The 132,305-nt window shown below is 37.9% G+C and overlaps 1 protein-coding gene across 5 annotated transcripts; it reads left to right on the top strand.

Moving 5' to 3' along the window:
- The first annotated feature begins 42,258 nt into the window (after positions 1-42,258).
- Positions 42,259-126,098, top strand: MBOAT2 (membrane bound O-acyltransferase domain containing 2). 5 transcript variants are annotated; one of them, XM_053974489.1, is made up of 13 exons: positions 42,259-42,387; positions 59,707-59,852; positions 63,298-63,375; positions 95,605-95,700; positions 99,612-99,667; positions 106,678-106,732; positions 107,535-107,718; positions 113,525-113,717; positions 116,016-116,119; positions 116,464-116,528; positions 121,239-121,371; positions 123,835-123,986; positions 124,490-126,098. In XM_053974489.1, exons 1-13 carry the CDS (start codon positions 42,316-42,318, stop codon positions 124,710-124,712), a joined length of 1,557 nt encoding a protein of 518 aa, XP_053830464.1. In that variant the 5' UTR covers positions 42,259-42,315; the 3' UTR covers positions 124,713-126,098. The 5 variants fall into 5 exon arrangements, with proteins under 5 accessions (XP_053830464.1, XP_053830467.1, XP_053830468.1 ...); XM_053974492.1 differs by lacking the exon at positions 124,490-126,098 and adding an exon at positions 123,532-123,598 and having other exon boundaries at positions 123,835-123,897; XM_053974491.1 differs by lacking the exon at positions 42,259-42,387 and adding an exon at positions 55,173-55,253.
- Positions 126,099-132,305: the final 6,207 nt, after the last annotated feature.

The raw sequence follows: 132,305 nt of genomic DNA, 5'->3' as shown, positions 1-132,305 counted from the left end.
GCATGGGAATGACAGATGGTGTCAGTCAGGTAGAACTGCCACTTTATGAACAGACAGTCCAAGAGACAAGAAGATTTACTTTGAAAACACAGAAGAGAAAAACAGCCAAAATGTCCCTTTTCATAACTGCTTGGGCAAGAATTTTCTCCTTCCTTCCCCATCTTCTCCTAAGCCCAGGACAGTGGTTGGGAGTTATTTCAAATGTATTCATATCCATCTTTAAATTTGAAACAGGAGTTTGGAACAAGTACCAGGCTGAGCGTCTTGCAGGAGGGGCTTGAATTCTCAAAACTTGAGCAAAATGGGCTATCACAAAATAGATAAACTTTGCTTTTCTGTTTAAAGGCTTGTGATGGATGAGTAGTCAGAAAAGCAGACATAAAGTCTTTCAGTCTCTAAAATCTAAGAATATGTTCAAGTGCTGGCTTGTAAAAACACTTTTCTGTGCTGCAGCAGAAACTTCTGATTGTAGAGCCTTGGTAGTTTTGTGTGGTATTTGCAGTCTACCAGAGATGTTCCTGTAGGGGGTTTGGGTCAGTGAGAAGCTGCTCATTAAGCCAGTCTGCATTTCCCATGATGTGTGTAAGAAGTAGTGGCTTAGGGTCCCATACTGAGGAAGAACAATTCTGAAAAACTTAAAAAAGGTGGAATTGACTGGACTTGAGGCAGCATCCTACAGCCCTTGGGGGTTTATCACATTTAGATTTTCTTCATCAGAGAGTTCTTTACTGAAGAAGTTACATGAAAAATGGTCTGTTTTCCAAGGCACTGGTTCATAGAAAAGCATAAAAAATTGGAATACACAAATCATCTGCATAGCTTTTCCCATTACAAGAGATTTGATGAATCTCCACTCATAGAGCATTTTGTGTGAGAGCGTGAGGCTGCCAAAACAAGTCTGGCAAGGCCCTTTCAGCTTTTGGTCATTGCTCTGCCCATTTCATATCTCCATGATCCATTCTTGATCAGCTGAAAGGGTGTGATTTCCCATCATGGAAACCCAACCCGGGACACGTCTATTTGTGCAGGTGTAGAACACAAGATGCCTGATCAGACCCCATCTTGGTGGCTGCATGGTGATGATGTTTGAAACAGATTGCTTTGTTTCAATACCCTCTCTCTAAAACGGCCTAATGTCAGGTTAAAAAGAATATTTATAAGTAGAAAAATTTTTAAAAATCAAGTGAATAGTGGGGTTTTTTCTGCCTCTTTGAAAGGTTAATATGTTAAGGAAGGAAGCATTTCACTTCTATGTAAAATGCCTGTTTATAATTCTTCTATTTATAATTCAAACATTTGAGAATTTCTCATTTTTACAAACACTTGTAGTGACAGCACAAAGGGGAATGGACTCAAAGTAAAACAAAGTAGGTTTAGATTAGATATTAGAAGGAAGTTCTTCACTGTGATGGTGATGAGGCACTGGAACAGGTTGCCCAGGGAGGTTGCAGATATCCCATCCCTGGAAGTGTTCAAGGCCAAGCTGGAGGGAGCTCTGAGCAACCTGATCTATGGGAGGTGTCCCTGCCCATGGCAAAGGGATTGGAACTATGTGGTCTTTAGAGTCACTTCCAACCCAAACCATTCTATGATTTTGTGATCCTGGGATTTAAGAAATGTCCTGATTTAGAGTAAAATATTAAAAGGTCTCAGTGATTTTGTTTCTGATCAGCTATAATTATTTATGTAATTTTCTGCACCAACCTATGGGCAAAACTTCTTTATTTTCAAGCAATTTTGTCAGATCTTTGAGGAAATTGCAAAATTAATGAGGTGTGCATAAATTCCAAGCCTGTGACAGCAGTGCATGGGACAGCCTGGCCCTGAACTGCAGGACAGCTGGGTTGCTGTCCATCTGCACCACCCTGTTCTGACACTTGAGATCATGGGACATCAGAAGTTCAATGGTTATGGTTTCACATAAGCCTCCCCACAGCAGTGCTCCTCTTCACACAGCTCCTGGGCTTGAAATTCCTGCCTCCCCCTAAAGTCCCTCTTCCCCTGAAAAAGAAAGTGCACTTAGTCCCCATTTCACAGCCTGGGTAACTGCCAGGATGATGGGAAGAGATGGAACTTCGGGCAGAAATTCCGGTAATAAGTGGCCTTTGTGGCAGATTCATCAGAGGAGTTTGTCAGACACTGTTTGCTACAGGGATTCTGGGGGGATTTAGACTGAGATTAACCAAGACTGCTGACTGTAGCCTGGCTCTGTGCTGGGCTGGCTGCTGTTCTTGCTGGTTGCTGCAGGAAGGATGTAGCTCTTTCCACACCACTGCTCCAAAACCCCTTGCAGCTGTTCCCAGAGACCAGAGTATCCTGTTTGTTATTACAATAAATTATATCCTAAAGTACATAGGCACATGTGTAGAAGTGGAACTACTTTTCAAGTAAATGTGAGAAAGACAGACCTTTGTGAGCAGGAACTTTTCTTCCATTGACAGCTGTCCTTCACCTTGGAGATTTAATCTGTTCCAGTTTACCCAGAATATTTATTCAAACTCCTGACCCATTAAAAAAATCGAACAACAAAACCCAACCAAAACAAAACCCCACTCGTACAAAACTCACAAGGGATGCAAACTTCCAAAATTCCACTTCCAAAAATCACCTAGTGCTTTGGCACTAAGCAGTGGTGTGTGGGAAGCAGGAGCTGAGGACCTTTTGTGAAGTTGCACACATACCTTGTCTCTGTTTCTGTTGCTTCCTGAGGACTCCAGCACTCATGGAGCCACAACAAACCCTGAAAAGCACTGATACTTCAGGGTTTAAATTAAATCCTGCTGTCTTAGGAATATAACGAGTTTTTTTTTAGATCCTACCCTTTACTGTCATGAGGATTTTTAGCTCTGTCAGTAGCATTAGTCACAATATTTTGGATTTTTTTTTCATTAACTGATAAGAATTCTGCTTTCAGATCTGAAGTGGCACTGAAAACCACACTAATGCAAAGAGTGGTTTTAGTGATGGGTGGGAAAAACAGGGATTACCCAGGCTACTGGAAAAACTTACTCCATCCTGCAGTCAAATTCCTCATGAAGTCAAAGGGGAAAGCCGAGGCTTTCAGTGATTATAAATTAGCCTGGCAACAATAACTTTAATTATGGTACAGCCACAAGAAAGTTCCCAGTCCACTTCATCCTTCCTTTCCAAAAGTTGGTTTAGATTTCTTCTGACAGACACATATCAAAGATCTTAAGAACAATTGAGTGTCCCGTTTCCTGAGTGAGATTTTAATCTTGTAAAAAATATTCATTGCACTCACAGGTTATTTCTGTCTTGTTTTGACGCTACAGATTTAAAGACTGAGATCATTTCTGTTGAATGTCCAGCTGTTTAGAATCTGCATCTCTATTTTAGAAGCACAAGAGGAAAACACAGTGTCTTTGCCAGAAAAACGATCAGATAATAGGATTACATTCTGTTTAATTGGGAAAAAAGAATTGGACATAACACGTTGTGTGGATGAATCCGTACTGACAAGAATTCCCAGGACCCAAAAATTGTTTAGTCTTGAAGTGACTGCCATCCTGTGTGTCAATTTACTTTTGCCTCTTGTACTATATTTTCCATCTTCATGCATAGATATTCCTAATATGCTACGTTTCCATGCTGAGCTAATTTTACTGATTTTATCACAAGACTTAGGGCCATTGTTTATCTTCATCATGCCCAGTTCTGGAAGTGATAGAGGAAGAATCTTATATATTGTTTTAGTTAAAGGCTAGTTTCTGATCACAATTGCTACAGGAAAAAATTATAAGCATAATGAACATCAGCCTAGAGTTTCCACAATATTTCTGTGCTACTCATCACTTGATGAGTTTTTTTAAAGCTGGGGAAAAGCAGAAGAGTTGATGTGTTTTAGATCCTTACAGAATTAAAAAAAAAAAAAAAAACAGTGGAAGTTAAGTAGAAGTTGCAACATGCAGCAAGATGATTATTCCAAATTTTTCACCATGGGAAGGTGAAGGAGAAATGCTGTGGGGTTTGCTCAGTGGTTGACATACAGAAACTGCCTTGTTGTGGGATGTTTTGGATGGAATACAACATGGACACTATATTATCACAGAAATTATATTTTTCCTCCCTTTACTATTCATTTAGATTATTTCTTATTTAACATTGTTTATGGGCTTTGAAATTAAAGAACTATTTTAAGAGTTTGAGGTACAATAATTTTAGTAATTTGAAAGATTTTAGCATGTTGATTGATTTATTATGATGTATGCAGCACAGAGAGAGTGTTTAGTTATGGCAGAAGGCACTTTTCCTTTACATGGAGTTGTTCAATTATGAATTCTGTGGTGGCTCTGGAGAAGGGAAGAATGGTTGAGCTTAAACAAAAAAGCAAGACAGACGCTGCTAATGCTGTACTAGGATGTGGTAAAGACAGACCTCATGGGAAAGCAAAGTACTTACACAAATACAATCACCACATAATCCATTAATTATTATTAAGAATATTTTCCACCAAAATCTTAATGCTAATAAATGAAAACAAGTTCTGATGCCATCCCTGCTGTTATGCCCTTACCCTTCTAAAGCAATATGTAGCTTTATTATGATAGCTGAAGACAGAAATATAAGTCTTACATTCGGTCTGCTTTGATGATGTGTCAATGATTTGCTTCAGTGAGAAACATTTACACAAAGATATACTGGAAATTAGGCAGAATTTCCTTCACACACCTTTAGTATTTTTTTAACTAAAGTGCAGTTGAAATTTTAAAAAGGTTAAGTTCCACTGAATATTTTTGCTATGTTCCTATTCTATATATTGATAATTATAAATACCCCTCTACTTGAAGAGGCTGACCCATTTTCCTGTTTTGCTGTTGTCTGCATGAGCTGAATTTTGCATCTTGAATCTGCCACTGTCTCCTACTTACAAATTGTCACAGTGAAACAATCACTTTTAAATTCAAAAAGACTTTTTTCTTTTGCACAACATTCAATAACATTAGTAATTTTCAGGCATCTGATGCCAAAATAATAGCATAATTTTCTCTTCTCACAGGGATAATTGGAGGCATGGGATGTGCATGCTAAGAGGATACAAACCACCTTTCACACTACCTTCCTGTCCTGACACCTACAGAGAATGCAACATGCTGAAGTACTTTTCAAAAAGCTCCTTGTTATCACACACTGCTGTATCACTACCATGTTAGAGTCATATCTTATGCTTTCTTGACCTCTGGTATAACACCCTTTGCCTCCTTCATAACTTGTCCTTTTGGAAAGCAGAGTTTGCCAGAGGACAGTGAGCCTTTGGTGAGGACCTGGCCATGGCCTGCTGGTTCAGGCAACACCTGAACCAAGCAACACCATTGCCAGCAGTGGCAGGGGGAGAAGGAGCAAGCACCTTGCCAGCACATTTTTGTAATCTGCTTTACAGGTCTGAAGAGCAGCTGGAGAGAGTAACTTGGCAAAATAAATAGGAAGAATATATATAAATTCTCTAAGTTCTTGATTGGAACAGATTTTTTTTTTTTTTTCCTAAAAGTTAACTAGCAGAAATTGCATTGGAAACAACATTGGTCTTCCAATTGAAGACAAAAAGATATTATAATAGTTTATGTCTGAAGAGGATCTTGGGTTGTTTAACCTGGAAAAGAGGAGGCTCAGGGGTGACATTACCACTCTCTACAGCTGCCTGAAAGGAGGGTGCCAGGTGGGGGTTGGTCTCTTCTCCCAAGCAACAGGGATAGGACAAGAGGACACAGCCTGAAGCTGTGCCAGGATAGTGTGTTTAGGCTGGACATCAGGAAGAATTTCTTAACTGAAAGGTGGGTTAAGCATTGGGATGGGCTGCCCTGGGTAGTGGTTGAGTCACCATCCCTGGAAGTGTGCAAGAAATGCCTGGACATGGCACTTGGTGCTGTGGTTTAATTGATATTGTGGTGTTTGCTCAAAGGTTGGACTCAAGGTTCTTTTCCAGCCTTAATGATTTTATGATTTTATGATTCTACTCTATGATCAATCATAGTGACAAAACTTAAAAGACGCTTCAGCCACAAGAGGAAGGCTATCCAAAAACCACATGGGATTTCACACATGCAAAAGAGAAGTCCAAAATGGATAAGTTTCAATTTGATGATCCACACAAGCTGAGGCAGCAACTGCTGCCCAAATGGACACTTGATCTCATCCCCATGCTGCCTCTTCCCTTGCTGCCCCTTGCACTGGAGCTTGTCTGACTACCTGGTGCTTAAGCTAAGGGAGCTGAACTGGCAAAAATTCATCGACTTGTATTTTTCCAGTTGGTAGTGTTTTCTGTCTGTTTAGACTTTTTAACTGGCCTGTGATTTGATCAGGCAAGTACCAGCTCAAGGGCTAAAGCCAAGGGTGGGTAAGGGGAGGTAGGCTGTATTTTGGCAACTTTGCTGTGTTTGAAACCATACCATTATACTAATATCTTTGAAAATTATTTTGGTTTATAGTTCTACCATTACCAATCACAGTAGAAGAACATTCCTCTTCTAATTTAATTGTTAAATAATCTTCAAGGAGTGGGAAGCAGTAAACATTGCTGTGGTTGTAACTACTATTTTCTTCTGTGTTAATTTGTTTATTTTTTCCTAACACAAAAAATGTGAGAGCCTATAGCTGCAAGAGCCTTTACCAATGTATTTTATCTCCCTTTTCTTTTTAGTGTTTTGTGTCTTCTTTCGAATAAAAGCTCTTAAGTTAGCTTTTAAGAGGAGAATGGTTCACAGAGCAATTGTGACAAATGTAAATTAATTTAATTCAAATTGTCATATTTTTATATGTCAAACACTCTTTTGAGGTGATAGCTTCTTTCTTAATCAGTACTGATATTCTTCTCTGCATTTCTTCAAAGAGTGGAGTACTGTTTGTGTTTCTCTTCCTTTTCCTAAAAGCCATCTTGGAAGTTCATATGGACTACTAATCATCCTGTAATATATTATTTTGATCTCTAGGATTTCCAGTGTCCACAGCATGGATGTAAAGAACAAACCCAAGACAAGCTGCTAAGCCCAACCTTTACTATCTAAGCCTGCTGCATGCTGGAGCTGTGATCATTGTCATCTTATACAAATTTTGTTTTATTGTGTATTCACCCTCATTAACTGCAATTCCTTTCTGAGATTCCTACCCTTTTCCATCCCAGTCCAAATCCAGCTTGCTGTGAACTCTACTGAAAAAACTCCTTTCCAAATTAGAACAAGTTAAACCAGTTGGTAGCAGCCACCTTAGCTGCATGAACAATTTTAACAATATTTGTGTGTATTTCTGGCTTAGCTATGCCCCCTCCTGAAACTCCACCTTTGCAAATGATGGAGTAAAATATTGCTTAACATGCTCTGTGTATCACAGTAAGAAGTATCACAGTAAGCCTGTTCTTAGATCCTCTCATGAACGGAGAGTTGACTGTATAGATCTAAAATTCCTTTTTAATGTTCATTACCAGCTTGAGGACTTACACAGCCTCAGGCACCAAGAATTTGCTGCCTGCATCATCATAACTTTCAGAACAGCTTCCAGTATCACAAGTGCAGCACAAAATCTTTCACAGCTTAATGAAAATACAGGATATTTCTGATGAAAGACAGAGCAGCCATTCAGTAAAGTGTATTTTTTAAGCTGATAGATTTCTTTTAATTGAAAGAAGAATATTAGTTCAGAGATCGATAAAGATAGATAGATAGATAGATAGATAGATAGATAGATAGATAGATAGATAGATAGATACATACATACATACATACATATATAGACGTTCCAGCATTAAAAAAGCCCTCTAAATCTATGTGCGCGGGTATTTATTTACTCTTGGCTCCACCTCACCGTGCGACGAGCAAGCGTCGCCCGTGGGCCTGATGCAGCAGCGCCTCTTAGTGATGGAAGTCAATTCTGCATTTAGCTACTATGGGAAAAGGAATATTTTTGCTTACCTTGCAGTTTTCTTGATTCCCAAGTCACTAACACAGAAGACAAATATTTTCACTTCCAACAACTTATACCTGAGGGTTATTGTTATTATTCAAAATACAGTTCTTGTTGCTTTTGTGGATAGGCATGGATTTGCACACAATCTCCCCTTCAGATCATGGGTTGACAGGTTTGGTTTTTTTTTTTGGGTTTTTTGTTTTGTTTTGTTTGTTTTTTTTTTTTTTTTTTTTTTTTTTTTAGCTCAGATATAGTTTTAAAATCTGAAACACATCTTTTAACTGTTTCTGAAACAAATTCACATCTTACATCTACTAAGGATGCTTTTCGGTTACAAGGTATTTGATTTGCTACCCAGTAGAATTTCCAAAGAGTTTGCAGTCTGAGTTCTTCTTTAGTCAGGAATTTTTTACCAGCTTAGCTGACTGAAATTCAATGGAAACCTTTTATTGATACACAGGTATTGATATTGAAATACAACTTTTCAAACAACCTTTGCCTCTTGCTGGCTTTCAGTCTGATAGCATCCTTTACAAATGTGGTGGAGAACAGTTTATTACTGGGAGACCTGATCAATATGAGTTCAAAAGACTCATGAAAGTGAAAAAAAAAAGTACAAGAAGAATGGAAGGTACTAAGTGAAGCTCATTTAATTCAACTGGTCTCTACAATAAAAGTTGATTCTGAGTTCTTGATACAAATTACTCCAGTTAATGAAAAAATGGTGCATTTGCTATTTTTAGAATCACAATTGTAAACCTTTTATAAAATCCAGAATATTTTATTGGGAAAAACTGGTAGCCTGCATATCTTCCCTCCTTTGCCCAGAAATACTTCATTTTATGCCAAGTATGTTTCAGAAAAAGTGACTCAACTGCTCGGATGGGGGACTACGACACTGAAGTCCCACACATGTGGGACTAAACCAAACATGCCTAAAGCCCTGAGTAGTTCATGCTGGCCTTCTTGCATGCTTTTCAAACCTTAGCATTAGAAGCTTCATTATGGGCTGATTTAGTGTTTCCTCTGGTTCCTTATAATCGTTCTGAGACTCGTTCCTACCAGACTGCTTTAGTGCCCCCTCACGCCGGTGCTCCTGTGGGATAAGCTGGGTCGGGGCGCTCCGAGCAGCGCCGAGGCAGCCCCGGCTCGGCGGGCGCTGTGCCCGGCAGGCGGTGGAAACACCTCAGCCCGGCTCACCCCTTTTCGGCTTGGGACGGAGCGCGGAGAGGTGTCAGTCCAAGAGCTTTTGAAGCTGCTGGTAAATCGCAGCCACATTCGCCAGAAGGATTGGTGTTGTAAGGCAAATCAGAAAGCAAGTGCCTCCTGTCCTCCAGGCGTGACTGATTTTCAGCAGCATTTTGGTTCTGCCAAAGCGCTTCTCCCCCGTGTCTCTGAACCAAGGGGAGAAGCTGTTGCTGCTGGAGACCTCCAGAGGGAGATCCTGCTCATCTCAACCCGAATGCCCATCTGCTATCTTAATTCCACACGGAATTCCTGAATGAAAGAAGATGATCAGGGCGTGGAGGGGGAAACTAGAAACCCTGTGGCTGAAGAAACAGCTGCAGCACGAGTTCACTTTAAATCGAGAGAGACTCTTACCTGGAAAAAACATCCCAATCCCTCCAGTCAGGGGAAAAGCTGAAACCAGAGTTCACAGAACCCATAGTCCATTATCTGGAGAAGCCACCATTAGGTCTGTAATCGTTCATCATGAGAGAAAGTGGTATTGAATTATCAGTCTGGATATGCGGACCATACTGAGTGTTAGCAATTCTTTACATAGCTCAAAAAAGCACACAAAGACATGGAGGAACAGCTGTGGTCACTAAAAATGGTTCAATCCAGAAACAAATCCCCAGAAAAGCCAGAAATGGATGTGTTTTGAATTCAGGGAGTTAAATTCACTGAAGTGTGGTTATTTCTATTTAAATGAAAATATATTAAAACAGTGTTTTCGAGATGCCATTCTTCTGGGATGAGCACTAGTAAACAACCACATCTTTTCCAGAATGTTACTTGTACTGAACTGGCCTAGCAAGTGCTTAAATTGCAGCAGTTTGAAGATCACAACTGGGAGGGGATGCCAAGGAGAGTTGGCTGTCCATGGCAGATGTGATGAAGCCCCTGACTGGGCAGAACCACAGTTCTGCATAACACCTTAGCCATGATGGCAGTCAAAAAACATCAGAAAAGATGGTCCTTACCAAAAATCCTCAAATGGGGCAATAAACATGACTAAAACTACTGTTCTATACCAAAGAGTAGTACCAGAACCGAAGAGTCTCAGACTTCCTTAGGGATGGGTAAGAGCTGATCAAATCACACTCAACATAAGCTGTACTAGACAAAGAGTTAGTTTAATCTGTCTGGTAGTTGTTTACTATTGCCACCAGTAAGGTGTTTGTATCACTTTATCTGTATCTGGAATGTAATATTTGGACCTGGTCCTTTGGATCTAGAATAACTACTGGTCCTGACTGAGGGTCCCTTTCCCAGCCTTGCCACCAGGAACAGCTGGTGAGTGCGTGGTGAGAAGCATTGCCTGGATCACCTGCCCTGACTGCAGCAGTGCTCAGCTGGTGCAGTGTTCATACCAGCTCATTAAAGGTGCACTCATAGAAGTTTATTAGCTAAAAACATTGAAGAAAATGAACATGATGGAGAAAGCCTTTGCTACACGTGCCCCGAAGGGCTCTGCCCTGAAGCTGTGCTCCAGTTTGGGTGAGGGTGATTGCACACCCTGCTACACTTTCGTTAGAGATTTCTAAAGACTCTTCACTCCTAAGTGAAAATGTCCAGGTCTGTCAGGTTTATACTGCATGGCTTCACATTCTCTGTCCCATTGCCTTGTTCTCTGCTCAGTCTTGGGGAGGTTCCATCTGAAACACATCTTTCAGGAGGGGTTTTTGGTCCAGTTAGGATGGATGCAGAGAAAATGGAGGGGAGGATGTCAGAATTGTAAAGGGCCTACACTTACAAGGAAAGGTTAAAGGAGTATTGCTTCATCTGTTGAGAGGAGGATGAGGTGAGAGGAGGATGAGGAGAGTGATGAAAGGGTAAATTCTGTAGGAAAAAGACAATAAATATCAGGTGAAATCCCATCCATAGCCATAGGCAAATAAGTGTATTACTAAGCACAAGGCCTTATTGATAACATATTGCTCAGTCATAAGGAGCTTGTGATATCATATGGTTACTCTGATTGAATTAAAAATATGTTCTAGTTGTCTAGTACATCAACACATAAGGCAGTCTATGACACTTCAGAGAGAAAAAAAATTAAGTTATCAAGTAAATATAATGTAGAAAACCTGCTACATTCACGAAAAAAAAATACAGAATGCAAAGTTTGGTAAATAATTCTAAAGTTGGGATTGAAAGTAGAAATATAAACTATAACTAACTATAAACTATAAATAAAACTATTATAAATAAAAATAAATAATCTATAAACTATAAATAAATTATTAACTATAATCTTTTAAATGTTTTAACAAAGCCCTGCTTTGTGAAAATATTTAATTGTCAGTAACTTTTACCATGAAAAATATTTGATACTGATAACATAAATCACAGCTGAACTTTTGGGGTAGAAACACCAAACCTCAAAATCAGGCTGGTGAAAGCCAAAGACGAGTTATGTAAACTCTTTAACTAGCCATCGGTCTAACAGTCATCATCATCTTCATTTTTCCTTTTAATTGGCAATCACCATGTTCAGGTCAGCCAGCTGGCAGCTGAGTTTTGCCAGGCAGTACCTAAGAATAGTTATGCTGCTTTGGCTTCTTGCTCAAAACTTCTTTTTTCTGCACATTTGATCCCTTAAGTGTGCTGACAGTCAAGACCAGTTTGAGTCACACTCTTGTGAGACTATTTCTTGAAGATTTGAGTATTACTACAAGATCTGTCACATTGTGAAATGTAGTGTGTCATGTTCCTGTTTAGAAATGGCTTGCCTGAAAGCTGTGACCCTGATCTTGCACACATGAACACACACCAGGATGTTGACACTGGAATAACCCCCAAAACCACTGGAAGTATCTCAGGCATAAAGCTATCCATATAACCATATGTTTGTGAGTTGCTGACTACTGCAGACACATGTACTAAGATGATTATAATGCAAATTAAATACATAATACAATATAGCATTGATTTAATACGGTGAAAACAGATAGATGAACAAGGCTCTTTTTTATTCATGTGCTCTTGAAACCTGTCCTCAGCAGGTTTAAATCAATTCAGAGCAGAGTACCTGGCCCAAATATTTTATAACCTGGAAAGGAAAGTGAATTACAGGAAAAAAAAAAAAAAAAAAAAAGAGTGAAATGCATCAGGGCAGTGAAACTGATAGGAACAGAGCACGGAACTGATAGAGGCAATATTTTTCTTGCTTCTACAAATAAGAAAACTATGCTGAACTGAATGGAAAAACACAGATGTTTGTCACCATCTTAGCCCAGGTTAAGCAATCACAGAATACAAGAAAACAGTAATTGGCCTATAAATCCTTCTTTCTTTTTGTTGATAGATAGCTAAATAAATACAATAATAATTATAATTAATTTAAGATAAAAATTAACTCAAATAATGAAACCAGTAAACTCCAATAATTTAATAGCTATTTGGGCTATGGTTATCAGGTCTGTTTATGGACAAGAATAGTCAGAGACTACAGCTGACTGGCAGGACTGTAGGCTGCAATGCCTTGCTTGTGGCAGAGGTCTGTTTTGCAGGGTAGTAATGAATCATGCTGAAGGTTGACTGGTTCAGACAATTCCTCTCCCAGTAGCAAGTGCTATATATCAAGTGTTTGGGCTTAGTATTTCTAAATAAATCACAGCTTATTTAGGCTTACAGACAAGTGTTATTTATTTTTGAAACTTCAGTACTCTGATTTCTTTAATTACTGAGAAAAATTTAAAAATATGAATGCCAGTATTACATTTAATTTCCTTGGACTAAATGAATGTAGTTTTCTTTGAAGCGATAAGGAAACAGAGATCTGAAACCCATTCTGGTTTGTGTCCATGAGTCTCTATCAACTGTTTTACCTTCTTCTGATCCAAGTACCAGCACTAAGATCTGGCCACTTACCCTCAATTACATTGTGCTGAGCGTGTTAGAAGCCAACCATTGCTGTTGATTGAGCCAGAAGGTGAAGGGAGGAAAGAGGAATCTGTGCATAAGAAAGTACAGTCGTGAGGCTGTAATGGCCTGAAAGTGTAAGTGTTAGTTAGTGAAGACTTAGCCGGTGTCCTGGAAACCCTCCTGATGAACTTCACACAGGGAAGACATGACTCTTCTGCAGCTTAAAGCGCTGTTGCACTGCAGGGTGCTGATGTTTTGCTCGAAAGGAACACCACCCTGGGCTTCGGTAAGCGGGGCACCCTGCCAGCACAGGCACTGAGGCAGCTGAGCTGCCCCTCTGCTCCCAGCTCCGGGCCAGCGCCGCCCGCAGCCCCTCGGCGCCGCTGGAGCTCGCTCGGGTCCCCATCAGCGCAGTGCTGGGCATCTCCTCATCCAGCAGCTTCTCACTGAGTCTGTCCTCTGCCACGGGAGGTGAGTGAGGAGCAAAACCCGAGCGGCACTCATGCTGTTGTGCATTTACCCACTCTAACTCTTCCCCACACAACCACACACCTTAAGCATCTCTCTCTGAAACCCTTTCCCAGGCTGTCAGGCTGTGCCTTCATCAGCCCAGAAGTGCTGCTCTGCACGGCTGACCTCTGTCCCAGCAACATTATGATGAATATAGCAATTTGTTTTCTTGGCAGAGTTTCTGTGTGATACAGTAGATAAGTTACATCAATCAAACAAGCAATCCACCCATCCTAAAGGGATAATAAAAAACTGTAAGGACTGATGTATTGAACCAGGCCAGAAGTCCACCTAGTTCATTAGTCTTCCCTGAAAGTGGCTCACACAAGGTGCTTGGGAAGCATGTGGTGATTCTTCCCCAGCTCACCACCGATTCCTCAGTGATCTGCAGCTGACTGACTTGCTGAGAGGTGACATCTTTCTTTTCACTGCACTTGAGGTGTTTTTCTTCTATGAATCTAATTGCTTAATGAACACGCATAAAATTTTTAAATCCGTGACACCCTCTGAAGTGTTCTGCAGCTTTTTGCTTTGGAGGCTTGCTTAATTTCCATTTCTGTTTTAACCTTGCTCACCTTGTTTTATTAAATGAAAGCCTGATGTTTTTATTGCTTTCTGGGTAGTGAGTTGTGGTGGATAATTTAAGGAAGGTAAATAAGGTACTGGGGGATTTAACAGGCAAATAAGTACTAAAAAAGGTATTAACACCCATGATTCAAAATTTTGTGTGGTACTAAGAAAAAAATGAAGGGAAGAAAATGAGAACTCTGTTTAGGCTGGGAAGAAAAATGCTGTCCAACAGTGCAATATATTCCTATCTGAACTATCTAGTAAGAGATTGTCTATGTCTAAAAATGGACTAGACTGGAACCCTTAGGAAAGACTGGATAAGGATACTTCTCCATTGGCATTAAATAGCTACTAGATGATTTCTCTCTTTGCAGAGTTCCTTTATGTTCTCCCATACATGAGAACCACACGTCTCATGTTTGTGTCCCTGCTCTTTGTGCTTTGGCATTTGATCTAGTTTGGGTTTTGTTCCATCAGTTTCAGATAAGGGTTATAAATGGATCATATAATGTTTTTTATCTAATCATCTTTATATATTAGAGGAGGAAGTTCTAAATCCATTTATTTTTTGTCCATTTTATCTCCCAATATCTAATAAATATATGTCTAGTTTAGGAAACAGTTGCAGAACAATCATCTGGTCAATACCTGCAGAGCATTAGGTCAATTGGCTCCAGGTGCCTCTCATCACAGTCAGGCAATTGTCCTTCCTTGTGTCCCCTGGTCCTTCTGCACCTGTACACACACATGGCAGTGGTATGGAAGCAACTTCTGCAGGGCTTTCTGTGCTGTAGGGTTTTGCATCTCCTCTATGCCCTCTAAGGACACACAAAAAAATGCAAGAGGAAATAGTCAGGCTTTGCATCTGTGTGGATTTACTGCTTATTAAAACACCAGTATTTCTGGACATCAGATGCCCAGACTGGAAATCTAAATAAGTTGGTAAAAATAAACAGGGCAGACAGAACTCAGTGCATTAGGTCTAATCCTGATGATAGCGTGGCGTGGCCTCATTTCACACTGGGAACTGGCAGAGGTAGCAGATAAGGAGAGAGTGGTGACAGATGCCAGTTGGCACCAGATGAAGAAGCCTGGGTTTATAGCCCACACTGTGAGTTAATAATGGCCACAAAAGAGGACACACAGACCAAATTGTATGCACTGGTGAGAAAGCTTCTTAAAAGTCAGTCCCAACAAATGAAAACTGGGGTTTTGTGTGTTCCAGTGTAATGATTGTGCTGAACAGAATACATGCACTGCTGTGGTTGCAATTGCCAAAAGCCTTTTCAAAATTCCTTTAATTTTTCCCTTCCTTAAAAAAAATCACATAAAATAGAGCTGAAAAAAAATTTAACTTTCTGAATGACTCTGGCTTATGAGTGCAACTTTTCAGTCCATTATAGCAGAGAATGGTAGCTGAACAGAAAACTGTATTAGGATTCATCAGCTAAAGAGTGTCTTTTTTTAAAATTACTGAACCTCTACACACAATAACTTTATACTTCCTTTAAGAAGTGGTGTGCTTACAAATAGCTGACTAGGAGAAATTAAATGTCAACATACATCTGTTCTGTGTTTTTAGAGTAAACAGAGAAATCTTCAAAGTTTTCATTCCTTACCTTGGGGAGAATGAGGTGCCCTGCAAGGCAGCTTCCTTCACTGCTGCTGCTGTGTGAGGCTGTGCCTCTCACCCACATCACAGTGTAAAGTGTGTGGAAGTCTAGTATGGAGTTTGCTTGGAAGTGAGATGTGGGACACAGGCTGTGGAACTAAGTGAGATAAGCAATACAATGAGGAATTTTCACAGATATAAAAGAATATATCGAAATGATTTGAGGTAAGATGTTGAGCAAATTGTTTCATCTTCATACAATGGTTCAAAATGAGGATAATTATACTTACCCTATTGAATAAACTAATTAGAGATCTAAACATAGAAGCACAGTATGTTCCTAATGTGATTATCCTCAGCTCAAGGAAGAAAGCATATCAGAGAGATAACAGGAAAGGGAAACAAAAGGAATGTCAGCCCTCGGTCTGATGCCAAAGTGGCAGAAATGCCTCTATGGCATTTAGATAAAGACTGCCATGAGAAGTTCATCAGGCACCTTCACAGCTCTCTTCCTCCATCAGCATTGACTCCTGTACCAGTGGATGTTCAGGCGCCAGCAAACTAAATAGAAATGGCATCTTCTTCTTTTCAATATGTGCTAACTCAAGCATAGGTCAAACACATCCATTGTTTCATCTTCTGATCCTCAATGGGCAGCAGGTGCTCTTGTGAAGACAGCCTGTCACTGACATCAGATATAAGATGGGAGGGGGATATTTGATATATTTGGTAAGTCCAAGGGGGATGTGGGAAGAAAGCAGAAGATGAAGTCAATAGTTTGTTTTTTTTAATAACCTTCAAAATGCAATACAATGTTGACACAGTAGGGAATCCATACTAAGGCAGTATGTTGGTACCTAACTATTGTCTACACTTGACACTGATCAGGCATGCAACAGGAACAAACAGTGCCCTTCAGGTACTGAAGACTGAACATAGACCAGGAAGACCTCACAGAGCTCAAACAGAAAAAACAGGGATCAAAACAAAGCCAAATCTTTTTGCAACACAATACCCTCCATGTTACTCTTCGTTTTATTGCTCCAGATTGAAAGAGGTTTAAGCAAAGTCTTTATTACTTCTCCATATAGAATGCAGCATACTAACCTCAAAAGCTTGAAAAAGGAGAATAATTCCTGGTTTGACTTTGACTGACTTAATCTTCTCATTCCTTTTCTGACACATTACATTTAGGTATCAAATACTGAAAGGTAAAGTTTTGGAAAGCATTACAGTACACCTGTGCTGGTAGACCCTGTCAGTAGAGTGGTTATGATAAGTATCTAGGTTTTTGTTAGCATGGCAGAATTTCAGCTCTCCTCACTGTTTTAGTGAAATAAATGATTTGGGCATTTCTGTATCACATAACTGGCTCTAGATCCAAATTTTTAGTCAATAAGAATTAATCTACTGCAAACCATATTTTCAGCTGGCAAAGCTCTGACAGCAATGCAGGGCTTGGCTCAAGTAAACTGGGCTCTATCCCACCAACTTTTAGCTGCTAATACTATGTCTTTGCATTGTCTTTTCAGCTGTCTCCACCAAAGCAGACAAATCTAATGAGAGGAGATCGTCTCCATCTCTGCTCACTCCTCAAAAGAACACCTCAAGGCTGGCTCCCTAATTCTTCTTGCTTTTTGTCAGAATACATGGAAAAGAATCTTAACATGAAATCATTGTTTGAATCTTGGTTCCAGGGTAAAAGTCATTCTGCAATGGGTGATGAGAAATAAATACAGTATTCTGGGCAGATGTTAAATAGCGGTGATAAATATCCTTAGACTGCTAAATGCACGACTGACCTATTTTCTTTTTGGCTTTCCTAAAATTCCATTAGTTTCTCTTTTTTTTACAAGGTGGACAGAAGATTTGTTTTTGGAGGTTTCTTGGTAGCTGAAATTCCTTGCTTTTTATTTTATGTTTTATTAAAGGCATGCAATAATCCCTCTACAATGCACTGCCTGTTAGGTTCAATTGCTTAATTAAGTTATTGTGGTGAAGTCATTAGAGCAATAACAGTTTATATCAATTACCCATAGCCAGTCCACCATTCGTAATACAATCTTCGTATCTTATTTTGAAGTCTGGATGCTACCTTTCTGCTAGGGGGCAGAAATAATAACCTGACCATGTAATTGAAAACGTTGTCTCCTTTTTATGACTCAGAGTCAGTTTCCTCTCATTTTCCATGTATGTATGTCCTTTCTTAACTACAACAGTAAACTGATCAAAAATAAACTAAGAAACAGGAAACTGTTTAGCAATAAACACCATAATGTGGTGTATAACTGAATGTAGGTGAATTTCAAATAGTGCATCCATATGATTGCCAAACTAGGCATGATTCGAAAGGAATGACACAAATCACAATATTTGCTAAATATTGTTCCAACCTTGCTTATGGCTATATGGCTTTTTCTCCAGGATTGAAGCTAAGTTTGAAATGAGCAAAGAAAGAATGGAAAAGGTTCACATGAACATTCTTAGTAGGCACATCATAAATTAGATACTATAACAAGAATGATACAGGTCATGTACTCTTAAGAGCTCAAGGAAACAAAATCTGAGCATTGAAACTAACAGTGCCATTCACCTGTGGCAGAGGTGGCCAAATCCAGAAAAAAACCCCAGGACTTAATATCTTCCATAATGGTCACATCTGATTCTCTGTCCATTGCAGTCATAGCACAGGATATTCTCTCAACAAGTCGGAGCTGTTGTTCAGTAGCAAGTGGCACTTTGGGATCAGAAAAAGAATATTCAGCATTTGGGCTGAATTTACATGTATTTAAGATCCTTATTAAAATTAAAATGGGTAAGTCTGTACAGGTAGCCACTGTCAATAATAAATCAGCTCTAACATGTTAAATAGCTGGCATACAATGTTTCTGACAGCTTTTTGTGTCTCTTGTTTTACCACAAGCTTCATGTGCTTGCCACAAGAATTTTCACTGCTACAATATTGAGTCGATATAAATTAGAGCCTCTTTGAATTAAGAGGGTACGAGTACCAAATACAACAAACTATTTCCTGAATGTTCTGTGAAAGCATGAAACAGCTGTCCATATTGTGCAATCAGTGGCTGGTTTTGTCTCTGTGCTGGTCTGTATTCTACTTCTTTTTCTTCAGTTCATGAATATAATTATTGAAAGAAAAAATGAAGTTGCTGAAAATGATGTCCATGTAGGTTTTCAAGCATGAAGTCATTGTTCTATGGTGCACACCACTACAAAGTCAAGAGCTGTCCACTCTTGTGAAGCACTGTACAGGAAAAGGGGCTACATAACTGAAAATGTCTTTTTAAAAAAAAACTATAATGGAAAAATACATTAGGTGTAAGATCCAGACATGGTTGCATAGCTATTTTAAAGGGTAGATTACATTTAGCAGAGGCCAACTCCATCTGTTTCTGTGGAGCTGCACAAGGGATGACTGACTGCTAGCTTCTAGGCAGGACTGGGCCTGCCTGAATAAATGGCCAGGAGAAATACCCTCTGCCTTCCATGCAAATGACACTGATGCTAGATATAGTTTCACTATAAACGTGAAACAATTGTAACACTTATACCTTTTTGCAGGTTCCTTGTTAATTTCTGTTAATTTTAACATCAAGACATTATATTTGTGTTCTAGTTTAGTCAACACAGGGCAACCCCGTGGCACTTTTTGCAGGAGGTGATACTGCAATGACAGCGTGACTCTCTCCTGTGAGCAAAGACTCCATATGTCTATAAATGATGGATGCTGGAGGTGAATAGGAAGAAGAGAGCGAGCTCTCCCTACATATTCAGACCTGAGGGAAATTATTTTTTGCCTTCTCCCTGCAACATGGAAGCCCAGTTTGAAGGAGCTTCAGGTTCCATGCATTATAGTCAGGCACTGCCAATCACTGACGTTATCACTTAATCAATACACACTCAGGGGAGGTCGAGGCTGAGTATTAGGTAAAGATTATTCACCCAGAGGGTAGCTGGGCACTGGAATAGGCTTCCCATGGAAGTGGTCACAACACCAAGGCTGACAGAGTTCAAGAAGTGTTTGGATGATGCTTTCAGGCACATGGTGTGATCTGGGCTTGTCCAGCAGGGCCATGAAATGGACTAGTAATCCTTGCAAGTTTCTTCCAACTGAGGATATTCTAGTGATTCTTTGAACAGGAACATATATTCAACATTTCTCTTCAAATGTCAGTGTAAATCTTTTTCAGGCATGAAATACTGAGTTGGCTGAATTTGAATAGACGTAAGGCAAGAAAATACCCATCCTTATACCCAGTTTGATGATTTAACACACTTCAGCATTTAAATTATTTAAGCAGCTATATGTTAATTTTTGAATCTGTCATCCTGAAGACTGCATAAAATAACTACTCTCAAGAATTAGAGAAGAAAGTTTTTGTCCACATAGTGCAGTGAAGTTTTGTAAGAAGCTTCCCCCCTCTGACTAACTCAGAGAGCAGCATTAACATTCCACTTCTGGGTTATCACCGGCAAATTGCAGACTAATTCCAAAGCTCTATCCATTCTACTCATCAGTCATCAAACTGGCTGAGAAATTGTTTGAGCTTTGCAGTTGGTACATGGCTAAAGGGAACTGGTGAAGCTTGAAAACAGCTGGGTTTGTTCAGCAACACAAGCCTGTAGTGAGCTCCTTCTGAGCTGGCTTTAATATCCCTGCGTAGCACAAAGACTGATGGAGCGGAAATTGAAAATGCAAACCTAGCTTTTATAGGCATCACTTGCTGAACAGAGTGCAAAGAAGTATTCTACATTTTAATATTGACAAAGTAAGAGAATGAAAAGTCATATTTGTACAGAAGAGAACAGCAGCTTTGAAAACACTAAAAGCCTTAAAAGTGGCTGCAAAGCAGCAGTTAGAGTGAATAACAATTATAGTGAATAACATCCTCTACTGTAGAAAGGCTGTGTCTCAAAGTATTCAAATACCAAATGTATCAATGATGCATGAACTGGCATTATGATTGCCAGGCCATGACTGGAATAATGGGCTAAAGACTTCTTCCCGTCACACTCCAAGTATCTCACATTCTGAGAAATGAAAAGCACAGCTCAGGTGCACTGCTTGCAAATATTTGCCTAAACTATACTATATGGACCTCAGGTTCTCCATCACTTAAGGACTGCTAAACCAGCTGTCTACATCAAGAATTGCTTTATGTGCTGGACATGAAAAAATGTGGGAATACGAATGCTGATGGTTTGATTTGATAAAGTGCTTTATAGCTGCCCTTTCAAATACCCAGTAGGTTTCCTCTTGACTCATTATATTTTTAGTTTTGTAATTGAATAACGTTCATTTTTACAAGAATGCTTCATTCTTTAAGTATATTATCCACAGATGATCTGCATATTTCTTTGTTAATTACCTCAAATGATTAAACTAGAATCTGAAATGGTAGATACACGGCCATATTATTCATTTACATGCCATTGGTTTTGTTAAGACTAACCAAACTGACTAATACTTGCAGCACATGACAATAAAGTGCTTTCAATACAGAAAAGGAACTACTATAAAATATTAATTTTAGGCTCTCAGTAACAAAAAAGCATACATAATGCTAATGGAGAATTGCAGAGGTGTGATACAAAAGGGGAATTTTACATCATATAAGAAAACCTACCAAAAGACTTGATGCCAGATTTTATCTTGTGGATTGAATTTTTAGGAAAAAAGACAATGGTTCATGGAACATAATTAAATCAATCAGTTAGTACATATTATATTTCTCATAATGCATGATGGCTCTGCTCATACAACATAAAACCTGTGTAAGAATGTGGGTTGTCTACACAGGACAGGGATTTGTGCTTGTTACTGCTTTTCAGCATTGGATTTCACTGTTTAACCCATTGCCATTACTGGTGCGAGGAGCTGAGACTCATCCGAAATCTACCTCCTTCTACCAGCCCTCTGCCAAGGATCCTTCCAGGGGAGCATATCCACCTTTCCCTGTCAGCACTGGCTGCCATTCCATGTCAGTAGGTGATTTCTAGGCATTGTATTCATTGGACTCTCTTTCCAAGCCTCTAACTTCTTTTCCAAAACTCTGGCTGTAGTGGCCCCAAGATGATAGAATCAAGCAATACTGCCCAAAGTTAATTTGAATGTTAACTCACAGAACCACTAAGAAATGCCCACAGATTTTGAAATGTTGTTGTGAATTCTGTAAAATGATAGATAAATTACTTTGCTGTCATGGAATGTTAAAGGAACAAATGGCACCAAAGTACTTAGGTAACCCAAACAACTCATCAGTGTTAGTGGACTTCTCTGTGTCACTGGAAAATAAAGCTAATTTTGATAATTAACTGGCAAAAGTTAACATGAACAGTTGAATTGTTAGTATTAAATAGCATTCACCTTCTGTATCTATTGTTATATTGCCATTCCCAGGGCATCTGTAATGATTCAAACACACAACACCTCAACAAGCAGCTATGTTTTATAATTGTACCAGAAATAAGAGCTAGTGTTAATATATACTTTTAAAAGGGTTTCCACACAAACAAGAGATTTCCTTATTTAGACAAAGGTAGAAGCTTTACTTATGTAGATGAATAGTTGCATTGAATTTGGAAAGATTATTTATCTGCATTTTAATAACGCCTAATCCTCAGCCACATGGTTCTGAGTGTGAATGGAGATCCTGCTGACCAAGGTGCAGCACAGCCTTGCAGTATTGACAGCCAAGTTACAATATTAATCACATTTATGTAACATCTCTTGTCTAAGTACCTCCAAGCACTTTACGAATGTTAACTAACGAGAAGCCTGCCCATGCTCTTTTTGAAGTCAGTGGCAGCTTTCCAGTTGTCCTCAAAGGGAGCAGCACAGGCTCTGAGCCTCATAATAATGTAAAAGTAGGTTAAGGATCTCTGTGTTCACTGGAGAAGAGAGGGATAGTGGAGCTGAGGAACAGAACCCAAAGGGCTTTTCTCTAACTGTAGAGCTGCCTTTCTCTGGAAGAAACTGTAAAATAGTTTATTGGTGAGACCACAAAATGAACCATAAAGAGGGAGCTGCTTATAAAGGCTTAAGCCATTGTTGCTTCAGAATGTGATCTTTTTCTTATTCCAGTACCAACAACTGGAGACAAAGGTGGGCTTCCAGGGATATTCCTCTACAATTGCTGCAATGGCCCTACAAAAAGCTGCTCCTTAGAAAGGCGCTTTTTATTTTTCTCCCTGAGGCATTCTCTGCAGAAGTTTACAGCATTTCTAGAAGTCTAGTTGCTTTACTACATTTTCTGCGCCCATGACTGACCTCTTTGCACACCAATGCTCTTGATTTCTTGAGCCACAGTAAGTAATTTTAGAAGGAAGTCAGTAAGTATCTGCACTTGCACCTTAAGCATTTTCCTGGTAGCTGTCCTCACCACTGATTCCCATTTTAGCCAAGTGCTCTGGCATCTCATCTTCATTCAGACTCTCACAGGCAGCCAGTGGTGCCTCTTTTGTATCATATGCAGAGGCCCTTGTGCAGGCATGACAGTCATGGCTCTGCCAGAAGCTGCAGGCTTAACCATCCCTTTTGCAAAGATAAATAGCATTTAGTGAAATGGCACCATTTCAGCAGAAACTGGAATACACTCATAAAGAGGATGTTATCAGAGACAATAAATGAAAGGGGAGGATTTCGCAGCCTAATTCAATGTTTTTCAAAAGGGCCCCAACAATGCATCCAAAAGGAAAGAACTGGAAAATAGCCTGTAGCAATTTTCTTCTAGTCTGCCTGTATTTTAGAAGATTGAATTAATTTTTTTCTGAATGATTCTGCCAGGGAGCCTACAGCCTATTTCCAGGCAGCTCTCCATCAAACACCCATGTGACATAGAAAATGTATGTGAAGGCACTGGAAGTTCCTGTGATGCCATGTGTGTTATGCTGTCTGTGTGGCTCAGCAAGGAGAACTGCTGTAGCAGGTTTCACCAATACAAATTAGATTATTTGGACCTTATAGAAGACATCTTCACAGAAATTGTCTCTGCTTAGCAGTGTGAAGAGGGAAGAAAGGCTCATAAGTGTTAAGTGTTATGTTCTGATTCATCCACAAAGGAGATTGAAACGGGCACTTTTTATGGGTACAAACAGGACCATCTTCCTGTTATCCATACCCATACCCATCTTCCTTACCCATCACATCATTCTTTTTCTTTTAATATATGCTAAATGGCGTCAGCTCTAGAGATATAAAAGTTACTTATCTCTGCAACATGATCCACCCCACTCTGATTTCTGACCAAATTTGCTGCCTGCCTCCCAGTTTGCAGTCTGCTCACCATCCATCTTCATTGACTTTTCCCCTACACCACTGTGAGATTAGAACACCATGGGAAATTAAAGGCAGCGCATATAAATCATGTTTATTGTTGCCTCAGATACAGAAAGATAACAAGAATCAATAAAAAAGGAACGATGACTCATGGTTTTATTAGTATACTCAGTTTTTCATGAGCTGAGTCTTCAACGGTTTAATTGGGCCACTGAGATCTTGATGAATTCATATATTCCTGGCTATTTATCTTCTGAAACCTCAGTTTCTGTTTTTCCATAGCACTTAAAATCATGAGGGAAAGAACTTTACTGCTCTCAGAGAAGCTGACAAATTTCTGAAAGCTAAGGAGATTTGTGAAGGCAGAATTCATCTTAGCCACAGTACCTGAAGCAAAGAGGTGGTGCTCAGGTCTGTGAGCAGCCTTAAGTGGGGAGGAAGTGAACTGCCAAAGCAACAAACATAACTGGTGGTCCAGATGACTGAAGTGTTGTCCTTCCATCTTCTACCCTTACAAGGCATAAAACCCCACATTGCTAATGGAATTACAATTTCTCTCTGTCTAATTAAAGGATCAGTGTATCAGGAGAACCTTATTTTGACCATTCCTTGTGATTTTTGGTCTTTTATCACAACTTTTTGTAATAAATCTATTGCTATAAAAATTCTTTACCATATTTAAACTTGTTGCTACTATTTTTTTCTGGAAAATGTTATTCAAATGCAGTTTGAATACCTATGGACATCAGAATATAAAGTTCATACAATCATCCCTAATAAAATCAGATGCAAATGTGTTTCCCTGCTTATAGCATAGTCCTTCACCAAAGTCCTTCTTTTTCCAGCAAATGGGAGGGTTTTTTTCCTTTACTGCTTCATACAATTCCTGCATCCTTTTTAGTTGTTGAATCTTGCTTTTATCCCCCTCCAAGAAGTAATCATTTACTCTCCCCAATGTTGTACAATAGCGAACATTATTTGACATAACAAACCTCTTTTGCTTGAAATCATTCATCTCTAGCTGCACTTGTGAAAAAAGTCTTGATAAAATAACAATTGACTAACAGTTCTTTATTTTCAGTGTTTATCAAGTACAAATTATTGAATATTTTTGCCAATTCTTTCCATCAACTTTTCTTATTTTTCCACAACAAAGTTTAGGGACTGCAGCTAAAAAGCAGTTTGCTACTAGATTAAGTATTGAGTTATGGTGCATGTCATTCAGAACAATTTTTCATAACTATATCAACAGCCTAAGAAGGGGCCACCAACTCTCTGTGGAGCAACATGCACTCTTGCTTAATCCTAGATTAAAAATGGCTATTTGAGTTACATGCAAAGATGTTAATAGTGGAAAATTTTAAAGCCCATCTGAATTGCATGAGGCATGCACTGGACTTTATGCTTAGGACTCACCTGTCTCTTAGTGACAGGTTGTGGTTTATGTCAGGTAACACTGGAAACTCATAGCCTGTTTTTCAATCACATTTTACTTCTGATTTTTAGCTGTACATAGAAGAAAACTTAATAAGTTTTTCTAAATGCAAAAGCAATCTTTTCTTATTAAGTGTAGGAGAGCTCAGTAGATTCTTCTGACTGTCTGACAGTGGTTTGAAAATTACTTAAAGTGCATTGAACAGCTGAAATTACTCCAAACATACAGCATTTATTTAATGCCAGCAAAGGAAGTGTACAGCTTTGTCAACTTGATCTCCATTCTTTCTGCTAAGGATCCATGAACATTGCCAATGGAAAAGAAAAAAAATCTTGCTATGCCAGGCAGCACAAGTGAACACTGAATTCTGGGCTGTCAATCCAATCCAGCATGCTGAGTGGCTAATTCAAAATAACACAGAAAGGTATGAATGGAATAGTTAAAGAAAACCTTTAAAACACACATAGCAAAGTAATAGCAAATGCAGTTCACTGTAGTTAAATTGTTGTACTTAAAACAAATGACTTGTACTGACTACTTTAGGGCACTGGCAACAACTGAAAGAAACAACACACAGGTAACTTAAAATACTGGAAACAGTAACACTGCCAGGTGCCCCGTAAGGGAAGGTTCCAGGGCCAGCAGTGGGAATGGGACTTTAAAGCAAATTTTGAGTTAAAGAAGCAGATGAAAAGTGCTCTTCAAATTAAAGCACACAGTAGGTATCAAGGTACCCAAGTTGAGTTTTACTGACACTAGGATAAACTACTGAGTTCCTGAAAAAACTTTCCAATGGGAGTTACAAGGACAAATAATAAAACAGAGCTTATAAACTGATTTAATTAATTTATAGAAGGAAATATGTGAGGTGGTTGTCAAATAAAGCAAGAGATTGGCTATGCAGAGGTGACATTACTCTGGTGTTTCTCTTATACTTTCTTCTCCAAATGCCCCATCTCAGAGCAGATGCAATTCTTATATGAAGAGATGTGCCCAGCCTTCTCAGTGACACAACCAGTGTAACTTGTCCCTTTCTGGAATTTGACAACCATAAAAAAGAAACAAAATGAGGAAATAAAAAGCTTTCTGCGTTGTGATTACAACCCTTCCTGCCTGTACAGTTCTTGTCCTACACAGCCACTCCCTAGTTCCTTTAACTGGATTTTGGTTACATAGTGAGTCAACAGGCTTAGTAAATCAGCATAAAGGATTACTCTTTTATTAGTCACATCCATTACCAGAGTTGTTTCATGTTGAGTGCCCAAATTTATGCTTATTTACATTATCTTGGTACTATCAGACTAACTCCATCAATATTTGTAAAGTGCTATGCACTTGTATAATAAGAACTGTACACGTATAATTAGTAGTAAATACTACTTTTTATCATTAAACAAAAATTTGCATTTTAGTCTAAATTCCTGAGTAATCTTGAGCTCAATCTAGACTTCTACTTCAGAGCACTGCAAAGAAGAGAAAAAAATAATACTAAAGACAATAGTTTTATGGTAGTGTCAAAAGTGCATAATTAGATCTTTTATGGCAAATCAAGAAATCTCAAGCTTATTGTTGCTGGGAAACAAGGATGTAGTCACATAATGAAAACATGTGCTGGGTGAATCAGGATGATGTGGCTACTTGGTTCCCTCCTGCTACTTGCCCTCTCAGCCATTCCTTGGGAAAGATTCAGACTGCTCCACAAACTCAGGAGAGTGCCTACCTTCCTGGGATGATGCAACAGCTATACAAATAAAGAAAATGGGTGTTCAATTTTGCTATGTTTAAAATCTTTTTTATGGGCAAACCCCCCACATTCCTTATGAGGAAAGACGAGAATTTATTTTTTGTATAATCCAGTCTCTGAGCACACACCAGGAACTGATGCCCAGCTGGGCTGGGAGTGAGTTCCTGCTCATGCCTCTGCCCAGAGCACCCGGGAAGCAACTCCATGCTCCTATATTCGCTCTGTGGCCTAAGGGCAGCCTGACTCGAGGGGCTCAGATTTCACTCCTACACCTGCTTCAGCTGCTGGCCCCCCTTCATGCTGTGCATTTGCACTGTGGCTGCAGCAGAACCACAAGCTGCTGGGAGTTAAGCCAGTACATCCTTCACTCACCATACCCAAATCTCCTGCTCTTTGGACAAACTTTCCTCTTTTTCTGCTTTACTGAGGCAGTATTGTAAAACTCTGGTTGGCCTACAGCCTCTCATTACCGGGGGCTGCTCCAGGCTGTCAGGCCAAGTCACGCACGTTCCTGACACGCAGGCATCTGTAGGAAGAGTACAGTCAAATCCTGGTCAGATCCCGGCAGGGACACGTGGGCCCCATGACTTCAGCTGATATATTAAGCACATTGCAGCAGTGCCATTTTGAGCGAGGGTGCACACAGCCATTTGAAGGGAGCATCAGGCATATGTCTCTAACCTCCTGAAAGGCAATGGATCTGAACTGTGCCTGGACATGCTCTGACCTCCAGGCTTTGCTAATTAAAGCCAAATAAAGTGCTCATATTGCCTTAAGTACTGAGATTTCTGAATTTTTTTTTTTTAAGAAATCACTGTTTCAAAGGACAAAAATTACAGGAGAGTAGAAAGGCATTCCATTAAGTGTTCCTATGGCACAAGCATGCCCATTTATCCTAACACCTTGTCTAGAACAACTTACTTAATAAAGAGTTCCCTCACAAGCTAGAAGAATAATTGGGGGACCTGATGCACTGGGAGAAATCTTTCCATGCTCTGAGTGACGTGGTCAAAATATCAAGCACTGACTTTGTTATGGTTTGACAAACATCTCTGTAAACAGGGCAGACATTTCTGGACAGACAGTTACAATCTACAGTCAGAAATGGAAAAAAACAAGTAAGAAGTTTATAGCTGCTGCTTGAATGGATGACTGCCAGTAGGAGGGGGTTTTATATATATAAACTGAGCAATTGTATCAGTTTGAATTTGCATAGTGTTGGGTGTTTTAAATTATGTAATAAAGCATGTCTTAGTAATTGCCACAAAAGGTCAACATACTTTAAATATGCAATTATGTATATAAATATTAAAATGGCAAAAAGTCTGGTTTTGTCATGGTTGCAGCACTTGAAGACAAGTACAGTCAACTCACATGGGAAATAGTTTTCAGAAGCAGCTGACAGCTTGTGCTGCATTTCTTGGTTTGAAGGCTGTCTCCAGCCAGGTATGGGATAGTGATCTGCAAAGGAAACCATCTCATCCAGTTTTTTCCCCTAAAAAAACTGCCTTGTATATTTGGCCAATTTCTTCACAGTGAGACATAACTGATGGATGTGCTGTTTTGAAACCCACGATAATGGGGCAGCACCTTCCCCAACACTGTTTCAGTAAGAGCCACAGAACTGTTAAGTCAACTGTCTCCTTAAACCTCTTTCTCCAAGGTTAATTTAAACTAGCAATATATCTTTTTATGGAGGATTGTCCCCTAAGTGAAGATGGTTTAATGTGTGTGGTAAATTTTGCAACCTGTACTTCACTAATAATCATTGTTATCATTGTCTGTGTAAAGACAGTGCTTATGAATTAGTCTAAGGAAAAGTTTAAGCAAAGTTAAGTTTTGATTAACTTTTAAATTGTGAGGCCGCTTTAGTGGGTGACATCTGTTAACGTGAAAAGTCACCAGAGGTCTGTTCTACCGGTCTGTTTCAGGTGGACGCTGTCCCAGGCAGCGCAGCAGCCGGTGCTTTTTGGCAAGGGATCCTTTGAACAGTTACAGAGGCAGACCTCTATCATGGGAGGTCCTGGTGATAAACTACATACAACTCACTTCTGCCCCCTCTGCTGTGGCAGATAAGCCATTTTTGTGGCAATGCTGGTTGGCAGGTATAACTGAAAAAGGAGCTACTTCAGATCAGCACTCCTCCAGTTCTATATAAAAAATAATAATTGACAAATTTAAGGGAAAAATCATTTCAGGCAATGGATTTGGTCAAATAATAGTGCAATTTGTGTTTGAGCTTTTGTAGTTCAGAAAATTTCTCATTTTACTTACATATTATGTTTTCAGAAGGCTATTCTAAAACTTTGCAGAGCCTGAAGAGAATGTTCAGGCCATGCTGGGCTTAGACATTCCCTCTCTTCTCCATTCAGGGATCTCTAAGTATAAATATCACCAGTGAGTTGCCCAAGCTCAAAGAATGTCAAACAGGCCCAAGACTAAGATGCTAATTATCTGTTTAGACACATTAATACCAAAAGGCAAACCACTTCCATAGGAAGTTAGTAAGCTATAAAAGGTGATTTAAACAAAGCAAGAAATAATAAAAGCCACTTTCTCACAACATGATCTGTTGTCACTCTGATATGATTTCCCAGAAACCTCTGAGGTCTGCTGAGCTCATAGGGGAAATAAGAAAAAAATAAAATTAAATCTGCAAACTATAATTCTGTAATGTAAAAGCAATTAATTCTCGCATTGAAAATCCAGGTCTTGATATCTGAAAAAGAATATTGAAGAGACTGGTTTTTCCCACTGCAAATACTGTGAAAACAGAGGAGCATGAGTACATGGTCACCACAGTGTGAGGCCAGGAGAAAATGCACCCCTTACACATATTAAGAGGCAAAATATCACAAAAATTATTGCAGGCATGGGGGAATTGCAAACTCTGTCAGGGTTCTTGAAAAATAAACTCTTTTGTGGATAGAGACCAGAAATACTTTAAGTATTGTCTCAGTGATGAAGCCATCACTGGCACTTTTACCAGGCTCTGAGAAAAAAGTCTCCCACAGACACAGGGACACATGATCCCCATCCCATAAGTTCCCCTCCAGTTTCAGAGGCAAGCATCCCAAACTCCTCTAAACTTTGCTCTGTTGCTTTTCAGAGAATGAAAAAGTTAAAGATGAGCACTTTATGAAATGCTTGTGTGACCTCCCATAGTGGCCACAGTCCACGTCAAATAAGGAAGAGATGTGTGAGAAAAGAAAACCCTCAAATGCAGAAGAAATTACAACTCCTGTCCCAGTCCAAGCATTTCACAGGTTGAATTGTGGCTTGCTTTCATACAATACCACCATTTAAAAGTACATTTACTTTTTCTTAGCAATCTGATGGGGCTACTTAAATATTTTCTTGTACATTTTGTGAATTAATCTATGACAAAATACCCCATGAAGAAGAACAGCCACAAAAAACCATAACATGAAGCAAATATAGACCACACAGCACAAAAGAAATGAGGACAGTGTATTGTGAGGTATTTTGCAACTTAACACTGTAAATGGTTGCAGGCAATTACTTATTAAAGTATCTGTAAAAGGCAGGGAATTAAACAAGTTCAGCCTCTTGGCTTAAGTCAACATTGTTTAGGTGACTGTTTTATGACTGTGGAACTCTGTTACCTATAAACAAATAAGAACAAAGTGTTCTGCACATCTCATATTGTGTCAGATTGCTTTCAGGCCACATCAGAAGATGACAGACTCAGTTCTCCCTAAACTGTGAGAGAGAAGTGTACGTGTGGCCATAGGTTTTGGCTGTCCAAAGTGGTGTGGGCTCACTTGTTTCAGAACCTGTTGAAACAGGCTTCATCCAAATGGGTGCTTATGAATATTCCCCAACAGTCTACTAATCCTACAGGACAGAGGAACACTACTATTTGAGGTTAACTTGGCTCTTTCATATAGTGCAATTAAGGGAATATTTGTATCCTATAAGTAGAACACTCTAAAAACTAAAAAATATTTCAGGTGTATTCAGAGTATTTCATATTCCTGATAACATGGCTTGGCAATTTAGTCTAATAGTTTACTTCCAATACCAGTCCAGGGTAGCCAATTTCTACCATTTCTTGACTATGACACTAGAAATTTCAGGTAGATTTTCCTGCTCAAAAAGCCCACAAAGTATCAAGTCTTCAACACCTGTACTGCTTCTTTCCTTCCAGCTTTATCCTCTCAGTGCTGCATTGCCTCTGTGCAGTAAGTCTGCACATTGTTCCCCAGAAAGAAAACATGACTTACAGACATAAAGAAGATCCATGCTTTTATTGCTTTGGGGCTTTTTTTTGTTTTGTTTTGTTTTGTTTTTAATTCACATTAGTAAGCAGGGAAGTCAGAATCTAGTACAGTAAAGTGCAGACTTTGGAGGATTAAAACAGCCTCTAGCTTTGGACTAATAAAAAGCACAAATCACTTTCCCAAGGGGAGAAGGTTGTTTTATTGGGTCCTGTAGGAAACCAGAAATGCTCCTCCCGGTATAATACACACCAAAGTTCCAAGCAGCACAGCATGCACATGGCTATTACAACCTTACAAAGCTTTCAGGAAGCAGACAGGGATAACAAAAAAAGCTTTGGATTTTCCAATTTGCAGGAGAAACCCAAGTATCTACATGAGCAAGGGAAAGAATAATGCAATTAAACAGCATAAATTTTCAGTGCCTTCAACACAAGCCTATCTGTCAACAGGCTTTTTCATGTCAGGTATAAAACTCATTTATAGTTTTCTGTAGTGCTCCAAAATTTAAAAACAAAATTCTGCCCTTTTTTTTAGGATCTATAGTGGAATTGTATACATGAGATATTTACTTCAAATATTGAATTGATTAATATTTTTTATGGTACATGATGCAACTTACATACCTGTATGAAGCCTCAGTGATTATTTTCTTGGCATTTCTCTCTTTTTACTGTAATTTTTTTGAGCAGGAACCACGCTTTTTTATTTATTTGTGCAGAACCATCATGCCAGAGACCCTGCTACTCCTCTTCCATATCACAGTTTAAAGAAAGAGGCTGACAAGGAAGCAGATGGCTGAGAAATAGATGTCCAGTCTTTGTCTTCTTTCCCAAACACACAAGCAGTAACACCCATCTGTTACTGAAAAACAAGGAGGGAAGCCTTTGCAGTTGTTCTGGACAGACTAATTGTATGTTGGCCAAAAAGAGATTTTTGGAGCCTATGATGAAAGGAAAGGGAAGTTGTTGAATATTTGCTGAAGTCCTCACAGCTGAAAATGTGGATCCACGAGAAATGTCTGAATTTTGAAGAATGGCTGTAGACTCTCCTATCCAAGGGAGAACCTGAAGCTTAAGTGTGGTGTGTCTCCAGGTGTGTGACATGCCATTCTCCACAAGAAGATGGGAGGGGAAATAAGGAACACAGGGGAAAAAAAGAATTAAAAGAAAAGAGAAAAAAGGGAAGAGAACTTAATCCAATGTACATAAAACAGCAGCTAAAAATAACGTGCAGGAAAAGGAGTGATTTACCTGAGTGCCATACCTGGCACTCTCCAAAACCTCCCATCAGCCCAGACAACTCCAAGATCCATGAAGTATATGGGAGTTACTAAACATAGATACAATAAAATGGTGGAGAGAAGCATCTTTATGCTGCTTCTCCTTTATTTAGTGACATTGTTGCTCACATACATAAAAGTCACAACTTGCAATTTCTTGGACTTGAAAATTGAATTGAGTCCTTCAAAAACACATTAAAAATGCAAATCTCTGCATGGTTAAATAATAGGGTTTCCCAGCCAGCTTCTTGAATTAACAGATTTCAACAGAAATTGAGGTCTTTAAATGATTTTTTCATTCAAAGGTCCCTCTACAATTAAAAATCCCAATTTGCATGATATCCATTAGCAAATTAGTACAGAATGCCAAAAGGAACAGTTTAGGGCTGCTCTGCAGCATTTGTGTTTATATGTATTTATATATAATTTATAAATACAAACAAATTTATATAATTTGTTTATATTTATAAGAATTTGTGTTTAAATGTATTGCTCTCCTGATATGCACAAATCCTGTACTCTTGAATAGAAACTCCTAGTCAACAATTTATCTTGAGGCTTTACCTTGCTCCTTATGCTCTTATGCTCCATTTGTATATAGCAGTATTTATCTCAAACCTTTCTGACTATCCTACTTTGATAGATTCACAGAAGAGTAATAGTTGAATCATGAACGGACCTCACCAGAATGTTGAGTTCAGGCCCTACCCTGCTCAAACTTCAGTCAGCTACAGCGGGTTGTGTAGGACCTTATCCAGCTGGATTTCAAGGGTCTCCAACTCTGAAGACTCCACAACTGCTCTGGGATACCTGTTTCAGTGTCTGACCACCCTCACTATAAAGAAGTTTTTCATATATTTAAGTGGAATTTCCTGTCTTTCTATCTGTGCCTATTGCCAATTTTCCTTTCTGGGCAGCAGTGAAAACATACTAGTTCTGAGGTCTTTTAACTACCTTAATCCCTTCTGGTATTTATACACATTGATAAGATCCTACTGAGCTTTCTTTTCCTCCAGGTTAACAATTCCAAATCTCTCAGCCTTTCCTTGTATGACACATTCTCCATTCTCCTAATTATCTTTGCAGCCTTTCACTTAACTTTCTCCACTATGGGCACGTATTTCTTATGCTGGGGAGCCCAGAACTGGACACAGGTCTCAAGGTGTGGTCTCACCAGGAAGAATTATTTCCCTTGACCTACTGGCAGTGCCTGGATGTTGTTGGCTGCCTTTTCTGCAACTGCACATTGCTGGTTCACAGTCAACATTTTGCCCAGCAGGAGCCCTGGATCCTTTTCTGTAAAGCTGCTTCCCAGGCTCCAAAGTGTACCAGCTGCTACAGGACTTGGCATTTCCCTTTGTTGAATTATATGGGGTTCAAGAACAAGAGTTGGCCCATTTCTTGAGCCTGTTGATGTCCCTCTGAATGTCAGCACACACCTGGTCTCAACCACTCCTCTCAACCTTCTGTTGTCTGGATAATTGCTGTGGGTGCGCTCTGACAGCATCACTCAGTGTAAGTCCTGGTATCAATCCCTGTGGTACTTTATGAGTGACTGATCTCCAGCTGGACTTTGTGCCCAGCACAGCCCTTTGAGGCCAGCAGTTTGTCCAGTTTTCAGTGCATCTCACTGTCCATTTATCTAGTCTGCACTTTGTCAGTTTGTCTGTATGGAGGTTACAGGACACAGCATTGAAAACCTTGCTAAAGCCAAGATAAACAACATGCCCTAGCCTCCTGTTATCCACAAAGCCAGCTCTTCTATCACAGAAGGGCAACAGATTGTTCAGGCAAAGTTTCCTCCATTTATATCCATGTTGACAACTCCTAATCATACTGTCCATTATATATTTGAAAATAATTTTCTTGAGGATTTGCTGTATTATGCCCTCCCAGGAATTTGGCGAGGCTGACAGGCTTGTAGTTCCCTGCATTCTCCTTCTTGCCCTTCTGGAATATAGCAGAGACATTTGCTTTCTCATAGGCCCCAGGAACCTCCTCTGATTTCCATGACCTTCCAGATACAATTGAGAGCAGCCCAGCATGCATGGTTGAATCCCATCAAATCCTACTGACTTGCATGTGCTCTATCTGTTTAAACATTTCCTAACTCAATCCTCGTCTACTATAGTTAAGTCTTCAGAGCTCCAGACTTTTCCACTGATGTCCATGGCCTAGGATCCCTGAAAGCAAATCTTACAGGTAAAAATCAGGCAAATAATTTAGTTCTGTGGTATGAATAATTCAATTTTATTTAGCTGTAATATTTCTGTATCTGTATTAGAAGTAGCAAATGAATGTAGGCAATGACTGAGGGATGCTTCTTGAGCATCCTGCACCTGAATAATACCTGTGTAAGTCTATTCTTAGTGGTGAACATGGACCTTGAAAGATGAAAAACTGTTGTAAGTAGCCAGGGCATTTTCCTGCGGAATCATATTGTGATATTGGCAACATAAATCTAATCTAGGGAAAGAAAGAAGAATGATAAATCTCTCACAAAACTGGAACAATATTTTAATTATCATAAAAATGCCAAATTCTTCCTTGTGAAAAGAATACAAGGAAAGTATTCTTTTTTCAAATAATATCCATAACTTTTATACCTAAATACTGCAGATAATGCAAGAATGAAAGCAATCATTGTCATGCCTTTGAGAACTGAATTTTGAAGTTTCTGATTGAATTCCTGTTATTGTATTGTTAAGGAAGTGGCCTTGTTCACTGAGCTGAAGCAACACTGGAAGAGCTTCCTGTTTAAAGCAGCAGGGAGTGCAGCCCTGAGAACATCAATCACACAGTTCATGATATTAACTTGACTGGAGCATTGCAGGAACAGGGCTCCAGTCAGCTTCAAGGGTCCCCTGCAGTGTTATATATGGCAAGATCCTGCAGTTAGTATTTCTTCACTGTGACACAATAACTCTCTAACAGAAAAGGGAAGACAAGGAACACTAGGGAATTGATCAGTGGTTTAGCATCCTCTCTCTCCCCAGTACCTTTCAAAAAGGTGTAAAAATTTTAGAAGTCAATTACATAATAACCTACACATGAGTTTCTTTGACAGAACAGTAATTTCTTAGCTCAGTAACTAAAAGTCCAAGGCTTAAAGATTTATATCCTTTGTGATTTTAAATTATCTCTGTTGCTGCTCTTATTTTTAAAAATACATTTAAGAAGGCTTTTATGTTCTGGTAATGATTTCCAAAGAATAAATACATACTTTTAAATTTGTTATTTGTTCTACATTCTTTCTCAAAATTTCTAGACAAGGAGATGCAGTGGTCCTATGAAATCTTTAATAGTTAATCCTTTATTAAAAGTAAACATAATCATAGTTGGTCAATAAAAATGCCAAAACTAGGAGTAGAATCATCAAAAAAGCAGCAATGTCAGACAGGTTTGCTGTCTACAATATCATCGTGTCCCTCAGCCTGGTTCTGCCACACACCACCAGTTCTGATCACTAAAAAGTCCATCATGACCTGTGAAAGTGGAGGCACCTCAAGCTGTGCTGACTGATGGCGTTGGAGTCAGAAGCAGCAAGGGAGGAATTTTAAGAGTAGGAGTACCAATAGCATGTAGAGAAGAAAATAATAGGAATGATGGGACAAGTGGGAATGAAGTGTTGTATGTCCAATCTTATCCTCTCTAGTGCAGATATATGTAATTGAAATAAAGGATTTAAAATGAAAAGCAGACAATGAAACTAATAAGGTGCATGAACACTAAGATGTCTTATGACAAAAACTTCAAAAATGTTTCAAAAATAGGAGAATAATTTAAACTCAAATGAACACACAAGACTAACCCCAAAAACTCCCGAAGGAAAATATCCTCCTTCTTACTGAACAGAAATATGATCAGATTGAACATGATAATGCATAAGAACAGGGAGAACCATCCCAAACTAAGTAGCAATGACCATATGGACTGAGAAAGCTATTTAGTGCAAGCCAGTCCTGGGATAAAGGAAAAGAAAATGCCCTTTCACTCCTTTAAGTTAACTGTGAACTTGAAGTAACTGAAAGGAAAACTTACTTGGTAAGCCTAATTTTAAATTGCATTTTTGTTATTTACTTTGCATCCCCTCCTACAGTTCAACCTTTGCTCTTACAGTAAACTAATTTTATTCTGAAAGCTTATCTTGGCATTAAAAGCAACTCTAAAGCAACTTTGGGATGAATAAGGCATATTATTATTTGAAAAACAATTAATCCAGATAAAGAAGACTCTTAGTCCTATCTTGTTGCACTCAACCTACGGCAAGTGGAAGGAACCTTGGGAAGTGAGCTCTCTGAGCAGCAAGGATCAGTTTGAGAACTTGTAATACGTGGTATCGAGGAAAGTCAGGTCTCCCCTTTCAGCCAAGGAGACATGATACACAGACATCCCAGAAACCTGAGAAACTTGTAAAAGCTCTTATTTCTACGCCCTGCTGTTACAGTATGACAGGAAATAAAACTTAAATATATATTCACTGCACACCTATTCATATACATTTCATCTGAATATGGTTTTTTTTACTAGTTAAATCAATGAAAAAGGTAGACTTGGCATCTCTTTACTAGTGTTTTATAGTAGTAGGTTCCTTGCAAGGTTATCACCAGCCTCTCCCATCCGCCGTATCTCCCAGAGTCTGTAATAAATACTTAATTAAGCTCAAAACAGCTGTTCTTAAACCCATAATCTAGCTTTGAAGTCCTTTGCTTTTATTTCAGTTCTGAAAAAAGAGCTTCTGTTCCCTAACTTTTCAATTATCAGAGTGACAACAAAACCCCAACTGCCTGTGGCACTGGTTATTACATTTTGAAATGCTGTACACGATCAGTTTGGCCTGTTTCTCCATAAATTTTTTTTGGTAGAACTTGCTTTAGAAGGTAATCCATTTATCAGAGTAAATTCTTGTTGAAGTCAGTTGGCTTGACCTTGTCAGCAAAGCAGGAAGTTCCTTTAGCAAAGAAATTACAACTTCTAAGATCTGTACATAAGAGTTGATATTTACAGCTGAACAGTAAGCTTTAGTCAGCTTTCACTCATCCTTCTTTAGAAGCTCTGCCTGATTTTGTTAACAGACTTTGTGCTATAATTAAAAACCAAAATGGTCTGAGCTGAACATGACTCTATGTTTTCAAGAGACACTGATGCATTTCCCCATAAGAGAATTTCCAAGATGTAAGCACTTAGAAGAAAAAAAGTTGATCTAAATCAATTATATGATTGAAACTGATTGCTGCCTTAACAAAAGAGAAGGTTGTTCACTCTCAAAGCAGCTTTAAGACTAAAATAAATCAAAAATCAGAAACTAAAGCATTCTGCTAAAAGAGCCAAAGGGAGACTTTATCTGTCTTGTATCTAAACTGTGGAAAGGAATTTATATTTTTCCTCATAAGTAGAGAGAGAGAGAAACAAATGTTACTTGAACTAGCAATTAACAGTATCATCATGAAGAATTCCAACAAATATTATGGAATCACACAGAGCACTACATTTTTAAAATAGCTGAAATGGCTAATTAAAGATTATAGCATTTCAGAAAACAGCTGATGCATGTGAGGTTTACTGTGTTGTGCAGAATATTTAAAGATATAGCAAAAGACTGCTTTGCAGGAAGGATGAGACAACAATAGAAATACCTAAATTTTAAGAGTAGATTTTTAAATTAAAAGTATTTCCATTTGACTGGCATCAGCTTTTGCAGAGACATTCTTCTCTTTGGAATGAAGTCTCAAATATTTCAGGCTAAGCAAGCCAGATAGGAAAGTCTAAAATAAGACTTTACTGTGCAAAAGTGGTCGACTCTAACACTGAAACTCATTTTCCTTTTCATTTATTTTGTTAGGAGTTTCAGTAATTGTTCCTATTTTCTGACTGTGAATGTGTTCCTAGAATGGCCTTCTCAAACAAAGAGGAACAAGAACTGTACACAATGGTGCATCTAGAAACTTTATCCCTTCCTGTCCTCTGCCATAGTGCTTCTCATTTTGTTATTCTATTGTAGAGTGTCACATGGGAAGACCGATATTGTTAACACCTGAGTATCTTACAGTGTCATTCAAATAAACAAAGTTTACAGGAAAGCTCTAGTGGTTGTTACTTCATTCTGACAGATCGAGGAATCTCTGCAGGGCTGAGAAGCCTTTGTGATTATTTTTGTGCCCAAGAACTATAAGCATTTATGGGACCACAAAAACTTAATCAGAAGTAGAAAATCAGAAGTTGTTCATGATATACCAAGCCACTCTCCTGGAATTACTTAAATCACCACACCCTCCTGTGTTCTGTCTGACAGCCTTTGGTGGAAAGAATTTCCTTGTGGAAGTATCACTTCTTGTTCTCTGACATGAAAATATTTTAAACAGTAGGAATGTAAGTCATGTTTATTGAAAACTGTCCAATTCACATGAAATTTTACAGAGTCACTACTCTCAGTACATCAGCTTCTGTGCATCACTCACCAGCCTTCTATTTCACAGCATCATTTACCGCTCAGGACCAACCACATTGTCATTGTGTCGATGTGATGCACACAACGCTACCTGTTGCCAGACAATGCTTCACCTTCCCACACTCTGTATTCTCACACAGGCAGGAAGTTCTCTGAAAACATCTGTAATAAAACCACCTTTCAAAGAAAAAAAAAAAAGAGGAAAAGCAGAAGACCTAGTTTTACTGCAGTGCCAGTCCTTACAATACATTTATACAGCAGACATTAAAGACAAGCTACATTTTCTCTTTCAGAAATCCCTTAATTTCCTGTTACTTTCTTCTTGAGCAACATTTGTACACTTCACTTTTAATTGCAAACTTTGATTTTCAGATCTGTGGGGCAGGACATCTTTTGTTCTTCCATGTAACCAATCTCTCCCACCAAGGGAGGGTTTAAACAAAGGGATGATTATTTTATAACTGTTTTCAAGATGTATTTCTGTGATGTTGTGTTCCCCAGCACACACCTTCCTAAATAAGAGCACAAGTAAGTCTTCCCAAGACACCACATTTCTCCACTGAAAACTTGTGAAAGACATAACTATGTAACTTAATGCCATAGGTGCAAGCTATTTATAATAGTACTGTGATACATAGTAAAGATGTATCTTTGACAGATGAACTCCTAGGAGTCATACAGGAAAGAATATTTTTGCTATTTTCTGAGCATTGCAAGAATACATGCACTCACAAAAGAATAAAACTTACCAGAAAAATAAAACATTGTGTTTTAAATCTAACCAACATTTATGCTGTGATATCATGAGTTTGTTCTCAGGCATTTTGTTCATTGGAAATAAGGAGTTCGTTCAGTAGGTCAATTCTTTGCTGCCAGTATTCCATCAAAGTGTCAGTAATGGCACCTCCACAGATTTATACAGATGCACCAGAATAATTTCTTATGATTAGACTACTGATTCAGAATTAGGTATCTGCCTTTTCTAAAGCAGCTCTTTTGTGGCTTCATTTGAGAATGTTTAGGTTATGATTTCCAAAGATTTCTGTGTGTAGATATGTATCATATATAAAAGAAAATCAGATAAAGTGAGTTGAGTCTCCATATACATATATACAGAGTACTGCAGACTGTACTGAGCCTAGTGACATTGCACTCCAATGAAGTTATCCACACACATACATAATTTGCAGGTTTAGATTTAAGAGACTGATTGAGAATTAATTGGGAAAAGTTTGGGTTTTTTTTTTCCCTTTCTGAAAGCAACTCTTTTTTTGCTTTACCACAAGAACATTATGCTATTGCCTCTGCAGATGCTACCACAATTGTAATTGCTTGTCATGCAGTGAAGAAATCTAATTAAAACCACTTATTTGCACCTATTAACCAGTCTCTTTAAATTCAGACAAAAGACCTTACTACAAGCTAAAACGTAAGTACAGAGTGTGGTCTGCAATCCAGTAAGAAAAACAATGTGTGTTTTCAGATAATTACACTTACCTCCATTTTCCTGCTATTACCAATTAGCATTAACCATGAACTTCAATGGTTAATCACTACACCTGGCCACTAATCCAGACACACTCAGACTGCTAGCAGGGCATTGGATAATGCATTTCATCTTTTACATGCTTAAAATGGTGACTTTTTTTTTTGTTGTTGTTGAGAGCAAATTTCTTATTGTATCATGGTTTAGAGGTGCAACATACAACAATTATAAAAAATGTTTGATAAACTGCAAGAAATAACTTGCAGTTTTATTTCAAGAAACACAGGGATCTTGAGCAGTTTTATAGATAAGACCAGAATAATCCTTTGCAACCTCTTTCATGACGACAAAATTAATTGTCTTTAGAACAATTAATATTTCAGCTATTTCACAGGGGAAAAAATCTATAGAAAGCTCTAATGTAAATAGCAGGCAGGGCACTAAACCAGAATGGCTTAATAAGTAGCCTACTGCATAAGCTCATCTGGTAGAGTTTCCTGCACTTCCCTAAGGCAAAGCCTTCACTGAAGTGCTTTGTTTCACACTGGGACAGGACTGGACAGGTGGAAGAGTTGTGCTGTGCACCAATTCAGTACTATTGCCATCACATCACTTCTTTCTTTAAGGAAACAGCGCTGCTAGATTGAACCCACTGAAGAACTGGTGCTTTTATCATTTCGCATTTCTGTATTTAAGAAATAGGCCAATAATAAACTAAAAACTGTATCTTACAGCATGATAGACAGACTTCCTTAAGTTCATGGGTGGCTTTAAGAACAGGATCTCTTTACCCATTTTTCGTGCCACTTCAGGGTTCCAGGCCACTCTCCTGCCCAGTGTGCATCCATCACTCCTCCAGCTCTGTGTACGCCGCTGCTGAGCGCCCGTGTGCCCGTCTGGGCGAAGAGGCGATGTTCGGAGCTGGCCGCGGGCTGAGCTCTTCATTACCTCAACAGGTATCTGCACCCACACGGTCTGGGCTACCCTCAGCGACAGACACCTCAGGGGCCACCTGGGCCTGCACCGCACTCCCTGTCCGGCTGTCCCTGCCTGCCCACCCCGCGCAGGGAAGTGCCACTTCCCATTAGGTGCCCGCATCCATCACCCACCCGCGCCCTCAGCGCTCACCCCGCGCACCTGGGCGCGGGTCAGCGCTCAGGATCACAGAATCAAGTAGGAAGAGACTCCGAGATCATGGAGTCCAGCCTACGAGCGAACACCACTCTGTCAACTGGACCAGCACTGAACGGTCTTTCCTTAAACACGTCCAGGGACGGTGACCCCACCACCGCCCCGGGCAGCCCGGTTCCAATGTCTAATAGCTCGTCCTGCGAAGAACGTCCCAGCAGAACATCCCCTAGCGCAGGCTGGGAGCGGGTGAGACAGCGCCGGGCCCTGTGCGGTACCTGCGCGGTGCGCGCAGCTCCCACCCACCCTCAGCGCGGAGCGGCCGCGGCGGCGCCGCCTCGTCCCGCCCAGCCCGCCGGGGGGCGGGGATTGGGCGAGCCCGCCCGTCACTCCGCGGCGGCGCCGCGCAGCGATTGGTCGCCGGCGCTGTCAGTCATCGGCGGGACCGCGCCCGCCCCTTGTTGTCACGGCGCCGTGCGGGGCTGGGGCCGCTCGCGCCGCTGTTGTTGCCGCCGCCGCGGGAGCCCGGGCGGGGAGCGGCTCCCCGGCCTCGCCATGGCCACCAGCACCACGGGCTCCACGCTGCTGCAGCCCCTCAGCAACGCCGTGCGCCTGCCCGTCGACCAGGTGAGGATGGGGAGGCGCCCGCCCCGCCGCCGCTCCCGCGGGCTCGCCGGGGAGGGACCGCACCGCGCCCCCGCTCCGCGCCGTCCTGCCCCGCCCCGGCCCCCCGCGGCCCCTCCATCCATCCGTGGGGCCGGGGCAGAGCGGGCAGCGCCCGGAGCGGGGGATGGCCGCGGTTCCTCTCCGCACCCGCGGGCGGGGGGCGCCGGGGCGGCGGCCGCGCTTCGCGGGCAGGTGCGCCCGCTCCGCGCCTGCCCCGGCTGGTCCAGCATCCCGCCCGCATCCAACGCTGTCCTGCCCGGCCCTGCCTCGCCCCAACTTGTTGGCATCGTCAGTCGGCCAGATGTGGATCCGCAGCTGGGAATGGGGCCGGTGTCAGTTCAAGGGATGCAAAGGTTGGGTAATAATTGCAAATGCGAAGCAGCGCGCTGCGCCTGGATGCGCCTGCCAGGGGGGTTTACACGCGGTGTTAAATAATGTGCGCCGCACACAATGCTGCTGGGAATTCGTATGTGCTTTGTAGGCAGAGCGTTTCTGTGGTATCTATTGTCCAAGTGATATAAAAATTCCTGAACGCTGTTAATCCTGGTATCTTCACAAAATATCAGCAGATTATAAAATAAGATTGGGAAACTGAGGTTTGCCAAGTTTAATCACTGAAGAATGGACCAGAATGTTTCTTTATGGGGGAAGTGGTCTAGACGTCCAAAATCTACAGAATATTTATGTATTTAGGCATACTTAAGAAAAGTAATTGTCATATAAATTTTGTAGCACCAAGAAATTTCATGTTAGTAATTTTTATTTTTTTAACGCTTTATTCATGTACCTATAAGTGAAACACATCGAAGAAAACAGTCTGTGCTTCAGTAGAAGGGAGACTTTGATGACTTGTTTTTACAAAATACACCTGATAAGTGAGAGAAGTAACTGGAAATGAAACACAGAGGAAGGAGCATACCTAGTGAAAGTATTTTGGAAGTGACAGAGTTATGCATTCTTCTTTTTTCTTCCCCCATTCCCTAGCCACTTGTTTGAGTGGAAGGATGGTTAAGGATATACATGAAAAAGTACCATCTAGAAAACTGGTAAAACAGGCAAGTTGAAATTGAGCTTGCTGGGATGGAATAGATACTGTGCACCTCTTGCAATGATACCTGTGGCTGGGATCAATGGCACCTCGTGGCTTGGTGCCCCATACCTGCAGGTGCCATGTGGTTATTTCTGTAAAATGTGCAGCTTCTACAGGATACTGTAAAATACGTCAGAGTTGACCATCTTTGTAAGGCATGATGTTGGTGGTGTATATTTTTTATGCTCATAATAGTAGTCATAAATTTAATTGTTTATGACATGGTGTGACTACTGCCAAAATTTTTTTAATGCTGTGGGTACGACATTTTGATGATAATGGAGTTACTTTGTATCAAAGCCTGGAAATCTTCCCTGTATTGAATATTTTGCAACAGATGCTGCTGTAGGGCCAAGATGTTTTTATAAAGTACACTTTGAGCTTTTGGGAGTAATCACATTGGAGGGTGGCTAGGCATGTAGTTTAGAAGGTTTGTTATAAGCAGTTGGAAGTCAGACATACATTGTTTTTGGACATCAGTGGACTGTACATAATATAGGTCCAGTTCTGTATGAAGAGCACTGATTGTGACAAGTATGAATTGAAGAGCTTCAAAATTTTGCTGGACTGAGGAGAACATATCTATAAAAAACCTGATTTAAAACAATGTTTTTTGCAACCTCAGCTCAAGATTCTATCTTGGTAGTAAGTTTGTAATACAGAAAGAATGTGAATTGTGTTCAGTGTAATCAAATCAAAGGGAGTGAAGGAGATAATGAGGTCAGGGAAGAAAAAGTTCTGATACTCTTTGGTGTGTTTACTCAGAGATTATGCATGACATTTGGTGATACTATAAGCATATTCAGAATAAAAATGTAGCATTGCTTTGAACAAATAATAGAAGAATGAAGGTTTTTTGTTTAGTACATCGTTTCTACTACTTGATCCAAATCTGTACTATGACTACAGTCATACCAATACAGCAGCTGCTTGAAATAGGCACTCTGGTATAATACCAGCACTCAGAACTGCTGGACATCAGTAAGGTTTTTTTCTCCGCTCAGTTTCAGTTTTGACCAGAAATAGATACTAATCTGTATCCAAAATGTTGCTTAAATTGTGATTTAGGTTTAAGCCATTACTACCTAATTATCCTGATAAGGCATATAACTCTTGAAGACAAACTGATGTAGCATCTGTCCATGTTGCCTTACTTTCTGGTGTTCCAACAAATGAATGGAGAACCTTCCCTATTTGGCAGTGCATGGAAGTAGAAATTTAAGTTCAAGGTGAAATTGCTATCTTTAAGATTAATCAATCAGATCCACATCTCTGTGTGAGAGAAATTGATTACTTTTTTGCTTAATGCTTGGCAGAACTAGAGGCAAAGATTTGAGAATGGTTTTGGTTATGTGCTAGTTGGACATCAGTGCAAAATATGAAGGGTGAGCTCCATCAGAGCCATTTGTCACAGCAGTCTTCTCTATGTGCCCAGCTGTGTTGCAAAAGAAAATCTTTGTTGCTTTAACAATTTGCTAGACATTTTTTTCTTGGAACTAGAGTACTAGGTAGCTAAAGGAATGGAGAAGAACTTGTTTTCAGCTCCTGTGTGTATTCCCCAGAAACGTATTGTGCAGTAACTTGTTGCTGTGTTAACCTTTCCTGTGGCTCTCACTTTGTCTTGCACCAAGTTAACCTAAAGGGCTACTTGGAAAAGTTAATGTGTTCTTTATAAACTTCTTGGGCCAGTTTTTCTGTTGTTATTTTCAGTCATTTGATGAAGGGGAAGATGCTCAGTGTCAGCAAGAACCTAGAGCAAACTTACCTTTCTTCTGTATTTTGTAGTAGGAAAAAAGAAATCACTGCTTGGGAGTGAAAAGCCTCATAAAAACAGTTTCTTTTCACATCTTGGAGAATGTAAATTGGCTGCTGAGGACAGGAAGCATTCTGTCAACAGCTGTGGCACATTAGGTCCTTAAAGTTAATGAATGAGTGAATAAATATTAATGTACTTCATATTCCTTGTGTCTTCTCAGGGGACAGAAGGAATAAAGGTGGCCATGTCCTTCACAACCTGGACTACTTCCCAAGAGAAGTATGGGGAGGTTTACCATAAAGTCTTGGCTGCTAGAGTATCACATGTTGCATAATGCGTTGAGGTTGCAACTTGAATTATTTTATTGTAGTTACATGTGTCACCTACCTTTATATTTTTCCTGTCTGTTCTCATGTAATATTTCTGCCTCTGCTTCTTTCTTCTTTCTCTAAGGTGAAGCCCAACAAATAATATGTTGGACTTTGGTCTGTTTCCAATTCTATTACTACCTTGCTGATTTTCTATTGACAAATGACTTACCTTGATGTGTCAGCTTACTTGTCATTAAATTGGAAAGATTTAAATTTGCTATGACAATGATTCTAGGAGAGCAAAGCTTTCTTTTTAGCTTTTTGGTCACTGTGGGGTTAGGGAAATCCAGAGATTAATCATTGCTTTCACTGCTTCCACCAGAGGGAGCAAAATTTTTTTACTAAAAATGTACAGAAATTGTAGGGATTATTTCTGCCCTTCATTGTAGAAAATTAGTAATTGTAGAAATTAGTAATTTCAGTAGAGGAATAGTTGAGCAGGGGACATAGGAGACTGACTATGACAATAAGTGAACATCAGCTTTTTATATGAGTTGTCTAAAAGACTGATCTTGAGATCCTGAAATACCGTCTGAACTTCAGTGATTATCTTCTAGATAAGAAAAGGAAGAATGTGGCTCCAACTACTAGCAGTATAGATGTATGAGGATATGTAGACAGAATAAAGTGTCATGATTATGTACTTGACTTAAACTTCAGGATGTAAAATTAAGCAGTGTTTTTTCATCAGAAGAATAAAAAGTTCTGTGCTATTTCCATACTTTTCTTGGGTTTTGGTTTGTTTTTTTTTTTTCCAATCTAGTTTTAGCTTTTATTTGGTTAAGTTTGCTCATGTGTGTAGAATAAATACGATTTTCTACAATCAATCTCCAAAGAATCTAAACTGACTTTTTTTATTAAGAATAGACATAAAAATCCAAGTCTTCCTAAACATGAATTGCATAAACCACACAAACTTCATTCATTTAGTGATCATAAGCCAGCTTGCTGTACCTTTACATGATTTTCTGCATGCGCTTCCTTGTGCACAGAGTTACCCAAGTTGTTTTCCTCGTGCCCTTAACACACTTGGTTCCACATAAAAGCACTTACGTATGTTGAGCCCGTATTTCACCTTTAAGCCCTCAAGGAGAGTGGGCAGGAATTTTTGTCTCCTTGTATATATCTATGAAATATTTGTTTCTTACATTCATATGATGTAAGAAAGCAATTTAGCAATTTTTTCTCCTTTTTTGATGCCTTGGAGGTAAGCACAGCTGTAGTTTGGGGAAAAGGCAAGGCTTGGAGGTGGGATAGGGAATTTTGCTGAGAAGCATTATATGTCTGATTTGCCTGCAAGGTACATCTGAGTATCTCTTCTAGTTAGATCTGTTATCTCACAAAATTTTGAGCATTAGTGGTGTCTTATCATCCCTTGTTTTCTGCCAAGGCAACATAAAATAGCCTCCTGAGGGCTGAAATGTTTTAGTCTGATAAAAACTTTTTTGTCTAAACATGGAATGGATATCAAAATGTTTGTCCTGTATAACTGTCCAGAATTTAGATGGCCTAACATTTGACTGAAGCATTATCAAACTAGAAAAATGAATAAAGTGAAGAGTGTCCCAAGTTTCCTTCTTTCAACATTGATTTTTAGACCCTTGTCTAAGGGTCTGGTTGTGGAACCCTGAGCAGCTTGTTACTGATTTTTCAGATAAGACCCAGGAAATTTATAAGTAGCAGCTGTGAGTAAAGTTAGCATTCATGGGTGTGTAAAATGCAAACACTGAAGGTAAGGGAGTAGTAGGATAAACAAATTGTGCCCCTACTTTGCCCTGTACTTTTCCTTATGTGCTGCTAGCAGCAGTCAGGAGAATGAAGGGTGGATGGCAAAACATGATCTTCTATGATGATAGACAGAGACTGTAGTGGATGAAAAAAAGCTGGAAATAAAGTTCTGTTCTTCATTCTGTATATGCTGTTGTCAGTGATGTTTTGAATAGTTTGGATTTGCTAGCCAAGTTTTTAGTAGTTTCTTGACCTCCCTTTGAACTCTTGGAAGGGAGGGAATGTATCATCAGGAGGGTCCTGTACAGTGACACCTTTCCCAGGTTTTACTATTAATGGTTAGGTGTTGACTTACTCAACAAACAATAGATAAAGACTTAACTCTGCAATGAAAAATACATGGAGAAGGATGAAATGGTTGGGATAAGAGGAAAAATTGACAAGAGAAAAGTGACTGTCTTGAAGGAAGAGGTGAAATCTGTCATGAACAGAGTTGGAAAAGAAAGCAAACACTGGGTTACAGGTTAGAAAAGATGGGCCATTTATGAAGTGATAGAAAGATTTAGTGCAAGAAGAAAATAAATCCATGTTATTCAGGTCCATGAATATTGTTGTGAGGATGTAGATTACCAAGCTGCTGTAATTCTTTAATATTTACAGAAGTAGCAGTGAATTTTATTCTCTCATATGCTTTCATAGGGTATGTTTTCTTCAGTTTTTTGCAAAGCAGTGGAAAAACTCAAATATAGTTACACCTAAGGTTTCTACAGTAAACATTTAAACTAAATACTCTTTACCTGAACAGCTTCTAGTCACCTGCATTGTTTTGTCTCATTCTTTTCACATCTTTATGCAAGTGGTTGAGGTTGTGTATGAGCACACATCTGTGCTCATGACAGTACAACCCATTTCTGAAACCAAAATGGGGTACAGGAGTTGCTATAAAATACTGCAGTTCTGGGATATAGAAAGAAATAGTGAAGTGCTCAAAGAGCAGTCTAATAAAGAAAAAATATTAAGGCATATGGAAGATAAAAAGAGTCACTTTTTACTGAGTGCACGGTTACCACTGTGTTGCTTTCTGTTTCTGTAGGGTTTCTGCTGTAAATCTCTTGTACCACAGCTATGTTGATCTTTTCTCTCTGTGGGCCTTTTCTTGAGTACTGCGCTGACTTTAAGCAAGAGTTCTGAAAAAGCAATAGAACTGAAATAGATGAGTCATCTTTATCATTCAGTGGACCTGACATTTGTTGACTTTTCACTCTTGTTGACCTAATGAAGCACTGTGTTACATCCTTTGCAGACTTTATTACAGAATACTTTCTTCACATTTATTATTTTGACTAATGTGCACTTTTCCTGAGTAACATGTGCCCATTTTTTTTCCTTGTTCCCCTTGAACTAGGGAGTCTAGACTTGAGTTTTATTTTCTCCTGAAAAGTGAGAAGCCAAGTGAAAACCTGTTTGCTTGATGTGTGTATCTTCACAGTATTTTTGTTACAAGGAAAGTTGATGTATCTCTTCAGTATGCATATTTCATTTTCCTTCTTTCCTTTTGGAAGTATTTTAGATTCAACATCTGTTGAATCAACATTGCTAGTCTTTTAGCACTTAAGTGAACAGATCTGTTTGAGAATTTCAATTTGTCTGCAAATTTAGAGAAGTACTTGTTATGCGTACTTGTTTTAAGTGATCATTCTGGTAGCTAAGCCATTTTTTGCAAAGGAAAACTTCCATAGCTCTGCTTTTTATTCTAGAATAATATATCCAGAGGTGAAAAAGCTATTTTGGTTTGGCTATAGTGTTGTGACTTTCTGTAGTTGGGATTTTGATGTTTTCTTCTATTTCCAGTTAAAGTGACCTAAGCTGCAGAAGGTGTACTTATTCTGAAATGTGGCTTTTGAGCATACTGGTTGTATTACTACAGTGGTATATTCTATATTGTAATGCCACCTGTACAGATAATTCTTAAACTTTCTGACCTGCCTTTTGACTGAGTAATGCTCTTGATTCTACTGCTTCCTCTCAATCTTACATATATATATATATATATATATATATATAAATACACACACATATATAAAACCCCAGTTGTTCAATTGACTAAATGTGTCATTGAAAAATTGGACCGAAGGCCTACTAAAGTGAATTGGGTTTTATTCTTTTATTCTTCATGGTGGAAAGCCTAGAAAGAATTTAGGGTCATCACAAATTTGCAGAATTTTAGAAGTTCAGTGATGGCTGAGATTTGTAGAATGTCTACCTGTAAAATACACTAGCAAATAATTTTCTGTAATGGAATTGAATGTAAGAGGTCAGATAAAATATTTTAATATAAAAGTATAATTCTAAATGTTAGTAAAATATTATTAAAAATGGGATTAATTTGAAAAGATGTAGCATCTTTGTCCATTGCTTGTGTGGACTGCTGCATACTGCAGATACTTGAAGGGCTGCTGTTGTGGTGCTTGGAGATGAGGCTTGGCTGATCTCATGGGAATGATTCCTGAACTGGGAAAAGCAGGAAGATAATAGACATGGAGGAATACAGACTGTGTTGGGTAGTAGTTCGTTCAAGGGAGAGTGTAATGAAGAGCCCTCTCCTATTTTTTTTCCTTTCCACAGAGAGCACTAGGAAGCTGCCATTTTAAAGATGGGGAATATTTGTTCTACTTGCTAATTGAAATTACTATTGCCGTTACCAGATTTGTGCTTGCTATATGGACAAGAGACTTACTTTCAGTGTCTGTTGCTTATTTTAAGATGTATTTCAGTTTCTCACATACTAGGAGAATATAATTGTAGTGAAGTACGATCTTAATTGAGAAAATGTACGTTTCTGGTTGCATTTGAGAAAGATACCTCCATTGATGTTGGTTATTTTGCTTTATTTTTAAATGCCTAGGAAAGTGAGTAGCTTGTGATGTTTTTGCAAAATTTCAGGCACTGTAGTGGTTCTCTGGGCTTTCAAAGAAAAACTTGTCATTCAAATACACATTTAAATACCCTGTATTTATAGAGGATAAAGAATAGAAATTTTCAGTTCCCCTGGAGTTGCTAGATGGAGCTTAAAGATTAACTAGCAACAAAAGGATAAAATAATGTAAAAATATGCACACAGGGTGATAAACATAGCTGGAACTATTGGATAAACAGATAATGAGGAATATAGTGGATTTTGGACAAAGTTCTATCTCAAGAAGTAACAGCTCATTCCCAAAAAAAGTTCAAGGAAAGGTCATCTGTAATATTGAGGCACTTAAGGAGTATGACCACTAGAGACCCCTTTAGACAACCCTCTAGGACCATAAAAGGGCTTCCAATAGGAGACAGATGTATGCAAATGAGTTCTAGGAAAAATGATGTTTATGTATTAGCTAGGAAGTAAAATGTAATGAATATGTATGATCATGATGGGATAAATATGCTGTTGTAAAGTTTCACACACACATTTGATTAGAGAAGATATCCTCTGAAAGTGTCCAGCACTGTAATAAAGACTGCTTTCTAATACTTCAAATTGTGTTCTTTTCCAGCTGATTTTGTTATCAGTGTACTGCTGATACATGTGACAGAGTAGAAATTTTGAGTTCATCTCATTATGTGCATGTGCACTGTGAATGTGTGATAAAACCCCATCGTTTTAAAAGCACAGTAACTGAGTTGGTCTTTGTTTGGAGCTGTGTTTTGCCAACATAATGCCAGGCTGTGGTGTTTTGATGTTGTAAACACTTTTTCCCTGGTAGTCTGATATCTGCAATCCTTAACTGGCCAAACCAGTTTTTGCTTAACAGAAGCAAGTGGTTTAGGTCCTTATTGTTTCTGAAGAGAGAAGAAAACAAAACACACAAACAAAAAAACCCAAGCCAGCATTCTTAATCTGATTTCACCTTTGAATCAAACTTGCATCCTAGATTTTGGATATTCCTGTGAATAAATAGCTTTTTTTGACAACTCATGATCTATAATGGTGAATTCTTAAGAGCCCATCAGAGAGAACACCCTTCAGCCAATATCTTCCTATCATTAATGAATTAGTTTTGGTTATTTTCAATATAAAATGTACATTGATGTTTCATTTTACATCTTTAGTCATACAGTTTATTTTAGAGTAATTCTGAGTAATGATTAAGTAAGCCTTCTTTGAAAAAGCTTATTGGATTTGATGCTCATTTATTGCACAAACCAGATTACTATTGCCTCCATCATATTATTCATGATGTGCTTTGCTCTCTGTAGCATACTTAAAAATTGCAAACTGGAAACCAAGAGTTGATACTGGAAATAGAAATACTATTACTAACCTATGTCACAACTGGATTTGATGTTTTGGACTGAAACCAACTTGGAAAGAAAATGTTTAGGATCTTATGTTAAGTATTTTCATCTGCCAATAAATCAATGGGAAGATGAAGTGTATGTGTCCAATATTAAAAAACATTTGCCAGTGATGTTGATGTTGACTAACACAAATGATTTAGAGCATGCACTTCAAGGAAGTGCCTGGTATTACAGGGCTGTACTTGGAGTTTTCATCTGAATAAGTGTCCCTTCACAGTGGATACTGTATGAACATTCAGTAATACAGTCTTTGCTGCAAAGAACATTGTGCCTTAATACAACTGATTTCAAAATAATCACTGCTGCTTCTCCTCCATCTCTTCATGTTTCACCTGTGAAGCCAGGTTGAGATTTCACAGCAGGAGTGTTAATTAGTTATATTTTCATCATGTAAGGCAGAGTATTAATTGAATAAAAAAATACATTCAAAAGCATTTTTGCAAGATCTTTGATGCTTTCAGTTGAAAGAGGAATCTTGTTTCTTCCTATCATTCAGAAGACACGTTCTCTGAACTACTCTTAAGTATCTGTCATCTTTATCAAATACGCTTGCCAGTATCTCTGAACTCGTCTTCCTGACATTTCCCAATAAATTGAAGAAAATTACCAAGTGGTTTGATTTTGAGCCTTGTAATGGAATTACTTTTTTCAGCTTTACTGTGGAAAATGTTATTTCCCTTTTTTTTCCCTTTAATATTAGTGCAGTAATTTTGAGGCAGTAGTTGGAAAATTGACATTGGTTTCAAATAAGTCATTCTCACTTTTCAGTTCTTATCTGTCTGGCATTAAGCAATTATTAGATAATTGTACAAGTTGTTTTTATACTTGAAGAAGGTTAGAAATTGGATGGAAGAATATCCGCCAATACTGCTGTCTGGTTGCTGTGGAGAAACATTAACTCCCCTGTATGTTATAACCAACTTTTTGTGAACTCTTTTAGATGTTTTTCATTCTTCAGCTCATTGTTTTTGTGGGAAAGGAAAATAGTGTTGACTTAACTTGGAGCAGGAACAAGAAAATAATGATGTTTAAGGAACAAGGCACAACTGATGCTTCATTAATTGTGGTAAAGTTTGGCAATTTTTGACAAGTATGTGTCAACAAATATCATGCTTGAAGAGGTTTGTGTTTAAAACATTACTGCTCAAGTGGCCCTACAGATTTAGAATAAACATCAAAGCCTTGGTTTTAAGGTCTTCATAAGGTGTATGTACATTATTCTGCCTTGATCTCCTAGCTCTTGCAAGAACTCATTTTAAAGTTCTTTAAAGGTTTTGTAGTTCATATTCTATTTCTTTTCCTAAAAAGTCTTTTTTCCTCTAATAGTCATAGATACTGAAAAGAAGAACAAAAGGCTGGAGAAGAGGCATGCTGTGTAGTGTACCTTGCTCACCGGCCCTGTCAGATACAGGAGGAAGCATAGGTCATAACTTTGGCTGTGGTAGAATGGAGGGCCAAAATTACTACAGAGGGAGACAAGTAATGCTGTTATCTTGCACCTCAGAAAAACTGAATTCCAGGGGGAAAATGTACTGCAGTGTGGCTAAGAGGGGTACTCTTAAATCTCTACCTGCAGAATTGCTGTATCCACAGGTTCTTGACTGTTGTCTGTAAAGCATCTTGCATCTTAAACTTGTTATTTTAGGCTCTGCACATGATCAGGTAGGCTTCAGTGCTTCTGCTTCTATCTGGGTAATCTTTTTTTCAAAGCCTAATTCAGCCTAAGAACAGAAGTATCTTCTTATTTTTCTTCAGGAATAACTTAGAAAAAATGCACTAAAGAACAAACAGACAAAAATCCACAGAAAAACACAACCCCCCAAACAGAACCCTCACATCAGCTTTTATTTATCTGAAGTGTTGTATTGAAGCCGCAGGCATTCACTGCATTTTAAAGGTTTGAATACTTATTTTTCTTCTTATTAGGGAAAATTTGTTAAAAATGAGAAAATAGAGACACACCAAGACAAGGTAACTTGAAAAGAGTTTCTGTGGGTTGTTGGCAGAAAGAGTAAAATGCAACATTCCTGGGTCATCTTTGGTGCTTCACCTGCTAAACCACTGTTTCTCTTGTGAAGTACTTTGTTGTAAGTGTTGTTCTTTGGGTGTCTCTCAGTACCTTGCTATAGCTGGTAAGCAAAACTTTGTGCCATTGTGTTGCTGCTTTTCAGTGGATTATTAGTAGGCTGTACAGCGTGGGCCTGTATGATTAACTTGTGCCATCCAGTTAGGAATTATCTGTGTCAATAAAATTCCCTCTCTGCTTTGGCTGCTTTTCTGAATGAGGCAAATGCCTTCTGTGCTGTGAAGTAGCAGGATTCTGGAGGCCTTGACTGCAGCTATTGGCTTTTGATATTAAAATATAGCTGATATGAAGAGGACGTTTAGCCTAAAATCTGAACTAGTAGATAAAATTTGCATGTATTAAAATTAGTTTTGTAGAAGAAAGAAACTTTTCTGTATTTCGTTTTAATGTGGACTTAAATTTCTTTAACGATTGATTAAAGGTGCTGTCTCTGTTGTGAAGTTGGAGACTTCTAGGTCTTCAAATCCAGTGTTATGCTAGAATTTGCTCTTGATGATGAAAATCCTTGTGATGGTGACATTTTTCTTTTTTTTTCCTTTATGTTATGAATTGATTGCTAAAATACTTTTTCTGTAGCAATAACTTTGTTTTTACAAAAGCATGGCATAAATCTTATTCTTTTAAAATACTAAAATAAATGTCCTTAAAAATTACATACTTTCTGTTGACCTTTGCAGAGGTCGTACAAATGGATAATTTCTTATGTAGATAGCTTAATGCAGTTAATGATATAATGGATTTATATTTTGTATAGCTACTCCAAGTATTGAAACTGTGAATTTGTGTTCATGTTTTGCTATTTCATTTGGCATGAGTTGTGCCTATGAACTGCAGTGCTGGTATGACTAGTTTTGAACCAAAATAGTGGATTTAATTTTGAAATTGCTAGGCTACACACAGCAGGATCTGTAATAGCTTAGTATGTGTAACACACACTCGCATCATTCATTTCTGAATAGCTAGTGGTGATAATTTACATTATAGTTGTATGGTTTTTATTCTTATGTGCACATAACTTTCCATTACACATTGCTCTCTCTGTAAGATTTTGAGGTGTTATTCTAATTGGCTAAGCTGTTGATATCCTGTACATGAGGAGGAATAAAAAATTCTGTTTTCTTATAAATGTGCTGAATTATAACTGCTCAGGGTGAAACTTGCCATTCTACGGCAAGATATTTTTTTCCCCCATGAAATCTCAGCTTTAAATAGATCTTGGTTAGGTTTTTTTAAGATTTCTTCTGTAAAATTGAAGCTGCTTATTGGAACAGGTTTTATGACCTCATGGAGACACATTACAATTAGGTATGAAGAATGCATCGTGCAGCTTTAGGGAACGTGTTGTCTTTGTTCTTTGTGGGTGTTCTGCTCACATCTGACCAAGTCATAAGTATTTAGAAAGTTGTTTTGCCCATACTCACAATATTATAAGAGCTTGGCATAAGTTTTCAAAAGGTACACAAGTATACCATTCCCAATTGTTGAAGTTTGTATATATAACATTTGCCAACAAAATCACTGCTTGGTTGAGTGCCCAGTTTTCATGGAAGCTTTCAAGGTGGTGATGTTCACCTCTGCCCTTGTTCCTGCTTATTTGCTGTCTGTTCCTTTTGTCTCCTAGACAGCCAGATAATTTTTGTCACCCTTTCAAGGCAAGCTGTGTATGTGAAAGCAAGTTCTTCATCTCTCTGTGTGTGGATACAATGAAGCTGTCTGTCAATTCCACGCTGCTCAGCATGGCTTAAGATGGGAGATGGAGTTAGGAAAAGGCTGAAGATTAAATTTTGGCATTGTTTACTAAACCAAGTAGTGCAGTACAGAAAGAAGTGTTTCTGTGGGATGAAGTGGTTGGCATGGAGGATGCAACACGGGTGCTGTAATGATTTTGGGAAATACTGCTTTTGCCTAGGTTAGCTCATGGGCTAAATGTTCACTTACCTTTGGAACAGATAGTCTAGTTCAGTTTAGTTTAAAAGAAATCAGGTTTGTGTATCCAGACACCATTGCACAGCACTTGCAAAGCACATGAAGTGCAGATAACTGGGAGGCTTCAGGAACCCCCTCTGATCTGAACTAAGCCACTGTGGAGATGCACGAATTATCTCACTGCTGGAATTGGAAGTGCATGCAGTGGAATTTAGGAGCCCGCAGAGTCTGTTTCTCATTCTACTTTCTGTAGTATTGGCGAGGGATGAAACTTCTTTCCATGTGGAAGTGAGTACAAATGGTAGAAATGAGTGCTGTGGACTGAAAGCCACAGCTAAGTTTTGATTTTTGTTGTAGAAATTCTGTGTTTTCTTTTAAAATGTAAATAGTCAAGTATTCAAGATATTTACTGAGTGAATATATAACCTATGATAGCAGATGCTCAAAAGTCAGAATCAGTGTCAGGTGATGATTACCTCTGTGACTCTGACACTACCCAGCAGCGCTCACAAACTCTTCCATATGAGCTCCTTTATTTGGAAGGCAAATCACTAGTGAACCAGAGGGTTTTTGTGAACTGGAGAAAAATAGGAAAAAAAATAGGTTGTAGTGATGACTTTAAATTTTGCTTGCATTTTGAGATACGTTGGGCCTGATTTATAGGCATGCTGGATAATCAGAATAGCAGCTGAATTTATATTTTCAAAACACAATTCCAGTTAAAGTTCTGTTAAAAGTACTGACGGAAAAACTAGGCACTGAGTGTCTGCAATTGAGCAACCAAAGTTAGTGGGCATTTATTTTACCCTTTGGGCTTTCATAATGTTTGTGCTGCTCATTCACCTTTGGAACAGGAATACTGATCTTATGAAATTATTGCAAAGTTTACATTTGTTGTATATAGTCTTACCATGTTATGGGAAGAGCTGCATAAAATGTAAAGTTTTTTTATTCAGTGTAGAATGCAGATGGTAAGCATTTAATGGGTCACAGGATGAGGGCAAAAACTGGGCAACTGTCCATTTGCTGAATGAATCAGAAATACTACTGGAGAAAATAGAATAAAGCAGCAGAACGAATACAGTAAGAAGTAGGTATATATAAAGGTTAAACTCAAGTTGCATGGCTTTCAAACCTTAACTGCTACATAGCTTGGTTTTACAGATATGTATTTAAAGCTTTGGGGCTTTACAAGTTCTGCAGAGCTCTTGGTGCTTTGTAATCTGCATTTTGGTGCACTGAGACAAGGATAAGAATAGGATTGGTAAGAGTAGAGAAGAGATGCATGGTGGTGTGTGACTATTGTGGTAATGCCTTAGATTTCCAAGTATTGTATATGTTTGTGCCCTTTTTAGGAAGAGCACATTAAAAATACCCACTGGCAGTTTTGGACTCATTTGTGAGGAAGGCTTTTGGAAAAGGTTTGTGCTGCTTGGGTCACTTAGTTTTGTGCTTGAAAAACTGACATGATAAATTTGCATCCCTGGAAGTTGGCTTGTGGGGTTGATCTTAAGGTATGTTATCCTGCGTTTTATTGCTGTTCTCAAAATATTCTTCTTGGGGAAGGTGTTCTGGTTTGGTTTTTGTGGTTGATTTTTTTTTTTTTTAATGGGGTTTTGTTTGTTTGTTTTTTAATTAATGGATACTGTTTTTCAGATACAGATTTGATCATTAGAGTAAGTAGCTAAACAAAGAGCAAGTGCCCAAGAAAGGTACCCCTTTTTCACTCTCTACCTGCTGAATCCTTTCTCAGGTTTGCTTTTTATGTTTTGAGTGAGGATTTTGCTCATTCCTAAACCTGTAGGCTCATCCTAAATCATGAGATTCAAGGTTTGTTGTTTTGTTAGTGTCTGCTCCTATAGAGTTGATGATACAGGCCAGAAATGCCAAGCACTTCTACCCTTTTCATAGTAGTGGTAGGAGCCAGATGATGACTTTTCTTTTTCCCTGGGTCATGCTAGCTTGCTTTTAGTGCTAATCTGAAAAAGAAGGACACCGTGTGATACCAGTTGGTAAATTATCTATATTGCAGTCAAAGCACTAATGTCTGGGAATTCAGACATTAAAACCAGCTAGTGTGTCCATTTCAGGACAGGTATTAATGCTCATTTCTTCCCTCCGTCTCTTTAACTCAACTTCACTACATATCTGTCTGTGAATGTGCAACCTTATCTGTCTCCCTTCCCCTTCTAGGCTGTTGAGGATGTGAGTTCTTTGGATCAGAAATATGCTTTGTGGGTTGCATAGCATAGTTTCTGTAACAAGTATTCATACAAATGTTGATACTGAATTAATAATAATTTTTAAAATTTTTTTTTCCTTACCCTTTTTTCTAAAACATTATCAGTTTGTTTCCCTTTCAGTGGTTCACTTGACTCTTTTGTATGAAACTTTTCCACTAAATCCATAGAATCATGTTGAGTAATAATCTTCTCTCTGTTTCATTTGCATCATTGCTTATAAAGAAGAGAAAACAGGTCAAGTTATGCCCTGAAAGATCTCCTCGTTTATTTAGGATTTTTCAAATACTGTTAAAAGCATAATAGAAATGTGATAGTAAGAGAATGGATGGAAAAGTGTATGTGACAGTTTAACAAACAGTTAAATGTAGGGAACTGCGCCTATTAAAAAACACAGCCTTGCCTTTTGAGTCTCTTTCCCTGCTAGCACTTAAAGCATTAACTTGGTGTTACAGGTTTTGGAGTGGTTCACTTGTTACAAGAATGAGTGTTCTGTAGTTGTTGTTTTAATTGCTACTTTAAAAATGACCATGTTTGCATACTCTGACCCTTACCTATTATGGCCTGAAACTTGGTTGAAAAATGATAAAGGAATAGACAAGCTGAATTATGCCACTGCAAGTGTGAGCTGTGTTGCTGCAAACATCAATATTCGGCTTGCTGTCTGGAACATAAAAATAGTCTTGTCATTGTACCCTGTGATGTTAAGATTAAGTATGTATTTCAGCTAAGTGCCATCAAACAGTCTAAAACACTGTAGTGCAGAGGACCAATGAAGCATGCAGGATGTACAGGTTTCTTTTATTGAGATGCTTAGGACATGAAGCAGTAGTTCCCAAGCTGTTGCCTGTGATGACTTGGGATGCTACTATTAGACATGGAAAATTGTTAGGCAGTTTTCTATGTGAGTAAAAAATAAAATCTATGAAGTGAGAAATGTTACTTTCTAAGTAAAGTAATTTATCCAGCTTTTTGTAGTTTAACTACTACTTTTGGTAGTGGTTGCTGTATTTGAGGAATTTCTTTCTTTATTGTGTGTGCTCTTACTGTTACATTTTTTTCAGGCCATAATCAGAACAATTCTTTTTACTCACTGATTTAGTTTTATTAAATTCCACTTTTGCTTTCAGTGCCCTAATGTCTTTAAATATTTAATATACAAGAAATTTTCTATCTTCTAGAATAAATGGCCTGGAGGGAGGAAGAATTTCTGAAACTATCCTACTCGAATGTACAAAACGAAAATGCAGTGTGCAACCAAGCTGTTTATCTGATTACATAGCACTGAAATGCACTTCATTGAGCCCTGCTTCTGCACAGGCTACTGAAGTGATTTGTCAGTGATTTTTGGAAGTGATCTGTAGCTTCAAGTCCTGCTCACTTAAAAAAACAAATAAAACTGCAGCTCAGAAATTCACATTACTGGGAGAGTAGAGGTGATTTTATGGTTGATAGTGGTTTGGTATTCAGAAAATCTACAGCAAAAGACGTCATTTTCTTTTCTTGATTTATGCACATCGTGCCTCATGTGTTCGATGCATCTTTTCCTCTGAGCTGCTCGGGGGAGCACTGGTTTGTGCTTTGCCCAGGGAGGGACTCATGGGAGAAGCTATTAGACATGCTGTGGTAAAGGCTGTGGCAAAGCTACAGGTTCTGCAAATTGCTAAAAATGTGTAGATATTTCTGTTAATTTTTAATACACACTTGTGTGAGTTCTTCTTTCTTTTCTTTTTTTTATGCAGGTCAACTTTGTAGTGTGCCAACTGTTTGCCTTGCTTGCGGCTATTTGGTTTCGAACATACCTTCATTCAAGCAAAACTAGCCCATTTATAAGACATGTTGTTGCAACACTCTTGGGCCTTTATCTTGCACTTTTTTGTTTTGGATGGTAAGTTGCACTTAAATTCATTTCTCAGGAACTTGTAAATTTTTATTTTTGTGTTATGAAAAACATTATTGCCTGATTCTCTTGGGGTTTTTAGCTGCTGCAAATGTACAGAATTCAGCTTAAATATTCTGATGAGGTGCATAAATTTTGAAAGATCATCTATTTGCAAACTGGTAACTACCATACTGGCTGCCTGTGGTTTTGGGAGGATGGAGCAGGTGCACTTTGTTTAACTTCTACAGCTTTTTTTTTTTTTTTTCTGTAAACTTGCTGGAGAAGTATTCTCTTGAGGGACAGCACAGATGTGGTGACTAGGATAATTCCCCATAAATACTCATGGCGTGAGATAACTCAGTCTCTTTTTCTGAATATTGAATATACTGTGACTTTTTTTAGGAAGAGTTGCTGGAACTGTAAAGTATATCTAGTGAAACTCGTAGTAGTGTAAAACACCTGGAAAAGAGCTGGCTTTGACTTCAGACTGTTTCATGGCTTTTTTTTTTAATGATTGGGAGGGAAGATGTGATTGTTTTTCAAACATATTTTGTGTGACTGCTGTTTTCATATCTTGATCTTTTCACAGTGTAGCAAGAGAGAATGTTACGAAAGTTAGAAAAGGGTATACATTTAGTTTCTTGAATATTTTTTCTTCAAAAAATAGCTTACTAAATGATTCACATCTTCCCAAGATGGTGTGAGTGCCAGTTTCATTTTATTGCATTTATTGTATTACTGAACTAGGGGGAATTAATCAAGCTGTTGTGCAGGTGGGAAGCTGCACACAGTGTGTGCATGCGTCTGTCTCTACACATGCAGAGTGTGTTGGCCTCTACATTGGCATGTTGCAGAGATCTCCTAACATTAATTGATATATATTGTTTTTAAATTTTAGGAAAGGAAATCAGTAGCCTTAATTCTTTAGATTTACATGCATGATTTACTTTTATATAAAACTCTAGTACGCCAGTCCATATCTTAAACGTGTGGCCATGGTATTCTGCTTTGAGAGATCTCAAAGACTTCCAGTCTTAGCACCACAGACAAAGAGGAGGATGTGGGAGATAGGAGGTACTACGTGAGGATTTTTTTGAGGGCTGTGTAAGATTAGAAGCACGTTCTGTTTCCATTGCTTTAGAGAAGCAGAAATCATTAATTGTAACTTGTAATTAGAAAGGGCTAGTAATATATTCATATATGAATTTTGGGTATGGGAGATTTTGGAAAGAAACAACCTCTGCTCCCAACAGACATAAATAAAATTTTGTGGAAACTTCTTACTGGCAATATGCCCTGGAGAAAAAAAAAAAAAAAAAGTTTTCTGCTATAGTAGAAATCCACATTATTCTAGATTGCTTTGGATCATATTTGAATCTGTTATATTTAGCTCCATAACTGCTATTTTGCAGTTATGGAGCTAAAAACTACTTAAAAATGATGAAAAGAACATAATTTGAGATGTTGAAAGGACACATTCTTTAAAAATTGGTACTTCTGCCAATGCTTTTTCCTTTTGGTTAAGTACATGTTATACAAGCAGGTTTTTTGATGGTTTTGGTTTTTTTGGTTCCCCCTTTTCAAGAAATCAAGTATGCATGCAGGTTGCAAGGCCCTGATACATCTTCAGTGACTCTAGGATAGTGCTATAACATGTCTTATAAACATATGTAACAAGAAAGAAACTGTTACTGTTTTGTTACATGGTGTTACTAGTAAATGTACGAACTTGTAGATAAGAGCATGCCAACTTAAATGTGGGAAGTAGTTTGTAATCTGCACCCTTTTAAGGGCATTTAGTAGTGGTTATGTTGTCATTTTCAAGTGCGTTAGTTTTCAGTCACTTTTGTAATACTTGTGATGGTGGTGGAGGAAAGGAAGAGAAGCACTAATTCCTTTGGCACAATAGCAAATAGCATAAAAGGCCCAGAATATGTACCCTTTGTATTTAGTTAAAAATCACTATTCTCTGTAGTATCTCAATATATCCCTTTGAATGTTTGAATCAAAGAACATATTGCTATTGTTAACAGCCCTGAAAGAAATGTTTTCAGTGACTATAATTCTGGTATGGTACTCCTTGTCAATCCACACTCTCTTAGGCTTTGATATCTTAGTCTCCTTTCTCTGTATAAGAACAAGCCTCTTAATTTTTGTCATTTTACTAATGCCTGTCTTTGCTATATACAATATTGCTAATACTTGGCAGATAAGAAAGGCAAGGAAATATTTTTTAAATTGACAATTACTATATTAAAATGCACACTTGAATTTTAGGTAGTCCTATCCTAAATGAGACTAACTAGGAGTGAAGCATGGGAGCATGTACAGATTGGCTCTTCTGTAAAAAGTCAAGATTTTTCAGGGTTAAATCATGTACAAGTGACTTGTTTTGCCTCAGTTTCTCATGTGTAGGATGAAGAATTTTAGTTGGATAGAACTGGTTTTCTTGTTGAAAATCTTTGAAGTCATTTCCTTGTGAGTTGAGGAGATGGGGAACTAGGAAATTGTTGGTGATAAGCTGAAACAAAACAGCATCACTGTAGCAAAATAATAGCTGCTTTTTAAACTTCTTTTTATGAGAAAACAAAATTCCCAAATTAGATGAGTTGTGTCACTTGAGCATATGTAAGTGTGGTACTGAAGCACTTAAGGTACCGGAATGAAAGAAAAATCAAGTTACTGAAGATCAGCTCTTTTCCCATTCACTGGCATTGCTTTGATAGCAGTGCTCTACAGCTTACTGAAGTATAATTCCTTCAAAGGCCAAAGCAAACCCCCAAAGCAATGGTGTTGGGATGGCTGTGGTGGTAAGCTGTGGAAAACAAACGAGGGGCTTAGAGCACCTTTGTGAAATAAATCTGTGGCTTGTTGATGTGTAGGGCTTTTTTTTGTGTGTGTGTGTTTTTTGTGACCATCACCACCATCCCTTTAAAAGTTCCTGACAACCTGGGACAAAGAGACTGCCTGGACACAGTCACTGTTTCTGTTGAGTGGGAAATCTTACAATATTGTGGATACTAAGAAATTGTTAGCCTTATCTGAAATATCTATTGCTGTAAATGGGTAGAAAGATGAATATGGAAATTAAACCACAAAACTTTCATGTTGTTTACAGTTATTTACTCAGGAAATAATGCCAAATGGAAGTATTAGAAGACATATTCTTTGTATTTTAAGAGTTGGCAACATTTGCAATATCCTCAATTGAGCTGCAGCATTCTAGCTAGGTGTCTAGTTTTTGTTCATTACTGCTCTCTGTGCTATGCTAAAGGGAGAAGTTCTCAGCAGAAGGAAGGGTAGCAAAAAACCTAATTAGAATAAAAGGGGGGTTTTCTTTGGGAGCTGTGATGGCTTTAAACTTTGAACCTCTTTAATTTCACAATAAATGCATGCAGTTGACTGTCATTAAAGAAAATGCTATGAGGGTTTACTTTTTTTTCCCCCCCAGGTATGCCTTACATTTTGTTATACAAAGTGGAATTTCCTACTATATCATGATCATAATAGGAGTGGAAAATATGCACAAGTAAGTTTCCATTCTAAAATTTATTTTATTTTGCCTTTACAAGAATGCTGCTGTTGAGAGTTTTTTTTCTAATCATGCATATATACCATAATTCTAGTTGTATCATAACATTTCATATTTGAATTCTCTAACCATGGTTTTATTTTCAGGTGAGAAGATGGCTTATTTGGGAATTTTTGCCAGCTTTTTGAAATATTTAAAGCTCATTAAAATAATAGCCTGCTGAGACATATTTTGTGTTTACATATTCTTATTTTTTAATATTGCTTAATCTTAAATATTTCTGGGTGTTGACAAATGTAATTTGAAAACAGCCAGTGCTGGTAGATGGAAGATGTCTGAACAGAAGACAATTTGTGTGAGACATTTCTCTAGGAACTAAGTGCTTATAATTCCTTTTTTTTTTTTTTTATATCAATATGACTGCTGTCTTAGGTTAAGAATACATTTATAAAACACATATGGCATTATTTTAAGTTTGAATGCTTGATTATATTAGCAGTGTCTGAAACCATATAGAAAAACACTTGTTTCTCTTTTTCAGTCCTTCTTAAAAGCAGGGAAGACATTTATTACTGTATGCATATGTTTTACTATTCCAGTAGCCTAGAGATCAGAAACAAGTTAGATTCCCACTGTGTTAATTCCTGCATAAATGTTTATTTTATTTAGTAAAATAGCAAATCCTTGCTTGAATAGGTTCCTGAAGTATGTGAGCCTGTGAGAAAAATGCTGGTAGAAAAAAGAGGAAAATTGCTTTACACAGAAAGCACAAAGCCAGGGCAGCCTTAGTTCATGATCCTACCTGTTAGAATACTCTGCTGAATTGTCCTGTGATAGTGAATGTAATTTTATTGCCTTTTAAAATATCCCATATTAGTCTCTTATGTTCAAGATTTTCTTCAAAGCCTCATGTATTCAGACTACTATGGATGTGAGAGAACCTCGTTTGGTTGGATAACTGGTTTATAGAAAAACAGCTTCCTTGATTACTGGTTGTTGTAAAGCAACTTGTTCATTTAAATTTCTCTTTACACATTCAACAGTGTAAGCTAGAACTTATGTTACTTAATATTCTAAAAGAAATTATTAATGTGGTTAAATGCAGCAAAGGGAGGTGCCAGTCAGGAGCACTTTGGTCTTTACCATAACAAGGTACATAGGCTTCTCAAAAATAGAAATCCAGCAGTGGTTTACATTCCTAATAGTGTGAGACAGGTAGGCAGATTTCCTGCACTGTGGCAAGGGAACACTAATTCCTGATCTTCCTAATTCATACCAGCTGGTTTAACTGCATGGCCTGATCTGCTGAGATGTTGGCTGTGTTATACACAGCTGTGTTACTGCACAGCTGGGAGGGAAACCTAGATTTGATTACAGAGCTTATATTGCTTTGTCACCGTATGAATTATTCTGACATTGGATAAAGCTAGAAAACTCTTCTTTCAGTGGAAGAAAAAAATGTAAGAGTCGTTTGTTACTTTAAATTGTGGACAATGTGTGGATGCTGTATGGGAAGCTCCAGGAGTCACTTCTAGTAGTTGATACAGGATGTAGTTGATACAAGACTACAGAATGTTTGCTCCCTCCACTGCTGGAGTATCCCAGAAGTGGTGATGTCTGTACCTAAGGAATGCACCAGGTACACTTAATTTTCTGTCAGTAAAATGCCACTTACAGCTTTGTGTTTGGCAGTCTGAATAGAAACCAAAGTGAATTACTCCTCTCCCCACCTAAGTTTGTCTTCGGGCCATGGATGTGTCTCATGGAGCCCAGGGGAGATTGAAGGTTAAGTACTGTACAGCAGAGTGCAGTTGGTACCAGCTGGCCTCAGGACTGGAGAGTGTCAATGTTTTAGTGGGGGATGCGAGTACAATTAATCATAGTGCTTGTATATACCTGCATAGCCCCAGGTTTGGGATTTAATTTTTGTATTGTAGAGGGACCCATTGGCTGGCAGTCCTATTTAGAGGTTTCCTGCATTGTTCAATGAGCATCTTAACCTTGGAGTCAAACTTGAAATACCTATATGTGATGTAAATATGGATTCAAGTGGATTTTGTATTGGAAAAGCACTTATGTTGTATAGAAAACATATTTGTCTATTATCTACATATATTCACTGACCTAAGTTTCCTTCTTTTCCCTGCCCTGCTGGCTGTCCTGCAGATTTCTTGAGTGTATAGATAGGAAAACCCTTATTTCTCTCCTTGCTGTTTTCCCTACCTGCTAACATAGCTCCTCAGGGTCTCCAGCCTCTCTAAAAACTGCTTAAAAATTTAGTTGTCTCTTACTTGTTTTTAAAATACTATCAGTTCAGTTGCTGTGCACTGGTTATACAGGCTTCCTTACCCTCTGAAGCAAGGAGAGGTTTTTGATAAATTTTTGCATTCTCCAAAGCACTTTACCTTTCATGGTAGCTGTTGTGTCTGCTGTTCTGTGGTTCTGTTTGTTTTGATGGACATAGAGTTCTTTGTACTGTTCCTGTGCCCATGTATGTGAGCTATTTGAACATGCTAATGTAAAGAGATATTTGAATTTGAGTAAACAAACTTTGGTTGTAACTGTCTGGTATCTGTGAACGTGCTTCCTGGTCATACCTTTCTTGGAATTTTGGAGTGTTAGTCTTCAATAAGTTCCCTTATGCTCCAAGCTAGAGCCAGGACTGAGGGGAAGGCTCCTCTTTGCCTTCACTCCTTACTGTGGGGTTGACAAACAATGGGAGACGTAGCAAAGATGGTGTGGTGGAGATTTGATTGTTTTATCTTAAAAATCTCAGATTAGAGCCAAATCAGTATTGATCATCTGAGTAAACTAATGCCCTTGGCATGTTAATTGTGGCACTTAATTTGTCAGCCAGATATTTAATAATGCTGAATGTCGTGATTTTTCTGATGCTTACCTAGAAATCAGACCTGTATTCTGAAGATTGTGAATGGAAACAGACTAGCACCAGACAGCGATTTTCTGTATGCTGGAGATTTGATGGTTACAAAAATAACCATGTAAATGGATTGTAAATTGTCTATCTTCAATTACTTGAAAAATAAACACTTGTTGAAGTTAACAGCTGTGAAGGAATTTCCTAGTAATCCTTGTGAATTTCTTCTAAAAGTATTTGCTCTAAGTAGCTATTACAAGTTCATCCACTTTGATAACTTCCTGTAACACTCCAGGCTGAGCCTGAATAGAACTCAATGCATGACTTCAAACAATAAATGTATAAGTTGAAAAATAACTTGATATATTATCCTTCCTAAAATAGGGATGTTTAAATGTAAAGGCCTTTAATGAGCATGCATTTTGTAATGACAGGAATGGAGTGAAAAGAGAACTACAATTTCCTTACCTGTAGTGCCTATCACTTTTTGCTATACTTTTAAATAAAGATTAAATACACTTATTTAATCTTGGGGGAGGTGTATGTGTGTGCTTATAGAGGTATAGGGAGAAAGAAGGATAGGAATCATCTAGTACCTGCAGGTTTGTGAAGGTGGGTGCTTAACTAGAGAGGCTTAAAAAGATAATTCATGGGCATTTTTAAAGTGTTGTAGCCTTCTCAGTTGGTTTGGTACAAAAAAGACAAATGCTGCCTTAATGCAACTAGGAAAAAATCTGGTTATATGCTTTGTCTTTACAGAGAGAAGAGTCTAAGTCAGTCTTTTTCTTAAAGTTTTATTTCATTTTTTGCTTGATTGCTGATGTTACGCAAAAGAACAGAGTTCTCAGAAGAACAGGGTTTTTAAGTAGCACCATTAGCATACAAAACCTCTTCTATCACTCTTGCAAACTCAGGTGAAAAAAAATTTGGACTTCTGTTGTAGGAAGTAGCTATAGCTCATTGAGTATTGATATTTACCTGAAGGAGGGTTCCCTTGTTTCCTACACTGTGTGGTTTCTGAAAGCATGTGGAGGACAGCCCTATCTTGGAAGGAAGCAGTAGTGTAAAATTGCCTGGGTGTGTTAGAAATCTGTTGGGATGGAGTAGCTTTTTGGCTTGCATATAGATTTTTTTTTTTTTTTTTTTAATATTTGTGCTCAAAGTGAAGCTGAGCACAATCAATCAATCAAAACAAGTTGATAAAGTTGTGTTTTGGGGCTCTGTATTTGTTTGGTAATCTCTGTGGCATCTATACAGATACTTCTTCAAGGCACATTACTCTGCCTGTCATGCTGCCAAACAACTTGACTGTTAGCAAATGAGCTCTGAGTCATGGTATCATTCCTGCATGGTTTATTACCTCAACAAACTATTGATGTCAAATAAATCAGGCTCCCTACAAAATGAAGTGGCAGAATAAATTGTACCTAGAAGAGTTCAGTGAAAGCTATGTTCTTCTTCAGCTCCTGGCAAAGGCAGCCACTAATAAGAGTTGATTAAAAATTCTGGTTGCATGACATTGACTGAATTGAGACAGTAGTGTTTGGGATAAAGAGATTATGTGCAAGGGTACCATATATTACAGTAAATTTTCTTCTCTAAGAGCATAATTATCCATGCTTTTTGATTCTTTGGTGAAATTTCTTGCATTTGAGACAAATTTCACTTGACTAATTATGACAAGCTCAGCAAATAATTTCATTGTTCTTAATGAAACTGCTGGCTGTAAGTTAGGCAAGTCAGTTTTGCCTGCAGAACTGCAGGTGATGGTGTATGCAGTGTCTGAGTTGGAGCTAAAAGATGATGACCCTTGATACCAATGCATTGCAAACCATAAAAATTCTGTTTGTGGATTTTTTTTTTTCCTATAAGAGAGAGTGGATGTAAATAGAAAGCATTGATATTTAAGAAATACAAACATCTTAATTTTAAAATCTAGTTCTCAATTAAAGGTGTTAAGTTTCATATAGCTTTTAAAGCTGATCAGTTTTGCAGATCAAATGTCTTTACTGGAAGTTAAAGATAAGATCACAGAATCATAGAATAGCTGTGGAGGGAAGTGTTTCTGACTCCCACTCTGCCTGTTCAAAGCAGGATCAACTAGAGGAGGTTGCTCTGTGAAACCCAACTCTTCCTTAGTACTGTCATGATCTGAATAGTTCCAGTTGTCATAAGCATGCTAGTCATTTCATTTTGGTGTCTTGCTTCAATATTTATTATAGCTTAAAATTTATTTGAGGTGACTTCGTGCAGCTTAGTTTCCCCATCTGATCTGAATTTGCACAAAAGCTTTTTATGCTTTAATTTTCCCTCACCCAATAATTGTCCAGATTTGGTATTATTAGCTTAAATTGATCAGGCTCATTTCAACTTAAAGTGAAATAAACCAGCTATACTTGAGACAGTTAATTCGATAGGAGGAGACCATGTTAGGCAACAAGTAGTAGCATGTCAGTCTTTCCTTTTTTGTAAGAGGTAGCATCAATAATAGAAAGAGGGGGGAGGGCAAAACACATGAAATCATTTTTAATTGAGAAGTTTAGTGCTTTAGAACAGTAAATTTCAAACTTTCTATTTAAAAGTTGCATTGAATTATGTTGGAAGAGAAATGGGTAAATAGAAGATAGAAATCACAGTACAGTTTAAATTTACTGTACAATTTACAGTACCTATCTTAAATTTGAGCTTTCAGTGTTCTATTTTCTGGGAAATTTTAGGTATGTGATACTTTAACAAGTTTGTTGTGTGTTTAACAGGTTTGTTGTGTGTTTACATCGGGTAAGAAGATGCAAGTACCTTAGACAATGTAGCATGGAGTTAATCTTCAAAACTGGATAATACTGAAATAAAAAATAGTATAGCGAAATGCTAAGAAGTTCTTGCAGTCATTACTCATCACAGGCACAACAGGAACTGTGAAGTCAGTAGGCTTGCAAAAGGAAGCTCTGGGTAATTTGGTGTATGATTACTTAGAGTGAATAATCTGTTCTATTAATAGATGATACCACATGGAAATGCACAATGCATACAAGTAATGCACCATTTTAAACAAGAGTCACCTGGGTAGCTTTCTTTTTCTTGGTATTCTGCTCTTTCTGGGTGTGTCTGTTTTAAATCCTATATCCTGGAAGCTCTTTATTAATAAGTGTCAAGCTTTTCAGCTCATTGAGGTCCACCATTGTGTCCACCATGTTTAATAGATGCTGTGTCATCACCTATGTGCCTAATCACTGTCTTCTGGCTTTGATACTGAGTGCTTCTTTTGAGTGGTAGGTGTTATTGTTTCTGTAAGAAGCTTTTTTCTTCAAATAATATTAATCTCTTGAATGCTTTAAGGGTATCTTGTGAGGTATAAATGAAGTGGTATGCATACAGTGAAATTAAATAGTAAGATTTTACCATTTCCCTACATGAGGTATACAGGTGTCAGCTAAAACTTGGTAAATGTGTTATAACAAAAGGAAAACCTATAGACCTATCATTTTTTTCCCCTACAAGATGGAAGGAGGTCTCATTAATCAGCAGTATCCATTTCTCTCCAGTTGTAATGAAACAAGAGTCCAGGCTCCTCTGGGTCTCTTTCTCTGCATGACCATGCTGTTCTGAAAAGCTGACTGGTACATGCTGTAGGCACATTCTTCTGCAGAGAGAGGACATGAACCTATAGTCCTGGTGGTGTTCGTTTTTAGTTGTCCTGACTGCAGTAGGTTTGCTAAAGGCTTCCTTCAGAAATCCATGTAAGCAGTGTGATTGTGATTACTTAAGAGTTATCTCCACAGTAAGTTCTTACCATTTCATGTGATAAAATTAAAATTTAGTCTATGTGACCATGATGTGGTATATTCTATTACTGTACCTGTGGTATCTTTCCAGAACTGAGTGAGAGCCTTACTACCAAGCTTCTATCAGAGCTGCTGTCAGAAGCCAATGGCTTCATCAATCCTAGCTGCTGGAGAGCAGAATAACAGGTTTTGCTGTGTTTTATATAAATGTCTGAAGTGTCAACATCTGTGTCCAGATAGGGTATCTTCACACTGAAAAAGCTGAGGCTTTTGGATGTGAGAACAAAAATTGATTAATGGGTAGCTTCTGAAAAGTGTTAAAATAAAGCTTTATTCTGATGTTGGTTTGATGTAAAGTATGTGGCTTTGGAGGCTGGTTAGTTTCTCTGGTGTTTTTTTATACTTCTGTTTGTGCAATTAGTATATGTGACACAACCTGTATAAATAGAAAGAAGGTCTAAATAAAGGAGCCTAAAACATCTAGAAGCAGAATGTTTGGTTTGTTGTGCCAGCTATGTTTTGCTACTCATATAACTACTCAGTGCATTTTTAAAAGATCCTGAAAAAGTATTCCCTTTGCAGTGCAGAAGTGCAGTTACCTCAGGAATATTAAATGATTTCTGCTCTTAAACATCATCCTCTTACATATGAGAATTGAAATACAAAGTACAATATAAACTCAAACACACAAAGAGGAGATGCAGTCCCTGTCCAATTCTTATGGTAGAAAAAATCCTTTTGCTGGAAGTAGTAAATCCCATCTATTTTAGTAGTTAATAATTATGAAATTAGGTAAGTGATGCTTTCTGAAATTAGTACAATGGGCAATGTTAGAAGCAATGCCAGTGTTTGCTAATACACCAGTTCCTTACAAGCATCACCACTTTGTGTTTATGAGCAGAATCAATGAAGAAATAAAATCATTCTTAATATTTTAAATCTTCTGCTGTAGCTGTCAACTGATGTGAGAACATCAGTTATTCAATATAATTCTTGTAAACTTATTCTTCAGGTCAGCACTGAGAGGAATTTGTTTAAAGTATATTATCAGGATGGTAATGACCTGCTGTGTGCTTGTTTTCATTGTGAAATGAAGCCATTATTTGTCCATAGTGTATTCTCCAGTGTTTCATAATCACATATTGGATTTTCTTTCCTTAGTCTCTCATACTTGGAGTGAAAATATATGATCAATCAGAAAATGGCTTCTGCTTCTTAGTTGTGGTTTCTCTCCATCTTCTGCAAAAACATAGGAGCACTGTGACACTGTCCAGTTTGTTCTGGATACACTGCCTTGGTTTTCATGCTACAGGGCACGTACAGCGATGACATCTCTTTAAAATGGCATTTGGTCAAGTCACCGAGCAGATGTCTGAACAACCTGGTTTAGGTTACTTTCCTTTCTTCTCCTTGGCTGTGAAAATTCTTGCTCTGTTCCTGTCTGCCTCTGTGTGTTAAAAACTGTAGTAGGTAGTGATTAACAGGTCACACAAACTGTGGTTCATGATGCCGTTGAGAGAAGATGAAGTGGGAAAGAGGAGACCAAACAACCCAAACAGAATAACTGGTACTTTAATTACAGACTTTGTGTATTTATGGTTGTCCTGACCTGTTTTCTTTTACTTGAGTAATCAGACATTGTCATTGGGTAACTTCAGCAGACGATCCTTGAACTGTCAGTGTGCTCAGTTAATTCTCTGTTAAAGGGAATCTTCTGCAAATGGAAATATTGATTCATTTTGCCAGAGAAGTTCAGAATACCCTATCTCTGAGAGCCTGAGGGATTCCAGAATAGGACTCCTGCCAGATGGATGCTGGTTGGTGGATGCTTTAGATGCCAAGAGCTCTCAGGAAGCAGAGGGAGAAAATGGATGGTAGCCTCAGTTCAGCCAGACAGTTCTTGTTAAAGGCTCAGCAGTGAGCCTTCCCCTGCAGCAACTGGTTGCTTAGTCTGCTCTGTCAGCATCTTATTTTCTAATGGCAAAGTTCTGAGCTTGGGGTTCTGCCATTGACTCATATGGGAGCAAGTCCTGGTTTTCTGATGTGCATTTTCTGAGATAAGCTCTTGTATTAATTGTAACAGCCTAAAAATCTTTGTGGAATTTGAGATCAGTTGAAGTTGGAAGGAACCTCCCAGAGATCACCCTCCTGTTCAAGTAGGGCAACCTAGACCCAGTTGTCCAAAACTACGTCCAGATGGCTTTTGAGTATCTCTAAGGAGGGAGAGTTCGCTATGCCCTGGGGAACTTCTGCCAGTGCTTCCCACTGCTCTGAGAGCACCCTCTGTGTTTGAATTTGTGCATGTTGCCTCTGGGCACACTTCTGTCACTGGGCACCATGGGAAAGAGCCTGGCTCCATCCTCTGTGTAGCCTCCCTTCAGGTATTTACACACATTGGTGAGATCTCCCCGAGCCTTCTCCAGGCTGAACACTCCCAGCTCTCTCAGCCTTTCTGTATAAGAAGAATGCTCCAGTCCCTTGTCTTAGAGGCCCTTTATTGGATTCTCTCTGGTATGTCCATCCCTCCCTTGTTTTGGAAAACACAGCACTGGACCCAACATTCCTTGTGGCCTCACCCAGTGCCCAATAGAGAAGATGGGTCACCACACTTGACCTGCTGGCAATGCTTTGCCTAATGCAGCCTGGAATGCCATTAGTCTTTGTGGTAAGAGCATGCAGCTGGCTGCTCTATGAAATAGGCTGTTTTCTAAGTACAAGGAACATTTCTGTTCTGAGGGTGTTTTTTCTTTAAGAAAAGCTATTTAACTACTTAAGTCTACTAGCTTCAAAAAATCTGAATTTGCTTTTGTAAAAGTGTTTCTAGCCATGTTATTTATTTGCCTGGTTTCTGTATCTGAAGCTATAATGGCTTATTTTAGTTTGTTTGATTTTGCTTTTATCTTTTTAATTATAAAGCAATACCTGAAGACTTTTTGCAGATTTCCAAAGATCAGGTCTCTGTTTCAGTATTAATGGGGTTAAAGAGTTGAGGTCAGTGGCTCAATGTCCTAGTGGAGACCTGTGATGGGTGGTGTCTCTCAGAGGTCTGTACTGGGATCAGTGCTAAGGGATTGAGTACACTCTCAGCAAGTTTTCCAATGACATCAAATGTGGTGTAGCCAACACCACTGCAGGGAAGGGGTGCCATCCAGAGGGACCTGAACAGGCTTGAGAGGTGGGCCTGTGCAGACCTCATGAAGTTCAACAAGGACAAATGCAAGGGGACAATGCACCTGGGTTGCAGCCATCACAAGCAAGTACAGGCTGGGTAGAGTGGATTGAGAGTAGCCTTGAGGTGGACTTGGGTGTAGTGTGATGAGATGCTCAGCATGAGCTGGCAATGTGCACTTTCAGCCCAGAAAGCCAATTGTATCCTGGGCTGCATCATAAGAAGTGTGGCCAGCAGGTCAAGGAGCCAATTCTGCTCCTGTGAGACCCTACCTGGAGGGCTGCATTCAGATCTGGGGTCCGCAGGATAAGGACATCAGATTGTTGGAGTTAGTCTAGAGGAGGACCGTGAAGATGATCATAAGGCTGGAGGACTTCTGCTGTGAAGGCAGGCTGAGAGAGATGAAGCTGTCAGCCTGGAGAAGGGAAGGCTTCGGAGAGACCTCAGAGCACCTTCCAGTACCTAAAGGGGGCCAGCAAAAGAGCAAGAGAGGAACTGTTCAGAAGGGCATGTAATGATAGAGCAAGAAGGAATGGCTTTAAACTGAAAGAGCAGAGGTTTAGATTAGATATAAGAAAGAAATACTTCCCTGTAAGGGTGATGAGGTGCTGGAACCAGAGCAGTTGCCCAGAGAAGTTGTGGATGGCTCATCCCCAAAAGTGTTCAAGCCCAGGCTGGATGGAGCCTGGAGCAGCCTGGTCTAGTGAAAAGTGCCCATGGGCAGAGGGGCTGGAACTAGATAATCCAAGGCATTCTGTGATCCTGTGAATCGTTCTTCCACAGTTATTCCCTTCCTGGTTCCTTTTGTTTCCTAAAAATGATGGGTTGTATGTGATTGGTTTAATCTTATTTTTTTCAATCCCTTAATGAATAGAAGCTAATGCTGTGCTTGTGCATTTGAAATTGACTGACTGGTTCAATCAGCATGGGCATAAATTTGACTTTTTTAAAGATAATTTTCTGTCTGCTTTCTTGCAGTCCCTGCTTTCCCAAAGGAATTAATAAGAAATGCTACATCTGGATTATCAAGGAGACAAGGATGTAGAGTAAAGGCAATACATATAGAAAGGAAAAGGTGTGGGTGAAAACTTCAGCTCAGTTCAATTTTTACACTGCTTGCTTTTTTTTTCTTTTTTTTTTTACATTCGATGATGTGTTCTGTGACTGATTGCAACCAAGTTTAATACACAAAGTATTTGAGCAATCTGTAAATTAGAAGATAGAAAAAGATGTAGGTTACCTCTCTTTTAGCAAACAAAGGTTTCAGAATTTACTGGTGCTAAAGGCTCATCCTCACTTGAAAATATTTGTTTGCATTGATCAGGAGATAAGGGAGGTGTAGGCTGCCCGCCCTCACAACATAGCTGAACTCCTAATCAAAGTTTAACATATGGAATGTGTTCAAAACCAAGTACATGACTATAATGTGAAATCTTTTCAGCAAATACAATCTTGGTTTGACAAGATTGGAAGCATTTAAAAGAAATTTGAGTAGTACTAGAATGGTATGACACAAAACCAGCTCCTGTGGGTGTGTCTTGTTCCTGTACTTGAGTTTGTCTTGCCAGATCATCAGTATCTTGACTGGCTCCCACAGCTGTTTTTCCTGCCTATTGCATCTGATCTCTTAACAGACTTTAAATTATAAACATTTTAAATACAGATGTCTGTTCATCTATGTAGTGGAAATTTTTTTAGGCAGACTCCTTTTCTCTCATTTTGAAAAATGTTTCTGTGGTAAGCAAAATCCAATGTAGCATTCTGGAAATGGAGGCTGAAAGGGATTTGAGAGTTTCTCTGGACCTCTGATCAAAGTCAGTTTGAAATATTTAAAAATAATTTTTAAATTTTACAAAGTTTTTGGTCTTGTTTGGCAATCTGTACAGGTGCTTAATTATGCTTGCAGTTAGGTTGCCCTAGAAATTAGCCCAAGTTTTGTCTAAATCATCTGTAGTTTGAGCCCCTGTCATCTGTGTAGGGAAGTGTGTTTCCCTTGTGTTTGCAGGAATCTTCGATTTATATTGTCTTCTTTCAGTCCAGTAAAGCCTGAACAAATCTACTTAAATTTTTCCTTAGGTTGTGTTTTCAAGGTCTCTTTCCTTTTTTTTTTTTTTTTGTGTAGTTGCTTTTGGAATTCTTCCAGTTGTTCTATGTCATTTGGAGATGTGCTTCTCAAAACAGGTTGAGGTATTTGTAATGCTAGGCAGAGTGAAAGGCTAATTCTGTCTGTTTAGCAATGCTATTACTTTGCATGGATCCTTTCCTGCTCTAATGCTGCCTAATAATTGGTTTCCATTACAGATTTTTATGGTTGATTATTTACCAAGCAAAATTGTGCTTTGTATGTAACTTAATTCAGCTCTACTTGAGGCTTTTAAACATTTTTTAATTTTTCAGTTTTTTTTCCAAGATTTTCTGATCAACGGAGTGTTTACAATTTTTATAATGTAATGTCTACTTGAAGATTTAATTAATGTACTTACTATTACCATACTATTTAAATGTTTCCTGTTGTTTTCATAGGTTTGATTAGTAGAGTGATATCTGATGGATCCTTATGATTTGATGGTATTTCATCAAATTTTTTTTTTTTTTTGTACAATGTGGATTTGGGTTGGTACTCTCCAGGAGCCCAAATGTTAGGATTAAGACAGGCTGACTGGCTGTAGGCATAACTTCAACCATAGCCAGCAACTAAGTACCATACTAATAAACAAATAAAAAGGGAGACCAAGAAATAAAATTGCAGAGAAACAAGTGATGCATGGTACAATTGCACACCATCACCCAGTGACCGATGCCCAGCCTGTCCCTTAGCAACGATTGGTCCCTGGGGCCAGTTCCCCCCAGTTTCTATCCTGAGCATGATGCCCTATGGTGTGGAATATCCCTTTGACTAGTTTGTCACTTGTCCAGGCCATATTCTCTCCCAGCTTCTTGTGCACCTCCTCGCTGGCAGAGCATGAGGCACTGCAAAGTCCTGAACTTGGAGTAAGCACTGCTCAGCAACAACTAAAACTTCAGTGTGCTGTAGGCATTATTCTCATTAAATCCAAAGCACAGCACTGTGCTAGCTACTAGGAAGCAAATGAAGTTTGTCCCAGCTGTTCCTCACCCTGGCTGTGCTAAGGATAGGTTTGATAATGGATGGCAGTCATGCTCATGTGACAGTTCACATCTGTTGCACTCATATAATCAAGTCGTACTTGTTCTGGACAAGCTTATGATTCAGTTGTGTTGCACTGTTTACCTTCTAGGTGTTTATAAGTATGTACTGTGTAAAAAGCCAACAAAACCCTTTATAGTATTTGATTTAAAGTTCAAGGGTCTATGATTTTTTTGAATTCCCTTTCTACTTTTAAAGACCGTGTTCTAAAGAAATGTAGCCCTTTTTTTCCAGTTTCAAAGAAATCTTACCCATGCAAAATTTTTCACAGTGGATATTTATTAAATATGAATAAGCACCATTTAGCTTAATATCTTAGGGATTTTACTTGTATTTTGATTTGTCAGTTCCTACTTCTCCAGATTGTTTCTGAGCCTTATCTTCCATTTGCTTTCTGAAATTGTCCATACTGCCTTTATGAGTTACAGGCTATTTGATTTGTGTTTTTGAATGCTTTGTGACTATTAAAAAGAAAGATGTCTCAAAAGCAGCTTCTTGTGAATTGCACTTAAGGTTTAAGTATTTGTTAGAGAGTAGGGGCTGTTGTCAATTGTCACCTTCTGTTAGGAAGCTACTAGATATAGACTGGGTGAAAGTGTACTAACTGCACAACTCCATTATGGTTATTAATGATCTGAAAGAGACATTAATAACCACAGAATCACAAAATGATTGAGGTTAGAAGGAACTTGTGGAAACCGCCTGGTCCAATCCCACTGCCAGGCTGCCCAGAGCATAGTGCCCCAGCTCTTTCAACCTTTCCCCACAGGAGAGAAAGTCCAGTCCCTTCATTATCCTTGTGGCCTTTGGGACTCTCTCCTTATGTCCCTGTTTTCCTCTTGCTGAGGAGGCCAGAACTGGGCCTGCTACTGCAGGTGTGGCCTCGTTATGCAGCGCTGTGTAGGGAGTATGTGTCACCTCCCTTGAATTACTGGCGACACTTCGCAATGTTTGGCTGAATGAGGCAGGTAATAGTGTTTTGAAGAATTTCAGAACAAGAAAGAATAAATGGGCAAAAAAAGACAGGCTTGGTTCAACACTGAAAAAGCCAACAATACATACTTCAATGGAGGCTGTTCAATTGTGTGTGCAACATGGTGGCTTGAAATTAGGAATGGGATATGTATGTCCTGGACGACCGCCAAGAGAAGCTTTGTAAAGCAAACTATGTGAAGTGGAGAATAACAGGGAGGACATAGTGTTGTTACATGGATAGGGGATGTGGTGTAATTTTGAGCCCAGTGTCAAGGACTTTTTTTTCATAGAGTACTGCACATTTATTGTGGATGTGGAGAAGATAAATTAACAAAAAACAAATAGGTGTGGAGAATTCAGATGAAACATTGTGGACGTCTGAGTTTGCTGTCTTGAAGAGGAGGTAATTAAAAGAGATGCAACATTGTAACCTGCCTAAAGCTGTTTGTCTGCATAGGAGAAACTGCATTTCCCTTGTACCACAGTGGGGAGGAGACTGGGAAGGTGATCTGGGATGGAAACCTGGATTTCATCTTCCTATTGCCGAGAAAAGCAGGAGTTACGATTGTCCTGTTCAACAGGACTACTCATTTCTAAAAATAAAATTTTTTCATGGTAGTCTCTTGCCCTCAGCATGTACCTACTTTTAACTATATACCTAGTTCTAGCTATGAATGGAGATGCATATGAACATCATAGAAAAGTCAGCTTATTAATTTTTCCCTCAGGAAGAATATAAGTCCAAATTGCTTTTAAAATTCCCCTTTCAAAAGGGGCTGGCGTTTGCTTCTATCTCAGTTCATAGTGGAAATATAAGTTTTAATTTTCTCAGACGTGGCTGGGGCTAAGACTAGAAAAATACCAAGAGGACCCCCAGTAGCCTTACTAAAGAAAAAGTATTCTGGAAGATTTGTAAATGCCAGGTGTCAGGATCTAAAATGGTTTCCTACTGTAAATAGCAAAGATAAATTCTTCTGGAGATAGACTTTTAAAGGGAGATTTTTTAGTTCAGTTTGGCTTCTGATGTACCACAGACATAATATTTCCGTGGTTAAACCAGTAAGTTGTTTAATTAAATGTATTTCAAAATCAAGATTGGATGCTTTTGTGTAAGAGTCAAAGAGTTAGAAAATGTTTTGTATTAAATTGGATTCTGGTAATCACTTTTATTGATTCTAATCTGAGTGCTTTTGAGCTGTATTCCCGGCATTATTTCTTGTTATGCCTGCCTGGTTTTTGCCTTTTTACTAAGTGTCCTAATGGAACTCTGATTCTTTCACTATGAAAGTAGCATTTGTCTTCTAACCAGGTATTTTCTAGTCTGAGCTACTGTGCCATGTGGTTCTCACAACTGCTTCTGATGTATTTGTTCTGACAAGGATACTGTGCTAAGCAAGCCATGGCTTTGATCCTGTATGTAAAACCTAAAAATTGCCTAATAAGTATCAAAATCAATAGCAGTGAACAAAAGGACATCATGCCTAGTTTCTTCTTTTGAAGGCAAGGATAGGTGGAGGTAGAAACTGTTTCTTCCCACGAGAGCTTGCTTAGGGGTTAAGGGCCTGAGAATTGTGGCAAAGGGAGAGTTGCAGAGGAAGCTGCAGATGCCCAGGGCTCACTGAGGGGCTGCAGGGCTGTGGTGAGGAGCTGGGAACAGGCAGCCAGTTCTCAGAGGGGACAAGGAAAGCTTCTGAGGGATTGGGGTGGTTGAGCAGAGTCTGCCACTGTTCAGAAAATACTAGACTTGGCTGGAAGTATGAGTCTGTCTGCCAAGGACACAATGAACAAAGGGAGGGATGTGCTTTGTGTTCTGGCTGCCCTACTTGCTCTCAAATTTTTCTGTTAGGAATTTAAACTTCTAGTTCTTGTTCTAGTAAAGTGTATGTTGTTTTGTGTTATTGTGTATCGTGTTCTCCCTTTTTGTGTCTGTTCTCCCCCCCATCCCCCAAAAAGAAAATTTAAAAGCCTTTAAAACAATCCTCAAAAACTGCATGAAGAGGAGAGGGATGTGAGAATCCAGACACATAATTTTAAAACTGTGGCTAACTCCAGGTGCTTTGCATAAGTCCTGTCCTTTGACTAAGCATTTGGGTCATTCACGCATGGAGGCTTTCTTACTGAAGTTTTCCCACAGTAAATTGTAGTGACTGATGGAGCTTATGGTTATTAAAGTAGATTTTTCTTTTTATACCTTTCTTCTCAGATGCTCCCCTGTCATTTTCCAGCTATTTGTTTCAAATTATCTTTACAAATGTTTGGTGTCTTTGATAAAAATGCTCATTTTTTCTACAAGCTCTGCCACCTGTACTAAAAGTTGAGATGACACATTTGTTCTTATAGTTACGGGCTTCTGCAAGTTAAAAATGTGTATTTGGGAGTAAATAGTTTTGTAGCTAGAGTGGTAAGAGAAATCTGACTTTAACTGTGATGCTTACAGTGCAACAGAATCTGCTATTTAACATTTTAGGAATTGCAAGTTTGTGTAGGAGGTACATTAAGTTATTTATTTATATATTAAGGTACATTCCTACTATTAAGTTAAAATATTGGGATTTTAGAGTGAGAGGCTTTTAGTACAATTCCATAAATACATCAATATTTTATAACTTGCTGTATGGAGATATATAGGTACTGTACAGATGAAACTGTGCAAAAGTATAATTATTACATTTATCCCATGTGGCCCCATCTCAGTTGTGCTCCAGTATTCATTGCTGCAGTGTAATTTCTTTCAGAAGGGTTTGCTTCACCCTGCATCCGTGGCATTCTCTGGCAAAGGCACTAATAACTTAGGGGTGCACTGCTGATTTTTTGGCTGTGTCACTGATCTTAATTTACTAACAGCTGAAGGCTAACCTATGTACTGCTTTCAATTATCATTGAAATATCTCACTTGTATGGTAGAACTTCATAAAGACTGAAAATACTTCAATGAACCATCAACTGAAAGGCTTAAGACTATGTGGTTAGTTATTAAGTATATAATTCTCTATCAATTGTGACAGGACTGCATCTCCCTTTTGTAGGTGTCCTTTACACTTGATGCTGCTTCAAGTTGAATGTTTTTTCTCATGATGGCTTCTGTTGTTTCTTTTTTCCCCATCCTCTCTCAGTCAACACTTGTTATCTTTGCATCTCCAGAGATGAAGTATGACACAGTTCTGGCATTCAGTTGAAATCACTAAAACAAGATATGAATCTTACAATCTATTTGCTTGTTTTTAGTTCTGTTGTCTTCTCACAAGACTACCACCAACCTTTTCTTCCTGTTGCCTCTTTCTAATTTGAATGTGTGTGCTGGCATAAGACTGTATGTGAAATGGTGTTACAGCAAACACTCTTTGTCCCTATAAGAAGACCCAGCAGAAGTTTGAAAAGGATTCCATCTTTAATTTTTTTTTCCCATCTTATGCCTTTGTCCAGCAGGGAGCTACTAAATTTGTCTGGAGAATCTCTCTTATGAGGAAAGGCTGAGGGAGCTGGGCCTGTTCAGCCTCGAGAAGAGGCGATTGAGAGGGGACCTCATCAATGTGTATTGATATCTACAGGGTGGTTGTAAAGAGGATGGAGCCAGGCTCTTGGTGGTGCCAATGGGTAGAAGAAGCAATGGGTAGAAACTGATGCATAGGAAGTTCACCTTAACATGAGGAAAAACTTCTATACTGTGTGATTGACCATGCACAGAAACAGGTTTCCCAGAGAAGCTGTGGAGTCTCCCTCACTGGAGATACTTGAGAGCCAACTAAACACAATCCTGTGCCTTGTGCTCTAGGGTGACCCTGCTTGGGCAGGGAGATTTGACCAAATGACCCACTGTAGTCTCTTCCAACCTGAGCCATTTTGTGATTGAAATTTTCAAAGTAACAGAAAGGCCTAAATAGAATGTGCTTTCAGACTAGTAATGTCTTTACAGATTCTTTTCTCAACCCTTCCAACAGCTACAAGTAGGAGGAGAGTGATTACTAGTAGCACAAGAGTGTTGTAAGTTATTTAAGAGCTAGCACTCCAAGTATTCAATAGCAATTGAAATTTAGCCCTGGCTGGATGGATACCTGGTGGTCTAAAGATCAACCAGTGCGATGTATTCACATTGTGAAAACATATTTAATTAAATAGCTAGTGACAAAACTTAGGTATATAAACTCACCATGTTTTGTTTGACATAAATAGCATACAGCTGATCCAAACCCCTCATGGACGAGTTCTCATTACTCTGGTCTGAGACTTCATGGGTGCCTCTAGATTTCAGTCACCAAAACAGTATGAAATTGTTTATTAAAAAGATACTTTCAATTTCCTTTCATATTCTCAGGTCACTACTAAGTGTCATAACCCCCAAACATGTTAAACTGTATTTTTCGAAGACATGTAGACCAGGACATGCACATTTAGCTGAAACATTTCTTCAAATTTTAGTTTATAATGAAAATACAGAAGGAAGCTGAACTGCAGTGATGCCACCAGGCTTCACAATAATGGAAAATCAGAGTGTGTTCTGTGTGCTTGTGTTACAGATTAGTTTGTCTTGACTGTTATAATGTATGCGATTTTTCAAAGTCTTGACATTCCTGGCAAGTGCAGCGTAGGAGCTTCTGGATGCATTCTAAATTTCTGGCTGACTGGCAATCACACTATTTTTAGGCGTGAAGGCTTACAGTGTAGAGTTTCACATGCTTAGAATAAAATTAAAAGTTCTATCTGAAAATTAGTGAAGTTGATTAGCTTGAACACAATTCATAAGTATGTTACACCCTTTTTAATAAAAACTTCTTTTTATTAAAACAAATGACAGTAGAGAGTAGACAAGTTTAGTGTTTAGGTGTCCTTATAATAGTGACTATGAAGCAGTTCAGCATAAAATCAGGGAAAACTACAGAGCCCTGAGAGTCCAAATGAAAAGTATTGGTGTCTTTTTCTTCCATTTTGATGGTTAGAGGAAAGGGTGCAGCCAGAATAGATGTATGATGTGAGTTAACTTCTGACTTTGTGGATGATGCCATCATGAAGGGTTTGGGCTTTATGACAATAGGACATTCTTTGATGACTGTAGTCTGTTGTGGAGGGGTGGGATCCACCTGTGTGGAAGAGGTGAGGGAATCTTTGACAGCAGGCTGACCAATTTGGTGAGGCTGGTTTTAAAGTGAAGGACTTGAGGGGTTGGGTCCAAAGTGGCAATGCTCACATCATCATATCCAGCTGGGGAACAGGAGGAACTGGAGCTCCTTGTTCAGCCACAAAGTTACTATATGACAGAAATAACTGAACCATGGTGGGCCAGGGCATGTGTCTCGAGAACTGTGATGGACGGCTGTAGGCTGTTTTATAAAGATAGGTAGGGAGGAAGAGGAGGAGGAGTTGTGCTCTATGTTAAGGAGAACCTTGAATGTGTAATACCCATCTGTGGTGATCATGGAGGCCCTTTTGAATGCTTCTGGATCAAGCTCAGAGTAGTTGTCTTCAAGGGGAGTCTTAGAGTAGACATCTGCCATTGACCTCCAAACCAAGATGGTAGGGCCAGTGGAGCAGTATTTGGGTCACTTAAGCAAACTTCAGGTCAACACAGCCTGGTTCTTATGGGCAAATTCAACTACCCAGACGCTTGTTGGTAGAACCATACAGCAGCTGATGTGTCATCCATCAAGTTTATGGAATGCATAGGGAACTGCTTTCTCATAGAAAGCAGTGCTCAAAAATGGACAAGCCCTGTTTTGTAGTAGCTCAGTTAGTGATAGCCTCAGTGGCAGTGATCACAGTATTGTGGTGTTTGGGATCTGGCTGAGCATGCTGAAGGCAGTACTGAGACAGAAACTTAGGAGTTTAGAAGAGCACACTTCAGCTCACTCAGAGCTCAGGTTGGGAGGGATCCATGGAGGATAAAGGAGCTAGTGAGTGCTGGGAGTTTTTCAAGGATGTCTTCCTGGAAGCACAAAGGCAGTTCATCCCCTTCAAAGGTGAGGGGAGTAAGCAGAGCAAAAGGTCCCCTTGGCTTAACTGTGAGCTTCTGAATGTGTTCAAAACCGAAAGAGAACTGTAACAGAGATGGAAAAGTGGTTGCACGCCTGTTGAAAAATACAAGGACATTGCCAGGGTGTGCAGAGATGCAGTTAGGAAAGCAAAATATCTCTTTCTATATAATCCTCCTGCAGATTATCACAAGTCAGATGAAGCATGTGGTTGGGAAAAGCCAGCATGGATTCCCCAAGAGCAATGGTGCTTGACAAGGCACATGATTGCCTTCTATGATGAAACAGCCTGCTTGGTTGATGGGGAGTGAAGAGTGGATGATTTCTGCCTGGATTTTTCCAAGGCTTTCAATACCATTTCCTGTGGTCTTTTCCTAGAGAAACTGATGTGTGATGGCCTAGACAATTGATTTTTGCAGTGGGTGAGGAAGTGGCTGAGAAACTGCACTCTCATCCAGGTGCTGGTAGATGCCTCCTCTTCCAACCGGCAGCCCATCCCAAATTGGTTCCTCCAGGGCTTGATATTGGGCCCAGTGCACTTTAATATCTTCAGATGTAATCTGCAAGATGGGATGAAACCAAGTAGAGAAGTGGACACTTTGGAAGAGAGTGTCACCCTGCAGGAAGACCTGGATAGGCTGGAAGAGTGGGCTGACAAGAACCTTGTGAAGTTCAACAAGGGCAAGTGTAAGGTCCTGGGAGAGCAAAGTCCAGGAGTGCAGCACAGGCTGGGACCTACCTGGGGAGCAGCTCTGGGAAAGGGTCCTGGGGGTCCTGAGGGACAGCAGCTCAAGGGTGAACATTGTGCTGCTGCAGCAAAGGAAACCAACAGCATGCTGGTCAGGGCCATCACCAGCAGAGAGAAATAAGTCATTGTCCCACTCTATTCAGTGGTTTTCAGGCCTCATCTGGAACACTGTGTTCAGTTTTGGCCCCTGCTCTGCAAAAAAAGGATGTGGACAGGCTGGAGAGGATCCAGAGAGGGGCACAGGAAAGGTAAAAGGACCGGGCAGCCTGCCATATGAGGAAAGGCTGAGAGAACTGGCTTTGTTCAGTCTTGAGAAAAGAAAGTTCAGGGGTGACCTTACCACTGTATTCCAATATTTAAATTGTGGATATAGAGAAAATTGAGACTTCATGTGAGATTCCTTTTGGAAAAAAATTACATGTAATGGGTACAAGTCACTCCTGGGAAGATTCCCATTAGACATAAGATGATTTTTCACAGTGAGAGCAATCAAGCATTAGAATAATCTCCCCAGTGTAGTGGTGGATTCCCCAGTATTGGACACTTTCAAGATTCAGCTGGACAGGATGCTAGGCTATTTGTCTAGACTGGGCTTTTTCCAGGAAAGGTTGGATCAGGTAATTCTTGTCCCTTCTAATCTGGTATTCTATGATCCTGTAACTCAGTTCAGTGAATTGTAATCTATAACACACCTGCTCACAGAATGCTCTTGTGCACTAGGTGTTTCTGTGTGTGTTATATAGGTGGGGCAGTCAGAGGGATTGAAATTGCTCTGTAAATTTAGCAGCTAAATATCAAGGTTCTGTGGATTTATACAATGGGAATTTGAATGCCTAGAAAACAGCTCTATAAAGAGGAACACTGCATTTGTGGATCTTAGTTTAAACCACCTGTTTGTAATCATATGATGAGTCTGTGATAGGTTTCCCAGGCTGCTGGAGACCACTTATCTTCCTTGATTCTGCCTGTCTGTGCTGGCTGTTCAGTGGTGTTATGGTGAATTGTCTAACATGCAGTGGGACCTTTGCCACTGTAATCATAGTAAACTTCTATATCTGTGTAACGTGTATTTCTTGCTATGAACAAAAATATGTAAGCTATTTCTTGTAAACTACTTTTTAAACTGTTGCTCTAACAAACTTTGAATTGATAGTATTTGGCTTCTAATAAATACTAAGTTTTTCACTGTATAATGGCTCCAATAATGATGAAAAAATTTGAGTATATTTCCTAATTCTGAATAGTACCAGTCATGAGAAGTGCAACTCAAGATCAACTCCCTTCTTAGTCTCTTTTTTGTAGTTCAGGATTGAAATTCATACATATCTCTTTAGAATTCTCTTGTGACTTTTGTGTTACCTGTAGATAAAAGAACTCAAGTAATAAAAATTTTCACAATGGAAGCTTTGAGCTGGCAAAACGATTGCAGGTGCTTTCTTTGTGTGTAACTTGCTGTCTCTAGACAGTTCTGCTGGCAGCAGATGATTTTGTTCATTGATAAATTAGTGTTGCAATAGATTTGGGAGTGAGATGATCATTTGTTAGGACACCCTGTTTGTGATGAGGAAAGAAAGGTCTGAACCTGCATAAAGAATGGCTCATTGTGTTTGGTCATATCCCTACTTGTACAAAACAGAAGAAACCAGTAGTATGAGAAATTTCCAGATAGTGAGTATAAAAAGTGTTTGAATGCTGGGAGAAAGAAATTGTTGAAGGTTGATTATTTATTTTCTTCAGAGACTTTAAATGGCTTTTCTCTATTATGTAAATTCAATGAATTAAAAGTTGAGTTCTTACATTAGGAAATATAAAAGAGAAAATAACTCAGGAAGGTAATGGAACACCTTGATGAAGAGTGATAGACAAATTGCAGTAATATGGGTATATATATACGTGAATAATTCATTGTTTTAATCTCATATCTCAAAGGATAATTGATGAACAACCTGAAGTTCCTAATCAGCATTGACATAAAGACTGCATTTTTACAGAAATGTAGCCTCTTCTGCTAGCATATATTGTGATTAAATCTACCCAAAAGTATCTATTAGTTGACTTCATACAATTTACTGTGAAGGACATGTGATATGATTAATTTGTCTGGAATAACCTGAGCCATTCAAATTTAAAAAATTTCTCTTATTTTTAATAAATCGTGAGATAATTTGATTCCACTGGGCATTTAAAGGGAATTTTTCAAGTGTATTAGAAAATGGTGAACATGAGTGGTTTGTATGTCTCCACTGAACAGCAGGGAGGTGACAAACCAGAGTGCAAGCAGTTCAGTGGCTATGGTAGGCCAAAAATGTTGACAAGTTCAAATATGCATGAAATAGGATCAAGACAGTATTCCAATAAATCAAAAATTTTAAAAGGTATGGGTTATATAAATATGTGTAATATGTACATACATACTTGGGCAACATAGTTACTTTCTAATATAAAGATCATAAATATATCTTTGTGTAATATTGTTTGTCTGTGGTTGAAATAGGTCATAAGTGATTGTGCCATGACTTGGACTGTCATTGAGTAGGTGTTTATTTGCTGTGGGGTGTTTTGTGTGTGGTGTTTGTTTGTTTGTTGGGGTTTTTTGTTTGTTTTGGGTTTTCCATTACTAACTGGAAACATGAAAAATCTTCCAAAAATAATGCAAGGCTTTTCATAATGGGTTCCTTGTGTAGCATTGTTTTTTGTGGAGTATCTCAAATTCATCCCCAGAAATAGTCATTAGTGTTTCTCACATGCGGAAGAAAAATCTACATGAAAATAGAAGTTACCATCATCTATTCCTATGTCAGGCTTCATCATTGAGCAAAGAAAATGGAGCTACCCACAGATTTTCTCCTGACTGAGTGCAGGAAACAGCTGATTTAGGTCTCTGCATGTGTTTCTGCAGGACCATATGACAAATACTGTGACAGTGGTGACGTTGATGCATCATGTGAATGTATATACATCGGCATGCATTGATTAAAGGATGCAGAAGATAGGACGTTGTAGCAGTGCTTTAACTTAGCTGGGGGATGGGGATTGGACAGAAACGAAACAAGTCATCTGAAGGGATAGGTCTTTCCAGGTTAGAGGAATGTTAAGCATTGGAGAAAAACAGGCATTTCATTTATGCTATGTTTTAAGCAAATTGTATTTTTCAGAAATGGTTTTATTTGTCTTAGAAGTGTTTGTTGCAGGCATTATGCTGTTTGAGACGTGTCTGATTGCAAGGTGGTGTAAATAGCTCAGCAAGGTATAGGGCTGCAGTGTTGGTGCAGGTCTGACCAGCCATGGGGCTTGCAGTTGATTCAATACCCTACTAAAAACAAAGAATTGTTTGATTCCTTCCTAGAGGCAAAGCAAGAAATAGGGTGGGAAATAGAAATACCATCATGCCCTCTAATAAAATACCTCTATAGGGCATTTTGTTTTGAGAAATGGTTTAAAAGAAAATGCAGCTGTGTTAGGTTGTTAGCACAAGCTCCTGGCTTTCCTTTGGTCTTGGAATCATTAAAATACTTGGTTTTTGTAACTAAATCTGATTCTTGTGGCCTTTTGTTTTGCATGCTGCTTGCAGGGAGTTGGGTTGTTTATTAATCTGCTGGCTGCCCTGTGTACTGATTCTGGCTGCACAGCCACCTTCTCAGCAAATCATATCCCGTATGTTCCCCAGCTGCTGCCATCCTTAACATGTGCAGAAAATGTCTCCTGGCTGGCTGAACACAAATTCCAGCTGGCATCACCTCATGGCTGAGCAAACCTGGCCTCTCTCCTGGCAGTGTTGCAGCCACACTGGTTCTGTGCCTCAGTTGTTGTGTCTCAAGGCAGAGATGTGGGGATGCAGCAGAGATTGGAGGGCTGAGGCAGCTGGGAATCTGCTCCTTCCCCACAGAATGTGGGCATGTGCATGGGGCACAAGGGGGTGTGTAGCTGGAGCAGGGTGATGAGTGGGTGAATGGAAATAACAGCTCCCTCTTATCTTCATCCAAGATGATACTGGCCAAGTGCCGAGTTAACAGCAGTGATGGGTTTAATGATTGACCTTGCTATTGTTTTGCCATCATAGAACTTGTTCTGTTAATCTACCTGTGAGTTCTTGTATGAAGCTTACTGGTCCAATGAAATAGAATTATTACAAAATATTTTGTACTTAGCAGTTCTAGTTTATCAATCCTAAACCGTTATGACTGTTAGGCCTATTCTTTAAAATAGCACTTGCCGTAGTCCCATTATTGTCAATGTTCTGTAATGACATTTTTATTTCCTTAAAAATACTCAGAAGTTCTGTTGCTACCACATTCCTAATAGGAGACTGTTTTCTTACTCTGCAGTCTATGAATTTCTGCTAGTTTGCAAAATTAACAATACTGGGTGCAGTTCTGATGTTTGCAGAAAAATTACTTATGTATCACATAGAAGAAAGAGGAAGCATAAAATTACTTCCATGCTGTGATGCTGAAACATTCTAAAGCTAGGCAAATATTATGTAGAAAAATAAGTGAACAGATGAAAATTCACAGGACCAGCATGTCAGCTATTTGTTTTCTGAGTTATGAGTACTCATTTTTGTCAGAAGATCTCAAGATTCTACTTCCTTCATCAGGGTTTTGTGAGGCAGATTCCAGCATCGTGGAGTTCTGCCTGTTGTGAAGGTGTTAGGCTTTCTTCTTCGTGTTTTTGAGTGCTCTATGCTATTGTCAACTTTTTGAAATGCAAAGGTCAGACTTGGTGCTCTTATCTGCATTGGTTACTGTTATACTTTCAAGTGATTGCAGAAATCAGGGTTGATATGACACAATATGGTTTTTCAAGTGAGAGAGAACTTAGGTGACCCCTCATGTTTCCTCTCAGTTTAACATTAAATTGTGGACATAGTCAACTTCAGCTCTCAGCTTTGAGTTTTCTAGGGGATCAAATATCTTTTTTATTCCCACCTTTCCTAGTTCTGTGTTCCCTTTGGACTCTTACAGGAAGAATGAATCACACAATATGTTTCTTCCATTCCAGGGAAGTCATGAAAGCACCCTCCCTCCTGCCTGTCTTCTGTTTTAGATGATGTTTCTCTCATTTTTGAGAGTCTGAAGCTGGTCTCCTTGAGATGTTCCAGAATTGAAGGGAACAGAGGGAGAGGTTGGAAAGCAAGAGAATGTAACATGAGGAAGCATGTGGAAGATCTGAAATGTTTTTGCATGCATTTTTGACAAGAATATCTGTGTTGCATTTGTCATGTTGCATGTGGAATATGGCCTGTAGCTATAAGTGGAATGATCATTTAATTTAGCTTGGTAAAGATTTACTTTAGCAAACCATTATGTTGCCATTATGTAGCAAAACATCAAAATACATTAGTCAAGTGATAATGTCAGCAGTGGATCTGTAGTAAATAATCAGTCAAGCCACCACAAATGGTTCTGGGACAATTGGGCTATTGAATCCTCATGTACCCAGCTTTGTGTTTCTGTTTGTTTGCAGGACACCGAGGGGCCTGGGTGGTGTTTTCCCTATGGCTGAACCAGACCTGGGCCCTTGGGCTGCAGGCTGTGGGCACTGCCAGACAGGCAGGTCAGGCCAGGCTGCTGGAGGCTGGTGCAGCCCTCCTGCCCTGGGTTGTGTCAGAATGCTGGAGAACTCTGTCCACTTGTTAAATTTGCTTTAAAATGGCTGTCAGACCAAAAATCTTCATCTGAGGGTTGCTCATGGGTGTAACGTGATAGATTGCTTATTACCAAAGCATGATGGTATGAATGCTTCCTTCTCTGGAAGTGGGCTCATAGACAGCCTGATTTTGTCATTTTGTTTGTTGCTTATTTCAATGCATCTTGGCTCTCCACTTGAAGTAATCAGAAGGGACAGATTAGTGTGTGAATCAGAAGCTTCTGAGCGGGCAGAAGGATTAATATTGCTTGTATTTTAGAGGCGCACACATTCTGAGGCTGTTATTGTTTACATCATAAAATGGATCAATTTCCTAAGAAATACCAATTATGTATGTCAATAATGCATACATAAAAAAATTGTAAATAGGCAGCTCTTTTTGGTGTAAAAAAAGCAGATTGGGCAGAGTAGCTTACCTTGCAGCTCTCATATAGTCAAAACTAAGCTAATTCTAATCGGTATTTCTGTTGGCTTGTGCTGGATGATTGCAGAATTAGATGTTTAGCTTTGACACTTTGGACTTTTTTTTGATGTGCATTTTTCCCTTTGAAGTTTTATAATTGTATGTTCTAACTGCACAGAGTTGAATTTCTCTGTGTGAACAATGCAAACTGATTATGATCATTAGAATTAAAAAAATAATATAGCTGGATTTTAATAAGAATTCCTAGAGGCAAGAACTTAATTTTTTTTTTTTTTTATTTGACATAATCTGCAGGAAAACAAATAAACAAACCCATGCAGCAGCTTTCAGCACAGCGCTTGGGAAAACTCAGAGGCTATTCTGTCACCTTTTCTAAAAATCAATGCAGTATAATTTTACATGGTGTCTAGGTATGCCTTTTGAAATTGAATAATTACACATTTAAAGAAAAAATACTTTTTCCTAACATAGTGGAAGAAGTAGATCTTGACTGGACATGAGGCCTTTATTTCAAGGCTAAATCTGTGGAATGTGCCAACTAACTGGTAAAAAAGCACCCTGTGTTGATTGGTTTATTTAACTTTCTTCCAGAAAAATAGCATATTGTGCTGTTGTCCTACTGCATGAGAAAAGCCTAAAATAACAGAAGCTGTTATGACATCTTTCAAAGCCTGCCTTTGTCAAGGTCACAGTTCTATTTTTGCTGCATTTTGTGCAAACAGAGATAGGTATGGTAGGAATGTACATTTTATAACTAAGATGCTGAGTCTCCCAAAAGTGTAAAATGAAAATGCAACTCCCGTGCCTTGTTGTGCAAAAACATAACATACACTGGCTGATTGTTAGCCTGGATCTGTGTGCTGCTCAGCTTGCTCTTCAGCAGGTAGATACAAAGCTCTAGAATTAACTTGTGGATGTTCCTTCTTGACTAGCAACCCAAAATTTCTGAGGAACACAGGTAAAAGATGGGGTTTCTACCTTTAAAGCACATATGTAATCTTTATATTCTTAAATATGTGGAAGCTTTATATAAGTGGGTTCTGCTGGGTCATTCAATTCTACCAAATTTATGTATGGTGATGCTGAAGATGTTGAGACTAACAGCTCTTTCTCTCTTTCTCAAGTGTATTTGGAACAACAGAGGGTGGTAAAGATGAGGGTGTGCTTTGGAGCCAGAAGTTGATAGAGGTGTAGTATGCTGAGTGTTATTAAACATGTGGATAATGTGTTTGAATCTGGGTTTATGCTGATGGTTTGAGTGTGGGAGAGCACTGGGAAGCAGCTTCTGTGACTGTTCTTCTCATCTGCATTCCTGGGCATCTGTGAGCTCCTGCTGTGGAGAGGACACAGTTCTGGATCCTGGGCTAGATGGGCACTTTCTTTGTCTGAGCCTTTATGTCCTCCTGTTACACAGGATGTGCTGGGCAGGGTGGCTGCTGTATGTCCCCCTTTTGACTGGACAAGGTTATTTTCTTCCTAGTAGCTGGTGCATTGCTTGGGTTTTAGTATGAGAATAGTGTTGATAACACACTGACATTTTGGTTGTGGCTAGGTAATGCTTACTATAAGTCAGATGCATGTCAGTTTGCCATGCTGTGCCAGTGAGGAGGTGCACAAGAAGCTGTGAGGAAGCATGTCCAGGACAGCTGACCTGAGCTGGCTAAAGGGTTATTCCATACCATAGAGTGACATGGTCAGTGTATAAACTGGGGGGAGTTACCTGGAAGGGGTCTGATCTGCTCCTCAGTAAGCAAATGGTGAGCAATTGTACTGTGCATCACTTTTCTTTTGGGGTCTGTTACTTGTTCTTCCTCTCCTTGTAATTTCAATTATTATTATCAGTATTAGCATATTTATTACTATGATATCTAGTTGCACTTAATAAATTGTGCTTATCTGAACCCATGAGGTTCACCTTTTCTTTCTACTTCTTCCTTTCCCTGTGGGTGGTGGGTGTATGGTGGAAACAGTGAGGGAGTGGCTGCCAGCTGGAGTTAAACCACGATGCTGTGTCATGTGGAGTAAAATTGTAAGGTGACACTGGATAAAAATGCTTTGCCTGTAGGAAAAAAAAAAAAAAGGAATTGTTCAAACAAAATCCAACCACTTTGTACTGAAATGAGCAATGCTGGTGTGAATGTTGTGTTGGCTGTGCTAAACTTGTGAGGACAATAAAAAAGAGGGGTACAGGGATGAGATTGTAGTTTTCTGCCTTAGCAGAAATGGTGTTTCAGGAGTCATTCTGAAAGAATGCTAGCAGTGGAAAGTGTAATAGAAAGTGCATATCAAATTCCATCAAGATGTTTGGAGACTAGAGCAAAGTTCATGTAATGAGAAGGAACCAAACCCTGTATATCTCTGTGTGGGTGTATATATATATATATGCTCACATATAGATAGAATTATGCCGTTTGGTTTTATATGTATACATGCAGGTAGAAGTTCCTGATATGTATGTTGTTTAATGTTAGTTGTCAAAAAATGACTAGACAAAAATAGTGAATAGGACAATGTATTTTATTTGCCAATAAGAGATTAATTTGCCTCTTTTTTAAAAATAGAATTAAACAGATGTTCTCATGATGAACACATTCTGTAAAGAAGTAAAGAGGCTGCTTACTTAGTATTTTCTATATATTGTAATATTTATGTGTGTGTTTTAAGGTACTTCATTTATAATACATTAGAATATACTTTTAAAAAGCATTGAGTAGTTTACTTGATATATTTATTTTTAAAGGAAAGATAAAATTTTATGGGTAGAACATATTGCATACTGTTTCTAGTGTTCTGAGATGTTCAAAATGGTAAGGAATTGAAATATTATATTAAATACTTATACAAGAAAAGCTCTTCTATGTAATAGGTTATCCAATATTGTTTGCTTAATTTCTTTCTTTTTTTTAAACTTCTAATCAGGAACATATCACTGTGTTCTGCTTTCTGGTACATGCTACGGTGTCTCCCAGATGTGTCTGAATTTGGTGTATCTGTTGATAGATAAAGTAAGATAAAGATCCTGAGAATTACTCTCAGATGTATTTTAAATGAATGTTTTTCTGTCTTTCTGTTACATAATACAGTGTTCATTGCAGGTCAGTTTGTATAAAAGTTGCTTGTAATAATAACCATGTTGTGACTTGCTTGTAGCTGTTTATGTTCAGTGTGACATACTTTAATCTTTCTGCTCCCAAGAACTTTTTATATGGTGAGAAGCAAGTATAGAGTAATATTGACTTTTAAGACCAATTGCTTTTCTACTGGTGGAGAAACTTGGGTAGAACTGTTGCATTTTTGTGAAGCTTGTCATTAGTTGTCTAGATGGGTAAAACTTGATGTGGTTGAGCTCTGGAAAACTTCACTCAATTTTCTTATCTAAAGGTTGATGAATGAATCATTGAAGAGAGCAAGAAACATGTAGTAAGGGTACTCTAGAAAGTTCTCAAAACATTTTCAGATCTTATCTGATTTTTTTTAACTAAAGATGGATTTACATGAGAGCTAGGATGATCAGCAAGTTTCACTACAAACTTGCAGAAGAAACAACAGGAATGATGCAAGCTGTCATAAACCTTTTAAGTTTCTTTAGGGGAGAACATATTGCTGCACTTTGCCTGGTGAGATGACATTTCTCATGAGCAAGGGACGTGATGTGCCATGACTAATGTGCAGAGATGCAGTTGGAAGTTGAAAAGCATTGTATGGGTTGCAAGTTCCTGTGTTTTACTCATCAATTAAAAAATTGCAGTCTTCCAATCTGTGTGTAACTTGCAACTGTGACTGACATAGCTGGAAGATAGTTAAGATTCATTGTGTTTGGTGAGTGCAACAGCAGCAAATTTCACTGCTCTGTCAGAAGACAGCTTTTGTTTTAGACTGAAATTTCAAATCAAATTAAGAAGTTTAAGGTGTTTTGTTTTTCCTTCTTCCATTTCTGTACTTTAACTTCAGTGTGGGTATTAACTGAATGTTGTGAGAGACCCCTACCATGTTGGTCATGATGACTATTATTTATTTCGTAGAATTGTGGATTAGTTTGAATTGAATTTTTAAGGACATCTAGTCCACCTTGCAAGGAACATCTTCAATTAGATCAGGTTGTTCAGAGCCCTGTTCAACCTGACCTTGAATGTTTCCAGGGATGGGGCATTCACCTCTCTGGGCAACCTGTGCCAGCGTATTCTTAGTATAAGCACTTTTGTACCAGTTAGTCACCCAGTATAATACTGTTTCTGAATTATGAATGTTAATGAAAACAGAAAATAAACTGTGGCTAAAACAGACCCTCTACAATTTTTTTTTTCACCAAAACATGTGTAATTTAATGGTTATAAGGTAATCTGTAATTTCAAAGTTGGATGCTTTAAAATATTAAATTGTTTATATATAGCACATTTTTCAGTTAAAGGTTAAACTGCAAGTGTCAGATTGAAGAATAATTTCTAAAACCTTAGATTTTCTTAACTTTTTTTTTGCAAAATATTTATCTGGAAAAGAAAGTCATGTTCCAAAGTTGTCTTGCAGTGTCCCTCACTAGTTCACCTAAATCAAATCTTGGCTGTGATTTTCAGTTTGTTGAATGAATATTTTCATTCTAACTGGATTTTGGATGCATTATACAGTGTGCTGCAGGGATTGCACATCAGTCTTGTGAACATGAAATAAAGACTGTACAGTTCATACATTAAACTCCTAAAGGATTAATTAAGATCCTGCTGACATTCACTGTCCTTTTGGACTTCAAAGAACATCTGGCAGGTTTTGTGAAGTGTGTTGGCAAATCATTTCTCACTAGTGCGTTGTAGAGAAAATGGTATGTAAAACTAATTTTATCATGCATGTAACACTTTCATAAGGTAGTTTGTATATGTGTTTTTTCTTATCTTTGCTCAGGATCAGCTTAATAGAAGACAAAAGGTGTCCTGTTCATTTTTCACTCAGCTATGTTTTAATATGTGCATTTGAAAATTACTTGCCTTTTCCAGTTCCTTTGAAAACAGCAGCAATACGATTTGTGGTACTGAATTTTGAATGCATAGCAGTATATGCAATGGAAATTATTTGATGTATCATTTTCCAAACTTCTGTGCTCATACAGACAAAAATTAACTCTGAACTACAAAACAAAACCAACAACCTTAACAGATTAATGTTTTCTTTATAGGACTTCCAGTTTTTACAGTGGCACTTACAGTTATAGATTCTAGGCTTTATTTATGTGAATAAATATTTTGGCTACTGACAATAGAATTTATATGGTCATACTGCACACGTTCAAATAAAAAGTATGTGCTTGCATAGAATAAGCATTACCAAAAAAACCTCAGGCAGAATAAAAGTGTAATTACAGATTCCTATTATGTAATATTTTGTAGAAATAATTGAAGACCAAACTCTATTGAAAAGGTACTTTATTCAGTGGAGAAATGTTTGATTTTTAATTGAAATTTTTTCCCCCCATTGTCTTTCCAGGTATTGCTTTGTTTTCGCTTTAGGATACCTCACTGTGTGCCAAATTACTAGGGTCTATATCTTTGATTATGGACAGTATTCTGCTGATTTTTCTGGGTAAGGAGAAAAATAATCTTCCTGTCTTTTCCTCCTAAGTGATACTGTGTCTGTTGTTGTGGGAGATTTTTTTATTGGTTGCTTCCCCCCCTCACCCCCCCCACTCCACCCCCAAATTAATAATGTCAACCTTTAAAACTGGGAGAAATCTGAGCATGTGTATGTATATTGGCACACATGCGAATATGTAAGTAACTATGCTTTAATCATACAAACTGATAATTTTTGTGAACAATTGTTCTTGTTAGAACCACCAACGTGTTATCTATTGCCTCTTGTCCCTGACTGAATGGCACAAAGGATTTGGTAGCTATAGGATTTTTTTCCTCTTTGATTTTTCCATTAAAGTGTCTGCTACCATCCTTGACAGCATGATGAACCTTGAATTGTGTCTGGTGTACTTACTTGCCTGGCACAGTCTGATAGCACTTTTTGAGGAAAATCTGAACATTTTATGGAATTTAGCTTTTAGCTACTTTCTTTTTTCATTTTATGTTAGATGTTCCAGAAGGAGAAAGCTAAGGAGACAGGCACCTGGATGTTGAGGTAGTCACAGAGACCTTGGAAACAGAAAGTTTTGTTTCTGTGTGCCCTCATATTTTATCTTGAACTTCTACGTATATTTGACTTGAACTGTATAGGAGCAAAACAGAATTAAATGGGCAAAATAAAAATAAACCATATTGGCAATTCTTCTTTCTGCTGCAGACACAAAGGAGTGAAGTACAAACAAGTTTGCTACTGTGATCGTGTTTTTGTTGATTTAAAGGAGAGTGTATATTCTGGGGGCAAGGGGGAAAAGAGATGAGGAGTATTTGGTATTCTGCTTAAAATAATGCATTAGGTACTTTCCAGGGATACTGTGAATGGCAGTGGTCTTTGTAGTTTAGCATAGCCTGTGATAGAATTGTACTTGATAGCCTTGTTACTTTTCAGTCTTTATTGGTAACAGGCACGTAGTCCAGAAAATTAACTTGTAGGCTGAAGCCAAAAGCTCTTATGGTTGAGTTCATATTTTCTGTCATCTTTATCTTCTTACCTTCTGAAACATCTTTCTACATTTGTCTTGCATCCAAGTGTCTGCCTTCAAGCCAGATATCCAAGTTCCAGTTGTAGTCAGCAGAGATGTGATCGATGTGGACAGTAGAGGCTGGAGGGCATTTCAGCTGACCCACCATTGTCTACCTGAGCGTGAACTGGGTCACTTGTCAGATGCCCCTGACTCTGGACTACATCTGCACTGGCCAGAATGAGAGCTTGCAACACAGTCACATGCATAAATGCACTAGATTTACTGATGTTGAATTTAATTTCACTATTATTTGTGAAACTGTAATCCAGATGCTATCCCTTCCAGTTCACTGTAGGGCCCAAGTGTACAACCCTAGCAGTGATCAAAGTTCTAAACTGACTCTGTAATTGCACTTTATTGTTCTCATTCTCAAAATAATTAGTAGTGCTTGAGCACACCATCGCTCAGATGGGACTTTCAGATGTCCCATTGCTTTCAGATGTGGCTCTGATGGTTTGGTGGTAGCTCAGAGATTTCTGTTAGGTCTAAACACATCCAAAGATTCCCACATTCCATCCCTGGAGAAGTTCAAGGCCAGGTTGGATGGAGCAACCTGATCTAATTGAAGGTGTTGGCTCAGGGCAGGGATGATGGAGGTAGATGATTTTCAAGGTCCCTTCCAACCCAAACCATTCCATGATTTATGAGCTCTGTGCTCTGGACTGAACTGATCCAGCTGTCTGATTGTATGTTTGAGATGGCAGATTTAAACCACCCTTTCATACACCAATTTCGGAGCTTGATGTATGCATATCACATTAAATCTCTGGCATATACTGCATGTGCTCCCTTGACATGAGACAGAGATTACTTCCAAAACAGGCAGAGAAAAAAAACTTTCTCTGGTTCTGGGAAAAGAGAGTAAGCTCAAAAAAAAAAAATCCCTGAAGTTGCCTAACTAGCTGCTGAGCTCTAGTATGAGCAACTTCTTCAAAAGATGTTGGCATGGATTTGTATAGTGGTTAGCCCCAAAAGAGCTTTAATGTGTGTTTACCTAGATATTTCTCCTAGCATGCAGTGCTTGTCTGAGGTGCCCAAGCTGAGAAAATCTGCTCAAAATTTGAAGGAAGGTCTCAGTGCACTGACAGTGGAGAAAGCTGGGGACACCTCATGCTGGAGATGCAATTGCTTGTGCAAAGCTGTGTGGTCCTGGCTGCAGTACTAACAGATCCCAGCTGCCTCCTTTGCCTTTCTGCCAGCACCTAAAAGGGGTTGTTAAAATCCTGCTTCACAGCCTCACTGTGCCAGGAAGGACTCTTCTTCTTTTAGTCTCTGATTTTTGCTCCTCAGCCAAATTTTGATGATACTGGAATAGCCACTTCAGGAGAAAAAAAAAAAAAATAGAGTACCAGGGTCTGCTATGATAACAATGACAGATTTATCAGCTGGAATTAATGTAAGGGCTGACTGAGTTCCTCCTGGACTCCATCCTTCCACCAGGCAGGACCCATGCTGTCACATGTCTGCTTACAGAAGGAAAACCATTATGTTTAGAGGCAGCTGGGGATTTCTGCCAGCACCAGGCCTCCAGATTAAATGTTAGAAAAAGATATGAAGGATTTACCAGACTATCCGTTCCTGTTTGCTCTTCTTCCTTTATGACCCTTGCGTGTCACTCTAGTCTTGATATCAGGATTTTGGGGCACTGGTAGTACCACAGAAATTTTTTTCCCCTGACTGCATGTTGGGGACTGGAAATAATTGTGTGCTTTGAGACCATTTTAACCATTACCTAAAAAGAAAATCAATTTGATGGACTGAACCATATGGCAAAATACTGCCTTGTTAATGAAGGAGGACTTGATGGCTTTTGGATTTGTGTTTCTGTGCCAACTTAATATGTTATAAAAATGCCAAGTGCACTCAAGACGTGAACAAAACTAAGTGCCCATTGTACAGCATTATTATTTCATTGTGAGGGTATTTTGTTTGTTGGGTTTTTTTAATTTGGTGGTTGTTTTTTTGTTTTTTGGTTTGTGTTTTTTTTTGTCTCCAGCTTAGATACTTGTAGGTAAATTCAACCCCTGATGTGTTTTTTGAGATCTGATTTAAAAATTAAATTTCTAAATTTTAGTAGTTTACTTTATGCATTCCCCATTGCTTCCCTACCCCAGGGAGGGGGTTCGTAATGTTGAGATTCACATCAGGCAAAAGCTCTTAGACAGTATGAAAATGGTATAATTTCTCAGTACAAAACTGACCTGGCTAGCCAGGGTAGAATATTTCTTGGACAGTTTAAGATTCACTCAAGTGTGCCAAATTGAGAACAAAGTGAACTCTGTTTGAGCCAGCATAATTATGCTAAGTTTTTGTTTTGCCAGGTATGTTTATTTGGAGCAAATAATAATTCTCAATGGAAAAATCAAAGATAGGATCAAGTGTTAGTAGAAACCATGGAAGTGATCTGCATAGCTAAATAATTTATTTTAATATTCAACTTTGCTGTAATTTTCTTGTCCTTTGCTTATTGCTGCTGTATCTTACAATGAATATAATAGCTCTGTCCTTTCTTCTTTACTCTTCTCCCTGTAAAAAAAAATAAACTATGTTAGTAGAAAATAGTTGTGAAACACTTCAACTGTATTTGTAGAACCTAATGCAGCAATAAAAGACATGTGTTATCAAATACTGCATTTTAAGGCTTAAATTCTTCTAATTGCATTGAAAACTCTGCAATGGTTTGAGTGAATAAACTAAACACTTTGTTCTTGCATTGAAGATGTTCCAGCTTCGAGTAGTTAACCTTGACTCCTAATATAAATTTCCCATGGTATTTATAAGTGAAAGAAAATCCTGAATTTGTATCTAAATTGTTTTTTCTTCCTTTTTTTCATGACAGTCCAATGATGATAATTACACAGAAGATCACTAGTTTGGCATTTGAGATTCATGATGGTAAGATTTCTTTACTGTGTTTAATTTTCCATACAAAATAAATTTTACCAAAGTTCATCATGAGTCAGCGAATTACTTTAGACCCGTTTTGTGTTTCAGGGCAAAATAAATTTCTGTGTCTAATTGTTTCATTGATGCTTATTAATGAAAGTTCTGAGAAATGTTGCTCAGACTACAGAAGCTCTAAAAACGGTGACACTGTGCAGAAGACAGAAGTTATCAGAAGACAAATGACACTTCTGGAGTCAGTATCTAAAGAGCAATGATATTCTTTTGGGCTGGGGTATTGATTTTGAGAGTTAACTAAAGAACTTCCAGATTCAGAGACTTCTGTTGCTGACAGATGGATAGAAAAAGCACATGTAATTTCAGTTGTTGAGCACCTTTTGTTTTAAAATGCTAATTCTTGAGCGCTTCCCTAGTTTGTGCCATTTATGCTGATTTTTATAAAACCTTTGTGGGTTTCATTTTGTTTAGTGTCATAATTACATTCACAGCTACCAGATTGCTGTGAACAGGGAGATGATCTAATTATGTTTGTTTTTTCTCCTGTCAGCTGTATCCATCAGATAAGTGGGCCCTAGTTGTGACAGTGAATCCTAATGTTGGCTTTCATGGGTAGGATAGCTAGGCTTTTAGTTACCTCGAAATTCAAAGGAGCAATTTTCATTTAAAAGTTTGAAAATGTCATCTAATAAATCTGTCCAATTAGCTTGAATCACTTGGAGCTACAGATGTCAGTTGAAGATTTGGGAGTGTAGCTCCAGATACTTGGATCAAGACACCTGCTGTTCTGAAATTGCATATTAACATTGTGCATGAAGTTTAATGTGTTTCTGTCTCATATGCATCCTAGCTTTAGTGCTGTTGGTGCTTCATTTTTTTGTCTGTTCTTGTTAAGTGGCACTGTCTAGAGAAGCCTGTGGGCAAAAACTTTCAAGAATATGAAAAGTTGGGAAAAGACCTTTTTAAAGTATTTTTGTATGAATGAAAATAAATAATGCTGGGCTTATCTAGCTGGTCAAAGACATTGATGTTTACCTTCCAGAGAAAATATATTCAGAAGTAGTAATTTTGCAAGCTGTAATCAACTGAAATACAGAGTACACATGTTAGTGGAAACAGGTTATTATAAGGAAGTAATAGTTCTAGTATTAAACATGAAGAATGCTTCCTCTTACTATTAATTTGCTAGGGGAAAGAGCTATTCTGAATTTGCTGACATCATGCACAAATAGTGGAGTGGTGGTATGGAACAAGCATGTGAGTGTTCCTGGCAATCTTGAGACAAATGTTTCATTTAGACAGCTCTATTCTTAACTTTCATCATTAACTAACTAGATTTTTTCCTACTTAAATTAATTCAGATAATTTGTATTTTCTTCTGGATTTCTTTATAGGTACTACTGAATTTTCAGTATAAGTCTTGAAATTTTGTTCCTCATTGACCTCTAAATTCTTTGTCAGCCCTTGAGGAGTAGCTAACAGTATATTGGAAAAATTTCTCTGGTTGTGTCTGCAGTTTAGCAGATTCCTTGAGTTGGATGGTTGTAGTTGCAGTTGTGAACATGACTTTCAAAAGTTGATGTGACTAATGTGAATTCAGAAGCAACTGATAGTCTTGTGTCATGAGATGATAAGAAAATATGTGCAGGAGAGACTAAGATTGCATTAAAGCAAAGTTTTTTAACCTTAGACAACGTAAAAAGGATACTTAATGGAAAATTAATGAAAACAAGCCCTACTGTCAGTGGGCTTTTGTTCACTGTACAAAGGTACATGCTTGCACTGGAAATTACTTAGAGATATAGTTACAGGAGAAGAGATAATGTTGCAAATAATTCTAAGCGATTAATAGCATTCTGAGCCTCTAGTAACATCAGCTTGGCTATATTAATCACCAATTACTTTATTTTCTTCCCTCATTTTTTACCTGTATGTCCAAGGAGTGAATGAAAAAAACCAGCTGAAAAAAAAAAGTTGCTGTATTGGAACTTCCTGGTAAACTTCAAGATTCCAGTGGTCACTAGGTTGGTTTTTGGTAAAGGCCAGTCTTCTGGACTTGATCTTTCTATGGCAGCCAATTTGTTTGTTCTTTTCAGCTGGTTTCATTTGAAGGTCCTGGATTGAACTGAATGTAGCCACAAATGCCACTCACTCGTGCTGCATATTCAAGTGTCTGTCTAGCTAAGTGGATATGCTTGATTCCAAGCTGAAAACTAGTATGGAATCCCATACACAAATGACAGCTACCCTTGTAACTGTTACACCCATGTGCTCTGACCATGAGGAATTTTTTTTAAGCAGGGAAATTAAATGCAAGTTGCATACAATTTGGACTTGATGATCCCTGGAGGTCCCTTCCAATTCAGCCTATTCTGTGATTCGGTACTTTAAGCGTGCTGTAGAATATAAACATTACAGAAGTTTGCATGGATCACAAACTTACACCTGAAGAGATTTGGAATGTGCCTTTCATCTATTCTGATCTACATTTTAAACTTCACTCTTTGATATTTCTTACCTTGCAGTTCCTTGTTACTCAAATGAACAATGCCAAAAACGAGTAGTCTGGGTTAATGTTTCCTTTGTATTTTTGCTGATTACCCCTGGCATCTCACATATATATTCTAAAGGCAGAAATGTTTTTATGTAATTTGGAAATGCTGATGTCCATATTAATTCTTTATGGCAAGATTTACATTTATTTATGCAACACTTCAGGTGAATAACAGAGTTAAGGGAGAAAAAGATATTTTATTTTTATTAGAACAAAAATTTTGAAGCTGTTTAACAAAAAACATTGCTTTCTAATATTTCTGTTAATTATATCAGTGAAACTGCTATGGTGTGGTGCTGTTTTGGGATTTTTATTTTGTAACTTGTTGCTTGCTTATTATGGTTAGGAGTGTCTTTTAATGCTCTGTCTCCATCTACCTTTTTTTTTTTTTTTTTTTTTTTAATGTACACTCTCTTATGATAGTGACAGCATGGTGATTATTGTTGCAGTATCAGTTACCAAATTATTTTTTTATCATACGTGTCCGTAGTGGTTAAAGAAATTATATTGTATTTTTCCCCTTCTAAGTCTTCAAGTATAGTTTTGTGCCTGTTTTGCTTGTATGGCTCTCTGGATATGAAGACTTGTAAATTTTCTTGCTTTTATTTGTAGGTTTTTTTCAATTTTACTCAGTGGGCATTCTACCTATTTGCCTTTGTTGCTGCCAGTGTAGTAATAACAACTAAAACTGTTATTGTCTGTCTTTGGATTTTAAAATGTTTTAATAGCAACAAGCATTTGGGCTCAGCTGTTGATTCATTTCAGAACTACAAAATTTACTGTATTTGCAACAGAGCCTGCAATAGGATCTATGTTTATTATTAACATATAATCCTGTGCCTAAGCATCATTAGTTACTGATCAGCCAGATTTCCATACAAATATAAAAGTGGATATGTTTAACCACAAAGCTGGGGTGATATGTTTGTAAACACTGTTGTAGTGAGAGCTCAGAAGCAGTCATAATATCCCATAATAAAGTCTGTGTGGCAGGATAGTGGTGTGTGCCTAAGAGTGTTGGGTTTGTTGCCGTTAGGATATGGGCTCTCGAGAAAGAATGTAAACATAGAAATTCCTCGTGATCTAGACCACTTGGTAATTTTTTTTTACTGATTATTTATGTAATTCTTTTACCAAGGAAGGAACATAGGAGTATTTCCTGCTTTATCAATGAGAATATGGAGTTACAGCTGCTGAGTGACCAAATTGTTTCACCTCTCTAACAGATATTCAGTAAAACCTGTTTTCTCTAATCTCTGCTGTGTGCTTTGGTAGTAAGAAAAAGCTGCAGTTGTTGTGGTAGTCTCCTGCTTTAGGATAGAAGAAGGCAATTTTTAAATCCCCAAAGGAATGCTACAAAGCCTCATGAGTTCCCTAGCAGTTCCCTAGTGTGCTGCTGAAGTGGGAGTTCATTTCCAGTGTGTAGTAGGTTGGGAACAGCTATGGTTTATCAGGTCTCTGTTCCCATGGCCCTGGGAAGTAGTCAATGTGTATTTATTAATTCATCTCATAATGAATAAGCATCAATATAAGAGCACCTCTTCCATGTTTATTTTCTATGATTCAAAAAATCTTAATCCTAGCTTCCTGAAAGCTTTTGGGAGTATGACAGAGATCATCATGTTCTTGCATGCTGTGCTAAGATGATAAATGGGCCTCCAAGGCACTGAGGAGGCGTTTAAAAAAACCCCAACAAAACAGGGAAAGCCACTAACTTGACCTCAAATAATCTGCTGGCTGGAGGGAAACCTTTGTGAGATAGGGAAATGAAAAATTAATGGAGGCTTACTTGGGTGCAGTATGTTTTAGACAGCAAGTGCATTGCTCACAAAGTTATTTGGGCCTTAAATGGCTTCATATGTATGTATGTATATAACTAAAACCTGTTTTAAATAGATCATTTCTTTCCTTCTACCTCTCCAAAACCACAGATCATATTTGAGGTTTGAGGTTCTTTCCTCCTTTTTCGTCACACGTTTGTAATATGAAATATTTCATTTGACTAATTACCTTTATTTAATGGCTAATCTGGCTTTATGCAAGTTCATTTGGATCCCTTCCTCTTTCTGACTTCAGGGTAAAAGACTTGTATGGAATATAATGGCAAAGGAGGCTCCTGCTCCAGTCAGTTTGCATTGTGTGGGTTGTGACACTGGAGGCTCTGTATGAGACACTTCACTAGCTATGTGGTGGGATCTACATCCATCCATAGGTGTCTTTGTGTTAAATTTCTGTTTGTATTAAATTCAGAGATTCACTACCTGACAACTGTAATATTATGGACTTTAAGGGTACAGAATCTTTCAAAATGCTTCTTCCACATTTTTTATTCAGCACCTTTATCAGCATAAAAGTCTTTGCTACAGAACCAAGGAGAAGATGTGAAAATGTAATGATGAGGAAGAGAAGGTGATGCATTTTGAAGGCTGACCTAGAACAGAGAGTAGATGGAGCTAAATAATAAAGTAGGTATTTATTAGGAGGCCTCAATGGATCCACCTTGGGCAGCACAAGAGCCCAGCCAGGGCTACGCCCCAGGTGAACCCAAAATGGTCACAAAATGCATGACCGGTCACAGGGGCTCACACTTTTATAAGTTCTGGTCCATTAGCATTTTGGAGCTAATTGTCCAATTACAGTTTTAGGTTATGAAGTCCCATCCTTCTTGTTTTTCTCTCTTCAGTCCACTGTTGTTTATGCTTTTGGGCCTGAGATTTGGATCAGCTGTCCTTGGGTCCCCAGCTAGAGAAGGAATTGTTTTGTCCACCTACTCTGTGAAGAGAGCTTACCATCCCTTAATATGAAGCCCAGACCCACACACTAAAGCAGCACAGAATCTGAAAAATATAAAAGCTAAAACCTGAGGCATCAAAGGTGCTGCATGAAGTTAGGGGGTGATAATTTGTTCTTCAGTTTCTTTCCTTGAATGAGTCTTGTTGTATTGTGTGAATGGAGATAACTTTTGACTGTGAAGGATCAGGACCAAGGAAAGCATTTTCCCAGGTTATACTGAAAGAGAGGAGGTGGCAAGTTGGTAACTCCCTCTGTATTCTCAGCTTTGTTGAAGACTTAGTGTGATTTTGAAGTTATAAGTGTATGGTAGATCATGGCCACACTGGAGTCACACTAAGACAACAGAATTTCCTTCTTTGCAGATAACAAGTGTTTCCATGAGTCATAGAATTAAATTAGCTTTTACTTCCTCTCAGCTCCTCAATCTTTTTTTTGTCATAAGACTGACTGATTTTGATATCTAAAAAAAAAAAAATTGGCTCCAGTTGAAACTTACCCTGGATCAAGTATAAGGGCTCTCCTCTATGGATTTACTGGCATCAAGGAGTGGAGTTGAAGGCAACCTTTCTATGAGAGGAGGAGTGTCTTCTATAAAACTCCTATATTTGTAAAGCACATTAAGATTTCATATTTATATTGCCCTGCTCTTTTGTCAAACTTGATTGGCTGTTGGGTTTAAGCACTGCTGTGGAGGAAGATAATTGAAGTGTAATCCCATAAATTTGATTTCCTTTAGGAAGCGATGTGGATAAAGTTTTTAGTACTTGGAATGGCAAAGAAAAAATGCAAATGTGAACAGCAGGAAATGGCTGCATGTGGGAATGTCTGAGCTATTAGAGAAGGCTGCAGGAGGAGCTGAAGTGGTCATTCTGGCAGGTAGTGCTGGCTGGTATTAGCCAGGGCTATCTAAAGGAGGGAGATCTACTTTTTTTGTTCTTCTGAGTTAGTGTATTTCATAAGAAATGAAAATGTTGAAAGTCTTATTTTTTACTTTTCCCTTTCATAAGAGTACAGATTTTGAAGACTAGTTTTCAGGGATAGGTCAGCACATTTCAGAAACAGCCGCATATGTCAATAAGGTAAATTTAGTCTTGCTGCTGAACTTAGACTTGGACTGCCCCCTTCTGCTAGCAGGGGTTAGAGCTTCTTGTTAGTGCTCAGGAAAAATGCTGTGGCACCCTTCACTGCCATGCCTGCTTCACTGGAGCTTGGCCACAACCTTTACTTGCAGTGCAAAGCTGTTCTTGAGGTGTGCCATAACTTTCTAGTTGCATCAAAACTGCAGAGACTATTGACCATGTTTGGGCTTGTCTTGTTTCCAGAATTGGAAATAGTGTTTTAAAACCTTTAAAGTCTTGACTAATGTATGAGAATTGGTTTTGTTAACACTTTTTTCAAATTGTCTTAATGTTTTCCTGAAATCCACGTGATTTCACGTTTAGGCACTGCTGGATATAACTGAAGATATGAGAGTTTGTAATTTTGTCAGTAAGAATTGTTTGATCCAACTCCAGCAAAAATGTTATGTGACATAATAGCTCTGAAATTGCTTGAGGCATTAAGAAATTACATTGCAGCATGAGGCTTGTTCTGCTGAGTAAAATGTGGGGGGATTTAGCTTTTCTTTATTTTTTCTTTTTCCTGTCCTCTTCCCTAGGAATGTTTCGGAAAAATGAAGACTTGACTCCATCACAGAGGTGTTTGGCTGTAAGGTAGGCTTTCAGACATTCTGTTTTGGGGATGTTTTGTGTGTTTTCTTAATGCTCTGTGCAGTTTCTACAGCTCAGGTTCAAGACAGAGTTTACAAGATCATGTAGAACAGATTCATGTTTTTATATATTTTTAGTTTATTTTGTACATCTGTTCTTCTGAAAAATATCACTAGGAGTAGATTTTATAATTATTTAGAAAAAACATTCTAAGTTCTATGCAGTCTATGCAAATGAATGCCATATCAGATAGGAGACTAGTAAACTGTTAGTACACATATGAAGTAGCTGGTGAAGAAACATAGTTAAATTCTGTTTTTCAGTATTTAACTTGCTTTTTCTCATTTCTTTATTCAGTGCACTTGAAATTAGTATGTTGTTTTGGGCAAGAGAGTGTTGAGACATTTGCTTTAAAAAAAATTATTGCCAGTTAACCCAAACCTTTGTTTATTGATTCAATTGTTGAGGCAAAAATAGAGAACTTAATACAGTTGAACAAACACTCAGGAAAACAGCCTTCCCTTTCCTTCTTTGGGCTCAGCTTCAATCAAACACCTCTACTGAGCAAGGAGAAATTCAGTGGAGTTCAGGAGGTCTGTCTCAAAATACCCAGTATGGATTGGAAAGAAATGCTATGTGTAGAATTTTTCAAGCTGTGATTACAAAAGACAGACAAACTGCTCTTGTCCATGTGGTTTTTCCTGCAGTTAGAGTGAGTGATAGCATGGAGTATGACTTTTCCTGCTGTGGAAATCCTGAAGGACTGCACAATCCATCTCACGAGTTGCTTGTCTTTGAATTACAGACGCATGCCAAGTCTACTGGAGTATTTAAGTTACAACTGTAATTTCATGGGTATCCTGGCAGGCCCGTTATGCTCTTACAAAGACTATATTACTTTCATTGAAGGCAGATCATACCAACTGCAACAGTCTGAAGCAAATGGGAAGGAAGATACAAAGTATGAACAAACGGATCCTTCCCCAAATGTAAGATGTATGACTCTTGCAGAGCTGATGCTTATGGAATCATTGCATGGAAAGCTTGGTTTGCACTCTTCATTTACAGGCGTAGCTGCTGAGCTGAATCTGGAGTTCATTCATCAACGGAATAGTTCCCTGTTCAAAAAGTTGTATGCTTATTTTTTAAAGGCAGGTTTTCTCCATGGTTTCCAGTCTGGATCTTGTGGATAAAAGCAGATTAATTTGGAGCTTCCTAACAAGCTTATATGGTAAAAAGCCATCTTTAAATGAAAACTGTTCATGCACGTTCACTTGAAAGCATGTATTGTGCATAAAAACCCAGTCAATATGTAACAAATTGAAAAAGTCATAGAATGAGTTTCATTTTTCATGCTTGCAGTCATGTAGAGAGGTATTAAAGATGGATTTTGATCTGAAGGTGTAGTAAAAGATGTACTAGCCGTAACACTGTGAACGATATTCCAAGACACTTAAGTATTTTTTTTCCTTTGATCTGTAATTGGAGAAGAGACTAAATACATTGAGAAGATACTCCAGTTGATCATGCTTTACAGGAGAGATTGTATGACCTGAATTTAAATCAAAATCTCACAAAACTTGTTACTTTTAAAATTTGGTCCAATTAAGTTGATGCCCAGAGTATAGAATATTATTTTTTCACTTTTATTGTCTTAAACAGTAATATATCAGGCATTTAAATTTACATGTACCTAAGATAATTCTTATCTCACGTAAGAGGTGGGATTATCATGGGGTCAGTTAGAACACTTCTCATGGATGTCTTTTGCAAATTCCAGCACCAGTTGCCCCTGTTCTGCTTATCTTGTGAGATCAGCTGTTGCTGGAGCAGATGGAGGCATTCCCACATGATGCTGCTTGTCTTGTCCTACCATCCAGAGGTTACGGCCCCACAGCTGGGCCAACAGGGAGTGCCTCCCAATCGGTTGGGGCATCTCCAACCACTTCCATCCTTGGAAAGTGGGTAAGGAGTCCTTGCAAGATTTCATTCTACCCATCTTGTATGAACATAGTAACTTGCACAACTGGAATCTAAACTCCTGGCTGGAGGATAACACTTGAATGTGCTCCACAAATTGACAGAGCATGTGAGCTCATACAAGTGAGCTGTGTAACAAGGTAGGAAGAGTGAAAGACACGGAGAATTCCTTGTGTAAAGCAGCATCACATGGCCCATGCTCTGCTTTGATGTGTTGTATCTACAAAGTTGTAGGCACTTTTGTTTCTAAACATTGCTTTGTCCCAATAAAATCTTGTGTACTAAAATGCTATTTCTGCAGAAAAGTGTTATGTAGTAAAACTATTGCAAATAAATGGAAGTAAACCAAACCTGCCTTGAAGTACCTGTATCAGTACTTCTGGACACACATCCACTGATTGCCTGATAGGACTTCCTGGCTTTTTACCACATAATCTTGCTAGTAATGTGGACAAGGTCAATAGAAATAAATATAAACCTATGATGGCTTCTTCTTTCAGGTAAGTGGTTTTCCTTAAAATTATTTGCTCTTAAGATGCTTGAAACGTTTGCAATTTATGCTGCATTAGCTTTTGACATAAAAAGAAAGAGAAGCTGTTTATGCTCCTGATACTTCATCTCCCAGCTGGTGTTAGAGAAATCTGGCTGCATTTTATAACACCAGTGAGTATTGTGTGCTTTTGGAGAAAGATGAATGACACAATTTTACTGCATTTGCTGTATCAATTATAATATTCATTGTCTTGTTCTAGAAGAATGTTTAAATACTATTAACCTTAAATTAATACTTTAAATTTGTTATTATTTCAAGAAGAATAAATTTTTAGGTAACTCAAAAAAATTTGAAATGTAGTGGGGATCAGCAAATGTTAATGTCATAAATAAAAAGAATCCTTGAGCTGAGTTACAGTAAGTTTCATTTTTTGTTAAATACAATTACATAACTGAAGTAGTTCATGCCAGCCTCCTCCTCTATCCTGTGTGTGTTGACTGCATGATGTTAACTTGGATTAGTACTTTTGCTGTGTTCATTGCATGTTAAATGAATCAAGTCACCGTATTAAAATTTACTTCTTATATCCCTCCTATTGTGCCTTTTTGCAAGCTATCAGTTGTTGGTGCTCAAAGTGGTGTCAACTCTCAGAAATTAATATCTGTCTTTGTAAGTTTCTTTTTATTATGGCTACCCTTAAAATACAAGATTCCTGTCAGCAGATATCTGCTTTCTTGCTTATTATGCAGAATCTTCCTACAGGTTATAATGTTCTTGCTTAAATATATATAGTTTTTGTCTGAGGTACCAACCTCTCCAGAATAATGTGCTTTAATACAGTTCAATATTATGTATTATGTACTGATTCTTTATCAAATTAAGAACAGGTTGATTCAAATAAAATTTTTGAAGATTCCTCTCTACATTTTTCAATCTATTTTTATATGTTATACATGTTTATGCAGTCATTTATTTCTAATATTTCTGAGCTCTGTGAGTGCTCAGAGCACTCTGTTTCTTCAATTAGAAAGAAACACCTTTATTTCTTCAATTAGAAAGCTGCTCCTGAATCCCTTTCTCCAATTAGGTACCTAGCTTTCAACCTAATTATATTCCCATCTAATTTATGCACATCTAGTTTTGTCCTGGCATTGTCTTCTAGCTTAAGTACCTCCTTCCCTTCCCAGTGTTGATCATATTTGATATTTTTATACAGGTATGCCCAGTTGTTCATCAAAACTGGATGAGACAGGTCTTTTTACCTTTTTGTTGTAAAATAATTTGTATTTCGTGCTTCTTCACAAAAGGTCAAAGTTATCCTGCATCTTACTGTCTTTTAATTCCTTAACAGAACTGTTATTTTGGTATGTTGAAAACTTAAAAGGGTAAATGAAATGAAACTTCAAATTACTTAATCCTTGTAAAAATTGACCAACCCTCCTATGTGACTGTGCAATTCAGTGATTTCCCATTTATGCTTTGGCAAAGAAAGGTTAATTAAGTAATAGGAAGTGAATGAATGTTTTACCAAATGCATTTCAATAGGGAATTGAAAAATTGAACAATTATTTTGTTGGTGTCATTGCACAGTGTTGTACTTTGAGTCAGATAATTTGATTTGTCTGAAACTAACTTGTCGTGAAAAAACAAACAAAAAGCCACCACAACCTACCAAACATACCACCACACCTTCCCATCAAAAAAATTTCCAAACAACAAATGTCCCCCCACAAAATGCCAAAGATTTAGGTTTTCATCTGATTTGTTTCTGATTTGCTTCTCTAAGGAGCAGGGAAATGAGCCAAACCTGCAGGGAAGGAGTGGAGGCAGGGCAGGACTCTGCTTTGCATTGCAGCCTGTGTTTGGCTTGGCTTTCAGAAACTGCTTAAACCAGTCTGGAAACAGCAGCTCCCCGACTTTGTAGAGGTGGGAGATTATCTCCACCACAGTTTTCTAAGGACAGTGTTGTCCCTGATTCTGATCTCTGTAAGTGGTATCAGCATGCTGGGATTTATAATGATTGAGTGAAGTAGTGCAATAAAAAAAAAAAAAAAAAAGTTGAATTTATGGCAGAGTACTGTATGAGTTCATTATTTTTTCTTAAAATAAATTTTGTTGAAACCCTGATATTCTTTTGTAAAAGAGGTGTTTTCACCTCCACAAGTTATTTAAGAACCTTAAGAGAAATACAAAGCATATTTGGTGTTGAATAGACAGGTGAGTGACATCTGTTTGCTAATAGAAAAATTGGCAAATACAGGTAGTGGCACAAAGCGGGTCTTTGAACAGAGAGAACATTATAAGTGGCCAAAATATTTTTTGAGACTTTATGGTCATCTTCAGATGGAAAGAACCTATTTTATATATTCATATTTATATTTTAACTTGCATGTTACTGTTACCAGCTTATAAGTATTGTTTCTCTGAAACAATATTGAACATGACTTGCAATTATGACTTAGGCCTTAAAGTTCAGTCATTGCAAATGTCTTCAGAACTTGGGGTGATGCCTTCTGATACTTAAAAATATCAGACTTTTGCATTTGTATTTGCATACATACCAGAATTAAAGATTCATTAGTTTCAGTAGTAACTGATTTTATGAACATACATTTCTATTTAAGATCCTGAAGGTGTTAAGCCAACTGAACTTTCCCTCTGCTGTAGCAAAGAGAGAGATTATTAATAGTTCTGGAATAACAAAGGAACACTTTTAGAAAATTAATGCTCTTCACATTGAACTCTTGTAATAGAATAAAGTATTAAAATGAAGCTCATTAGAAAGCAAGTGCAAACAAATAATTAAGCACCAGCTTTAACCATTAATAGTTGCCTCCTGAATTATCTGGCTGATGTTTTATTTTAAATCGCTGGGATTCCTGATCCTCTCTGAAATATCTTCTGAGATGAGCCAAGTGAAATATGTGCAAGATCCAAAAATACCCTCACTGTTTTACAGCTTTTCCAAGACTAATTCTTTAATCAGGTTGTACCTGGTTAAAGGTACATCTGTGCAACTGGGTGAATCTTTGATACTGTATGTCTTGCCGAAGTGTGCACTTTCAGTTGAACATTTACTGCCCCATTCTGTGTCATGGAAAAAAATTGTCCTTTATTTTGGAACTAGATGTTGAGCAGAACTCTCAGTGAAGCAGGATGTTATCTTTAAAAGTTTGGGTGGGTGTACTGGAACCAGCACAGACAGATTCTGGTTATATTTTTGTTCTGATGCTTCAAACAAAAGTAGATTGATTGTTTTTTTTTGTCAAGTTTAGTATCTGTGTAATTGTGATGTAAATTAAAACTGTAATGTTTAAATATTGAGATTACATAAAATAAAAGCTTGAAAATTGCATTTTAGTGAATTAGCTCTCAAGCTTCTCTTGTTGGTGCTTGGTTTAGTATTTACTGTGGTCTTTCACAAAACATGGTGTCTGCCCTTGGGATGTGGATCAGACTAGTGACTTAGAGCAGTCAGTGTCAGGCATATACTGCTCTGTATGTTTTATAATAGAACCTTAGAATTCTAAGTTCTACTGAAGATAGATACTCTTTACTGTGATGGTTATAGCAAAGCTGAGTTTTGAGAAAATTTGTGTAGGTCCTATCTGAGCAACACATGTGTACATATCTGTGAGCATATTGTTTGTACCATTGCAGCTTGATCACTCTGATTGGGAAAACAGGTCTATCTAGAACTGATTGGCTCAAATTTGGGCTGAAATGTATAAATAATTTCAGTATTTTAGTTGGCTTAGAATTTAGATGCTTTGATAATCTAACAGAGATGATTGATGTATTGAGTTGGGCAGAAGTTGAACACCTGCATTATGCTAAAGGGTCCTGAAAAGAAACTGAAGTTTTGCCATTGTTCTGGAATCTCTGCAGTGATAATCTTACTTTGTCCTAGATTATATGTTTTGTGTTATGATGTCTTAACAATTTAATTGCTTCAGTAATTTGACAAGAAAATAAGAAAAAAAAAAAAACCTGACTTGCAAAAGGTGCTCTGGTTATTAAAAGGGCTTTTAGAGAATCACTGTAGTCAGACTAGATTTATTGTGTTGGCCATGCTCACATCTTGATCAATATAACAATATTCCTCAAGTCTCTGTAAAATAAGAGATTTTTTATAAACTATTTTAAAGTTGCTAGTGTATATTTTATAGTTGCTGGTGTTGCTTCAGTAATATATAGTGTACATATTACTGAAAAATTAAGATATATATATGTCTGTATAGAGAAGGAAGATTTTAACTTTCCTTTGTTTCCAGAAGCTAAACAAAAAAATGAAGCTGATAGAATCTCCCTTAAATTTTCAGATAGCTGTGGCACAGAAACTCTTGATCTGTGGACTGTCCTTACTCTTCCACATGACTATTACAAAAACTTTGCCTGTGGAATACAACATTGATGATAACTTCAGAGCTACAGCATCATGGCCTGTAAGGTTTTTCTACCTGTATGTGTCTCTTATGGCTGCCAGACCCAAGTATTATTTTGCATGGACTTTAGGTAAGTATATGTTTAAAAATATAATAATAACAGAGCATGTATTGAGAGTCATCTGAGATGTGCACACTTAAGTGTGTATTTAAAAAGTGGCAGTGCCCTCTTGAGGCCTTAGGAAAACCTGATTGCATTTAAGTCTTTCAAGGTATTAAGTACATTGAATAGTGTCTCTCTTTTTGCAAAGCGATCACTCTTTTTGGAGGGTGATAGTGTTCCAATGAACAGTAACTTTAAAAGAAGAAAAAAAAGTAGTAAATCTAATCTGATGTACAATCCTTCTTTATGCTTGTGTTTTTAAAAAATTTATTTTGATACCTTTATTTTTGGCATATCTTCAAAGTTAATTTTAAACTCTTTCTGTGGTTAGTTATCAGTAATTTGCTTGATGTTATTCAATCACAAAGGAAAATTAATATTTTGGAATTCAGGTACATGATACTGTTGTTAATAGTAGGTGGCATTTTCAGAATTTGATGGGTGACAATTCAGTTTTAGCCTTTGTTTACTAAAAGTTTGAATGACTGTTGGGATAACATGCTTAGTAACTTATTTAAGATACTTGAATAGATTATACAGTTTAAAGAATATTTTGCATTTGCCTTCATGTTACTTGTAAAAAACATGTACAACAGGAAGATGCTTTATTTAAGTAAGCTGACATCTTGAAAGTGGCTCACACAACAGATTTCATCAGCTTCCTCCTCCTCCCCAGTTTTACGTATTTGTCTCATAGTTCTTTTGAGAGAAAATCTGTGGGAACAATGCAATAAAGAAAGCTTTAGGGTAGCAGAGAAGCATGACTCATTTACAGCTGCTGGTTTCATTCCTGGTCATTGAATTAAATGCTTTCAGCTTGTCTGGATATAGTAGTTCTGGGGCTTGTTATGGAAATAAATACTTCTGAATATTATGCTCTTATACACCCGTGTCATCATCTATAAATAGTAGTAGTCATCTGAAAAGTGAATAATTTCAGTTGGGCTTTTTTTTGCCTTTAATACTTCAGTTGGATTCCTCTTTGTGCAGTTGCTAGCAGTGTAGAGATAGCATTCCTCTGGTAAATACCAAAGAAAATAAACTATGGCAACTCTGTACTTCTAGTTTGTTAGCCTTCTTCCTTCCACTTTGTCTCATCTAAACTTATCATTGTAGGAGTAGAATATGAGGGGCTTTAAGAGTTTTACTGGATGTTACACCTTTGAGTTGTACATTACTATTCTTTACACTTAAAAAAAAGTGTTAATGAACTTAATTATTTAAAATGAATACTAAAATGCTAGTTAACAAAATGAGTACTTAGTCTGGTTACAGTCTTTGCATTCTAGCTTGTGAAAGATTATGGAGTTTGTGTCTCCAGCTGTTTCTAATTGAGCATAAAACTATTGCCCAGTATGTGAAGTTGGCGTAGCAACATCGGATGTAAGGCAGCAAATTTTGTTGCTTTCAAAGATGTTTTTAAAAAAATTCACAAGGAAGTAAAAATATTATAAATTCAAACACATCCCATTTCCTTGTGTGTGGCCATCCTAATTTGGAAAATACAGTTGAGGAGATTTTAGTGTCTGAACTAACAAAGCTCAGACAAAGGTGATGACTGAAAGTGACAGGCAGTAGAGATCCCTTGTAGTTTCCTGCATAGTTCAGATGACAGTAGCAGCTTTTTCCTAGGAAAAAATACTGTTTGTTTGGAACATCTGACCTTTGACATGCACTGTAAACACTTCCCATTCAAAGGTGTTGTAACAGAGCCCTTGTGCCATTAGTGGAAGTTTGACGAGCCCTGCATTCCTTAGAAAATGACTGGTTTTGTCTGTTAGGTCTGCACTGCTCTCTGTGGGGTGCTGTGAATGTGCACCTGCATGGAGGGAATCACACAATTTAATCTTTAAGCATCACTGTTGCTGCGTAATGAAGACCAAAGGCATGCATCTGAGCACTGAGCTGCTGTTTCAAATCATTCAAACCAGCCACTGTTTTGTAGTCTTGATGCATCTCACTGAGTTTGTTTTTCTGTCTGATTGCTCAAGCAAGTCTAAGTAGGTGGTATGGGAGACAGGGAACATCTGTACTGTGAAGTAGCTAGTGCTACCTCTCATTCTTATGCTTTTGTGCAAGTTTTTGAATTGGAAGCTAGTGTTGCTTGAATTGTTTTCTCTTTGTTCAAGTGATCCTCAGTATTTAAAAGAAAAAATAAGTGTAGTCTTTAAAATGCAATAAGTGTTTGAACAAACTACATGTTGCGTGATGCACAGTTTGTAATACAAACAGTTTATAATTAATTTGTTTCTTGTCTCATTGCAGCAGATGCAATTAATAATGCAGCGGGGTTTGGTTTTAGAGGCTACGATAAAAATGGAGTTACACGTTGGGATCTAATATCAAATCTGAGAATCCAGCAAATAGAGGTTTGTTTCTGGTTCTTTCAAAAAACCCACATGACCATGTACGTAGTTGCTCTTAATTTCAATAACTTTTCCTACACATTTGTTCCTTTAGATAGTGAATATGTTCTTAGTCAAAAATTATGTGTTCGCACCTTTAAAAAAAGGGTGGAAAATAGCCTGTTTTGAACATGTTCTACTTATCAGTTGACATCCAAAGTATTCTGTGGTTATAAGTGGTTGAGTAAATAACTTATTCAACTCATCACAAATTTGGGTGAGAGGATTTATAATTTATACAAAAGAATTTTGAAACACATTGTGATACTCTGCAATTATGGAAATAATTAGTTTGTTTTACTTTACAGTTTTCCACAAGTTTCAAGATGTTTCTTGATAACTGGAATATCCAAACAGCTCTTTGGCTCAAAAGGTATTTATTTCTTAAAGGAAATTTTTCTCTACTGAAGTTTCTTAGATGAATATTTCTTTGAAGATGGTATAACATTTGAAGCTAACTCCCACAAAACATCACTTGTTTAGCAACTGTGCAGGACATTCTTCTTGTAATACTTGAAGTAAAGTCTCTGAGTTTAGGACTTCTTTCGTAGTGTAAACTATCAGGTTATGCTAGAATCTGTTTTTCTTCACAGGCCATAGGGAACCTAAAACTGTTAATCTGTGGAGGTGTCTTTTTTCCCTCCCTTAGCATTCAGTCAGTGCATGTTGCTGAGAGCAGCAGGCAAAGTGTGCATCTCAGCCTGTGAAGGCTCTGCATTATTTTTAGCCACAGAGTGATACAGGAACTTCCATATGTTCTGTGAAAGAACTTTCTGTGCTCCTTCCATTATGAATGTATGACAAACATCAAACCCTACAATGTGCTGTCAGCAAAAATTCCAAATGACTCTCTCTCAGCTGCACTCTTTCTCCTTGCCTGGGGAACAGGTACAGTGCCCTATGAATTACATCATTCTGCTTCTTTGTGGTAAGGAGAAAACAGAAGTGTTCTTGAGTAGCTCATGGGTGCTGTTTCCCTTCTTCCAGTCAGACTGTTGAGCTGGTCTCCTCTCCACAGGTGCAAGTTTAACTGAGACCCCTATCTTGGGATCACTTAGAGGACTTTACCCCTTATTCTAGGATAGCTGGCATGTCTCTGGATGTCTCTTCCATCAAATTTCTTCATAGTATGTTCTCTTTCTACCATAATTTCATCCCTAAATATTTTGCTCACCCAATTTAAAAAAGAAATTGAATTTTATGTGATTATTCTGGTTGGCTCAATAATCAATGGAATCTATGGCTAGGATAGTCAATTTTTTGCAGGTATTGAAATGTAGCATTTAAAAAACCAAATATGTAATTTAGCTGTTTTGATTTAGTGAGAGAACAGAAGTTTAAAAATATTAAAACATAATAGGAAGAGGTTAGATTTCAACAGATTTTCAAATCTCCTAAATGGAATGATTCTAAACAAAAATTATTAGTGAAGAAGCATAATATTGCTCTTAAAAACTGAAAGAAAAAAAATGCAAGTCAGTTGCTCAGGGTGATAATAAAAGAAGATGTGAGGAAGAATTAAACCATCTATTTTAATAAGTATTTTTTAAAACAATAAGAATTGAATCCTTGGGGATGGTCCAAATTGATTCTGTCAAAGTGAAAGGGTGTGGAAAGATGGATGTTCTGTGAAAGGTTTGTTGCAAGTAAAATAGGTCCATAAATAGTGGTAGAGAATGTACATTTTGTTAATAATTTGGTTAGTTGCAATGTTCCAACAATTTGCATAGAGGATAAAATCATAGATTACTTTAAACATCCACTTTTAATAGCTCACTTTTTTTACCATTTATAGATGTACCTAAAACTTCAGTCATTTATCTCACATGAAATACCTGACATTAGCATTTGTTCTGTTCTTTTCTGATAATCATAGAAATGGAACCATCAGTTGAAGCCTGATTGTGTGTAAAAACAAACTTGTAAAAAATACAGTTAGTTAATGGAGCTACAGATCACAAAGAGGTTTAGTAAATATTTAATGTAGATCATAGTATACAGCAATTTAAAAGCATTATTGTTACAAGCATGTAAGTTAAAATAGATAGTTACATAGTAGCATATATCATTATATATCAGCATATATCATTATAACATTTCCTGGCTGGGAAAGTTATGTTCCCCTCAGCCTGTTCTTTCTCTTTTCGAAAGAAACCATCTCATCCCATTTGTCTTTGGTCATGTTCGCAAAACTTCTGTGGTTCTTTTTGCTCAATTCTGACATCTTTCCAAATCTCCTGTCTTAGAGTAGATGTAGTACTTCTGCTAAGACCTTCAAGAATTTTCCCTGACTTTTTAGAGGCAGAGTTGATTAATTTGAGTGGATTAGTTATAATTATTTTCCTTGGTTAATACTGTGATGTATTAGAAAGGCTGTTATCTGTCTTTTTTTGCAGCAGCAATCTACTGTTGATTCATGCTTAGCTGATACTCAGTGTTTCATACTGTTGATCCATATTCATACTCAGCTACACTTTTTGAGTAATGTTACAGGAATGGTACTGGTTTGTGTCTTCCACTTTTCTTATTAGATGTTCTATGCTTTGGACTTCATCTTGTTGATTTCAGAGCATCCTTCAAGTCTGCCAAGATCATTTTGGATTCTAGTGCTCTCTGCTAAGAAAACAATGCTAATCTCATCCATCCCACCTTCCACCTCAAAAAAGGAAGGGAAGACAAGGTGGAAGAAATACATCTCACTTTACCACCTAAGTTAGTAAAAAATCATAAAACCAGACTGAAGCCAGTACCTTGCTGAACAGTTGATGCATCGTCCCACTTCTAGAGCATCATGGAACCACCTATATTTGAATAGATTTTCTCAACCTGTTGTGATGACCATATTTCCTTCATTTGTTTCTAGGATTGTCAAATGAAGTATTTGAACATGATTTATTATTGCCAAATCCATGGAAGCATTTAAGTTTACTTTTTACTCTTTGAAATGGAGATCGGAGGAATTTTTTTGTACTGTTTTACCTCACTTACATTGATACAGCTGAAATTTGGTTAGTTAATTTAGTGACTTTTTTGTTCACTCCTGAATGCTCTCCAGGGATAATTTCACTACTTTAAACCAAATAAAGATTGAAGACATGTATCACTTTATTAATGAGATGTAATTAGCCACCAGTCACATACATTCAGAATTAATAACAGTATTAGAACACATAACATTTCACATGTGTTTAGTGCTTTGGTATAATAAACATTTTTAAACACTCTTCTGCAACTAATCCCAAGCAGATTAAAAAGCACACATGTATGTACACAATTACATGCAAACTGCATCTCCTCTCCTAAGGATGTGTGGGATACAAAACCCTGCTTGCATGCACTGCCTGTGGGAGATGTGGGTGCTCCAGCTTGGTGTGAATCTGGTGATTTCACATGTCCCTTAGAAAAGCCTGGCACAAATCCATGTGCCTGCAGCTGACAGGGATGAGACACTGCTCCCTGGCATGGTGCACTGCACTGACAGGCCCCTATCTGGATGCAGCTACTCTGTGTCTACCAGGGATGCTCTGTCTTGGTCAAGACAGGGGTCATTGTGTTGGTGGGGTGACTTCTGGCAGTGTCAAACGAGGTTTTGATTAAAAGTATTTTGCTCCAAGATGTCTCCCTGACTCAGCACATTTTCCTTTGCTTCCTAATGCTTTGCTACTCCTGAAGCTGACGGATTCTTTGTCAAAAATGTCTCTGTTTACTATTCAGCCTGGCCAATGTTGCTTTCCTCTTTAAGGTGATCTGTTTTGGGCAGATGTCCTCAGATAGTTTTAAGTATTAGGCCAGCCCCATGTTCTCATCTTAATTGCCACTGTGAGTGAAGCCCTTTAGCAAGCGGAGGGGGTTGTGCACACATCCCACTGAAGACTTCATAAGATAAAACTTACCACATCTATTTGATAGGAATAAACTGAATTAGGAAATTACACTTTTAATCTTCCCCTATTCAGATCCTGTCTTTTTACCTTCTGTTCTTCAATATAGGCTACATCTGTAGGTTTCACTAATCTTTATGTTGAAGTTGCAGTAAAGTAGTTAGATTAGTAGTGGATGTTGTGGCTCTCAGTATCATTATCTTGTCATCTTTGAATAACAGATGTGCATTCTCTTCTCTTTCTCTGTTACTTGTTATGTGGTTATAACACCTTTTTACATATTCATGTCTATAGGCTTATTAGTTAAAACTCATTTTTGTATGTTAGCCATAGATGTGTGCTCATGCATGCTTGTGGTGTTTATTTTTGCTTTGTTAGTTTGTATCTCTTTCCATATTTCCTATTGCTTTTTGGTTTTCAGATCATTAAAGGCATTAAAGAACTCTTGATGAAGCCATATCAGGACCATACCATGTTTCCTATAATTCTTCCACATCATGATGGTTTGTCTTTGTGTCATATAATGTTTTCTTCTAGAAGCCACCTTTCTTGGATTCCTTTTTCCCTTCTTCTTCCTTCTAGAATTCCTTATTATAGAACCTTGCCTAGTAATTCAGAGTCTCAATTTTAAAATAACACAGAGTTCAGCATTCTCCTTATTTGATACTCTCTCAGCACTAGAGTATTTATTACAATTTCATTGTCAGGCTCACCTAATTGTGTCACACAGACACATTTTCAACTGTAATTTCTTTATTATTCAAAATTGAAAGTAGTTATTAGTTTTGCCCTGTTCCTATAAGCTGCTCTTATTTTATGGAAAACATTCCTGACTCATCCCAACAATCTGGCAGTGGTTTGTGCCTTCCAGTGCAGCTTTTCAAACACATTCTTTGATGGCTCAAGATCCCTTATTAATGCCAAAACTCATCTTTGGATGTATCACTTCGTTAGGAATAAGGACAATGTGTGATGGCACTGAGCACAAGTTTAGCACTGAGGGCTGGAATCAAGAGCTGTGAATAGCTTTAAGCATTTTTTGTAAGCCGTCATATAGTGACAACATTATTAAAGAATAGAAAACTGCAATTGCGTTGAAACTTCTTTGTTGGAGATGAAACTGGTAAAAGTATAAATGATAGCTAGGAAGACTGGGTGATTTGTTTCATGTTACTTATTTTGAATTGTTTCTGACTTGCTAGAGTATGCTATGAGCGAGCCACCTTCAGCCCAACGATCCAAACCTTCATTCTTTCTGCCATCTGGCATGGGGTTTATCCAGGATATTATTTAACATTTTTAACAGGAGTACTAATGACATTAGCAGCACGAGCTGTAAGTACCAACCAAGTATCTTCTTAAATAATATGTTTTGTAAAAGCAAATTGATCATGTTCATTGCTCCAAAGATGCCCTTTACTGTTGATACACAATCTGTTTGCTAGTGGTGTTTACTTTTTTCATTATGAGAAAAATGGGAATGATTAATTAAAAGGAGGGCTTGATTGGTGGAAACAAACAAGACTATACACAGCCTATAACATCTCTGTAGAATATCTTTTGTGGAAGCTCTTCCTCTGTATTAACTGATGGTGTGTTACTATAGCATGCTGTGAACGGGTTGATGTTATCTAAAGTAATTTTGAAAAAATCAGTGATGATGAGTAGCTTAAAATTTGGGTGTCAATGTTATGTATTTCTAGTCTGCCTCATCCCTAATTTCTCTCCAGTACTATTGTGTAAGAATGATAACTAAAGCATGTTCCCCCTCAAGCAGCACATAAAAATCTCTAGTGCAGTTACTATTTCAAGTTGGCCAGCCAGTAGTGCAGTCACATTAACAAGCTTTTGCAGTTGCTATTCAGAACCATATGGAAACAGCAAATCTGCCAAGAAATCTCTTACTGTTCTGCCTGAGAAAGCTGTATAAGAACAGAGACAGGTTTATCAGTCACTCAGTGGAAAAGAGGAGCAAATTACACATCAGATCAGAGGACTGTAACAGAGCACTTTCTTGTTGAAAGAACCAGGGGAGTGAGAAATTAAGCAGACCGCTCTGTGGTTGCTATAATAGCTAGGGGAAGGTGGTACTTGAGATTTAGATTGCTACTACATCAATAAAACAAATGCTTCTCTTTCTTCACAAGATATGGGTGTAGTCCTTGTTTGACAGAACCGACTCCTTTCTTTACAATAGACAGTGCTTTCTTCTTCCAGATCTATCACAGGGAACTTTTGATATTTATCGACCAGGGCCTGGAGCAAAAGCCAAGTTTCTGGGAGAGTTCACAGATAAAAGTTGTTTAGCTAGTGAGACAAGTCCAGTAAATTGGAGTGCTCACTGCCCTTCATCCTAGGCTTCTCCAGTGGACTATATGGTATTCATGATTCATATGTATCAATCAAAAGGCTAGTAAAAAATATTTGGAATTTCTGTATCAACAAGTACTTAATATTAACTAAGATATGTTCGAGCATATTTGTTATTTAACTCTACTAGTCTTTAATTGCAAAGTTTGGCAACAGTGATCCACACTTCGTTCTGTTATGCCTAAGCATGTATCCAACTTATTTTACTGCCTTTAATCATTACAGATTTCATAACTGGGTGTTTACTAGTGGCAGCCATAGATTTGTGTTAAAAGTTTTTCTCCAAGTCCTAAAATACAAGATTACAAGAAATTTTATGAAGCTTATCTGGGTTCTACAGAACTCAGGAACAAGTCCTTGCATGTGACCATAGGAATAACTAGAGGGAGGTGGCAGAATGAAGGGTATGTAGCTAGAATTACTTGTTTGACTTAACTAAGTAAAGACTGAGTGGGAATGTGGTATCTACAGGGCAATTAGAGTAAGAAGAACAAGAAGGGTCAAAAAGAGTTTTTAATGTAAAGAATTAAATCAGCAGGAGCTAGCCTTGGATACATTCTTTGGAATGAGGAGTTCTAAAGAAACTGAGGTTAAGAAAGCTGAACAGTGTGCAGCTCTGGTGTGCAGCTTTTCAGAGAGCACTGCTTCAGTGCAGGTGACCAGGAGGTGGCAACTGTGATATCAGGTTGGGGTCAAAGACTGAATTGAGCCCATCTTAGTTTGTCAGCATGTAAGACTGTGAGCAAGGATAACACTTCAGTTAAAGGAAAGAGAGGCAAAGATTTACTGATGTCTTTATAATTATAGACTTAAATAAAACTGAACCCAACCTTATGTGGGATTTGGATTTGGGTTTTTTAAATACTTCTGGTATTCAATCTTATAAGCAGAATTTTAGAACAAAAGAAGACTCAGCATAGAAATTTGAGTAATTTTTAATAATCCCACTTGACAGAAGTTAAGGCTCCTGAAATATGTAATTAGAACTGATATTTTATATATTCTGATATATCCCCTACTTGCCTTAAAATATATTTTATTAACAAGTGTATGAAAATGGCTTACTATATAGGAGATTTCGTCAGAATTCTGGCCTTCACTTACTCCAACCCTCTGTATTTACAGAATGGCTTGATAGAATACAGTGTCTGCCTCATTCATACAAGCACTGCAAATTTGCATTGGATTTAGGGTAGGATTAATTTACTTAAATTCTGTTTAAATTGATAAATGTTGAAATTCCCATACTGAATGAATTGCAGGGAATTTGAGCCAATTCTTGTTGAAGTTAATGGGCATTTTGAATAGTTCAAATATATTTGACCAAACTGTAGCATGTAAATGCATCCTGTGACTTTTGTGTCAATGCAACAAACTGAGCTCTCAGGGTTTATTCCTCAGCTAATTTAGTATTACCTGCTTTTTCAGATAAGAAACAATATCAGACACTATTTTGTTGAATCTCCTGCTGTTAAACTATGTTATGATATTGTAACATGGATGGCAACTCAAGCAGCAATAAGTTACACAGTCGTGCCGTTTGTACTGCTCTCTGTAAAACCCTCTTTCACCTTTTACAGGTAAGCACATTCTACATGTTTCCTTTTCTTTCCCTTGGAATAGAAGTATTTTCAGTGGTAGGAGATTTCTGAAACTATTTTAGTGACACAATTCTAAGATTGATTTGTAGCTGAGTGAACTGTATTTCTAGTGCTTGAACAGTGTGTCTTGTGTTGCTCACACTTTTATAACAGACCTATTTTTCAGGGGGCAGGGAAAAAAACCCAGTCAAAAACAAACCCAGAGGATACCTCTGAAATGACTGTATGCCCTTGAACTATTTTATAGCAAGACTAGATATTGACTTCCCAGAAATAACTTGTGAAAAAAGTTGAAAGCAGACTTCTGTTCACTTTATACCTTGATACATTCCTAAATAATGTGAGGGAAGACTTAATTTCTGATTTTCCCCTTATTTTATTTTTCTTAAAGGAAATATGAATGTTTTCATATCTTATGTGCAAAGTATATCTGTTAGAGTGGTCAGAGTTTCATTGATTTATTATTTCTGTTTGGTTTTTAGCTCCTGCTATTTCTGTCTTCATATTGCCAGCATCCTGGTGTTGTTGGTATTTCCATTGAAAAGGACTCAAAAAGGAAGTAAAAAGCATGAAAGTGTCCAGCCTGTGTGGTCCAGAAAACTAGAAGAAGAAAGTCTTTTGCAAAAGAACAATTATTCCACAACAAATAATAGTTTCAGTCAGAAACAAGAAATAACCTGCAGATATCAAGCATTAAAACAGTGATTGAGGAAATGCTATGATGAATATATTTTGTATGTTTTCAGAAACCCATTTTTAGCACCTTTTAAAGGGGTTTGTATTTGTTTGCAAAGATATTTAGTAAGAAAAGAATGCATTACCTAGGAAAATCACATACAGTAGCAAGACTGGAAACAAAACAAATTAACCCCTCCCATGCCATGTCCCTGTGGATCACGCCTTATATGAAGATATTACCATTATTTCAATGGGCACTCAGGACTTGCAACGTATGTCCATAGGGTCATATGTGTGCCCTTTGCCGAATGTACGTTGTGTATCCCAAGGCACTGATGGGGTGGAATAAAATTGTGTCAGTCTAGGATTAACAAATGGAAATTAATTTTTCCAACTGAATTACTTGCCTTAAACCCTCTATTTACTGAAATATTGTTTCTAAGTGGGTATTTCAAGTTTGATTTTATGTAGAAAGTATTTCAAATATATAACACTATGTGCTATAAAGAAGATAATGAGAGGAAATACAAAGTCACTAGAAGACTTTGGAGTCTTTCAAATGGAATTGCAATAAACATCTCAGTATTTGGAGGGTTTTCTTATCTCAAACTATTAGAGTACATTACAGAACTGTAAACATTGATGCCAAATTATAGTTAGGTTTCTTTGATAAAGAGTATAATTACTCTGAATGGATTAAAATGGCCCTTCTGAATGGATTAAAAACACCTGAAGATTTACCTTTTCCAGGGGTTGATAGCTGTAATGTAGGTTTCTTTTATTTTTAAGTACCTAAACCCAGTAATACACTGCCAAGTGGGCTTTGCAGCCAGAGGGGAAAGACAGCCACAAGGCACAGAAGACAATGTGCAAGAACTGGGATTTCAATGAAAGTGCAGTTTTGCCCTTAAATACCATAAATACTTGTTCTAGAATAGAACTGTTTTACAAAATGTAATTTTTAATACTTAAAGTTATTTTGAATTTCAGGCATCAGTTAGTTGATGATGCTTTCAGTATAAAACAGCAAAATTACCTTGAAGTTCCAGCACACAGGTAGTCAAACATGAAATGACTATCACTACCAATTTCTGTATGCTTGGTAATTGATGAACCATTATCCAAAGAAGTGTGTGAATTTGAGGAAAAGCTTTTTCCTTGAATTAGAAATTTAGATGCAAATTTCATGTCATATTTCTGGGTAACATAATGAAAGAAAGAAATCCTTCAGAATATCTGGCTGTCTGAATTATGGAAGAGTGTCAAGGAAACAATGTAGTGGTTATATCTATTTCCAATCATTTATTGTGATGATGGTTAGTGCTAGAGTACTACTGTTAAAGGGCTACATTTTAATTGCATATATTCTGTATTTTCATATAATTTTTTAAGTAAACACAAGCTGTTTATCCATGTGGGGTTTATTCTTAATTTTAAACCAGATACAAAATAATACCAGAGAAAAATAATGCAGCTGGTTGATTAATAACTAACAAATTATCGAGAAAATTTTGTCATAATATTTTGAAATGTAAAGTTTTCATCAAATATCTAGCTCCAGTTGGATGAGTGTTCTTACTACCACAAGTGCAATGATGGATATATCCCCAGCTTTGGGGATATTGCCACACAGAAATCATCACAGTACTCCCTGAAGGACTAGACCCTAAGTTAGGTCAGAGTTGTTTCCTTGCTGTCATAACTCTCTGGCCCTTGGCTCCTTGCCTAAAACTCCAGGAGGAAGAGAACTTCCCATATATGTAGGTTAGCACTAATTAATCTACTCAGAAAGGGGGAACTGAATATGAAATGAGAGTGGATGAGTGTGTTTAGATGAGGAGGGATGTTCATTGTTTCAGTGACAGCTGTATTATCTTTAAGATAAAATAATCTGACTTCTAAATCCTTACTTTGATTGCCCAGGTAGACTTCCCCTAACATGGGGTTGTGGTTGTCATACACTTCTTTGACACCACGTTATGGTTTTCTTTTTGTTAATAAGTAAGGGTATGCTAGTTTGTTTGAGCATCCTTGTTAGATACAGAATCAGGAAAGACATTTTTTTGCATTCTGTACTTGAAGGGACATTTACATAAAGGAATAGAAAAAGATTTGCATATTTCAGGGTGGGTAAGTGGAAATAGGACTGATTCTTTCAGCATTTGTTACTCTTGAACTTAAATTCATCTTATTGGTGCAGTCTCCAAATCTGTTTAAGAAAAACCACTTTTGCATGCCAGTACAATGTGCTGTTTTCCTATTTATCTTCTCATACTCTTGATTTACTGTTTTGGCATGCGTGCCCATGTGTGCTGTGGAGGCTTACTAATTCTTCTTTATGAAATATGGAAACAGTTGTAAAGGCTCCCAGAAAATGGGCAGATTTAGGGTAGTGCAGACTGGTACTTCAACATGAGTGAATTCAGAGGTACAGTTTTTTTCAGAACTTCTTTATGTAGGGAAGTTGAAACAACTAAGAAAATACATTCATACTGTCATTGAGTGCAGGTGGCAAAATACAGGTTTCAAAATTGGACATGACTTTTTTCTTTATGATTTGAACTCATTAAGTAATTGCAACACAAGAAAATGATGACAATTAATTAATTCTGCACAGAATTTAAGTATAGTGTCCTGGAATGTACCCTTTAAATGCCATTGTTAGGTACAAAAGTACTTTGAACAAAAATCTGCTCTTCATGAGAATGAATTCTCTTGAGGACTATGGAAAGAACTGTTTTATTTTAATGGCAGCACCCTGATTTTAGTCAGACTGGGGTTTTGATATCTCTTTCCCTCTGCTTTATTTGTTTTCTGCCTTGCTATCACACTGGATCCTTTTTATCCATTCAGTCAGAAAGTCAAGAGCAGCCTGCCCTAATGCTTTAGATAATTTTTAGGTTTTACACACACCATTTGGTAATACTGAATTTGAAAGGATGGCAGTGATTTTTATTGCTCTTCCTGACAAAAATTTTAGAAAGTATGTTTCCTATAAATGTTTTGGACGGTTTTAAAAGTATTCTTTCACTTATTAAATAATGTATATCCAAAAGGTTAAAGCGTTTCCTGTATTGCAGATCAGCACACGATGAAAAGTAAACGCAACATATCATTCATAATTTTACGGTGCTTTGCAGATATTTGCCTATTGTGAACAGGTCATTCAGGCACTTAATGAGTTAATGTTAGTAAATGTAGTCACCCCGATAGTAACTATTTGCTTGCTTAATGGTTTTTAACTACTATGATTCTGTATTAATGAGAGAGATATATTTTACATATTTAAATAATACTTTCAGTGGTGCCCACTACTGTTGTAATCAAAAAGGCTTTGTTAACTTTGCAGTTACAGATATGCCCTTCTTATTCAGGAAACGTATTCTTCCCTGGCCATTCCTTAAGTTGACATGTAGACAAGATTTCAGTAATTGGTGACATTTGAAAATGTATCACATGTAAAAATATTGGTATGCATTTCAATGTGCTCTTGATAACAAATCACACTTCAGTGAGAAGACCATGAAGAGACCTTGGTCTACACTGACATACGGTATAAGTTTTACCAATATAGTAAATTATTTATTAGAGGAATTTTACACTTGAAGAACTTGTTCTGTTTCCTCCAGGGGAATAATTAATATTAAAATAAATGCTAGGCTTGTATGACAGGATGCACATTAGGTAGTTTTGCCTCTTTTGATGGCATTGATTTGGATAGTGGTAAAATGTCTTCTGATGCAGAGGAGATGTTTGAGATCATCACCTCCTGTCTAATTCATATCAAAAGTAATTTTAAGAAAATTTAGATTTTTTTTTTCTCTTAGAAGCTTTGCAAACAAATTGTTGACAATTTGTTTAAATACGTGGTCAAATGTGTCTTCACGTTTGCATAAAAATGTGTAACTTGATTATATGTGAACTTTCACATGTTCAACTTTATAAGTTGGCCTTGAAAGAAATTTAAAAGCACAAATTACTATAATTTAGGCTTTAATTTCCCTTATCTTTAATTCTTTCACTTTGTAATTCTAATTGAATTCTGAAATCAGGCTTGAGAATTTGATTTTCATTGAAAATTTTGAAATACTACCATCCATGTAGATCAGTGTTAGAAAAACAGATGGAAATAAATTTAAGGATTTTAATATGATGCAGACTATGTATAAAAAAATACACATTAGTTCTGTGCTGATTCATCACAGTATTTCACTACATGATTGACCTTTATGTATTTATTTAGGTCCAATAATACTCTGAACTGCACTTGGTGTATTTTTTTAATTTTCCAGTTTAAAAATCAATTGACAATAAGTACTTCAATAAGCATTTAAATGCTACTCTGAATAAGTAAGCAGACACTTTAATGAATTGAGCCTACTCTCATAAGATTACCAGATCTGTGTGCATCTCAGCTAGTTTGCACTGTCCATCTTCATCCTCAGAGTCTTGGTGGAAAAGGATGACAGTGGAGAAGTCTCTGGTCAGAACGTGTCCCATCTGTGGTGGAAGGGTTTGCCACAGTTCCTGCAGGGAGCTAACCCTGTGTGCAGAGCTTGGCAGAGGTTCTACTTGCTTGTGACCCAGGCTGCAGCTGCTCTATACTACATCTGGCTGGATTTTTGACATGTTTGCTGCTCTAATCTAGATATTTTGCAAACACCATGAAATCCAGGTATCCACAAAGTCACCCTGCAAAGTTACAATTACAAATACTGCAACACTTGTTTATTATGGTCAAAGCTAAATGAAAAAAAGATTTCTTAAAGACTTGTTTCAGAATGGGCTTGTTGTAGGTTTTTTACAAAATCTTAACCATCAAATGTATCCATTTTCATCACATTAAATATTTAAACCACAGTTTTGCTCACTTTAGGTATACAAATGTGCAAAAGCAAATGTTGCCACTTTATCATCATTTGTGCATTAGCTGTGTGTCCAGTGACTTAGACCTGGTTTTGGTTGTAGATGGTTTCAGATTTTCTGAACCCATGTACATATCCATATAAACATTGCATAAATTTTGAATTGAAAAACTGTGTGACTTCAGAGGTCTGAGGTTGGGCTACTTCTGGAGGAAGGTTTTTGTCTTGCTTGTGACTCAGTCCAGCACCTTATTCCAAACAAACCTCTTGGCAAAAGAAACCCCTGCACAATCTTCTTCCTTCCTTTTGTTCTCTAAGGGGGAGGTACCCCAGGCTGGATTTTCATTTAGGTTTCACTATAATATGTCATATGAATAAATAGCTGGGGTCCATGCTCTAGCCAGATTAGACTTGAAAACTGGGACAGTGTAAAATGAAAGAAAAAATTGAGAAAATGGGGTGCCTAGAGCCTGGTAATCAGAAAGTGCAACACTGCTTATTAAAGGTGCAACAATTACTACAATAAGTTAAGGAGTATTTGCCTATGCATCTTTTGCCTTTCTCTGTGTTTTTCAGTTCTCTTTTCATCTTTTCTTTGTACCTTCTTTTGTCCAGTGGTGTTGACCGTTTCTGTGGAGAATCTGCTGATGTTTCTTACTGTGACAAAGGTGTCAAAATGCTACAATAGTAATTAGGTAGTTACTCTAAAATCCCAGACCTCAGATGTGTTCTAGATCAGTTAGAAGAGAACATTCAAAATGTATTGGATGCAAATAGTGTAAGATGGGTACTATAGCATTATTCAAAGATGTTGTAATAAGTTATTCAATTTAAGAATTTAAAATATGGAACTTTATTCTTTCCTGCCTTGATTACACACTCAAAGGAATAGTTTTACCTCAATGCAGAAGTAGTTATGCCTCCAACCACCCGTATGTTAAGGTGAGAGAACACCCCTAAAAGTGGATAGCTACAGTATTCCTAAATTTGCCTTTCCTGGTTCAGATTATAATACATTGTCAGTGAATTTCATTTTTATTATTCCAAAATATATATTTTTTAAAAAGTGTTATTTTTCAACAGATCCATAAACTAGGTGTTGGTGTATGGTAAAATTAAAATACCACTGTTAGTTACACTGTGATTGTGATATTTTAATAATTACTTATTTCTAATTTGTCTCAGCAGTGCTGCAGAAGCAGCATGCTGTTATGTTTTAAAGGTGTTTTTAACTTGCCTATAAATGTTCTTTTCTAATTTGTGTCTTTAAATCTGATTAAACTGTAGTTTAAAAAAAGTGAACTTGTTTTTCTAAATTCTTTGCTGTCTTATCTTTAACGAGTGGAGAAGAACAAAATTATTTTAATGCAGTTTCTCCTTTTTGCTAAATATACATTGCATGCATTTACACTGTTATTTGGAATGTTCTAGTTCAAAATTGCATTTATTTAGTTTGTTTTCTAGAGCTTATATATAATTATATGTATATAATTATTTTTCAGTAGAGCTAGTAAACAGAATTTTGGATCTAGCCTCTTGTTAGTTAGGAAAGGTGCTTAAGCAATTTAAACCCTCCATCTCAGAGCAGGTTGCTACCCAATGAGTGCTACTTCTGGATATGACAACTGGGGTGTTTTTAGCTTGAGAAATGGAAACCTCATAACTGAGAAATCAAATTTGGTGCTTTGCAGAAGCTGTTGCTTTAATTGCTGGTTCCAAAGAAGTAGGGCTAAATGTGTACCATACGTGCACATTTTTTTTTTTCTTTTTGAAACTCAGCTACCAGGACCCTGATAAGGCAGTTTCTGTTGGCTGGTGACAGTATGTCAAAGCTGGCTGAGACTCCTGGACCTGCAGGTTTTTACCATGTGAGCTTAGACTGTTGGAGAAAATAAGAGATATTAGGTGTCACTACTAAAGAACGGCTGTTTCCATCACTTCCTGTCTCACGCTGAATCACTTTCTCTCGGAGTTCAGAATTCTCTTTTAGCATTATTATTTTAGCATCTTATTTCATAGGAGATGAAAATACTTGCCATTCCAACACAAGGGACTACAGATGCAATTTTAAAAGGTCTGGTGTTGTCATTTTAACCAGAAGTTAGACTGCAATGGAAATTGCCTTCTCAAATACGCATTCACAACAGAGTCAGTCAGGAGTATGAAGTGTTCTCATGAACTCAACATTGCTGCAGTTAGTGAAAAACTAATTTGAAGAGATTAAAATAAAACACAGCTTTCTGCTACTAAGTGTTGTAAATTGTTAAGTTGCTGCACAGAAGGAGACATAATTGAGAGCATCCTGGAGCCAGCAGATATTTTCTTGTGCCTGTAATTAACTTACTTCCATCTCAGTAACTTCCTGATAACATGCAGGCTGTTTCTGTATAGAATACAGACGTAGTTCTAGGGGGAGATGTCTTCAACCTAATTACTAGGTGAGAGTTGGAGATCAGTGCAGAGTTTGGCAGTACATCTTACAGCTCTTCCTAAGGTGGTCATATATAGTAGCAAAGGAGTTATTTCTCTATGGGGGCTGCACATGATCTTTCCAAACTGAATAAATAACAATTGCACCATGTTTCACTGTGTATGTGAATTAGTCACTGGTGGGAAAGTGTTGCTCCTAATCTAAGCATAGAGTAAAACTTAGAAGAGCACAAGGATGTTAGTAGCTGGATCCATCTGTAGCAAAAGTGGGCGATAGTGAAGGACCATACGGAAAATTGCCTTTTCTGCCTCCATATTCACGGGG

Source organism: Vidua macroura, chromosome 3 (assembly GCF_024509145.1).
Source record: "Vidua macroura isolate BioBank_ID:100142 chromosome 3, ASM2450914v1, whole genome shotgun sequence".
Taxonomy (NCBI): domain Eukaryota; kingdom Metazoa; phylum Chordata; class Aves; order Passeriformes; family Viduidae; genus Vidua; species Vidua macroura.
This window is presented reverse-complemented; position numbering and strand designations above follow the sequence as displayed.

What these genes read in the sequence shown, in the direction of transcription:
- MBOAT2 (XM_053974489.1), top strand. Translation starts at nt 42,316, where the DNA reads ATGGCCACCAGCACCACGGGCTCCACGCTGCTGCAGCCCCTCAGCAAC. An exon ending in TGCGCCTGCCCGTCGACCAG is followed by an intron (nt 42,388 to 59,706) that starts GTGAGGATGGGG and finishes TTTTTTATGCAG; the next exon opens with GTCAACTTTGTAGTGTGCCA. An exon ending in GGCATTTGAGATTCATGATG is followed by an intron (nt 99,668 to 106,677) that starts GTAAGATTTCTT and finishes CCTCTTCCCTAG; the next exon opens with GAATGTTTCGGAAAAATGAA.